General features: G+C 46.0%; 1 protein-coding gene across 1 annotated transcript; it reads right to left on the reverse strand.

Annotated features, from left to right (window-relative positions):
• Nucleotides 1-25,109: 25,109 nt before the first annotated feature.
• On the reverse strand, nt 25,110-90,087 carry LOC139047900 (ATP-binding cassette sub-family C member 2-like). The gene is made up of 6 exons (XM_070522077.1): nt 90,001-90,087; nt 66,060-66,272; nt 55,791-55,949; nt 52,928-53,094; nt 27,635-27,829; nt 25,110-25,310 (listed from the first exon to the last, which is right to left on the reverse strand). The coding sequence occupies exons 1-6, from the start codon at nt 90,085-90,087 to the stop codon at nt 25,145-25,147; spliced, it is 987 nt and encodes a 328-aa protein (XP_070378178.1). The 3' UTR covers nt 25,110-25,144.
• Nucleotides 90,088-144,179: the final 54,092 nt, after the last annotated feature.

Raw genomic sequence — 144,179 nt, forward strand, 5'->3', positions numbered from 1 at the left:
TATCAGTACATTTCAGAAGACTTGAGATAGACACGATAGGGCCCCTACGAAATACCAAGTTGGCTTACAGGTACTTGTATACCATGCTGTGTCCGGCTACAAAGTTTCCAGAAGCAATCCCTCTGAAAGATCTCAGCTCACCCGAAGTAGTAGACGTGCTTTTGACAGTATTCGCACGAGTGGCGTTTCCTGTCGAAATTCAGGCGGATCAAGGGTCAGTTTTCACCTGCTCACTGACTTCCACATTCTTACAAAAGTGCGGGGTAAAGTTGATACGCAGTCCCGTCTGTCACTCTCAGTCAACTAGTGTAGAGAGGTGGCATTCAGTGCTTAAGGGAATTTTGCTGGCGCCCTGTTACGAGCACAAGGAGGACTGGGAGAATAGCCTTCTCGCCACTTTATTTGCTTTGCAAACGGCTCCTCATAAGGCTACAGGGTTCTCGCCAGCAGAACTAAAGTATGGGAGGACAGTCCGTCCTCCACTGAGAATGTTAAGAGAGATGTGGGAAGAAGGAGGAGACAGTCCAACAGTGGTAGAATACGTGCTAAATCTTCTGGAACGGCTAAGGGCAACACATGAAGTAGTCGAAAAGAACATGCGAGTAGCTCAAAAGAACACCAAATTCCATTACGGCAAGAATGCTAGGTTTCGTACATGTAACGCCGGCGACCAGGTATTGATTCTCAAACCTTCAAGAAAGAACAAGCTTGAAGTTCACTGGTACGGACCCAATAAAGTGCTGCACAAGCTTTTCCATAATACCCATGCATCTGAAAGTGCCCGGTCGCAGGAAGAAGGTGAGGATATACCACTGTAATTTGATGAAGCCGTACGTAGAGCGGAGTGGAGTCGTTAACTTTATCATCAAGGAGCAGGATGACACTAGTACCGAGTTTAATGAGTAGAAGGTGACCTCGAATTCTCATATCAGCCTGGAAGAAGTCGTAGAACATTCGGTAAGCCCGCATGCTCTTAGTCCCGAGCAGCTAGATGAGATAAGAGGGCATGGTAAGGGAATATCTCGACAGCTTCAGCGATCGGCCAGGTGGAACCAAACTAATGACGCATGCAATAGAGATGACATCAAGCGAACCTGTAAGATAAAAGCTTTACAGGGTGTTTCCACGAGAAACAGAAATTATGGAGGCAGAGATACAGCGCATGCTAGAGTTGGGAGTTATTGAGCCCACTGAGAGTGACTACACGTCACCACTAATACTTGTAGAAATCCCTAATAAGGACTCTCGTCCATGTGTTGACTGCTGGAAGTTAAATACCATCACTAGGGATCAGCTGTACATGATACCCTACATTGAGCAACGAAATAAAAGGGTGGGTGCTGCTAAATACATTTCAATTATAGATCTCGTGCGCAGATACTGGCCAGTTCCCCTTTCAGAAAGTGCCAGCCCCTATGCCGCACTAATCTCATATGTAGGCACATTTCGCCCTCTCGCCCTTAGCTCCGGGCTGAAGAACGCGCCGTTTAACTTCTCTAAGTTAACGGATATTGTCCTAAAAAATTTGCAGGAGTTCGCATTGCGATATCTTGTTGCTGTCGCATTTTTTTCTGACAGCTGGAAACACCACGCATTGCACCTCAAGCAAGTGTTCTCGCGGTTGAGGAAAGCAGCTTTAACGATGAAGGCGGAAGAAAATGTAGGTTTGGTGGCTCGCAGGTTACTTATCTGGGCCAGGTTGTCGGCCAGTGCCCGAGACAACCGGCTGACATGAAATCAGCTATGATTGGAGATTTTTCACATCTGCACACGAAAAGAGACATTCGTTTATTTTTGGGAATTGTTCGGTACTATCAACTGTGCATTCCGCATTAATCGCAAATAACAAGTCCTTTAACGGACGCCCACCAAAAGGGAGCACCGAATAGCGTGCACTGGGATAAGGACAAAGAGAACGCTTTCCAAGGTTTGAAAACCCTATTTGTTTTTTGTCCTGTGCTTCGCGCACCAGCCTACTCAATGGAATTCCTAGTTCAGTGCCACGCAAGTGACACGGATATGGGCATGGTACTGAGCTCGGCGACGATAATAAGGAACGTCCGGTCATCTGTGCCAGCTGTAAGCTAACTGTAAGAGAGGAAGCCTACAGCGCTTCAGAGAAGGAATGTGCTTGCTTAGTTTGGGCAGCCCAGAAGTTGTGTTACTTGTATGGAGCGAGGTTCATCTTCGAGACCGACCACAGTCCTCTGACTTGGCTCGATCAAATGTAACACAAAAATGACCGCTTCCTCCGATGTAGCTTCACTCTCAAGAGAACATCTTCTCCGTTAGGTATAACAAGGAAAAGTTTCATAGCAATGCGAATAGTTTGAGCAGGCTAATTTGAATTCCGCGTTTAAGGATCCCACCTAAATTTTGGGGGTTGTTATTGTCAATTTTGTTAAGCGAAGAATATCCCCTCTCATTTACCAGGACTCCATCCGCGATCGCGCAATTAGTCAGCACGTGCTTCAAAAATTGGCGTAGCGAAATGCAGTATTTGTTGTTTAGGCACTTAAGTTTTCTTTGAAGCCGAGGGGGTCTAAAGTAAGAGCCAAGATACGTCATCTCGGCGCAGGGCCGTGTTGAGGGTTCACATTGCAGTTGCCTGTCCATGTTGGATGCTTTGGGCGGTGTCATCATTTAACAGCTGGTCGCGGCAAACCAAGGCATCCCCCCTTGCCACCAGCGATTCTCTTCCCACCCAGCGGTTTTCAGCAATGGCCAGTCGAGATTTTCCAGGCCTAGGAGGAGCTGTTACGATCGGCCTGCGGGCGATGACGATATACGGAGAAGCAACCTCTGAAGCCTTCCCACCCCACTCCGACGACTCGCTTTGTAAGGACGACAATGCACCGCATCAACAGCCCGTCGGCGCCACCATGTCTAGACTCGGTCAGCGGACCTAGTATTGTTAGTAGGTTCGCCGTCACCGTCTCGCTTTGTTTTGAGTGGGGCAACTCCTGAAAGAAGATGTTTTTCGGTATGGTTTCGCTGGCCCCAGAAGTGGTGAGTCAATGGACAGACGTGGCGGCCACTGTCTGTGGTGTCAGCTGTGGGATCAAAAAGGCGCCTGATTGGTTCAAGACATCTGTCTGCGAGAACCCTCTGACCTCGGTGTGTTGAGTGAAACCTGTGTGGAAGTGAGTTTGTAAACCCTCTCCCTCAAATACGGGTCGGCTACGATGACTGTGAACGCCACCAGGTCGAAGGTTGAATAGCCGTTTTCCCTCACTTAAGGATCTAGGGAGGATAGAATGTCTATAAGCAGCCGTTGCGCGGCTGCTGGGTGTGCTTTCTCTTTCAGTCATGCTAGACTGAAGAACTGTAACGTTCTCATGTAGATACTGTAAATAAATCCCAGATGGCTTGTTCTCGGTGAGAACAAATCTCTCCCTTCAACAACATCCTCGACGTGGATGAGTTGTACGACAGCATGTTCAAGCTACCATCTATTTCATACCCGACCCAAATCATTCCAAGCAATGTTCAACCCAGTGTATGAGAGCATTAAATATTTATACTCCCACTTGCATTTCCCTCTTGTAAATGCGAGATGCCTGTAGGCTACGCGCATGCCTGACAGGTAATAAGTCGAGCCATTAGCACGCCGGATGGGTTGGCTCACTTTCATTTGACTAGCTCTCGTGCATTAGAAATGCGAAGAATCAATGGAATACACTAATACGAAGAAATAGCTTGATAACGGGCAAAAGAGTGCCACTGGAAACAAAGTTGACTCCACGTATACACAATACCTCGCAACAAGATATATAAATATACGTATAGATCTCCAATAAATGAGCGTATCTAAGAAAAGGTCACTGCTTATAATGCGTCAAACAAGGCAAATAAACACGTTGCGAAATCACAGATTCACAGATCGCAGAATTTTAGGGCCCTCCCCCCTTCCCACCGCTCCCGCCGAAGTATCACGCGCGATGGAAGGCGGTGCGCTTCCTCTCCGCTTTGTCCCTTGCGCAAACAAGACTGAGCCACCATAGTCAGCTCACTCATGCCACCCCCCTCCGGCCTACCATTACACTCTGACACACAGCGTGCGGCGCGCAGTCACGATGTTATCGCCCTTAGACTTCATACGAAATTTCGCCTGAAAATTCCATATAATTGTACTATAATAAGAGTATCCGGCCAGTGAAGCGTCCCATGGCCCATTGCTTTCCGCAGAAGAAGTAACAAAATCGAACTTTCACGGTGCGAAAATTCTCTGCGCCGCAACAATGTCTTCTTTTTTTCTTTTGTGGGGCGGTGCCCCGAAATGAAAGAAACACAAAGGAAAGCATGTTGGCCACAATCGAATGCCTAGTATGGGCACCTAATATGGCTACTGAAGGAGTATGGAAGAAAACGCGAGACGCTTCGTCCACTGAGAACCATGCGCGCACTGCTCGCTAGCCTACACCTGCGAGACAAGAATTTCCGGAGAGGTAACGCTCAAGCGAATGCGCAGCAGTCCCCCGAGTCCCCACAGTGATGGCCGCGAGCTACTAATGTTCCTTTTCCCGTCTGCTAGCCAGAAAGCGTCTACAACTCTGTCAGGCGAAGATCCACTCAGCCAGAGAATAACGAAAGCCCATCGAAGTGGCCGCGTGGTGGTGGGCGCTATACGAGAAGAAGGCATGCGCTCTGGCTGGCTCAGGCAGCCCGTGGGGATTTGTGCCGTCGTGACAGAGGAAATAATATCAATCCTGCTTGCACCTGCGCCAAAGCATTCATGTCAAGACGCTGAATCAGCAAAATTAACTACGTTCTTGTATATATATATATATATATATATATATATATATATATATATATATATATATATATATATATATATATATATATATGTGTGTGTGTGTGTGTGTGTGTGTGTGTGTGCGCGCGTGTGTGTGCGTGTGTGTGTCAGAACGTAGTTACTTTTACTGATTTCGTGGCTTGACATGGATGCTTTGGCATGGTGCAAATAAACATTGATATTTTTTCTTGTGTCGCGACGGCGCTAATGAACCCCCACAATACTTCGGCTCATCGAACCTCGCTGCCTGCTTTGTCAGCTTGCCTGATAGCGTGTTGACTTGGCTTGTCTCGTTGTTTGGTCCAATGTACGCCTTTAGAAAATCTAATGCACCTTTAGCGTCGAATTTTTACAACAAGAAACTCGCAACTTTCTGGAACGGAAGACCTAATGCACAACTTTGCAAATGTCGATGGACTTCTCACATCAAAATTTATGAGAACATTGTACCCATTACGTTTCCGAATTTAAATCCATGCGCCCCACAGATAATGCCACTTGCGCGAGGAGCCGCGACGAGCCCGCTCACCATAAAAACACCCTTGAAACTTTGTGCTCGAATGGGGCTCTTTGCGTTCTGTAATTCCAGGTCAATGGGCGTTGCCACGAAATCCACTTCGAGTTCGCGATGTTTGTGCTGAAATGTATACACATTTGCAAGCGTGAAAAACACATTCTAGACAAAATGCAGAATGATTTCCGTCGCCGGGGCTTGCTTTCGTTAGCGAAGCATGACAAAACGAAAAAAAATGGGGGGGGGGGGCAGCGCGGCTGATGCCCCGTAAGTCCCCCCGCCACTTTGCACACCCCTGATTAGCAAGTACAAGTTTAATACTGGCTTTGATTTCGAAGCACTAATTTGCCCAAGAAGTCGTTTTCGATTTTTTTTCTGTTTTCCGTTCTCTTTGATTATCCCTACCTCCTTCTTTTTTGCTCTTTCTGTGCTGCGCTACAAGCTTAAAACAGTCATGACATACCAACCCGCCCAAACTGCCATGCTTTTGTCCTTTTCGAATAACCTTTGGTCTGAATTCTTATTAAATACAATAATGAAGGACAAATAAGTGAAAAAGAAGGTATAGTTTACTATGGGGCCAATTCACACTAACTTTTGGAGAACAGAAAATCTCATAAGCAAAAAAAAATATAAGGTTACAAATAATGGCATGCTAGAGTCATCGCGTTTATTATGGGCTATTACACGAAGGGAGTATTCGTTCTACGGGACCAATTTATTTGTGCTAGGTACAGGGCGATGTTACTAGGCAGTATAACAAATGAGTCAGAACGAGTAATATTCTTTTCAGTATGTTCTCTCCCTTGCGACATTACCTCTCTGATACTCGTTTCTGAAAGGCCTGCTTATTTTGTTACATAACTGCAAATTTCCATCCGTAAAATTACCTACGTATTTAAACCAGCCAGTGTGTTCAATTGCTCAATATTTCACAAGAATTTTGACATTAACAAAGATCTGCGGGAATGTAACATTGTATATTTAGTTTTTTAGTAGTTTTTAGTTTTTAGTTTTTTGTTATTTAGTGTTAGCAGTAGGTTGTGTAGTTAAAAGGCAATCAATATTTAGCACAAAAAAAATATTTGGTGGTATTTTGACCGGACAGATTACTTGTTCAAGGTATGCGAAGTTTAAACGGGTAATTCCTAATTTTCTTCCCTCGGCTGTTTTAATACATTTGACATAAGATCACCATGCAACGATGTCGACTTTTGTTTGCTTTTGCTAATGAGTCATTCGTAGTTTAACACATAATTTTTTTATCTTAAAGAGCTTTTCCATCGGCTAATTAAATGTGAAGCACATGCAAGCTACCAGGATATAGGATTGCAAAGCGTCATCACGTGGGCTCCGAGTCCTGGTTCGGTAACCCTGTGGCCACTAAGCCACAGGCACGTCAAGGGTGCACACAACAAAGAAGAAGCTCGCTTTTTGCACATGGAATGCAGGCACGGATTTGTGAAGACAGATGTAAATGTAAATTGAAATATTTTTGTGGCGCCCACTGATCAGCTCATTCGTTTTTCGAAATATATTCTCTTTCCAAGCTCAAGCGTACATTGCGAAACGTATGCTGGAAGCGTGCGTATAACTTATCAAAATATCAATCTATGGGCTTCATCCTATTAAAAAATACAGCAGTGGCATGATGCTCAGGAGTATCAACGCACTTTATCTTTAACTATTGGTGGCTTCTACACTCAACGACCAAATGCAGTGTTCTTATTGTGGAAGTGCTTGAACGAAAGTGTCGAATTTCGTTACAGTGAATATAGAAACAGCTGCTGATATTAGGACGTAAACGAAAGGTACAAACATATATTCTAAATTTCTTTACTTACCCCTGGCATGCTTGCGTCTCATTCCAGCACGGCAATGTGAGTTGTGAGGATATTTGCGTACGAGGGGACAGGTGCTTATCACTGGTTCAAGAATCTGAACATTTGAGGAGAGTTGAATCAACTCTGTGATCAAGGACACATTGCAGCAAGCATGCTGCAGAGCACTTAACCAAACGTGACCATGCAGGAAACGCACTCCAGGGTTTACTGCCGCTCTATTGTGCCCTTTGTGCATTTGTACTTTGAGAAAACATGAAATCGGCCCTCTGTCATATGTTGCGCGTGTATTGTGCCTTCAGAACATGTTGAACCAAGCTGTAAAAGCAGCAACCAGAACTGAGCACCTGCCAACACGTGGCCTTCCTGTCGTATGAAAAATGAAATAACGACAGGTATAAACGTTACGACCGCTAAAGGGAAACAGCTGTGGCTCAGAATACCTTTACAACACATGTGTGTGTTTCATATACTTACTCATAATTTTGAAGCCGTAAAGTTTTCGTGGCTTTTGAGTTAAAAAGAAACATGAGCGAAAGTCACCACAGACCTATACTCATTAGCCAATGTCGTCGTCAAATCGGCACAGATTGAGCGGCCTTTGCCCCGCGCACCATGTAGGTAACGGCTGCGAATTTTGGTTTGTTGATCAATGTTTACAGAATGTGGCTCTTTACTGAAAGCAGCTTTCGAGGGAATAAAGTTTATGGTAGGGCTCAAAAAAGTTTCCTTCTGGATCATTGTTACAGATGCCGAGAAGGCAAGTTGTCTATGAAATATCTGAAAGTTTTGTTTTCATGCGGAGCATTCTGCTTATTCGAGGCACTTTGCGGCAGGCCGGTAGTTTTGTACGGTACTTCGCTTCGTGTCTCGCTATACTTCGCGCACCTGTAATAAAAAAAGCAAAAAGAAATTATTTAGTGACAGTGAATATGCAATTCTGCGTATGAGCAGAGCGACCCAATGCTCTAACTGGTAGGCCACTATTACACGCATACTCCACTCGCACCAAAGCCGCAGAGCTCTTTGAAATGCTTGTCCTATGCGTCACCTACCAGGTGCTTGTGTGTTCTTTTTTTGCGTCAAAGCTCTTGTATTGAAACGTGGTGTTAGGTTGCAGAGTGTGCGGAATTGGGCCACATTTAGCAGGACTTTCTTTATAGCAGTGAACACAATGGAAAAAAAATTGCGACGCTGCACTGATTTCATGATCAGTCCAGGCAAAACAGGTTTTCATGTTTTATTCCTGAAGTTAAAATGTCTGTCACTTTAGCATACAGCACACAGCACAGCAATACGCACTATCGCGCTCAATATGAGCTGCACCACGCGAGCCGTTGTTGCAGTGATGTTCAACAGTAAAACATAAGATGGTGTTGCCAGTTGAGCAATGCGCTTCTCCCTATGTTTACCATCATCAGCTTTCTTCGCACAGCGATAATAAATACACTGGCCAGTGGTAAGGTACCACGTCATTGCGTATTAGGTAAAGAAAATAAAAATTAAATATTCCCGCAATGTCGAAACAGGCTGCGCTAAGCTGGAATGAGTTATGGGCAGCTATGTGGGCAGCTATGCGGGCAGCTATATTGTTCCGCGAAGAAAGCAGACAACATAAAGAACGGTCATAGACGCATTTGTGTAATGGCACAGCCCTCTTCTCATTTTTGTCGACAGTTTACAACCATGGCCGTGGCTCGCGTGTTGCCGTTCATATTGAGTACGATAGCACGCATAATTGTCCAGCATGCAGTCGCTGACGATGTCACATTCCGTGATTTTCTCGCCTACACTTGCACATACCTGATGTAGGGTACTGTTGCCGTTTTTGAGGGCGACAGAATTGGACAGGCGGCTGTAGCCTGAACAGATGTTGATAGTGCGGCAAGTGTCACTGTGCTGTGCGATGACAGTATTCGGTGACAGTGACGGATTGTGATTGTGTGTCTGCGCTCCTTCCGCTCCTTATCTCTACTTTGTTACCACTTTGCCTCCCCCTCCCCTCTCTCCCCAGCGCAGGGTAGCCAACCGGATCTTTTTCTCTGGTTAACCTCCCTGCCTTTCCCTTTTCCCCCCCTCTCTCTCTCTCTCTCTATGCGTTGAACGTCAGGCGGCTGCGTGTCGTCCCACATATGTTCATATCACAACACTGCTGTTCGACCGTCTTATTCGAATGCGTTTGTCTACATGGTAAAGCTTTTTGTAAAGTCAAGCCATGCTGGGAAACCAGCTACCAGCAAAACGGCCCGCCGTGGTTGCCAAGTGGATATGGTCATGGGCTGCAAAGCAGAAGGTCGCAGGATCAAATCCCGGCCAGGGCAGCCCCATTACGAAGAGAGAGAAAAGGGACAACACCCTTGTACTTCGTTTTAGGTGCACGTTGAAGAAACCGAGGTCGTCGAAATTTCCGGTTCACCGATGGAATAACTGTGCGCATGAGATGAATATCACCCCGTTCAGTATTACAAAGCCGACGTCTTCTTTACATTTGCAATTTTTAGTGCGAATAGCATTCTTTCGCTTAATTCAATCGTTCTGAGCATGTCTATCTATCTATCTATCTATCTATCTATCTATCTATCTATCTATCTATCTATCTATCTATCTATCTATCTATCTATCTATCTATCTATCTATCTATCTATCTATCTATCTATCTATCTATCTATCTATCTATCTATCTATCTATCTATCTATCTAAATCCAAGCCTAATAGGCCGTGTCACCGCCAAGCAAGCAATAATAGTGTCGTGTCACCGCCAAGCAAGTTGAAGACATGCTTGACCGTGGTGTTATCAAGCCATCCTGCAGCCCTTGGTCATCGCACGTAGTACTCATTAAGAAAAAAGATGGCTCCATTCATTTCTGTGTGGACTGTCATCACCTCAACAAGATTACGCGAACAGATGTCTATCCTCTACCACACATAGATGACGCCCTGAATTGTCTACATGGTGCTGAATTCTTTTCTTCTTTGGACTTGCGATCGGGCTATTGGCAAGTGCCAGTGGATGAATCTGAGCGCTCGAAAACAGCTTTCATTACGCGTGATGGCCTGTATGAGTTTAAAGTAATACCACTCAGCCTCTGCAATGCGCCCGCGACATTCGAAAGAATGATGGACAATATTCTGCGAGGCCTCAAATGGAAGACGTCCCTGTGTTATTGAGACGACGTGGTAGTTTTCTCCACTGATTTCACCACTCACCTCTCGTCTACGCGAAGTCCTTACTTGCCTTGCCTCCGCCGGCCTCGAACACAACTTGAAAAAGTGCCGCTTCGCTGCCCGCCAGCTGACCATACTTGGCCATGTCGTTTCCAAAGACGGCGTCCTTCCCGACCCTGACAAACTTCGTGCTGTCACAGAATTTCCGCGGCCGACTACACTGAGAGAGCTCCGAAGTTTTATCGGCCTTTGCTCTTATTTTCGACGCTTTGTGCGCAATTTTGCCTGCATCATCGCTCGCCTGACGAAGCTCCTGGCTGGCCCAGGTGACCTTCGCGATTGGACTCCGGCATGTGACGAAGCCTTCACCACTTTGCGTCGTCTGATTACCTCAGCGCCTGTTCTACGCCACTATGACCCGACTGCACCGACAAAAGTTCATACGGACGCCAATGGCGTTGGTCTTGGAGCCGTCCTTGCGCAACGCAAGCATGGCTTTGCGGAATATGTGGCTGCATATGCGAGTCGTGCCCTCACGAAGGCAGAAACCAATTATTCTGTCACCGAAAAAGAATGTTTCGCTATAGTTTGGGTGTTAAACAAATTTCGCCCTTACTTGTATGGGCATCCATTCGATGTTGTGACAGACCAACGCGCGCTCTGCTGGCTTGCGTCATTGAAAGACCCGTCAGGCCATCTTCGACGTTGGGCTCTTCGGCTCCAAGAATTTGACATTCGCGTCATCTATCGATCCGGGTGCCAACATTCTGATGCCGATGCACTCTCCCGATCGCCCATGCGATCCGACGAAACGTCACCCTCACCCGTAGAGTGCCCGGTTGCTACACTTGCTGTTACTGACATGCCGTCTGAGCAGAGGAAAGATTCGTGGATTGTGTCACTCATTGACATTCTTCACAGTTCTTCGACGGCTACATGCCCTCGAGCCCTTCGTCGCCAAGCCACCCATTTCGCGCTATGGTACGCCATCTTGTACCCCCGAAACTATCAGCCGGACGGTCGCAAATGGCTGCTAGTCATCCCTCGCCATTTGCGCTCCGACATATGCATGTGTTTCCACGCCGACCCACAACAAGCTCATTCTGGCGTCCGGAAAACCCTACGAGCCACTCCGTCAGCGCTACTACTGGCGCGGCATGTATGCTTATGTCCGCAAATGCATTCGGTCATGTGTAGCCTGTCAGCGACGCAAGACATCTCCTCATACGACTGGTCCTCTGCGACTTTTACCGTGTCCTGCACGTCCTTTTGATCGGATTGGCATTGACCTTTATGGGCCTCTTCAATCCACTGTTAAAGGAAATCGTTGGATAATTGTCGCAGTAGACCACCTCACAAGATATGCCGAAACTGCTGCACTAGCTTCGGCTGCTGCTCGCGACGTCGCCGCATTCATGTTACGGCATTTCATCTTACGGCATGGCGCACCGCGAGCACTGCTCAGCGACCGAGGCCGTGTCTTCTTGTCCGAAGTCATTAATGAGCTACTCGCCGCTTGCCGCACTATTCACCGCACCACTACGGCGTATCACCCACAGACTAACGGTCTAACGGAACGGTTCAACCGCACTCTTGGTGACATTCTCACCATGTGTGTTGCGTCTGATCATTCCAATTGGGACGATGTCCTCCCTTTTGTGACATACGCGTTTAATACCGCCGTTCAGGCTACCACAGGCTTCTCCCCATTTTTGTTCTTTATGGACGTGAACCATCTACTACCCTCGACACCGTGCTACCATATCATTCGGATGCCTCTGAATTCACCCCTCTTTCCGAAGTTGCTCCCCATGCTGAAGACTGCCGCCAACTGGCTCGCTGGTTCACGTCGGATACCCAAGGAATGCACAAAGATCGCCGCGACAACGGGCAGCCCACACGGACCTTCGTCGTGGACTCTCACGTCTGGCTTCAGCTGCCGTTCCAATCTGGAGGCCTTAACCCAAAGCTTGCTCCGAAATTTCGGGGTCCGTACAAGATTGTCGCGTGTTGATCGCCGGTGAATTATGTGGTCGAACCGGTGACGCCATCTTCGGACAAATGCCGCCATGGCCGCGAGACGGTCCACGTCAGCCGCCTGAAGCCGTACCACGACTCCCTTATCGTGTCATCACCTTAGGTCGCCAGGATGGCTCCTCTTCGCCGCGGGGGCAATTGTAGTGGGTAACATGCATGTGGCGCTGTGTGGACTGCCACCGCTGCGGCACGAGACCCGAGCTTGGGCTGCTGATGCGAACGGCTAGGTCTCGCCATGCCTCGTACGAGCTGCAATAAAACCCCTTTCATTATGTATATATATATATATGTTGTAAGTACAATCTTCTATTCTCCGAAGATCCCCGCAACATATTGTCGAGAGGTGCAGAGTACTACTGGAAACGGAGCTCAGCGTCCGCACCATGAATGACGGTGAGCACTCGGGATCAACGTCGTTGCCGCGTTCTACGTCACCGTCGCATGCTACGTCGCTGTCACCTTCGGTTGTCGTTCTGCAACCCAAGGATCCCGGAAATTTCTGCGGGATCAAAGGGGCCGACGTTGAAGAGTCGGTGGCCATGTACGAACGCGTGAGTGGAATCAACAGATGGGACACCATGCTTATGCTAGCTAACCTGTTGTTCTAATTAAGAGGCACGGCAAAGGTGTGGTATGAAAACCACGAATAGGAGCTAACAAGCTGGCAGCAATGCAAATATTAATTTACAGAGTTTGGCAAACCAGCCAACCATATAATTGCCACAAAGCTCGAACTAGCCTCCCATGCCATATCCCCTACGGAGTCCTATGTCTCGTACTTCCAGGACGTGCAGGCACTTTGTCGTAAAACGGATAACGATAACACAGAAGCTCAGAAGGTCTGGCACGTGCTTAAGTGCATTGCTGACAACGTGTTTAATCTTGTCGTGTGCAAGAGCTGTTCTACAGTTGATGTAGTCATTAAAGTGTGCCGACAATTCAAGCAGGCCAAATGCCGATGCGTCTTGCAACCATTCGCCAGGCTTCCCAATACTGCCGCAACGTCGACGTGTGAAGATCAACCCACACAGCAACATGTGTCGCCATCAGAGGACGTGGTGCGAATCGTTAGACGTTAACTAGATGCGATGACGCCCGCAGCTTTCTGTTCGCGTAGCCCTGATGCCACCCCATTTTCTGTTCCCCTCTCACAAGCCATCGTTTGCCAGGAACTTGAAAACTTTGAAAACTTGAAAACAAGCCTGTGTGTGCTGTCGCCGATCCCAGAGTTAACAAACGCTTTTCTACTATTTTCGCTCCACCCCAACGCTTCTCTCCGCGTTATCGCAACCCGACTAAGTGGAGCACTACAGATGACCAGCCGATATTTTTCACCTCTCGCTGCATTGGTCATGGCGCCCGATAATGTCGCTAATCGTGGCTCTCAATACCTCGCACATCGACCAACCTGAGCCGTTTTGATAGAAATGCCCGCGATGTTTCGCCACCACCGAGTCTAACAGCGTGGACAGCTCTGCTCGGAACACGTGGTAGAACCGCTGACCATCGCTGCGCGAACACCAGTCTCGTTCACCGCAAACACGTCGCCCATCTTCCCGTTCGCGGCAGCCACGTCGCCTTTCGTCCCCTGTGGCTTTTGGCCGCACCCTTTCGGAAAACTAGGAAATTCAGCCGTCGTGTGTGGTGCTACATTGCCGACTACTGCAGCAAATCCTCTGTCTGTGTCCACAAGAAGTGTAATTGCCGTTAAAATAGACGGCGTAACTGTCTGAGCATTCGTCGATACTGGAGACCACGAATCTGTGATGAGTGCTAGCCTAGGTAGACGTTTAAAAACGTCCTCACCCCAGCAGCTGCCCGAGTGCTTCATGTGGCTGATCGTGGCGTGCTGGTTGTTCTTGGAATCTGTACTGCGCCTTTAAGTATAGCCGGCCGCCCTACTTCTGTTCTTTTTGCTATGATCCACAACTGCCCTCACGACGTTATCCTTGGATTGGACCTTTTATCCTTTCATTTTGCTCTCATCGACTGCGTGACTGGCTTTCTTTAGTTACAACTGCTTCTACTCGCCTATGCTCCGAGCACCACCCCACAGCACTTGCGCTCACTTCACGATGTGCGTCTGTCACCCGAGGCAGTTACTTACGTCACTTTGACTGCCCAGCCACAGGCTCCTGACGGAGAATATGTGTTTGACCCCATCATCGACGTGCTCTCGAACCGGGACGTTGCCGTTCCACATACACTTGTCAGGGTTACTAATAATAACATCGTCATACCGCTTCTGAATTTAGCCTGTGCCTTCAAGTGATTCCGGCCGTGATGTTCTTGGCCAGTGTTTCTAGTCGTTCCGAATTTGATGTTGAGAGTCTGAATGCCGAAAGTAGTTTGTTAGCACCAGTTTCAATTCACAGCTCTGGTTTCGTGACGGATGACTTCGCGAAAATGATTGCACCTCACCTCACCTCTGCACAGGCCATGGACATACGTCTCCTGCTTAAATGTTACAGTGACATCATTGATTTCGGCGACACAAACTTCTGCTGTTACAGCACCGCATAAACACTCAAGACACGAATCCTATTCGTCGGCGTCCCTGTAAAGTATCGCATGCTGAACGTCGAGTCATCCAATCAGAAGGGGAAAAAATGCTCAGCAAATAGGTCATCGAGCAATCAGCCAGTCCTTGGGCTTCGCCTGTCGTCCTTGTGAAAAAGAAAGATGGTACCTGGTGGTTTCGCGTCGATTATCGCTACTTAAACAAGATAACGCGAAAAGACTTCTACCCACTACCATGCATCGATGACGCCTTGGACTGCTTGCAAGGAGCTAAATACTCCTCATCCATCGCTCTTTTGTCTGGGTACTGGCAGACTTTAGTTGCTCAAATGGACCGCGAGAAGACGGCCATCATAACGCCAGATGGTTTATATCAGTTCAAAGTCATGCCCTTTGTCCTACGCAATGCTCGGGCGAGATTTGAACGTATGATAGACTCTTTTCAGCGAGGCTACAAATGGACCACCTGTCTCTGTTACCCTGACGACGTGATTGTTTTTTCTCCCCGTTCGGCAACCACCTTACTCTACTCGCTGCCATTCTTGCGTTCTTGCAAAAAGCCGGCCTCCTACTGAACTCCTCGAAGTGTCAATTCGGGCGCCATCAGATTACTGTGTTGGGACACCTCGTTGACGCGTCTGGTGTTCAACCAGATCCGGAAAAATTCGCACCATACGCAGTTTCCCTGTGCCACGTTCTGCTTCTGACGTGCGCTGCTTCGTCGGCCTGTAAACGTCGGCCTGCACTGTAAACAGAAAGATCTCCCAGGTGGGAGTATAATGCCTGTCCTCTATCGACCCCCGGTTGAGAGTTTATTGTGCTCCGTACTATCGGAATAAAATTTTGACGCCGTGCGAGCGGAATGTTTGCGTGGAACCAGGAAGTTGTTTTCTGCCTTTTATATTTTTTTTTGATTAGCAATTGATGGAGCTTTTTCGAGGTGCAACGGGAGTGCAATAAAAGGTACCGCGTTAGTTTGCGTGAATATTTTTATGTGCAGATGTTACTGATCAAATTTCGAAATATACAAACAAGACCGCGTTAATTTCAACAAAGCAATTCAATGAATGCACATAAACAATGATATACGTAAACATGCTACAAACGCCCAGCACAGAACTTTAAAAGACATCCGGCGTACACGTGATACTCAAGAAGCAGCCCTGCCAGTAGATATAGCCACGAGCTTTTAAGCGCATGGTGAACAACAGCACGTCACAGCAACCCACACAAATTGTGGACCACACTTCTAAATCACCACCGCAGACATCACTGCAACAAACTACCGCCTCCAGCGCTCAATCGGTAACGCTGGAACAGTTAGCACAAAACATGCAACTAATGTTCGCAGAGGAACACAAACTCAAGCGAATGGTACAGGATGTGCAAACAAAAGTCGCAGCCGTCCCCCGAAAGAGCATCAGTCAAAGTCCGGGAGCTCCTACCAGGACACCGAAAGCTATAGAGCACACTGATAGTTACAGTAATATCATTGGATAGTATGGCAAACAACACAAAGACTGGACATATTGAAATCTTGCAATGGAATTGCTGCACACTGCGCACTAAATTGGCTAATTTCACGCACTACATAGAATCGGCGCCAATCCCTACCGACATTATCTCTATTTCAGGAAATAGGGAAACGAAATCATAAAGTCAAAGGATACAAGCTTTATGCTCACCCAATTTACCCTCAAGTAGCCACCATTGCCCCGAAGGATGTCGCGATTGGCGTAAATTATTTTTTTGGGAACCTATTCAGCACCAGATTATCTCGATTTGGCCGCAAAAAAGGGGCACACTTAAACAATTATTGTCGACACTTATAGTCCTCCGAGAGAAAAACAGGCGGGTTTTGACAACGTGGTGGCCACCGCGGTGCGACTCGTTCAAGGTAGGGACAATTAATATTGTTAGGCGACTTAAACGCATGACACTCAAACTGGGGCTCCAGTAGAGACAATCCCAAGGGCATCTTGTTAGCTGACGTTGTAGAGCGCTACGGACTTTTCCAGTTAACCCAACCGCATCTCCCAACGCGAATCGGGAACAGCGTGTCCAAGGACACTTCCGCCGACTTCACGTTCACCAACAACGAAAGGGAGACGCGATGGACGAACCTAGGTGAAAACCTAGGAAGCGATCACTATATCTTAAGCATGTCGGTTAATGCAGCCAGGATTCGTAGAGCTATTGGCAAGGCAAGGCTATCAAACTGGACTAAATTTCGTGAAAAACAGAAAAAATTGGCAGCATAACAGGCGTAGGAGAATGGGCCGAGCGGATCAGAGTTATTCACTCTGGAGTAAAGAAAAAAAACAATTGAAATGACAACGGAGACTCCAGCCGTCGATCGTCACCTCTTGCATCTCTGGGAAGCCCGGAGAGGCCTCACAGAAAGATGGAAAAGACAGAAGCTTAACCGCAAACTGAGGATACGGATAGCTCTGCTAGCGCAGGAAGCTAACGATTACGCACAAAAGTTAAGCGACAGCAATTGGCGTCAGTTCAGCGACTCGCTTCGGGGCACGTTGACTACAAAGAAAACATGGCGCATTCTTTGAAGTATGATTGACCCGGGAGGAACAAAAACAGTCGTGAATCGCACACTCAAGCTGCTTGAAAACGAGTTTGAAGGTCGGGAAGCTGACATGATAGACAAAATTAAACAGATATACGTAGGAACTATTCCGACCGGGCAATCCACCAAACCCGTTGACGAAGGTCAGGACCAACCGGAACTGGACGCCCCCATAACCTTTGAAGAGGTTTACGCAGCGGCACACTCCTTCAGGAAAAACACGACCCCAGGGGTAGATCAGGTCACGAACGCAATGATTCGTAATCTAAGTGACGACACGCTAAAGACCTTCACCAAATTCTTTACCAACACGGTCTGGACAGAGGATGGCGTCCCTCCAAAAGAATGGAAGGAAGCAAAAATTATTCTAATTCCTAAACCAGGTAAGCCTCGTAACATCAACAACCTTCGACCCATCTCCCTAACGTCGTGCATGGGGAACCTCTTCGAAAAGGTTGTGCAGGTCCGGCTCTCGAACAACATTGAGCTTAGCAACATGTTCCCTTCAAACATGTTCGGTTTCCGACCCCACGTGTCGGCGCAGGACGTTTTTCTACTACTAAAGCACGAGGTCATACATCCCAACAGGGGGTCGGGCGATAAATTTGTACTGGCATTGGACATCAAAAAGGCCTTCGAAAGCATCTCCCACCACACTATTCTGGAGGGACTGGAAGCGGTGTACTGGGGAACGCGAATTTATAACTACGTGCACTCGTTCCTCAGCGACCGCACGGCCACAATCGGATTAGCCTCCACGAGGTCCGACACCTTCAACTGTCGCGGCAGAGGTACCCCTCAGGGAGCTATACTCTCTCCATTGCTATTTAATGTAGGGATGATAAAGCTAGCCCTGGAGCAAGATAAACACCCGAATCTCGGCTGTGCGATATATGCCGATGACAGCACATTCAGGGCTCACCAGGGGTCCTACGGGGACAAGCAAGAAACTCTTCAAAAGTCTATAGACAAAGTCGTGGAATACGCGAGGGTGGCGGACATGGCATGCGCACCCGGAAAATGGGAATTCATTCGGATGCGTGCGAAATGCGCAAGAAAGAAGGACTGGGTGCTACTCTGACTCTCGGCGGGGCGCCAATTCATGAAGTGGAGACAGTAGAGAATATTGGGGATGTGGATACAGCAGAACGTGGGAACATCCCGCACCCTTCAAAAACTAAAGACGGTCACAGGAAACGTGGCCAGAATGATACGGAGAGTGGCAAGAAGCAGAGACAGCCTAACTAAGGGAGAGACCACCAGCCTGGTTCACGCATTCGTAATTAGCCGAATCACATACGCCCTTCCGTATCAGGCCTTGACAAACCAAGAAAATATACAGGCAAACACAATAATAAGAAAAGCCTTCAAAGCCGCCCTTGGTCTTCCGAATGCGCTAGCACAGAGAGATTTGAGGGACTGTGCCTGCACAATACTTTTGACGAGTACGCAGTCGCGACGTTATATGCTCAGAAAGAACGACTTTGTTCTTTCTAGGAAGGGAAGTAGGGAAGTATTCGCGAGGTCAGGCTTTCCCTTGAGACCCCAGTATTGCGGAGAGGAAACGGCACAGATAGACCGCAACGTTCGATCGCACATCGCGGTGGCCCCAATTCCCAAAAACTTGCACCCCAAGCACCATCCCGGACGACGCAGAGCAAGGGTAAGACCCTTCACAAACGTTTTGGCATAGGACCGGGGCTGTATTATACGGATGCCAGTCGAGCCAGCTCAGGCACTTTCACCATAGCCTCTACATGCAACAACAACATAACAACGGCATTCTTTAAAACCGCCTCGGCATGCGTGGCAGAGGCTGCAGCCATCGCCTTGGCCATTCATGACGTCGATCGCCAAACCAATTCGGCTGTCATATTATCCGACTCGCAAACGGCTCGCCACCTGTTTCTACATGGAATGGCACCCAAATCAATAATCCGAATTTCAGGCACTCAACTAGAGGGGCACCACACTATCGTATGGTGTCCGGCACACGAGCGACTGGCAGGAAACGCGAGGGCCGACCGTATTGCTCGAGGATTAAACGTTCCAGAAACGGCATGGCCTAGCGACAACCTTCCACCGAATTCTCGTGACAACCTCCTACAGCAAAGGCAGGAGCGGAGACGTTTTGAACATCCTCACTCCGATTTAAACAGCCAACAGGCGAGGGACTGGCGTCGTATTCAGATGAATACATACCCCGACCTGCACCACCTACACAGAATACACTCCACAAGGTTCACTGACGAGTGAACCTTGTGGAGTGGGTGCGTGGGTGTGTGGAGACACACCCACACTAAAACACATCACATGGGAGTGCCTCAGGAGGCACCATATTACCCCAACATCCACTAATGGGGAATAGGCTGCGGGAGGCATGGCTTGCGGACGAGGGCCGGGAGAGCCAGTTGGCCCTTCTAGACCAAGCCCAGCGAGCCGCTCGTGCCAGTGGGGCCCTGGAATAGGGGCTCCAACCATCGTGCCTTATTTTATTTATAGGCAGTAAAGTTTTACTCTCTTTCTATGCAGTATTAACCTTACGAAATGGTATGAGTCACATTATTTTTAAGTGAATTTTCAATAAATGATATTGACGCGAAGTAAGCTGCCCACTACAGGCACCGTTCGCCAGAGAGAAGACGACGCAGGACGCAGTTGTGCGGGGGTGGGGGGGGGGGCAGTTTTTTTTGGGGTGTCGGCCATCATTAAGAGAGACTGTTCCGTTTCGGTGAGCTCGCCTTACTACTAGAGATGCCGTACTAGAGCTGCCACCCGTGGTGTGTTTATTAAATGAAATTGTGGTCTTCATGAATTCTTTTCTAGCAGTGTTGAGTTTACCTTAACAACGAAATAAAACATGTGTGTTCGTACTAAGGCCAGAAGCATATGTCACTTCGTTGAAAATCTGGGTGAAACCATCGATGTGGGTTCCAGCAAAACTATCAAGCCTCACCGGTGTAGTTCCTGTCGTTCTAGAATGAGGGCTACAAATAGATATGGGCATATCCACCTTGGATCATTACAGACTGTTGTGGCAAATATGCTTACCTACATATGTTTATATTGTACTGTTGCGTGCTTGCGTATGCGATCTGAGGTGAGCTGGCACAGGAGATGGCTTGGCGCAAGAAGGCTGAACGGCAAACGTTGTTTTTTTTTTTCCAACGAGAAGTTGGTCCAGTGAAACTTAGATGGCGCTGCGGTGCCTCCACATTCTGCTGTAAAGCTGGTGATATATAGAATGGCACTTCAAGACATAAAATCAGAATAGTTGAATTATGTGCAAAAAAATATTATTTTCTGCGTGAAATAAAGAACGGCTTCAGACAAGATAGACTCTTAGAGTTTATGTTTGTGCATATTAGTGCATAGAGTTAAAAACTAACTCAAGCACCCACCATGATAATCTGAAAATAAAGAGGAAGCAGAATGAAGAAATACTGAAAAATGGACCATCTTTTAGACACCATAAAGAAAAGCCTGCACGTGGAAACTGGAAAAGAGTAATTATGGCAGTGCTAAACCTTCGCAAATACCATTCTGCGCCTCAAATCGAATATGTTGTCGGCGCTGGAAGTTAACCAAAGATCGCTAGCCCAGTTTATTTTGGCAGCCCACTGCAAAACGGCAAATGAGGCAGTGCAGCGTGACATGGGTTGGACCTCGTTTAAAGTCAGCCACGCGCAGAGCAAAATCATTTTTTAAGAAATACTGAGGAACATGGATCAAAATAAATGGGCGGCTATAGATCATTTCACCGGGTGAGGAGGATAGGGCGCACGGCAAGGCTTACCTCCTCTGTGGTTGGGTGATCGGCGCAGCGCTGTTTGAAAGTATTGTTGTCGCATGCTGCGGCACGAATGTTTTAGATGTTACCTTGTAACATTTACGCTATGTGCGTTCATATAAGGTCGTCAAGAAAGCCGTTCGGTGCATAGGTAACTACAGTAGGCAGAAATATGTCTTGGGGTTGCAAAAACGTGACACGCATAATCAGCCGCTCTGTACGCGTATTATCAGTCGAGGTGTGCGTATATGTTGTGAACAATTTTGACTGTATCGGTTTTATTGCAACAAAAAAAAAATGGCTGTGGCTTAGGTAAGGTTAAGCCCAGGATGCGAAGCATACTAGCCTTTATTTTAGTTGTTGAACCACTGTTTAGCCTGGTGAACTGCTGTTGCTTGGCTATATTTGGTTCGGCTAGACGAAGAAACAACTCATGCATTACTTCTTCGCCTTCAAGAGTGGAACGCGACAGCGTTCCCGTCGACCCGCCAAGGGGTGTAAGACAATGGGCTACAGGGCAGCGACTACGCGCCCCGCATTGGACGCGGTGAGCGTCGAGCAAAGCAGCGTTCGGCGCGGCAACGAAATGTGCGCCTGAGCAAGAGACGCACGCCTTAGAAACAGCGCGTTTCTAAGGCAACACCGCATTCACTAGAGGCGCTTTTGTACCGCTTTGAAGCGTTGTACTCGTGGCTCAGTGGTAGCGTCTCCGTCCCACACTCCGGAGACCCTGGTTCGATTCCCACCCAGCCCGTCTTGCAAGAGTTGAGCCAAAGCCACTTCTCCTCTGTCGTGACGTCACGGTGTCACGTGATTTCATGGTCACCGCCGCGCCTGAGGAGCTGGGTTGAGCCCTCGTAATATGCTTCGCATAAAAAACAGTGTTGCTGTATTAACAGCAATAAATGGTAAATCAGCTCTCTGTCTAATCTCTTGGCGTAGGGAGCAAAACATAAGAGCGCATGCTCGTGCACGGCCAACCTAAGGCAACCGCGAAACATCTGAACGGCAGGCGCTATCAAATATTTGCGATACACCGGCATCGTTCTTACGCATTTCAAATCTAGTAGGCTTGCAATTACTATATGTCTACCCTAGCCTTCCTGCATGAGGCCGATGGCGCTGCTCAACACAGCGATCACTGCGGTTGGTGAGCCAGCAAGATGCCTATATAAACTGTGCGCTTCAGCATAGCCTTTTTGGCCTGTATACAGCCATAATATATGAGAAGGATCGCATAAAAACAATGCGACGGCTATTTTTAGGGACAAGATTTTCGTATTACGTATGAGTGCGTCATATAGAACGGAACGAACACAACCGAAAAAACTATTCGGTTATCATCCTCTTTCTATAAATAACAAGAAGAAACGGGCGAACGCCGCAATACGAACTCGCCTAGTCACGCCGCACAAACTTTATAGATATATAACCGCTGATGCCTCATGTTTGGACCATGCATGCGCTATATAGGACAAAGATATCTGAAATTCAGCACCTACCACTGCTTAAGACGGTCGCGCAGTTCGTAAACGGTCGCTTTGCTGGACAAGCTTAATTCAGACTGTAAGGTTAGCTGCTGTTACTATACAAAGGTATTTTATTCATGGGTAGAAACCGCATTCACCGAACCAAGTAGTAACGCAATGTAATCTGCAGCTTAGTTTGAGCGCTTGTAGCAGAACAGTACCCACGCTGTTATGATCGCCGCTTATGTTTCATTTCTCCTAAACCGCAGCTTTGAACTAGACGATAACACTGCAATAAGGTCGCATTAGTGGATGGAACATTCATAAATACAAAATTGATCTCCGAGGCTGACTGTAGGCTCAGATATATGCGTGCACACATCGCGCTGCGAGCGCCGTCCGACTCCATGCCAGAAGAAAATGCGGCCGTGCTGACTTGAACCGCTTCAGTACGTCTCATCAGAAGATGCACGTCATGCTAAATAGACCTCGCGAGTGGGAAAACAAACGCCATAAACTATCTCCGAACGCATATCTGCCATGGAAAATGGAGCGCTCGCCCATGCCAGCATGCCGACTGCCCGTAGGTAGTGTCAATGCGTAGCAATATGTTGGCGCTCATGGAAAAACGGTGTATAGTGAAGAAGTATCTGTGCCTGAAAATGGTGGACATTGAATGGAGGAAGTCAAATTGGCAACCAAGTACAGGCTATTTGAAAGTCTAAATTGAAAAGCAAGAGTAATCACGAAGAAAGTGAGGGGAACAGAGACAAGGAATTGAATGTAAATAAAGGAATAAGAAAATGCCATGGATGTTTACCATAAATATAACAATTCAGAGGGAAAAATAGACAGGATAACACGAAGTGCCTTGCCACTTAAGGCTCGAGTTGGTTACCCTAAGGACAAAACCATACTGGAAAACACATTCGGATCTAGATGACGCATGCGTATGCTACAACAATAATCCGGAGAACACTCTGCACATACTAATGGAATGTTAAGTGGCTTACCCAATGAGACCCGTAGAGAACTACAACTTCCAGAAGCGCTTGGATTTAGAGTGGACGGAAGCTTCAGCCAGTCAGCAGTCGAGATAGTCTAGGGATGTTTAGAGTAAAATTAAATTAAATAATTGGGTTTTACTTGCCAAAACCACTTTGATTATGAGGCACGCCATAGTGGAGGACTCCGGAAACTTCGACCACCTGGGGATCTGTAACGTGCACCTAAATCTAAGTACATGGGTGTTTTCGCATTTCGCCTCCATCGAAATGCGGCCGCCATGAGAGGGATTCGATCCCGCGACCTTGTGGTCAGCAGCCCAGCACCATAGCCACTGAGTAACCGCGACGTGTGGATGTTTAGAGTAGTAGGCCTAAAAAGCAGGGATGGGATTGATACGACAGGATTTGTTACAGGTATTGGTAGTGTACGATGTAGCTAGAGAGGTTTTAAGAGAAAATTACTCAAAAGGTATATGGAAGAATGCTACAATAAAAAGCATGCATAGCATACCTGAGAAATTCAAGCAGGCTAGGTGACTATTTTTCAGCGCCACGTTTCAAAGGGGCTGCCATTAAATCACCATCAACAAGCCGCCATTCTTAGGGCACGTTGCGGGCAAGTGGGTTCGGATTCATAATGTACACGGAGCAACGCGATGCGACAGGGACCGAGAATGACACGACACATGCACAGCGCTAACGTTCAAGTAAACGTTTTATTCGATCGCACGCCTTATTTATACGGTTTGAGGAGATCGAAGATAAAATCAAGGATACAAACTCTTAAAGATACAATACTCAACACACACGTGTCGTCACTGTAATCACATTGGACCTGGTCGTTTTCGAGGTGATCCTTGTAGATACTTTTCTTTCTCCGATTAGGCCAAAGACTCAAAGCACACATTTTTCAGTCATTTTGTCGATTTGATGAGCTTCGATTATCTCACTTGTCATTTCCTTCAGGCCCTACATAGAATAATCATGTCTTTGTAGACCGGGAGGCCGGCGCAATCACGGCAGGGGGTGTCTAGATGGCCTGACACCGCTTTTCCTACGTTGTAACGATGAGACCATCTTCAAGCTTCAATAACTAGCGGAAATTTTCTTGACTGGTTGATCGCACAGAATCAAGAAGTCACAGGTACGTGTCTTTATTCTATCAATGTAGTAATCACCATACACTCAATATAGTAATCACTATGCATAGCTTCCTCGGTCATGCACCTTCACAGAGTGGAATGGGGCTGACATTTTTAAATGCCTTGTTCATGCTTATTTCTTCTCATTATTAGGCGAGAAATCTGACAACGGTCGGAATGTGTACAGAGAAATTTTTGCATAACTCATCGTTTTGTTATTTCCAGTTATCATTTCCTGTCTGTATGTGGGCTCATATCTTGCCTCAGTCAGCAGACTTACATGTAAGTGCTAACCGTGTTCGCCGGCTCCGAAACAAAGCGAACATCTTCCGCTGTAAGTCCTGCTCTTTTCAGCATGGTGTGAAAATGAGAACACGGATTTGATGCAAGCTCAAGTGTGGGTCCAAACTCGGTAACGTGGCCTCCATCCATGACTAGGATCCTGCGAAAAAAGTAAAGACGCGTGTTCAGCGCTATGACGACAGCAATACAATGTACAGTGCAGGTCCTAATCATCTTGTGAACAACGTTAAGGCCGACTACCCTTTACGTGAGTAGATGGCCTATATGTATTACAAATATAATTTGCCCAAACTTAAAACAACCACATGGTCAGAACTAAGTAGAAAAAAAGGAAAACACTCACTTCCAATATTGATACCAACGTTTGCCTATGGGAATATAATTTATTGTCGATTGTTAAACAATATAGAGACTGTTAAAACGCCTGACATATAAATAAGGCCTTTGTAAACCGGCTTTGCGGTTCACTTACTATTAAACAACCAAATCTAACCATGCTTGACCCGCCATGGTTGCTCAGTGGCTATGATGTTGGGCAGCTGAGCACGAGGTCGCGGGATCGAATCCCGGCCACGGCGGCCGCATTTCGATGGGGGCGAAATGCGAAAACACCCACGTACTTAGATTTAGGTGCACGTAAAAGAACCCCAGGTGGTCGAAATTTCCGGAGTCCTCCACTACGGCGTGCCTCATAATCGGAAAGTGGTTTTGGCACGTAAAACCCCATGATATGTGCAGGTGTGAAGTAACGAATCATCCTGTGAGAATCACGTTACATTTATAATTTGCGCATTCCGGTTCTTAGCTTCAACTTTTTTAAATTTTTACTCTCGATGTACCAGTAAATCACCTTTGTGAATCCATAGGTGCCATGTGTTTGAAAAAATATATTTATTACCGGTGATAACTTATGAAAACCCCATTAAATTAGGGCTTCTTTTCCCTTTATGCTTCGAATATCGTAAGTACGCTTGAAAACCATTTATCTCCACTTTATCTAAAGTGACATTTGGTGGAGGTACGGGGTCCCGTCCTCTTCACAACGGAGCGCCGTTGCACCATCTGCTATCTAGACACGGTACGCAAGGCTGGCCAAAAGTGCTTTCCAATAGTATCGTTCTATTTCGTTTTTTTTTTTCATTTTGTTCGTGTATGGGAGTCCCCCTGACAGTTTCTAACTTTGCGGCTCCCTGTGTAGTGCTAATTTCGCATACAATTCTTTGTAAAACTAACATCGTTGATGAATAAACTAGAACTTGAACTTAAACTTGATGCAATTCAAGATACTCGGTCAACAAGTATTTGAGATACATATAGAAGATACTACCGCAACTGGTGTATCCGATACGACACTGTCCGTTTGTGTCATAATATAGTTCGATGTGCTTTTTCTACCGTGGGTTATGTTACGGCGAGGCTAAGAGAACCACGAGGGTCCTGACGACAACAAAAAGTTCACACAACCTCGATGATCTCTCTTACATCTCTAAGAACGTTCGCTGTTCGTAACTACATATTCTAAATTGTTCTATACACGCGAGAATATGTTAACCACGTTCTTAGTATTATTACGCAGATTATACCCTTTTGTGAAAAATCCCGGACGAGTTGGATACAATTACTAAATTTCACTCGCATTGTACTAGCAACTCTCTTATGCTAAGTCAATCATGGTTGCTTCGGGTTGCTCAGTAGTGTTCTAAGCGTTAGCAAAAGGTATTAGGTTCGGCGAGTTCTCAATCGCTCTCCACCAACGTCACGTGCTCTGAGGCCGACCAAGCGATGTCAATGCTGCCGTAGCAGCAGTCGTCAAGCCCTAGCGCGCTGACCGGACACGTCATCCCAATACAGCGGTGCGGCGTTTCCGCTGCTGCTGACAATAGGACAGCAACGGATCTGTATTATTCGGGACACTGAATTTGGTTGCAATTAACTATGGTGTCTTGGTATCCTGGTCGGGACAGTACGACTGAACATGGACTGAGTAACAGGAGGCAACGCCACACAGTGTCGATATATCGTTGGCAGTGTGTTCCAGGGCACTAATGTCGCTGCTTGTAAACGCGTTGTCAAGTAATAAATTTCGAAACCTTGTACGCTTTATTTGCATCCCGAAAATATTTATATCTCAGCAGCTATTACCTGAGAAAAAAACATTTCGATATTTCTCACTAGCGCTCGACCACCCCTCCATTGATGATTTTGCATTTAAATCAATGCTTTCAGTGTGTATAATTAACTTTCGTTATTTATTATTTCCGCACATACTAAGAAACACTACAAGATGCTAAATAGGAGCGCAATAATAACTAAGTTGGATGAATTCTCATCACGCACACGTGGATTTTTCAATTTTTGGCCCGACTTATACAAAATGCCACGTTTTTTTTTACCTACGTGCTTCCTTGCTATCTATTCCGCCGTACTGTGAGCAATAAGACGTGTAGTGTCAGCGCTGCATACTTGTCGTGGTCCAGCACGGTGTCCAGCCTGTGAGCGATGGTGAGCATCGTGCACTCGCTGAAGCCCTCTCGCAATGTCCTCTGTACCAGCCTGTCCGTGTTGCCGTCCATGTGCGACGTGGCTTCGTCCAGGACAAGAATTCGCGGTTTTCGCAGCAGAGCCCTTGCGAGGCACACCAACTGTCTCTGCCCGGCACTGGGGCAGATAGAGAGAACACGTTCACGTAGTCAGGGCCATAATTACAGCATTCGATCCAGCTGATGCGCACATGATGGAATAATTACTCTCACAAAAGCGTGTCATGAATTGCGGCATACGCCTGCGCCATCTCTCAGTGGTCCTGCAATCGGCGATTCGTAACCACAAGATCATTGGAATTGAAAACACTGAAGCTTTCTCACTTTTAAAGACGGACGTAGTTATGAAAAAGCTTTATTTTCAATATATGGGAAGAACTTATTTGCGAGCATCTTTGGCCGACGTAATCTAGGTGGTAATAAGATATTTATTCATGCGTAGTTTTGTCATTTTATTCGGTGACACATCAAAGCAATCCTTTATTCATATATAGTGAAAATTCTTCCGAATAAGGTTTGCTTTAAGTGGTTTCTTTTATATCAATCAAGCAACAGTAGATAACTGCGGTTATCCGAGAGATTGGATTCATAACCATGCTGCCCATTAGAGCTATGGAACACCCAGCAGTGGACCACAGAGAGAGAGCATCAGCCAATAAACGAGCCATGTGCTCCACATTTCAGGCCAGGATCGAGGCTCAAGATGCCTTTGAGGGGCGGGCGTTCGTAGAAATTATTTGTGCGTGCTGAGTACTGCTGTTACTACACAAGCATTAGTGCTTCTATCATTATTCACTGGTATGAGGGCGAAACCGCAACCGTCATACTAGAACCGTTCTATATACATAAATTTTCGTGCTGCTTACTTAAGGAAACCGTCGGTTCTGCAGTATGAAACAAAAACATTTAGATGTGCATTTGAAGCCTGCACATACGTTTGCCCTAAAAGTGGCGATAAAAGGAAACTCGTTTATTTATACTAGTACAGCATGCCTTGAGTTTATATCTATTTTCATTTCTCAAAATAAAGAGCATTACAGATATTCTGTAGAAGATAAAATGAAGATGAATATCCTACTCTCTTAAAATTTGCTCTAAAACAGCAGCCCCGGTATATTTGTGTTACGCAGAATATTTCAAAGCATTGCTTTATATTCGAGCCAACATAGGCTAGCTAATTTATCAAGAGGGGGTAGAGGAGCGTTTTGGTTTCTGTTTAAACTCAATATAGTCATGATGTAACAAATATTTATATAGATTGGAGCAAACACACTAAATTCATGACAGCAGGGCAAGCTCAGACCGTTCTTTATTACTTTCTTTGTGGGTTCTTAAGCTCCCTCTCCTATTATAACCTGTTTTTCATTACATTGTATTAGTGCGAATTTGTGCAATTTGCCATCGAATACAACTTAAGATTGCTCTTTTTATTTACCTGTAGTGGCACTTCACGAAGAAAGTAGAGCGCTAACGAAGAGAAAAGTTTCGCCCAGTATCCCTGACTTCATGGTGCTGCAAAATACTTGAACACACTCTCGTACATTTCATAACCGAATTCCTTGAATGTTATAGACTTCTATCTTATCACCAGCGTTGAGTTCGCTAAAACCTTTCAACAATCACAAAGCTTGCTACTGCGATTCATGAAGTCGCTTCAACCTTTCATTCGGCCGGACGGATTGATCTATTCTTTTTCAATTTCAACAAAGCTTTTGATCGTGTATTCGAGAGTAAACTTCTTACCAGCTTCACAGATTTGACCCACCGTCTTTTATTATCAATTGGATCAAACAGTGGTGGGCCAACCGGACGCAGTTTCTGAATGTCAATGGGTGCTCGTCCACCCGTTTGACAGTTACGTCTGGCGTGCCTCAGGCAAGCGTCTTGGGACCGATTCTATTTCTCATGTATGTGAACGATATCACCGCTACTGTGTCTCCTGATGCTCAAGTTAGGTTGTTAGCTGATTATTGTTTGATTTTCAAAAAAGGTACGTCCCGGGACAACCAGATTTCATTAGGCTGTAGCGTAGCGAAAATTCACGAATGGTGCACCAAGTGGCACAAGATCGGAGGAACCTCTGTTGCTACGCCTAGCTAATGAAACAAAAACATGTTTTATTCACGTATAAAATAACATCAACACCGTAACAGAAGCCACTGAATACAAATATTTGGGATTGACAATCACTAACAACTTTATATGGTCCTCCCAGATCGAAAACATTTCTACGACAGCTACTCGGAAACTTGGCTTACTTAGACACAAAATAAAAAAGCACCATCCAATGCAAAACTTGTTGCCGACAAAAGTTTGATTTGCCTGAAGTTGAACAAGCGAGTGTAGTTCGGAATCCCCCCTGTCAAAAAGATATGCATAGGCGCGATATGATCCAGTGGCGGGCAGTGCGCTTTATATTTAACAAATATAAACAGATTCACCGTCGTTCATAATGCTGGTAAATATGATGCTAACTTTACGGCACCAAAGGAGAATAGCGAGACTTAAATTTTTATTTTTCCTTCATCACAATAAACTGCATGTGAACGCGCGCGCATATATTCAGCCCTTCTTGTCTCGCTTGTCGGGAAATTGGCATCCTTACAGTCTACTTCTGTATCAAACGCGCACAAACCTTTTCAAGTACTCATTTTTCCTGCGAACTGTTACTGATCGGAATTAACTGCCTAAGAATTTGGTTTCATCAGAATCTGCATGTGCTTCTGAAAATGCCTTACTTGATTTATTACTATTTTAGCATTTTCAATTTTTTGGAATCTAAACCTTTTATTGATGCACTGTTATTTCATAATTTGCAAAACGTTGCATTTGTACACCAGACGTATTTCGGGGGAGGGTTCCTTTATTTTTGCATCTTCCTGCTGTCATGTGTATTGAACTCGTTTGAGCTGTATTTTTTTGTAACTTCCTATGAGCGGTATTTTTTATCTGGGCAAGTTGCATCGGTTTGCATTGGTGGTTCTAGTTAAACTAATATGTTTGCTTTGTATTATCCAGTTTGTGTGCTTGTGTACCGTGTGGCTTCATTCGTGCCAAAAACTGGGCAATTGTATAAACAATTTGCCACCTGCATGACACTTCATGACAGCAGTATACTATAACGAAATAGATAAATAAAATAAAAATAAAAATAATTCGTTTGCTTGTTATTGTGCCCCTGCTGATCTATTCGGGCAAATCCGTTGGCGCCAAAATAGATTCGGTTTAATGTGAGCCTAATTGTTGCTTCCACCTCTGGGTGTTATTGGCTTCGCGCACAAATTTACTGTAACCTTTTGCCTTGTTTACAAGTGAACTGGCATATCCTTGAGTTCCTAAAATGGCGTTCTTGCGTCGAACAACACCAAATTAAGACCGCAGAAATTGGTGCCGCTTTTCACTATGCCGGCTTCCCCAGCGATATTCAACCAATTTGTAAGAAGAAAAAAAAAACTGGTACCGTACTAAGGTATGACACGCATCCTGCCTAATTCACTCTGATTTTTTTCGGACCGGTAAAACATCTTTGTGTGCGTATTGTCTAGATTATTGGATAAAATTATCTTTGAAAAGTATTCTTTCACTTTTATATTAAGGCGCGGCTGACGCTGGAAAAAACAGTTATTGTGTCCTGAAATATTTCAGTCAGCAGTCTTCGTCACATTATCTCTCGCGTAATTGTTTTCTTTTGTTCTTCACTCATAATACGCTAAATCAGAAATGTGAAGCGTGACTGTCAGCCGCAATACCTGCAGTGGTCCCGAAAGTAATTTGAAAATAAATATTTTCGATTATTTGGTTGATCAGACGAAAGAACGTTCGCATTAAACCATAGAAAGCCTTTTCTTCCCGTTTCCTTTGCTTTATCTAAGCTGCTTCTCGGGCTAATTCGCCATATGCATTATGCTTAGACCATTTTTCCTCAAAATCTGGCTGTCGCAAAGCAGGATCTACTAGGCGCTGGGCGCGCTGTGCTTCAGCCTCCCCTGGGAACCCACGTTTGCGTTCCTCCTCTCACTCTGCGGCAATTTTTCGCCAAGGCTAATTTATAAGTCCATGAAGGCGAGGCTGCAATGCGAGTACAAGCTAGTGAGATGCGACATCAATATTGTCGTCCGATAGAAGCGCGACTACATCTCGAGGGGCAAAACGTAGTGGATGCAATTTTTGGAACCATCACGTCACCAATGGAAATATGTGAACAGGTACAGTCAGTGTCATTTCAGTATTAAAGCTTCAAGTCCCAGCTTATTGTATTCCCTCCACGAAGACTGATCAGCAAGCAGCCATGCAAGTTTTCTTAAGTTTACTTGTGGCAATGCATGCTGAGGTATTCATGTAGCCTTCTTGTCCCCTCGTCTTGGTAACCATGTTCACAAATGTCAGGCGACAGCGCTTATTATCTCTGAAGTCTCTCCCTTTATAACCAGCCGCCACCGACAACAACCACGCGTGACGTCACTCCACTAACCCTTTAAAACGTACATGCCGAGTATGACGAGGCCGCTTTTGACGAAGATAGGTCCTCTTATCGAAACCTCGGCCAGCCTTTCTGGCGCACCTTATCCCTGCTTGTAAACATTATACCACAATCTAACTGGGAAAGTTATGCAATTCAAGGGCAAGTCTCTCACTTTCTTACTGGCAGATAAAAGGGGAGGTTTCGCGGCTATGCGTAAATCAACGTAGCAAGAGAAGGCGTCGGAGGCTATTGGCTCTGTCTTTGACAACCACAATGAATTTCGGCGGAAAAAGTCCGGTCTGACGCCAAAAAGCTCTGCAAGGTACCCACCAAATTATTGTACATTGTAATATTTGACCGTACTTTGCCCCTCATGAAATGTCTCTAGGGGCCTGTGAGGTATAAATAAATATATATATATATATATATAAAAATAAATAAATACGGAACCAATTGACCAGTATGAAACGAGTGATGTTCTTCATCGGTTTAGGTGCCCTAATACGGTTATCATGTTCAGGATCACAAACAGCGACATATACTAAATCTTGGCACAGAAAGGTTTTACAAAAAGATAATTTTAGTTTTGCAGGAGACTTACTGAAATTTCAATATATGTATATTAGCATTCAATTTTCCTTAATAACTATTACAGTAATGTCAGTTTTTCATGCAGATGAGATGTTATATCAATTCCGAGATACCAATATCCCGAAAATTGTCCAAGCGTGGTACGTTTAGGCTTATAAACCGAGCAGCGTTCGTTTGTGCGACCAAACATGCATTAATTTGACATCATCACTGTTTAATTACATAAGCCACTTGTCGCACCAACGCAATATAGAAAATAAGTCTTATTGTAATATATGTTCATCGTACTCAATGCTAATGTTTCGGTGTAAATGCAATCGTCGGCGTAAAGGAGAGTATTAGAAGAAAGACAGCTTGTTAAATCATAATTGTCAATCAAAAAAAGAATAGGCCTAAAATTACGTCATGAGGCAGCCAGTTAGAAATTGTTGGTTAAGAATCATGACAGCTCATCGTAACTCACTGACACCGATTGGAATGAAAATATTCTAACAATTTTCGTAGTTCATGATCCAGGCTTATTGCTGAGATTCTGAACATAAGACTTTATCGAATAGTTTGGCTAACCCTTGATATATGCAGACAGCTTGGTAACTTCTATCCGGCACGGCGTAAAAGCGATATGTGAAAAGCATAGTTTTGTGTCACGTCAGTAGGATGAGCGGAAACCGTATTGAGCATTGGTGAAGAGGTTACTTCTGTCTAAGAAGTTAAATGTGCTAGAATACAGTATATGCTCCATAATTTTAGAAGGAAATTCTCTTTAATGAAATTGGATGGTAGTGAAGCGGACAGAACGTGTTAGCAGATTTATGAAAAGGAACCACCTTCCCAATCTTCCAGGCCGAAGGTAAGGAACTATGATAGAATGATTGTTGAAACTTTTACAAAGGAAAGAATTTTACCATTTACTTGTTTTTTTTACAAATTTTTAATTCATGCTATCTGAACAAGAGGAAGACACTTTGAGAGAGTTGATTACCTTTTCAATACCAATGAAATGGGAGAAACTGTCTGTGACAAAAACATTTTCAAAGTCCTTTCGACAATGAGAGCAAAATTACCACTGAAACTACTGTTAAATACTAGAATGCAAACAGCAGATTTTACAACTGCGCCTTCAGCTTGGCCAAGCAATTGCGGTCTTCTTCGAGCGCAGGTAGAACGCATCGAGGCTCAGCCTGTTGAGGTAGCCCACGAGATAAAGGAAAGCGACTTGACTCGGAGGATACGTCGCATTAAAATAAGACCATGGGCGCGCAACGTAATTGGTAAAGCGCACGAAGCAGCTAGCAAAGTATACTAACTCTGTGGCTAGCAGACGTACGGGGCCTGTTTCCCAATACTTCGGACCTGAGTGCTGGACCTGGGCGCCAAAGGTAATTGCTAACATCATGAACTCATTTCATTCGACGCAACCAACGACACCAGTAAAGCTACCCCGCCGCAGTTAGCTACAACAAAAAAACACACGCCTGATATCTTCAACACCAGCTCCTATGTACGTTGCATGAAACTTAGAACCCAAGAAGCACCTATGAAGACGGTGGAGGCAGACCCAACACCACCTGAACAACACGCGCTCATACGGAATCCCACCACCATCCGCGAAGCTTTCACGAAAACAGCTCCATACACTAATAAGCCTACAGATACAGAGACCGACATCGGTGCAGGCGTGGTCAAGAGAATATAGCGTTAAAAGACAGCCCCTACAGATGCTTCGGCCCAGAGGTCTGCCCGAACTTAACAGAAATTACTACCGCGCAATTATGATAGCACACGCAACAACAAAGCTCGCTCTTTCCGCCACTCCCGTAAAGACGCTGCCAAATATAGAAATTATCGATTTCACCTCAAAGCTGACACTAGCTCCATTAAACAGAGGAAAATCCCATAAGGTATCACAGCTGTGGTTGGATGTGGCCTCGGCTCTTTACCCACCAGGCTCTTGCTGAAGTGGAGTGCTATCCTAGAAAATGTATTGTTTTCTTTAATTTATATTCTCGAAGAACACTGCAATGAACAACTTACGATAATTACTAATCAACCGAAAAAAAGAGACGTAAACTCAGTAAACGAACACGAACTCCAGAAGGATATACCAGAGCTTTTAAGACCCACGCGCCTCAAGTTCTTTTTCGATAGGCCAGACGTTGAAAAGCCTAATAGAGACTCTCTTAGACCACCTATCACGTGGACGCTGGAAGCCGAACAGTGCCCAGACTTTCATTTATACGTAAAGTTTACGGCAAATAAATTCTAGAGTGAACGCAGCATTGCCGAAACGCAAAAATTTACCACCCGCACTGCACCAAATCCTTAAAGAACTCGCGCAAAGAAATGATATTGCAATAAAACCACCAGACAAAGGCGGTGGTATCGTAATCTGGCCTACAGAAAAGTAGAATCTGGCCTACCAGGTCACAACACCCATTGCAGAAATCCGGACACTAACCCAACCTCAGACTACAGCAATATTGTGCAAAACACAATAGCAGACCTCCTGTCCGGGCAAATAATCACGCGATCTGAATATCGCTTCACGATGAGCAAGAACTATTGAGCAGGCCACTTTTATCTTCTTCCTAAAATACAGAAGGCTCCTATAGTAGAAATATTTAAAGCAGAAATCACAGGTCGGCCTTTAGTGTCTGATAACAACAAATCTACCGAGTTACTATCTAAATTCATAAATCACCACCTGTCAAACATTCCCACCACCATCCCATCTTTTATTTAAAACATGCCGCTCTTACTTCGAAATATCGATGTCATAAACGCTGGCCAAACCCTTTCCGACTGCGCTATTCTAGTCACTTTAGATATTTCTGCCCTTTACACCAACATACCCATCGCTAAAGAATTGAATCCGTTTTTAAATTTATCGCAGTCTATCCTAAAGCGCACGCTTCTGAAGTTAACTTGCCATTTCTTAGATTACTTCTCACGCTCAACTATTTCAAGTTAGGTTCTATTCAATACTTGCAAACTTTCGGCACTAGCATGGGAACATCATTCACTCCCACATAGGCGGACATGTTCATGGAGCAGTTTGAAAAGGGCATTTAAACATTCTGCCCTTTAAAACCCTATACCTATCAGAGTTACATTGACGACATATTTCTGACGACATTTTGTCCCCACAGGTATAAAGAAATCAAAGCAAAGAAATCCATGGATTACAAGGAACATCATACATCTTAAGCGTAAGATAAAAAGATCAAGGAAGAAAAAAGCTGGGCAACAGAACTTTCAATCACCAAACAAATGCTGAAATCTGCATTGGTGGAGCCTAAGAAAACATTCTTCGATAAAACGCTTAAAAAGTTCCTCAAATGCTTACCGCAAAAGCTTTGGCGATAGTTCACAGATAGAAAGGATGAAATAGAACAGATAGCGGATGGCGCCGTAGTCGTGACAGAAAAAAAAGATATTGCAAATGAACTTAATCAATTCTTCCAATCAGTTTTCACCAATGATAGACATGTGGTGACAATGATCCTTTAGTCTGCGCAATACAATACCCAATGGAAGACCTACGCATTACAAGGGAGGGCGTGTTCCAACATTTGCTCACGTTGGACGCGAAAAAATCGTGTCGCCCAGATGAAATACCAACGGCATTCCCTCAATGGTACGCTGAATAGATGTCGTATTATTTGCAGCTTTTATTCGAAACATCTTTGCGGGATCATTCTGTACCTCAGGACTGGTGCGATTCCACCGTCATTCCGACATTTAATGGCGGCTATAGGCTATGTGCAAACAACTATAGACCAGTCTCGCTCACTTCTGCGTGCTGTAAAGTCCTAGAGCATGCGATAGCTAGACATAGTCTGTATTTTCTAGAAAAAAAAAACGATTTATTATGCCCAGTTAAGCACGGATTCCGATCTGGCCTTTCGACAGTGACACAGTTACCCGAAACTGTACGTGACCTTTGTAAAGCTATTGATGAATGCCAACAGATAGATGCTGTATGAGTTGAATTTGCGAAGGCATTTAATAAACATGCACATCATAAACTGATTTCCAAATTGAGAAGCCTAGGAATTCGGGAAGATATAGTATTGTGGATTCAGGCATATTTAACAAACCGTTATCAAATGGTCACAATCAGGAAAAGTGAATCGGGGAAGTGTGAAGTTGTGTCTTGAGTGCCGCAGGGGTTTGTTTTAAGTCCGCTATTGTTTTTATTGTGTATTAATGATATTCCTTCTAATGTTGATCCGCCTGTAAAAATTTAACTATTTGCCAATGACTGTTTAATTTACACGCGTGTAACCTGCGCGAAAGATCAGAATAAACTAAACAGATGCCTGCAATCATTAAACTCGTGGTGCCAAAGTTGGGGCATGGCAATTAATGTTTAAAAATCTGCATACACCCATGTAAGTAAAGACCAGAACTTTATCAGATTTGAATATAATATAGGAGAAAATGCCTTGGTCGAGGTACAGAGTTCCCGATATTTAGGGGTGACAGTGACGCATAATCTAGACTGGCGTATTCATATTGAGAATATCTGTTCGAAGGCTTACCAAAAGCTCTGCTTTCTTAGGAGAAATCTTCCAGATGCGACTGAAGAAATTAACTTGGTCGCGTACAAAACGTTTATACGACCAGTTATAGAATATGCGAATGCTGTGTGGAGCCCTCACCAAAAATGCTTAAAAAAGAAGGTGGAACGGATTCAGCGGATTTTAGCCCACTTTATATGCTCCAAGTATCGCCGTACTGACTCGGTTACAGAGATGATAGAGCAGTGTGAATTAGAAACGCTGGAAATGAGAAGAATAAAACATCGACTCAAACTTTTTTCCAGATGATGCAAAGGGCATTAAAAATAAATAAAGAACATTATGTGAAAGTGCCTCTAAGACGGAGTTCGCAAAAAAAGCATAGCAGGGCACTACAACCTAGTAATACACGTACGGATGTATATCAGTACTCTTTTTTTCCTAATGTAATTGATCTATGGAACAAACTGGCAAGTGATGTTGTGGAGAGTGCGAACGTGCAACAATCTGAGCTGGGTGTCGATATGTTTTTGAGAAATGGTGTACAAATTATGAATTCTGATTCATGATTGCTCACTGAAGTGCTTATGAACTTCAATGAGCAAAGTTCGCGTGAATGCGACCTGCAACTTACATACACCCGAAGGACTCTGCCTCCCTGAACCTGTACGTGATGTCTTGGGGCTCGGACCAAAGTTTGCGCTGCAACCCCCGAAGAAAAAACCTGAACTTTTATCTATTGTGCGTCAGGTTTCCCGACGTGCTCCAGAGGACGAGACCACGAGGATCAACTCCGAAGGTGTCGACGCCTTAAAAAGCTGTAAGCCTGCACGTCAGAAATTACCTGTGAAACACGTAGAATCATACTTGTTACAGCATGATCTGTGTGTGTTGCCAGCTGATAAAGAAGGTGGCTTCGCAGTTTTTTCGCATGAAGAATTCAATGAGAAAGCTATAAATGCTATATCTGCAGTTTTTAATGAAAGAAATGACGTCTCTTGCAATAAGGTCAGAGCAAGAGCAAAACAATTGTGTAAAAAGATGAATTTGCAAGGCGTGATGAACAGCATCGAAAAAAGCAAGAAGGAGTGTCTGGAAGTATTTTTCAGCGCTAAGACTCACAAAGAAGGTGTACCGTTCAGGGTGATAGTTTCTGAGAGGGACACGTGGCAGAAACCTGTCGCCATGTACCTTCAAGAGAAACTAAACCTGTTAGACATCAGCGACCCTTTCCTGACAAAGAGTTCTGAGGAGGTTTTAAATTTTGTAAGAGCTCACGAAAATCAACGGTTAAAGGCCTTCTCTGCTGATTTTAAAGACCTTTATTATTCTCTGCCACAATCAGAATTATTAACCTGTATTGACAGTTGCATAGATACATATGGTGCCATTAGGTTTAGCACGGAAGCAGGTACATCCATTCACAATTTTTTAGAATTACTTAGGTTTTATTTGTCATCTACGTTTATCGAGAACAAAGGTACCCTGTATCTGCAGAAACAAGGAGTGTGTATAGGTTCTTGCCTAGCACCAATGCTAAGTAATCTTTTTTTAGCCAAACTTGACAGAGACCTGTCACAGCGCCTTCACGAATCTAAGGTTGTAAAATTTTTTAGATATGTTGACGACTTTTTGGTTTTAATTGACTGTTCATCTGCTTGTTTTACTAAGGAATGTGCTTCTGTTTTTACCACTATTCGTGACTGTCTAAATCCACTAGAAGTGACCTTTGAAATGCCATGTGACGGGAGGATTAGATTCCTTGACATTAAGTTTGTGCTCACCGATAACGAAACCTGCTGGTGTTACGAACCTAGGGCAAGTAAGCCACTTTTACCATTTCATTCCGCGCATACAAAGCTTGTGAAGAGGGGAATCGCGAAGATGTGTTTCAGCGAAGCACTGAAAAAATCATGCCAACACCCAATGTACGATAGCTTCGAACGGCAAGCCTCGCGTTTAAGCTGCGCTGGTTACCCGAGCCACGTGCTTGTGTCAGTCGCAGAAGGACTGCTTAAGAAGGCGCAGCAAAGCAGTTCGGAGCAGGTGCACGTGTCGAGCACTGACATGAACAAAGGAAAGGTTGCCGTCATCCCCTACATACACGGATTCTCCCATAGAATAAAGAAGATTGCTGGAAGGAGCGGCATTAACGTTGTGTTTTTGGCACCTAATAAATTGGTCAGCCTCTGTAAAACCACAAGGCCGGAAAGAATCCCACGTAGCGCATGTGAAAAAGAACATAAAAACAAATTAAAAAAAATTATGGGGTTTTACGTGCCAAAACCACTTTCTGATTATGAGGCACGCCAAAAACAAATTCCTTGACTGCATCGCCGGCGTGGTATACCGTATTCCTCTCAGCTGTGGACAATCCTACATCGGTCAAACAGGTCGATGCATAAATGACAGGCTACGAGAACATAGTAACAAAGTTAACAAAGTGGCCGCTGACGGCTTTCTTGCCATCCATTGCCAGAGATGCAAGTGCAAACCAAGATTTAAAGAAACAGTGATCATGAGTAGAAGCAGGTATGAAATGACGCGCTTGATAATAGAAGCCAGACGCATTCGGCGATGCATGCGTCAGTAAAACTTCCATTTCATTATCATCAAAAGAGCTAAGCGCTGTGTGTGTCAGATGTGCCTTCTTTTGTCCTTGTCAAGCTTGCGCTATAACAAAATAAGTCATCTGCCGCGACACTGCAGGCGGTGAATATTTGTCGGACAAGCGAAAGGAATAAGCAAGATCTGCATCGAAGACAACGATTATATCTACCACTTATTGACCTTAAAGCAATGCTAGTAGAAAAAAAAAACTACCCACAAGTTGTTCTCGACAGAACACAGGAACTCCGGACAGACAGGGAACTACGACAGCCTTGCAGGTCATCGCTTGACGTTATCAACTCAGCCTTGAGTGGCCTCTACGCATACTACAGGAACAGCTTTACATTGCGTGTGCTTGTGGAAAGTTGTGGCTGTTTGCCAAGCTGACACTCTTCTTGGTAGATGTGTACTTGAAAGTAACATTAGAATGCTAAATTTGAATTGTTCCGTTGGTATAACTAAGCAGGAAATCTTGTTTCTTTAGCTCTTACACAGAAAACTTTTGTTGCAGCTGGCCACACTTTAATGTCCAGTTTGCATTTATGACAAAGTACCAACCAACCCATTAGGCCTTTTGGGGCTCCTGGGGAACCACGACTACAGACAAAGTATGCTTTTAGCTACGATCATTATACAATCAATTTCACTGCATTATCATTAAGGTAAGACAACAAGCATTTTATTGACTTGGTCTCCTATGATTTTCAAAATATCTCCAAGTTGATCCCATATACATCGTCTGATGTGCTCTAAAATAGGAAATGAGGGACTCTAAATATTTTACTACAGCAGAAACACCTTGTGAAATCGGCTCTATTTTATCAATAGGGAGTTTGAATTTCGGCGCTACAAACTGCACCTGTTGACGCCTTCACAAACATACAACGATCTAGTTACTTTCTTCTTTGCACTAATGTATGGTTTTTTCAACTTTTTCGCTGAGATCCCCCAAGAGGATAACACCAGAAGATGTTGAACCACGGGAATATTGATCAAAATGTATTGAATGCTTTGTGATGTCCACTCTTCGTAATTTCACCAGCTGTTAGCAGTGAGATTCGCGTTAATATGCAGCAGTTAGGATATGCAATTTGAGGTGCCTAATTTATAAGACTAGGAGGAGTAGTCTCCCACATGTTTTCCTACTTCTGCTGAAAATATCGCACTGCCCGAATACAAAACTCTTCAGCCTTTCCACTCTGTGAAGGACGAGCAGCGAACCTGAGGTGTGTTCCACCTCAATCGACGCATCCATGTATATGTGCATCACCACCACCACCACCACCACCACCACCACCACTATTATTATTATTATTATTATTATTATTATTATTATTATTATTATTATTATTATAAGCAACGATATCAGCAAGAGTAGTGCATGCGCACCAAGTTCATTGGAAGCACAAGTTTCGTCTGCTAGGCTCTTTGCACGAGCAGGACGCGGCCCCTGGCACGATTAACTCCGTGCAAGCTCCCCGGCTTATCAGAGACATTTATTTATTTATTCAGTTACCTCACAGGGCCCTGAAGGAGTATTGCGGGAGGGGCAGATACAGGGAATGAGCAAAAAAGAAATGAGTTAAAAGAAATTATACATTGTTAGTGAGCAAAGATGAAATAACAAATATCTATCCATATAAATAGCGCGATAAAGGAAACAAAATGACTGTGTGAAGTAGCAAAAAAGGAGTACCAAGAAATTATACAAATGGTAGCTGGGGAAGATAAAAGAACAAGTCTCCGACGATGCTAAAGCAATACAAAGTGAACATTCAAACAAAACAAACAAACAAAAACTATACAACTTTGCTAAATGTTCAGCTAAAACATAGCTGCTTCCAGGGAACTTTTTGTACATGCGCTACTCTTGCTGGTCTCGTCACCTTGCGGTGTTAAAAAGCGCTCAACGGCCGGCCAGTCGGCGCCACCGCACGGTACTGCTCAAGAATTGGTCGACTGCACCTTTTACATGCTTAGCACGTATTCCGTGGAACAGGATTCTACGGCCGATAGGACACAAGCCACAACTCCATGAGAAATGAAACAACGAAACAACGACTGAACGTTTCTAATTACCAAAACTTGTTGCTGCAGCAGTAAGTCGAAACGACGTAGTGTATGTACCCACGGTTTTGCCCATCTTGCGGCTCACGGTATGAGCGGACATGTGCGTAAGACAAACGGGAATCGTACAGTACGAAGCGGTAAGTCAATACGATGATCAAAAATACCCAATATGGCCGAACAAAACACGCATCAGCATCGCTCGGAAAGTTCACTGCTGAAACAAGCGTGGTGGTGTAAAAAAAGATGTATTTACGGAGTGATTAATTATCGCATGAATTATCTTGTAACCAATTGTATTAAATAAAAACAAATGCATATTCTTCTGCGTAGGTAGGAACTTTTGAGCACACAAAATTTGTTGGGCTAGTATATACCTCTCGATTCAAATGGACCACAGAGATCTATGCCGCCATGAAGCATCGTGCAATAGATCAGCATTGTGTCTTCCCATAGGCGCCTGCGGTCAAATATATAGAACGTTAAATGACGCGAAATTTTCATTGCACTAAATTTTAACGTGCCTTCGGTGTAAAATGAACTACACCCTTCAGCGTTCCGCGGCATACCGCTGCATTTATTCGTGCTTGTCAGGACGTGTAATATTTCCCTCGTTCAGGCTCTTTATGGAGTAATGCATAGAAGATGCGCTCTTAAGGTATTAAATAATTAACAGTTAAGTAATATGTAAGGCTTCGGTTGCGTCCAGTCCATAGGCTCTGGGAAAGCACACGCTAACACAACGACAAGCACTCCGCGCACTCGTATATTTCTACAGCCACAGTGAGATATATCACTCGAGACACGTCGTTCTGGTAAAAAAAAATAAAGAATGTGCAGTATGGAGCACATAAAGCAGTCACTACGTTTTTTTTTATTTGCAAGCGCACAGCAAGTAACACGGCCACGGCCATGAGAACACCAGATGAGAAAGAAAAGCGACAGCACACGGCAGATTTTGTTTTCTTAGCTGGAGAGGCTTATTCTAAACGCCAGACTAACATCAGTCAGGGGTGAAATGGCGTCACTCACTTCATTCAGTCGCATCGCGTGTTGTTCTTTCTATCTTCTCCTCTCACTTAGGAAAGCTTTCACAAATGTTTGTGAATTTGGCACAACAGTTCTCTGCTAAGCCAACCGGCGGCCAGCTTAGAGTGCTCCGCCCCTACTGCTGAGTAGCAAAGTCAATAGGGCGGCATGTGAAAGTTGATTCGAGTGGCCTGATATCGCCTAGTGAACAAGCAAAGATCTCAATCATTCAATCCAGACCGTTTGAACGAAGCTATTTCCTTTGTTTCTATTAAGAGGATTGAGTGCATACGGTAATGATTGCAGTGAAGGTCTAAACGAACTTCACATTAAGACCGTGGTGCGTGTAGCACGCGGGTGACGACTGAAAAACTTTTTTTTATCATTTATGTGAAAGTGATAAATTTACGTTTACCTAACGTGCACCTGTGCACAGCTCCTCAGACTCACTTCGACGCAGCATTTGTGATAGTTCCGGCTTCATAAATTTTAATTATTTACAAGTGGAAAAAACATTATCATAAATGAGCTGAAGAAGGAGACAATCTCAACAATGCTAATTACTGTATGCTTACATGAAAAATTGAAGCTATTAGACCAGGAAGGCTTAGGAATGAGGATCAACAGCGAATATCTCCATAAGCCTCGGTTTGTACATGACATTGTTGTGCTCAGGAAAATAGGGACAATCATCAAAAAATGTTTGTGCACTTTAACCAAGGAAATGTAACAGTAGGGCTGAAGAATAATAGGCCAAGGACAATGGCGATGTTCATTAGCCCAGAAAAGGAAGAAGAATTCATGATCGCCAGCGAGCGTCTAGAGTCAGCGCAGGCTTATGTTTATTAGGTCAGTTCCTCACCGCGGGCCCTTTTCATCAGAACGAAATTACAGGACAATGAAAATGTGTCGGAGCGCATACCGCCGACACCACCAAATATGCTATCGCTGCAAAAATCTGTACAATAAGTTATTTCTACCGGTACTATCTCTATTGGAAAATCCTATTGAAATTCAAACTGGATTATACAGGTTTAAACTGGGTTTAACAAGGACCTGTTCAGCAACAAACAGGTATAAAGAGGACCAGTTTGCACCCGAACAGGTCTGAATACGGTGCTGTTTGGCATGCAAGCAGGTTTAGGCACGACCAGTTTAAGCGCGAGCAGGTCTGACGGGGTCCCATTTTGGCATGCAAACAGATGTAGGCACGACCAGTTTACACAGAAATAGGGGTTAACAGGGGCCCTGTTTGCAACTAAACTGGCGTATACTGGACCCACTGGCACCATACAGGGGCGCCTGTTTGTCACAAAAGCTGGTTTAATCTGGAGCTCTCTGGCAACCATGCTAGATGGCATCAAGCATACCAGTTTGATGCTTGGACAGAACTAGGGAAGAACTTTCGTTCGATATTTTTACAATTTAGCCCCTAGTGTTAAATTGGGACCATTCTCAAGCTCTACAGAAATCGCGTGATGAATGGCTAGCATTGTAGCTTTGAAATAAAGCAGCATGTACGCACACATACACATAAACAAAGCGATTTCGCTAGCCGTGTGCTTTATTAACACGTAGACTTTTAAAAAGCTCTGACACACTAACAACGCATACAGTACGCGGTCGAGCACGCACGTGCACTCATGCAAACGCAAGACGTGTACGAAAGCGCCCGCGAAAGGCACTACGGACGTTCATATACCGGTGTGACACGAACATTTCGATCGCGATCAAGCCCGATCCAAATCGTAATTTTCGACTGCTATTGGCTCCCGCACGCAGCTTGCGCAAAGGAGCTAATCACAAACAAGAAATTCGATCCGGATAAGGCCTGATCGCGATCAAAAGTGTGCCGTGTGACATCCGTACATTGGCAACACGTTCACAATAAAGCAAGAAATTAAGCCACCGTAACAGCAACGTCCGATCCATGGAGGGCACTACTCATAAACAGTGCACACCCGAAGAACGACACATAAAAAACAAGGCAACACAATGCGTCCATGACACTGCTCTACTCCAAATGTGTCATTAATTACGCCTCAGAAAAACAGGAATACCTTGGAACATTTCGAACTGATTCCCATTCCTGAGACGTCTATACGGCGGCTACGCAGATCACTGTCCTCTATCTTAAAAGCAACGTTGCTGAAACATGCCATACATGACGCTGTACGACTCGCATAACATCGAAATACAATGCCGTCACCATCCATAAGACCACCGAAAGCATGGTCACTTTCGGTTATCCCATCTTCAGCTGTCGCTACATGTGAGTGCGCGCTGCATTGACGCCGATCGATGTGGTTTAATCGTGTGTGCGCTGTGCCGAGAGAAATTGTGGTGCATTTTGTATGCATTGAGAATCACAAAACCCCTGGGGCTGCATAATGTAGCTCGCAATATCATTCGTGTGGTGCGCCGATGTCGAATATTGTAGATATGACCCTTCACGCTTTCTTTGTTGCGGGCTCGTGAAAAGCCTCGGTCTTAAGGATCTCCTCCTCTGGCACCCTCGCATCGTATCACACTCTACGGAAGAATTTGGTAAAGTTGTGCTATTACATCCTGTCGTCGGTGCAGGACCATCGCAGCACCGTTGGTGCAGTCGATGCAGGACCGGCGGTGCAGTCAATTCCGCGGCACCTGTGACACTAAAAGGAACGTTTCCCGAATAGGCCTAGAAAGGTAAGTCCGGCGCTTGCGCGCATTCTTCTAGTCTATGGTTCGTAAAGTGTGCGTTGGTGTACGGATCACCCGCCGTGGTTGCTCAGTGGCTATGGTGTTGGGCTACTGAGCACGAGGTCGCGGGATCGAGTCCCGTCCACGGCGGCCGCATTTTGATGGGGGCGAAATGTGAAAACACCCGTGTGCTTAGATTTAGGTGCACGCTAAAGAACCCCAGGTGGTCGAAATTTCCGGAGTCCTCCACTCCGGCGTGCCTCATAATCAGAAAGTGGTTTTGGCACGTAAAACCCCATAATTCTTAATTTTTGTACGGATATTGCGATCCGTACAACAACCGAATCTGGATTAGCAATGCAACAACAATTGTAAATGTGCTTTTGAAATGTTCTTATTCACGTCGCAGTGCACATTTAGCAAAAAGTTGCATAGAAGTTTCCCTAAAACATAGTGACGTTGCCAACAGCTTTATCTATGGTTTATTTGCTTTCTCCTATGCAGCACGCTACCGCGGGTGGTTCTTTGATATAAATAGGCACAAATATTCAAGCAAGGAAAGTCACTGTTTGTGTATATAATTTTTCATTGCGGAATAGTATAGGAATTTTTAGAAGTAGTACGTCGATGTGTCGTATTCACCGCTAACGGCTGTGCGAGATAGCACCCGATTGCCGTGTCGACGAATCGCCACATTTTTAGGCTGTATGCAAATTCTTCTGTTTATAGAGGGTCGTCGGATGGCGTGTATTAGTGTCCTGTATGTTTTTGTGTGTTTGTAAAGGGCTCCGATCTTGAAGAGAAGCCGAAATTACAACAGCAGTGTTTCTTTTTAATCGAAAAAGCTTTCTATTTTCTGTATTGTCTCTCCAGAAAAACAGGTGGTCTCTTGTAATTTTGAGGACATGGTCCTCTGGGACAGTGCTTTTTTCAGCCGCATAAACAAATTAGGTTTTGGAATGCTTTTCATGTCCTAAGGAATTTTCTTGATAGTAAAATTCACATTTCACTTTATACAGGTCTACGTTTGTGTGAAGCTTTTCATTGCATATTCATGCTTGCTGCAGTTCGATTTACGTGTTATAAAACCGCGTTTGATGTAACAACCACATATTTGCACAACCAGATGCAGCTTCATGTAACTGGTTGTACGATATTTTTCAAAATCTAGCGTGATCTTCTGATATCACAAGTTTGCAGTTTCAGCAGGGATTACCATAAATTAAACGTTTCTTATTGTTTATGGATGTCAAGATTTTGTGAAATAGAGGCACCTCCACATATGCACCTGCGGCACTTCTGCAGCCTCAACAGCACGGTAAAGTATCTGATGGGCATGGTGCGACAAGGTGTGTACAAAGCAGTCGCTGCCACTTACACGAGCTGCAGATTTTGTTGCTATCATTCATATTTGGAAACGCTTCTGAATTTTTCGTGCGTTTACAAATGTGGGCTTATTTTAAAATTTTATGAATGCCACTTTAAAAACAGAATGAAGGTGTGTTGACTAAGATATTTTAAAACTATTAAGAGATGGGTGGCGTGACATTGTTGATTTGCATGTAGAAAAATAATTGTATTAGTACTTGTACTGCTCTATTATTAGCAACGCAATATCTCTAACGGGGATATGAAAGGGGCACTTGCTTTAGGGAAGTTTGGTCAGATAAATTCCAGAAGCAGCCTAAAGAGGCAGTAGCAAACACTGAAAAAGCTCTGTAATCTGAAAAACAATGTTGTCAGTTACTGGTTTCAAGTTCGCTGCTGCTTTTTGTGCTGCACGTCAAGTTAAATATTGGTTGATAATGTGTGTGTGGCGTAATGGCTCTGCGGAAACCCGCAAGGTGAAGAGAAGTAATTATTAAAGGGAAAATCCCACATCCACCCATGCACAGCAATTGCGATGAAGGAATCCCATTCGGGTTCCCCGAAATCAAAAGCGTCGTAGTTCAACAAAAATTCGCCCTGGCCCGGGACTCGCACGCGGGACTACCACCTTTCCGGGGAAGCGGCTCTACCATCTGAGCTAACCAGGCGGCTAGCAGGCGACAGTGTGATGTCGAATATGTTGACAACATGAAGCAAAGGGTATGATATGACGTAATGTTTCCCTTTATTAATTACTTCTCTTCACCTTGCGGGTTTCCGCAGAACTATTACGTCAGACCCTTGCCTTTGCTTCGTGTTGTCTACAAATTCAACCTCGCCCTGCCATCTGCAAGCCGCCTGGTTAACTCAGTAGGTAGAGCAGTTGCCCCGGAAAAGCAATGGTCCCGGGTTCGAGTACCAGACCAGTACGAATTTTTCTTCAACTGTGAGGCTTTCCTCTCGAGGAACCCGTAGGGGTTTCCTTTGTACCAATTCCTACGAACGGGTGGATGTCCGAGTTTCCCTTTATTAATAATGTGTGTGTATGCAACATTGTGGGTGCTAAGAGCAAGCTTTAAAACTGTGTGCTATGTTACCAACAAAGAATTTAGTGCCGGTAGCATTTTTACAAAATATTATGTTCACAGGTTGGCAGGTATAACATAATGTACAACATTTTGCTGTACCTGCCATATTCATAATGTCCATTATCGGTCTACTTGAATCGTACATTTGGAATTTGGCCCACCTCCAGTTTGATCAAATTACACAGGTAGTGCCCTCTGAGTTAAACATAATTAGGGGCTATTGTAGATAAGCGTGGTATACATATTCACTGTATTGTGACAGATATTTTTAGGGACTGTGTTGTGAGGCATGCATGTCCTTTTACCTGTATGTCTTGCTACAGGTTGCCCGACAAAAGCAGAAAAGCTTTGCCTACCTTTATTATTATGCTCTCATGTAGACTTCTAAGTTCTGAGCCCACACAGACTCTTCGTGCTTAATTACATGTTCCTAAGTATTCCCTATTGCGTATTACGTGCTTTTCTTTGTTTTTGGAGGGGGGTATTCATTCCTATAATACTACAGAAAAAGGGACCTAAAAAAAAAGCCACGAAAGATGGCGCAAAAATGTATGAAGCTTGGATTTATAGATTCCATCTCCTAAAGCACTACCAGTACTGAAACATTTCCAATTAATTTTTTCTTATAAGCTCGCTGCCAGATATTGAGAGTATGTTTTTTTTTTCTTCTTTTGTCTGACTTGTATTGTTGAATTTTCTCCTGGTTAGTTCAGAATTTGTTTTGTTGCCACCTCATGCAATACTCCAAATGGAGCCTATGAGCTACGTGTACACTAAAACAGTAAATTCCTGAAGCATGCAAGAAAACATGCAGCCTAACATTTACATGTTGTCAGTTTATAATGCTTCTCGAGTACAGCGCAGCATAGACCTTGAGGCTGATCTCTTCAGACGTACAAAAAATTCAGGTTATGAAAATGTGGTACCACAAGCTGCTAGTTATACGTATCAGTCAGCCTGTTGTAGGGGTCACAAGTGAGAGTGTAACCGACAGCTTGGCATGCTCAACCCTTTTGCATATGACACATAACAAAGGTTCAACTCTGTTATTGCTTCTCTTATAACAGGAGCATCCCTCTCGCCTTCCCTTCTCAATATTCTGTCAAACTGCCAATATGCATGACTAATGGAGGCGTGGTTATGAGGCTGACTTCTGAACTTGGCTTATATGTGCCTGAATAGGCAGTGGTACCCTTGAAGGAATGCTGTACATTGCGCGCATGTTAATATGGTCCACCTAAAATATGCATTTGTCTGTGACATACTTAGGGAAACAACGTATTGCGCTGTGAATAATGTGTAACCAGATCCCTAAAACGGGCCAGAAGTAATATTTCCTCATTTAACAAAAGTGGTTAGGCACGCCATGCTCAAGACATGGATTCTTAAAAAATAATATTATAGCGTGTTGTGTCCACCATGCTATCAAACGTGCCAAACAAAGGTCATAACACGCTTTAATTTGACGATTAAATTGTGTGTGACCACCTAACTTCCGGCCTTAGCCCCCTTTGTCGTAGACATACCATTGGGGTACAAAGGGAGCTCTATGTCATTAGCTAGCTTCTGGGATAACTAAAAACTGAATAGGCACTTGCTAAGATTGAGATGCAGTGCCATACTGAGCCCCATTCGGAGCTTTCTCTTCTTTTTCCATTTAGGTTATGAAACCACTTCTCTCTTAAAGGGAAAGACAACTATTCAGAACGCAAATCGAGATAGCCTCGCTGATGGGAAAAGTGCGTCTCATATTGTCAGAAAGAAGCACTGTTTTTCTCATTAGACAAGTATTTGTATTTTTGATACTTGACAAATAGCGGAAAATGACCTTTGGAACCCTCATGTGGCAAAAGCATGACAAAATATACGATGCCCTATTATGTGACTTTCTATAAGTGTAAACGGCTACTCAGCTGCTTTAAATATATTGAAATGTGGTACATTTCTTTCTAACAAGAGCTTTTTCTGTAATTTGCAAAACGCAGCTAAATCTTCAATTCTTATGAGCAGAAAAATGTCACAGTTTCTGAAGCAGGGTGGTGCACGCTGTAGCCCATTCTCTGAGACCATAGTGGCAGTGTGACAATTTGTGTGCTGCTTTATAGCGCAAGAAACTCGAAAAAAAGAAGACATAGGCGAAAGAAAAGGAAAGATGAGCGCTACAGTTACAACTGTTTATTCCGAAAAACAGAGCATGTTATGTATAGCATATTAAGCTTTTGCTTAAACCGGAGGACTTCAGGCTTAATGAAAGCTCATGTGGGTGTACAGAAATACCTACACAAAATATACTTATCTTTTTCACTTACAAGTGCATGCCAACACTTTGGCTGAAATTTCCCACCCCAAAATAACCCTTTACTGTAGATTTGTGAACAAACAATTACAGCACTATAACACTGCAGTAAGACGAGTACAAATAATCAAGCATGTGCTCGACTTGCAAGAATTAGATTTACGTACTTGTAGTAAATATGAAAATGAGGTACAGTTTTTTTCAGGGTGCATTTTCTTGTAGGTCATACAAAGAGAACGTACTCGTGGGTCATACAAATCTCGTTCGTGATGTATCACATCAGTGTTGGTAGTGCTAATCAATTTATGCCGAAAATTGTGTTCATATTTGTACCAAGCAATGTACCAGGCAAACTTACATGTGAAAATGGCATTCTTGGAGCAAACATAATGAAGACATACTTGTCTTCAATGCTGATCGCAAATACACAAACGTACAAAATAGGTTTAGAGAGTAAATCATATTAAGCGACATAACATCATTCTGAAAGGACCTGGTATGAATGTAGAAAAAGATAGGTCTGAACAGGGCCAAACAGATCTGGGTTATATAGGGCAGGAATAAATGGGTCAGGATTAAACAGGAATAAGCTGGATATAAATGGGTCAGGATTAAACAGGATTTAAAGAGGTCAGGACGGAACAGGATCAAACGGGGTGCCGTTCCATAACCCTATTTGATGAAACCTGTTTTAAACAAATAGGATTTTCTAGTAGGGTATCATACGGGGGAGGTTAACTTGGAGGTGAATAAAGGAGTTCGGGAACAAGGTAAGGACCGCGAAACGAGCGATAATAGCAGAAGCGTTAGGCATAGAGCTAACAGACAGTACGAGAGAGCTGTTTATCAGAGAGCTGACAGGGGTAGCCGATATTGTTGTTGACATTAGGAAGAAAAGGTGGAACTGCGCCAGGCAACGTATTTCGTAGTGCACATGAATGGTGTTCCATTAGAGATGTAGATTGCATTTTAAGGGAAAGAACGCACTGTCACCAACCTCAGAAAATTAGGTGACATGACCAAATAGGAAAATTTGCAGGCACAACATGGAACGAGCTGGTCCAGGACAGAGGTAATGGAGAACGTCGAGAGAAGCCTTCGTAGTGCGGTGTGTATTGAAATTGGCCGGAGTTCTACAATATGCTAAATTCGCTGGAAATTCCAACGATTTGTTAAACTTAAGTCGCAGTTCACTTTTTACTTTCAGGCCGCATTCGCGTGTTTACCGAGCAGTGCCTGCCCCCTCCTGGATACCAACACCCCACCCTGTCGTCGTACGATATGTGCCGTGCCGGTTCCGAATAATGTGCGATTGCGTAGAAATATCGGCAAATTAAACCGATTTGTTTCTAAACCTGCTCGCATAGTAAACCGTTCTGTTATTTGTGTGTGGTTCTGAACAATATTCTGACTTGAGTTTGAACTCCTTACTTGGTCAGAGGCACCGTCTTCTTTTATCAGCGCAGTAGAATCCGTGGAGAAGCGCTGAACGCTTATACGACATAAAAGCTAGATATACAGCGATACTTCCATGTGCGGATGGGCGTAGCGAAGTTTCCTGTCATGCATGGGACAGTGTCAATAGCCACGCGTTCTTTCACCATTTGGCTTCTATGGCTGCTTTCGTAGGTCTCGGTGCCCTCGGTGGAGGTACTATGCGAAGGAAGCGCGCGTTTCGTCGTCGGTTGGCGCTGGACAACATCGGCGACCAGCAGCTTGTAGGCGGCTCCGGCCTCCGAGGGAGCTGATATTGAGCCTATGTGCTGTGTGTGAACCTCACGTGCAACAGTGTGCTCCGCGATGACATACCACACTGATGCACGCAAAGGTGCTGGTGACCTTGCCTTGGATCCATATGCACAATTTCTAGTGCAGTTTCTTTTTCCCTAATTAGTTTCAAAATGACAGTTTGTCGTTGTCTAATATGGCGGCTGGGGTGGTGATTTTGCTACAAGAGGGGAGCAAGGCAAACAAAGTCAGTAATTTCTCTGCTTCACCGTCTCTTTCTTCGCCAAATATGTCGCCAAGTGTCCATCAGTCCTTTGGATGGAGGTGCGAGGAATGGACGAGCATCGTTGCGCTTGTAGGCGCTGTATAGGCTATAGCCTCAACTACAGATGCATGATGGGCGATCATGTCAGTGGACTCCGCTTCTTTGTTTCCCTGTCGTTTAATCGGAGCACGCATTATTCCCACTGTGATAGACGCCGTAAGTGCACTGCCACTTCCGCTGAGCCCTTATTTACTTTAGGACGTATTGCAAAAAAATAACGCACAAATGGCACAGGTGCACGAAGTTTTCTCTGCAAATGCAACAACATAGCTGCGGAGCTACTGCAGTGAGAGCCTAAGCGCAGAAAAAAAGTGCTATTGATTGGCGAGTCCTGGAACAATACGGAGCCTAGTCCTTTGTGTACCAGCGACTGTGCTTTGAAAGTAGCCCTGAATGTTCTAGCAATGTATTTTGCGTACGTGAGAAGAATGCAAGGTGGCTCAATACCTGAGGTTGCTGCCACCTTCACCCACTTCCATGAATATGTTGTTCGGATGTTGTGCGACTAGTTCCATCAGGTGGACCTTCACCAACGCCTGCCTGACTTCCCCGTCGGAGCAAGTGCACGTGGGATCTAGGACTTCCCGCAGTGGTCCTCGCATCAAGCATGGGTCCTAGGAAAACGAAAGATCACGAAAACGAAGCACATCCAACGGTGCGAAGTCACTGAATGGCCAATTGATTTTATGTATTGTAACAAAATAATACAACAGCTGTGAAAAGGCTGCGGAATGATATTGATCATCCGAATTATCAACAAAATATACACTAGTCTCTGAAACTTTTGCATCAAATCCTCCTCCCTCCTCCCGGAATGTAGCCGCCAGGGCAAGACGTTTAACACCAGGAAGTTAAACATATCCATACAATGGACAATCGACTGATCCGCCACAACAGGTTGAGGTTTCAAAATAAAGTGCTAGTGGTTGTCGATTCTCTACAACCATGATGCCGCAGCTAAATAGAAAAACAGGTACAGCACACCTTACCAAATCAAGCAGGCTAGCTGACTATTTGCCAACGCCCTGTTTCAAAGCGGCTGCCGCTACATCATCATCGTCATCATCATCAAAGTCTTACGTCGGAGAGTATAAAACAAACTCTACATCGAAGATTTAGGGAAGACTGATAGTTCAAAATTTCTAAAATAGTTTGTATTATGCTTTGTTGAGTTATATTGGAGATGCAAGTAGTTCTCTACTTCGAATTGCTTTGAGCTGGCGTATGTTGACTGTGCTCTGTTTTTCTCAGTTAGACTGGTCCTCAAGTAAATACAGCCGATTTATAAAATACTATGTTCCTTCTGGCTGAACTTCGTTGAGAACTGTGATTACGCGTATATTTAAAGTTGCCCGCATAGACAGTGCTTCATCTGCGTGTTTCTTGTGAGCTACGGCTACGTGCTGCAAGAATTCATTCTAGTTATCAGCCTTTTGCTCAAAGCGATAACCATAGCTGAGAGGCTTTGTTATAAAACGAGTACACCCTATCTGGAAGTTCAGTCTCCTGGAACTGCAGATGCATTACAGACGAAGTGCCGTTGGAACAATGCGACATGAGGCGCGCGAGAGGCGGGGCGTCCTCTCGATGTGGGCGTCTGCTTGGCGCTGCGTAAGTGAATGGGCAGCGCAGGTATAAAAAGAATTGTCATTAGAAAAAATAGGATCCTCAACTAAAATTTTACTGAAATTGGAAAATGATGCGTTGGCAATATTCAAAGAAAGTTTGGCTGATCTAATGGTATCGATTTATGTTCCTCAGCAGCCTGAACATTTCAATTACGCACCGCTAAACCAAAGTACGCAAGGACCTTGATCGCTTTTGACAGAGTACTGTAACGTTCCCGAGGTCTACCGAATGAATACTCTTCCAACAACCGTACAAACATATTTATGAATTAATTTCTTCGACATATTTTATTTCTAAAATGTGGCGTTCGTTCAATTATGCAGCGCCAAGCAGACACCCACCAAGAAAGGGAGCAAGGCTCTCGCACGCCTCTGTTCCCGAATTTTTGGACGTGATTTCTGGAAGCAGTACTTGAAGGCGGTGATAATGGCTGAACGTGCTTTTTTGAAGCTGCAGTATTCTGTGCTTTCTCTTATACGTTCGCGTGGTCGAAGATCAAGCAGTTCCAGTTATATATTTTACGCGCTAAAGGTCCTTTGAAGAGATGAAGGAAAATATGTTAGGTGCAGTTTCAGAATCGGCGAAACCAAATTTTTACAGAAGTGTATGCTAATACACTTCTGTAAAATTTGGTGATGCTAAATTTGGTGATGCCTCAGTGATGCTAATATATTTGTGAATAAATGCTGATTCATTGTTTTTATAGAGAATAAATTGGCAGCGACATCTCCCATAGAAGTGTAATTCAGGGATGCACATCTCAATAATATAGAGAACCAGGACGGACTTCCCCAGGCTAACGCAAACCTCGCTTTAGTCGATACGTTGTATCTCTTGCTTGCGAAAAATTAGCCTGGCACTTGCTTGGTGTCATCACAGTCGCTCCTGTCTTCAGCATTAAAATACCACGAGAGTCATTGCTGACCATACTCGGCTTTCGTAGAGATCACCTGATGCCATAAATTATTCGAAAAGACACCATTTTCAGTTTTCAAGTATGAGAAGGGCAGAAGACGTTGCTAATTACACTGCTAGAATGCAAAATATTTCTGTACCTCATACCGATATTCTGAATCGGGCTCGCAGCATGTCAACAGATTGTCCCGCCATGCCTTGGTTACTTATCAAGAGCTGCTTCATTGACGGTTAGGAGCGGCATCTTATTTCTAGCAGTCCCTTATGTAGCTGCGAGAAAATCATTTGGCTATAATATTGTTAGACCCAAAAATCTTCATCGAAGCTTACCCGCGATGCGCTGCCATGTGAGGAAGTGTTTGTGAACGTGCGCAACACACAAAGCAATGGCGCCGCTTTTCAGCCGCTTCCGTCTGCTGTCTTCTTGTTAAAGTATTGCAAAGTTGCGAGTTAGAATAGATAATGAGTGCCTTGCGGATTCGCGCCCTCGAAGTCGTAAATTCCACACAGATATTTCGAAGTGGCGTCCCTTTTTTTTTCTGTTTCCAACAAACAAAGGCCACCAGCCATACGTCAATAACGCTACTGGAAACAACGATTGGTTATCCCGTGTCTCGTGTTTGTCAAGAAAATACGTGTATTTTTCGCCATGTGGCCATGTGCCAAATGTATCATAAGCCCTCCATAGAAATCAAACTTTGGTCGCGGCGCGCATACGGTGCAGCGCTGGTGAAAGTGGCAAAGAAAAAGTCATTTCTTTCCTTGCCTGTTGTATAACCGTGATGACGGATCGCAGAGTCCGAAGCGGGACCGATTGAATGTCAATTCCGTCGATTAATATAGCTCCAGCAGAGGGTCTGAGGACACGGAGCAGTGCCATCATAAGCGACGATTTTCCTGCTCCGGTGCGCCCAACAACACCAACCTGTAAATGGGACCAAGGTCGCCATTAGGAAGCGGCTCCTCTCCCACTGCAGCAGTGAATGATCGGCTCGTAAAACAAGACCTTTATTTCTTTACATCCGAGCATTTTGTTACTCCTAGTATTGGATCGCAGCATGTGTAACAATGGCCCAGTATGTCATCGAAGTGTTTGTGAATAAGTTATCTGTATTTTCATGTACACCAGGATGTCAAGTGAGCTCCACACGCCATGGTTGCTCAGTGGCTATGGTGTTGCACAGTTGAGCCCGAGGTCGCGGGATCGAAACCCGGCCACGACGGCCGCATTTCGATGGAGTCGAAATGCGAAAACACTTGTGTACTTAGATTTCAGTGCACGTTAATGAACCACAGGTGGTCTAAATATCTGGAGTCCTCCACTACGACGTGCTTCATAATCAGAAAATTGTTTTGGCTAGTAAAACCCCATATTTTCTTTTTAAGTTAGCCCAAGTGTTTAAAATTTTAAATTGGAAAAGTACTTATATTCTTTAATGCAAACCTAGAAAGGTGTTGTGTTCTTCTTTGTTATTAATTATTTAAAAATGAAGTTAGCATAAATTTCCGCAGGCCATGGCTCTGGACTTGTGCATTTCTGAGAAGAACGTGGGGCAGAATTCACAAAGCTTTCCGTTCGTAAGCTCTCTTTTTTATTAGCTGATCACGTTCGCTAATAATATAACCTGCATCACATGTGGCTGGCACGAACGCTTTTAGCGTAAGAATATTTCGTAAGTCCAGCCCATGATTTTTTTTCTTGTTAGCTACGTTATTGCAGTGTTGAACTATTTCATTTTGACTACAGATTGCTCTATAACACATAAATGTTGTTCCATTCCCGGGACCACGTCGCGCAGATATTTTGGTTTTAGAACCAATCAGTGAATATCTCTACCTCATATTTTCTAAGTCACTTCAGGACAGCTGTCTGCCCGCTGAATGGAAGGTAGCAAAAATTGTGCCCATTCACAAATCAGGCGACGTAACGTCCCCGTCCAATTACCGGCCTATATCCCTCACATGTACCTGTTGTAAAATTCTTGAGCACATCTTATTAAAATTTCTTAAAGAACATACTCAGAGAAAAAACATCATTCACCAAAACCAGCATGGCTTCAGAGCAGGGTTGTCCACTGTTACCTAACTGGCAGAAATCTTTCATGACCTCGCAGAGGGAATCAATCATCAAAGCCAAACTGATATAATTTTCCCTGATTACTCAAAGGCTTTTGATCGCGTGGCACATGCTAAACTGAATTTCAAACTAAACAATATACTAGGCGATGGTCCCGTTACAAGCCAGCTACTTATCGGAATGCCGACAATATGTGCAATACAATGACCATGCTTCTGATATCGTTCCGGTCATTTCTGGCATGCCGCAGGGCTCTGCGCTAGCACCCTTTTTATTCATTTTATACATAAACGACATAACATACCACATTGATGTGAAGGTGCGTCTCTTTGCGGATGACTTCGTGCTATACCAAAAAATAAACACTCATGCAGACCAAATAAGGTTAAACACAGCTTTGGGCAACGTCATAAAGTGGTGCAATACATGGCAAATGGCCACCAATATGGAAAAAACTGTAGTGATATCTGTCACAAATAAGAAAACAAAACTTAATTTCTCTTTCGGTACTGGCAACGGCGTTCTCAGAACAGTAACTGAAAAGAAACACCTTGGTGTGATAATTTCTGATAATCTCAGCTCTAAAACCCAAGTACAAAACATTACCAAAACAGCAATGAACAGTTTATACTTCCTTAAGCGCACTTTGCGCTTTGCGACTTCAGATACCAAGTTACTCGCATATAAAGTCCTTATCCGTCCAATCTTAGAATATGCAAACGTCGTATGGTTTCCATATATGCAAAAAGATGTACACATGCTCGAATCAGTTCAACGAAAAGCTGTTCGTTTTATCTACCAAAGATACCGGCGCACTGATTCTCCCACAGAGCTGCTTTCCTACGCAAGCCTAGACACCTTATCAAGCCGCGTCACGCTTCATAGGGTCAAGTTTCTTTATCAATTAATTCATAACGCATTTAACATGGATCCTGCTACTTACATTAGTTTTAATCGTTCTAGAGAAACACGTCACAAGCATGACTTTACGATTAATGAATACTCTTGTGCTAACAACACATATTACTTTTCCTTGTTCCCTCGAGCCATAAGAGAATGGAACAGCCTAGACAAATCTATAACTGCGCAGGATTCCTTGGAAAAGTTCGCTGAGCTCGCAGCCTCGTCAGTCTTGTCAACAATCCAGACCTGATGATCATGTTCAGACTGTGTTGATTTTGTGTTGTTGCCTACTCGGTGTGTAACTGGCGTATTACGGTACTGTACTATATACTGTTTGTACTGTTGCCCGCTTGATGAACTGGCGTATTATGTACTGTAATGTATACTGTATTCCTGTATCTTGCTGATAAATCCACTCCTGTAACAGTCCCAGTGGGACTAACAGTATGTTAAATAAATAAAAAAAGTATGGTCGTCGGCATTGCTCATCCAGATTTTTAAAAATGACGTTGATTTCGATTTGAAACTATACATAGGTTCATAGAGCACTGTATCCACATTCCATGAACTCCGTCGTTTTAAAAAAGACATTAAGAAAAGAGCCAAAACTCAGCCCTGTCCGCGTCTCTTGCCCTCCTAGCTTTCGCCCATTTCACAATTTTCTTAGTGAAGCTGTTAATGGTAGTTCGCCCAGGATCACGTCCGTTCGTAGACACAAAACTCCCCATACACGGGCCGATCCCGAAGAGAGTGAAATGCCGGGAAAAACCACGGCGAAGGTGAAGCAAGCGTTGAGCCATCCCCATACCTGGGCCAATCCTGAATATAGTGCTATACCGGGATGACCCATGGTGAAGGTAAAGCCGGTGTTGAGCGCTCGCCATACGTGGACCGATCCCGAAGATAGTGCAACGCCGGGACGACCCGCGGCTTGCTGTTCACCATTAAAGGGCCCACATGCACAGTATCGCTGGTGATCCTTCTTCACGGAGTAAAAGGGCACTTATTTTTGGTGTTTGAGGCAATCCGTTCATATTGCTGCATGCTTCCTTGTCGTGCCATGATAACAGGTCGTAAAGATTTATGAAATGTTTGAGCAACCAAATCTTAGCATTAAATAGCTCTAAACGAATCAATTATTCAACATCATCATTATTGATCATTATCAAAAAAGACATGTGCCCTAATGAACAATAAATGAACATGTTAAATGAACATAAGTATTACCGGAAGTTGTACATCTATATAAAATGCACCGTTTGCTAGAGTGGAAGGCGATGAGTGGGTAGATCTCCAGGATAGATATCATTTATCTCAAAATTATTTCATCTTATCCACTTTTACCTAAGAACAGAATTGAATTTTTGAAAATTCAATTTTTCGTTGCAAGTAATGCTTTCATATTTTATGCACATAAATCAGTCCGTGTTACCCATCGTAGTATTTGTACTCTCACACAAGACCCAAGCTTTGTACAGATGCTCGATCAGCCGCATGAGATTACTGGGAATATAAGCTGAAAAATGTGAGTATCTGCACAGCAGTCAGGGCGACACTCCAGGAAATTTAGAGCGTTTTACCAGGCGTTTTACCAGACCTTCTGCTCTCCAATCTTGTCGCGCGTGCTCTCTGCTGCTTCTGAAGTTCTCAGACTTTTTGCCACCAACTTGCCTAATTGTCGACTTTGCGGTTCCTCGCCGTGACAAAGAAGTGCTCCAGGCATTAGCTGATTATCATAGGTAAGCTCGTGTCAGCATTGTTGGGCTTCCCCAAAAAGTGTGTGCGGCCCCCAATTGGATCTATTTGAGTAATGAACCGCCTATAAAGGCGCTATGCAATGTTAGATCAGCGCGCTTTTCAAATGAGCTCGGAATGTAGTAGCATACGAGAACACCTTGCACCTTCCAGCCATAATGAATGAAGTTCACGGTGGCAATATTTCCTTGCTCGGATGCCAAATAGGGTACATCACTCATGACAAGTGCGGAAAAAGCACGTGCCCTTATGAGAGGAGAAATACACACGATGTTACTGCAGTTTGGGAAAGTTCAGTGTGCATATGGAAAAGGTATGCCGCGCACGCCTGAGCGCCGAAACGCAGCTATGCGAAGTGCAGCACGTGTTCACTATTTCTCTCGTTCACGAATGCGATCTCTCAATTGCTTTTTTTTTTACTCTGTCTCTGCTGTATTACTGCTGCGACCCTTATTAATGGACACACGTCATAACTGGAGACATTTGTTTCAAATGATTCCACACGGTGTGATGCTGCCAAATATTGTAGTGATCTTGCTACCTATAAAGAGGCATGACTTCTCCGAATAAATGCTATCAAAGCCAGCTCAAGAAGACTATAATACTGTTACGAAAGGATGAAAGAAGAGAGAGGAAGAAGAAGACCGTGGGGCGCTGGCTGCGGTGTGTTGTTGTTGGTCAGCCATTAACTGCTCGGACTAATGTTTTATGTATATTGTGAATACACTTTTTCTATACTCCCGACATCTCCGTAACATATTGGTGAGAGGTTCGGGGTACCACGGCTGGAAACGGAGCTCCGCATTGGACGTCGCATCAGCGTCTGCACCATAAATCATCGTGAGCACGCGGGATCTAGGTGGTTACCGCCCCCTAGGTCAACATCGCCAGCTACGTCGCTGTCACCTTCGGTTGGGGCTGTGCAACCCAAGAAACCTGGAACGTTCAGCGGGACTGAAGGCACCGAGGTTGAAGAGTAGGTGGCGATGTACGAACGCATGAGTGGAATCAACGGATGGGACTTTGCGCTTAAGCTAGCTAACCTGTTGTTCTACCTAAGAGGCACAGCAAAGGTGCGGTACGAAAACCACGAAGGGGAGCAAACCAGCTAGGCCAATGCAAAGAGAAGTTGACAGAGTTGTTTGGCAAACGAGCGGGACAAACATTGCCGCAAAGCAGGAACTGGCCTCCCATGCCCAATCCACCACGGAGTCTTGTTTCTCATACATCCAGGACGTGCTGTCAGTTTGTCGTAAACCCGATCACTACATGACAAAAGCGGAAAAGGTCGGGCACGTGCTTAAGGGCATTGCTGACGACGTGTCTAATCTGCTCATGTGCAAAAGCTGCTCTGCAGTTGATGCCATTATTAAAGAGTGCAGACAATTCCAGCAGGTCAAAAGACGCAGCGTCTTTCCATTCGCCATACTTCCCAATACTGCCGCAACGTCAACGTGTGAAGGTCAACGCGCAAAGCAGCATGCGTCGCCATCAGAGGACGTGGCGCCAATCGTTCAACGTGAACTTGATGACATGGCACTCGCAGCTGTCCGTTCGCATAGCCCTGGTGCTACCACTTTTTAAGTTCTCCTCGTAAAAGCTATTGTTCACTAGGAACTTGAAAACATTGGTTTACGTCCTGCCTGTGCTGTCGGCAATCCAAGAGCTAACGAACACCCTTCTACTATTTTCGCTCGGCCCGACGCTACTCTCCGCGTTATCGCAACCTGACTGAGGGAAGACTGAGAACACCAGCCGATAAGTTTCAGATATCGCCGCAGTGGTCATGTCGCCCGATACTGTCGCAACTCGTGGCCCTCAACTCCTCGCACGCCGACCAACGTGAGCCGTTTAAATGGAAATAACCGCAATGTTTCGCCCACCGCGTGTCTAACAGCGCCGACAACTCGGCTAGGAACACGTGGTTGAGTCGCTCACCATTGCCGCGCGAACTGCACTGTCGTTCACCGCAAATGCATCACCAATGTTCCCGTTCGCCGCAGCCACGTCGCCTTTCATCCCCTGTGGCTTTTGTTTTTCATAGTTTTTTTACGGAAAGCTAAGAAATGCAGCCCTCGGAGGTGGTGCTGCACTGCCTACTACTGCAGCCACTTCTCTGTCTGTGCCCACAATGAGAAGTGTAATTGATGATAAAATAGACGGCGTATCTGTCCAAGCACTCTTCGACACTGGCGCCCAAGTGTCTGTGATGAGTGCTAGCCTATGTAGACGTTTAAAGAAGGTCCTCACCCCAGCAGCTGCCCGAGTGCTTCGTGTGGCCGACGGGGCGTCCTGGTTTTTCTTGGGATGTGTACTGCACGTTTAAGTATAGCCGGCCGCCCTACTTCTGTTCTCTTTCCTGTGATCTACCACAGCCTTCATGACGCTATCCTTGGATTGGAATTTTTATCCAATGATTCCGCTCTCTTCAAATCGACAAGTCGCCGATGCTCCAAGCACGGCTCCACCGCACTTGTGTTCGCTTCACGATGTGCGTATGTTCACCTGAGGCAGCGACTTACTTCGCCTTGATCGCACAGCCACAGAATCCTGACGGTGAATATGTCCTTCTCCCAATCATCGACGTGCTTTTGAACCGGAACGTTGCTCTTCCGCATACGCTGGTGACGATCACTTATAACGGTGTCGTTTTTCCGCTTCTAAATTTCAGCCCGTGCTCTCAAGTGATTCCAGCCGGCATGTTCTTGGCTAGCACTTCTAATACTTCCAAATCTGACATTTAAAGTTTGGTTGCCAAAAGTGGTTTCTTAGCATGAATTGGAGCTAACAACTCTGGTTCCCTAACGGATGACTTCGCGAAGATGATTGCATCCGATCTCACCTCTCCACAGGGAACGGACACACGTCTCCTCCACGAAAGGTACCGTGACATCTTTGATTTCGGCGACAGCACTTTAGAACAAAGTTCTATTTTTCACCACCGTATCAACACTGGAGACTCGAATCCTACTCGTCGGCGTCTCTACTGTGCATCGCATGCTGAACGTAGAGTCATCCAATCAGAAGTGGACAAAATGCTCCGCAAAGGAGTCTTCAAACCATCAACCAACCCTTGGGTTTCACCTATCGTCCGTATGATAAAAAATGGCACCTGGCACTTTTGCGTCGATTATCGCCATTTAAAGAAGATCACCCAAAAAGACGTCTACCCACTGCCACGCATCGATAACGACTTGGACTGTTCGCACAGATCTAAATACTTCTCATCCGTCGATCTTTGATCCGCCTATTGGCCGATTTCACTTGATGAAATTGACCGCGAGAAGACGGCCTTCATCACTCCAGATGGCTTATATAGGTTCAAATTTCTTGCAAAGGTATTGCATAGGCCCCTTGGCCTATGCAATGTTTCTGCGAAAGTTGAACGCATGATGGACTCTCTTCTTTGAGGCTACAAATGGACCCCCTGTCTCTGTTACCTTGACGAGGGTATTGTTTTTTTCTCCCACGTTCGGCAACCACCTTACCCGACTCACTGCCATTCATGCGGTCTTCCGAAAAGCCAGCCTCCAACTGAACTCCACGATGTGTCGCTTCGCACACCAGCAAATTACCGTGTTCGGAAACCTCGTTGACGCATCCTGTGTCCAACCAGATCCGGAAAATGTCCGCACCGTACGCAGTTTCCCTGTGCGACATTCTTCTTCTGACGTGCACTGCTTCGTCGTCCTGTGTTCTTGCTTTCGGCGTTTCGTGAAACGCTTCGGCGTCGTCGCTCGGCCTTTGACAGATCTTCGAAAGAAGAACACGCCAGTGTCATGGGGCCCTGAGTAAGCTCACGCGTTCGCCGGTCTCATTGCATTTCTGACCACCCCTCCCATACTTGCCCAATTTGATCCATATGCACCGACTGAAGTACACACTGACGCAAGCGGCCATGGGATTGGGGCTGTTCTCGCCGAACAGCAGAATGGTACCGGGTGCGTCATAGCATACGCGAGCCGACTGCTGTCACCTGCCGAGAGAAATTACTCTATCACCGAGCGGCAGTGCTTGGCTTTAGTTGGGGCTGACGCCATGTTCCGGCCATATTCGTGTGGCCGTACGTTTTCGGTCGTTGCAGACCACCACGCACTCTGCTGGCTGTCTTCCCTCCGGCAGCTGACAGATCGGCTTGGTCGCCGGGCTTTGCGGTTCCAGGAATTTTTCTTTGTTGTCAATTACAAGACTGTATGCCTCCAGAAGGATGCTGACTGCCTCTCTCGTCATCCCGGGGAGCTCCCTGATCCTGCTGAGCAGGATTCGGGAACCTGCGTGATGGCTTTTACTAACATTACTGACATGCGCGCTGAACAACAACGCCGCGAATCCTTAGAGTCCATCATCGCCGGAGTGAAATCTGGCAGCACTGACGGCACATGCCGCATGCTCGGGCTTCACAACGGCATCCATTAGCGCAGCAATATCAACCCTGACGGCCCTGAGTCACTCCTTGTCCTTCCTCGTCAATTGCAATCCATCGCTTTCGAACAACTTCACGATGCACCGACGGCGGGACACCTTGGAGTTTTGCATACATACGAGTGCGTACGACGCCGGTTGTTCTGGCCGGGTGTCTACCGCTCTGTGCATTGTTATGCAGCAACTTGCGAATTGTGTTAGTGCCGGAAGAAACCTTTCCAGCCACCTGTCGGATGACTCCATTCAATTGAAGTTCCCTCTGAACCGTTACTTCACGTAGACCTTCACCTACTTGGCCCTTTTCCGAGAATGACTAGAGGGAATTAGTGGATCACCGTCGCTATTGATTACGCGACATGCTACGCGATAACAGCGGTGTTTTCAACTAGTTGCGCTACAGACGTCGCCGATTTTCTCCTCCATGACGTAATTCTCCACCATGGTGCACCTCGACAGTTACTTAGAGATCACGGGCACTCGTACTTGTCTCGAGTTGTCGACGACCTCCTCCGCTCTTGTGCCAGTGAGCACAAGCTGTCAATCGCTTACCACCCACGGACGCTACGGCGCTACGGAACGCCACAACCGGACAATCACGAAGGTGCTGTCGATGTACGTCTCCATCCATCACCGCGACTGGGAGGCCATGCTGACATACGTGACGGTCGTGTACAATTCATCCCGACATGACACCGCAGAATATTCACCCTTTTAACTTTTGTATGGTCGCAACCCCCCATTGCCGTTTGACGCCATCATCCCTGCTGTGCCACGTGTTCCAACTGAGTATGCTCTGAAGTCATGAATCGCGCTTACATGGCACGTCAAGTCACCCCATCCCGTTTATTAGCCTCGCAGCATATACAAAAAGCGCGTTATGACCAGTGCTATCAAGATGTTAAGTTGGCGCCTGGTGCTTGGGTGCTCCTTTGGTCACCATGTCATCGGGTTGGCCTCTACACATGGCCTTATGAAGCCCTACGTCAAGTTATTGACGTAAATTACGGGATTGCGCCGCTACAGTTTGATGCGTCGTCAAGGCCTACACCTGTTGACGTCGTGGACGTCTCACGGCTGAAGCCCCACTTCGCTCGCAATTGTTCGCCTACCATGCGCCGAGACAGCACTTCACCACCCGGGGGTCTTGTTACGGAAGCATAAAACAAGAGAGGGGAAGAAGAAGATAGTGGGAGGCTGGCTGATGCGTGTTGTTGGTGGTCAGCCATCTTAACTACTCTGACTCATTTTGTATATATATTGTAAATGCACTCTCTCTGTACTCCCAGCACCCCCGTAACAATGCGAATAAGTTAATAAATAAGCATACGCTTGTCACTAGTCAACGAAGTGATCACGCGCATGTTTGAATAGAAGCTCTATTTAGCGCTGTATCACCGATGCTAATCTGTTGCATACATGCACGAACTGTTTCTGCTGCTGCAGTTGCAAATGATGGAAGTAGCAGCAGCAGCGCTGACTTAGTGTCTGAAATATGATCGATATGTTTGCTCGCTAAAGCCGATATGCGTGGTGCACAGTTCAGCCGTCGCAACGGTGTGATTACCGTGAGCCGATGAAGGCACACGGATACGCCTGGTGTCGTTGCGCTGAAAGCGTCGAGCGCAATCTTCCTCATATCCAGAATATAAAAGAACATGGAAAACAGATGCCTATGTTTTGCACCTGTGTTTGCACAAGAGCACTCAACTCACTTTTCGCCAATGTCAAAGAAGCCCGCTTGTAGAAAAAATTGCGCTTTTGAAGAAATGTTGGGAGAATCCATCGATATTGTCATTCGTGTTTACTTGTTTACATATTGTTATTTGAAATAGCACTTCTACTTAGGCATAAATATAGTGGCCGCGAAAAAGTACTTGCCTTTTCACGCGAATCCACCTTGAAAGACACGTTGACCAGTACATCAGGCAAAACTCCGGGTAGATAGGATGCTGTATAGCCGTCAAAATGAAGTTTTCCTTTGGAGGGCCAGTCTTCCTTGTCGAGTGCGGGTGCGTAAGGGATCGTGGTGCTGAAATTCCGACACGTTCTTTTCTTTCCTTCCTCAGGATTTTGATACCAAGATGCACCATTCTGTTCAAATGCACACATTAGAATGAAGTTTCCAGGATTTTACGTTGATACACATCGTCTTAATGTGCTGAACTTCGCAATAGTGCTAAGTTCTGCCTATAGTCAAAATTATAGAATAGACATCAGCACAAGAGACACAGACATGGTGGGCAAAGAAAGTAATAAAAGGAACAAGAATAGCCAAATGCTCATCCAGTTCTTTTGATGACTAAGATGAAAGGCGTAAAGAGAAAGCTTCAGGCGAGTGCCAACTCTATTTCTGCGATTAAATACATGTCAAAGTCACATATGTTCTGTGGAGACAACCACTTGGTCAATTTGAATGAAATGTCTTGCATTTGAGACAAAAAATATTTATTATGACTGCAAAAAGCAGAGTGTTTACCGACAGCGTAAAATGTTTTGTAAAGCTCGATGGCACATGGTAAATACAATAAAATATATGTACGAGGTTTGCAAATACATTTAAATATGTAACTCAGAAACCGAACTAGATATTGGAGTTTTCTAATCAGCATCTGTAAGAGCATGCGAAGCGGTAAAATCTGAACCACGAAAGCCTTTAAATTCCTGAAGCGTTACAACGGTTCTGAAAAGTCATATTCACAGATTTGTGATCTATTACAGAAGGCTGCAAAAGGCATCAGTTCTCTTTTCGATTCAAACCTGGCATTAGTTGCAATACACAGGATTGTAAAATTGTAGTTCTTCCTGCATTATGCAGTTGTAAAGTTGGTAGTTTCGTTTGTCGCAATTTTGCAACATTCCAAATTTTTATTAAAAGCATGCGGCTTGAATAGCGCTCTTTCTAAGCGACACTAGATTCACAATTTTAATTTTTAATGCAAGAAGCCCCTCATCGTCGGTAAAGCTGTTTGAGAGAAAGACGGTTGCTTCGGAGCCTTGTATACAGACTGGCACTCCTGAGGTAAAACTTCCTCTTAAAGAGCTTAAAGGAGTAGGTACTGCCTTTGATAAAGTGTTTCATCAATTTTCTTTCAAAAAGATTATTGATTTCATGGAGAATATATCCTCCAAATGGCACTCTGAAACAAGCAGTAGAAGTTCTTAAGAAATCGTACTAGCTTTACCTACCGCCTATGAAAATTATCCAAAAGATGTAGCGAATTGCAAACAATATTTCTTTTTTTTTCTGCAATTACAGCTGAAGGTGTGGGTTCAGCCCATACTTTAGTGTTTCAGGTTTTAATATTCATATCAAAGTGCAATGGTGTTTATGTGTTTGTACGTGAGCGATGTAGACCATGCAAGTGCGAAATCTAAAGGTTTATAATCTGACCAAAGCTCTACTTACTTTTCGGAAGCTAGACTCATATTGTAACGTAGTAGTGACGGAGAAGAAAGCAGCAAAACTGGGAGCGATGAAACTAGCGATTTGTAGGGCGAACTTGGGCCCTCAAAAACAGGCTACATTAAAAGAACGGCGAGAGCGGCGAACACAGTTGGCGATCGTCGAAAATCTGATCAGCGGGTCAAGCGCGTCGGCTTTTATACACACGTGATCGAAGGTTCCAGAGCAATCGCTGATGCCCGCGTGTCTTCCAGAAAGTTCTACACCATTCATGCCATGGATACATGAAATCAGATTAATCCAGGTTTGGTGACAACAGACAGCGCAGAGAACCATTGAGAAACTTCCTCTAGTAGGCGCCTCTGAAGGCACCCTGTGTGTGTGTGTTCCTTCTTCGTCCACTGTCGTTTTAGCGTCTTCACTTCAGATCATGCTTAACCAACACGCCCAAATATCCATCCTGACTTCCTCTAAGTTACGACGCGTCTCGCGCTGAGCGATAACATTTGTTGGATAGGTAAAAGCGGTGACACAAAAAATACAAATACGTACACGTGTCAATATTACAGGGATACATCGTTTCGCATCAAACGCAACGAATACGCCATATTCTGCATAAACTCGCATGCAAATCGCAGTCCACAACGTGGTCCGCCAGCGCTAACGAAGGTGATTAAGGATTGTAAAGATTCCCACTTCCTCACTCAATTATTCAGAAAGAAGTCAAAGAGAAATGCTCTAGTGACTCTAGAGTGTACTGTGTTGGGCCGGTTTCTCCACACTTCTGCAAAGCAACAGCTCTTAGAAACTCGATAAGGGAGACGACATACACGAGCACTGGTGACTGCTAGGGAGCGTTTTTCAAAGTACTGCCGGCTAAATAATGTTGGACATTAAGCACCTGGTGCATTTTAAGCCCGATGGGTCACAACTGAGCACATAACTGTGATTTTAAGAACACACTGGTTTTGCTCAGACAAAGAACATAATATCCACATATATTGAACTTTCTGAAAGCTTGATGAATTATTGCCCTGTGTCCAATACATCTAGTGAGCTTTTAAATGGCGCCTTGACGAATTGGTTACGAATTCAGATGTTAATGTTGACTTATTTAAAGAAAATTGCAATGTTAATCGGTTTTATTTAGTTCAATGAAAATGTGGCATTGTTAACATTTTAAACGTTTTCAATACTTGAACCAATTTAGTTGTTTTCTAAACATTCCTTGGCGCAATCACGAAAACAGCGACATATAAAAGTTTTGGAATTCAAACATTGCTCAATATCATATTATAAACATTTGCGCGAATAAAGCAAAAATACCTTGAGTTTGAGTTTATTGCACTTTATCTAGCACATCATACCCTAGAAATTTTTATTTCCGGGGAGTGAAAATATTCCAAAAACATTTTATGTCAAATTCCTACCAACCCCCCTGAAGGGTATAAATGAAATGCACATCGTAAGATGATGAGCAAAAAGAATTAAAATAATGTGGAAGCTCAGTGACATGAGGAAGAGAACGCGTGTATGATGTGTAGTCCTAGAAGTGGTACATTATGCATGTGTGTGGGGTTAATAGGTGGTTTATCGCTTGACAGAACATACAGCGTTTTTTGCCTCTGCTAAGGTGCACACGTGTCATTTGGCAGTGGCATTATAACAAGCAAGCGTAACTGGCCAGCTCGGGAAATTCGCTATGTTTATGTGGAGCCGTGGAGCAAGCAAACGAGAAAGGCACGTGAGCTTCCTTGCTGGCTCCACGAAGTCTGCAAATTTCGTCTGTACATTTGGGTAGCATTATGGGCAACAACAATGCAGAAATCACGGGATAAAAATTGTTAAGCATCCTTCATATCCTTGAAACTAACACTTTCAACAGAAAGTATGACACGCATATGTCTGAAATTGCGCTGCGTAAATGTAAGCTATGAATGAATACCAAATGAATACCAAAAAACTGTGTGTTGAGAAAATTGCATAAACAGGCCTGGAGTGCGGCCTGCTCCCGGTGACCAGAACTGGTAACGCACTCTCTCACCAGAGCAGGATTGGCCACTCTGGTGCAGTACTTGGCCACAACCTCCTCTATGAATACAACAATCAAACCCCGGCCCCCAATCTCCAGCAGCGGCGAAGCAACTGACGACGGCGGCGGTCAGATCTCTGACGCAGCAGAGGGTGCTAAGAATACCTGGCTCCGGACAGGCCACCATTGGAATCTGAACCTGGCAACGTTTAACGTTAGAACGTTATCTAGTGAGGCGAGTCTAGCAGTGTTATTGGAGGAATTAGAGGGTAGTAAATGGGATATAATAGGGCTCAGTGGGGTTAGGAGGACAAAAGAATCATATACAGTGCTAAAAAGTGGGCACATACTGTGCTACCGGGGCTTAGCGGAGAGAGGAGAACTAGGAGTCGGATTCCTGATTAATAAGAAAATAGCTGGTAACATACAGGAATTCTATAGCATTAAGGAGAGGGTTGCAGGTCTTGTGAAGCTAATAAGAGGTACAAATTGAAGGTAGTACAAGTCTACGCCCCTACATCCAGTCATGATGACCAGGAAGTTGAAAGCTTTTATAACGACGTGGAATCGGCGATGGGTAAAGTCAAAACAAAATACACTACACTGATGGGTGACTTCAATGCCAGGGTAGGCAAGAACCAGGCTGGAGAGAAGTCCGTGGTGGAATATGGCATAGGCTCTAGGAATATCAGAGGAGAGTTATTAGTAGAGTTTGCAGAACAGAATAATATGCGGATAATGAATACCTTTTTCCGCAAGCGGGTTAACCGAAAGTGGACGTGGAGGAGACCGAATGGTGAGATTAGAAATGAAATCCACTTCATACTCTGCGCGAACCCTGGCATCATACAAGATGTAGACGTGCTCGGCAAGGTACGCTGCACTGACCATAGGATGATAAGAACTCGAATTAGCCTTGACATGAGGAGGGAACCGAAGAAACTGGTACATAAGAAGTCAATCAATGGGTTAGAGGTAAGAGGGAAACAAAAGGAATTCCGGATCAAGCTACAGAACAGGTATTCGGCTTTAACCCAGGTAGAGGACCTTAGTGTTGAAGCAATGAACGACAATCTGATGGGCATCATTAAGGAGTGCGCAATAGAAGTCGGTGGTAACGCCGTTAGACAAGAAACCAGTAAGCTATCCCAGGAGACGAAAGATCTGATCAAGAAGCGCCAATGTATGAAAGCCTCCAACCCTACAGCTAGATTAGAACTGGCAGAACTTTCTAAGTTAAACAAGTGTAAGACAGCGGACATAAGGAACTATAATATGGATAGAATTGAACAGGCTCTCAGGAATGGAGGAAGCCTAAAAGCAGTGAAGAAGAAACTAGGAATAGGCAAGAATCAGATGTGTGCGTTAAGAGACAAAGCCGGCAATATCGTTACTAATATGGATCAGATAGTTCAAGTGGCTGAGGAGTTCTATAGAGATTTATACAGTACCAGTAACACCCACGACGATAAGGTGAGATAGAATAGTCTAGAGGAACTTGAAATCCTACAATTAATGCCGGTAGAGGTAATGAACGCCTTGGGAGCTATGCAAAGGGGGAAAGCAGCTGGGGAGGATCAGGTAACAGCAGATTTGTTGAAGGATGGTGGGAACACTGTCCTAGAAAGATTGGCCGCCCTATATACACAATGCCTCATGACATCGAACGTACCGGAATCTTGGAAGACCGCTAACATAATCCTAATCCATAAGAAGGGGGACGCCAAAGACTTGAAAGATATAGACCCATCAGCTTACTTTCCGTTGCCCAGAATGTATTTAGGTAATCGCAAATAAAATCAGGAATACCTTAGACTTCTGTCAACCAAAGGACCAGGCAGGATTTTCCGTAAAGGCTACTCAACAATAGACCATATTCACACTATCAATCAGGTGATAGAGAAATGTGCGGAATATAACCAACCCTTATATATAGCCTTCATTGATTACGGAAAAGCGTTTCATTCAGTCGAAACCTCAGCAGTCATGAAGGCATTACGGAATCTGGGTGTAGATGAACCATATGTAAAGATACTGGAAGATATCTATAGCGGCTCCACAGCCACCGTAGTCCTCCACAAAGAAAGCAACAAAATCCCAATAAAGAAAGCGTCAGACAGGGCGATATGATCTCTCCAATGCTATTCACAGCATGGTTACAGGAGGTATTCTGACACCTGGAGTGGGAAGAATTGGGGATAAAAGTTGATGGAGAATACCTTAGCAACTTGCGATTCGCTTATGATATTGCCTTGCTTAGTAACTCAGGAGACCAATTGCAATGCATGCTCACTAACCTGGAGAGGGAAAGCAGAAGGGTGGGTCTGAAAATTAACCTGCAGAAAACTAAAGTAATGTTGACCACTCTCGGAAGAGAACAGCAGTTTACGATAGGCAGCGAGTCACTGGAAGTGGTAAGGGGAATACATCTACTTAGGGCAAGTAGTGACCACGGATCCGGATCATGAGACTGAAATAACCAGAATAATAAGAATGGGCTGGGGTGCGTTTGCCAGGCATTCTCAAATCATGAACAGCCAGTTGCCACTATCCCTCAAGAGGAAAGTGTATAACAGCTGTGTGTTACCAGTACTCACGTATGGGGCAGAAACCTGGCGGCTTACGAAAAGGGTTATGCTGAAATTGAGGACGACGGAACAAGCTATGGAAAGAAGAATGATGGGTGTAACGTTAAGGGATAAGAAAAGAGCAGATTGGGTGAGGGAACAAACGCGGGTAAGTGACATCTTAGTTGAAATCAAGAAAAAGAAATGGGTATGGGCCGGACATGTACTGAGGAGGGAAGATAACCGATGGTCATTAAGGGTTACGGATTGGATTCCAAGGGAAGGGAAGCGTAGCAGGGGGCGGCAGAAAGTTAGGTGGGCGGGTGACATTAAGACGTTTGCAAGGACAACATGGCCACAATTAGTACATAACCGGGGTAGTTGGAGAAGTATAGGAGACGCCTTTGCCCTGCAGTGGGCGTAACTAGGATGATGATGATGATGATGATGATGATGATGATGATTAATGGATAACAAAAAATTGGCAGCGAAAGCTAAGACAGCATGGTTACCCTTGGATAAGCTTGATGGCAAGTCAAGGTTAGTCAGGTTGTCTAGCTCTATTGCGGTGTTTAGCCAGTCATTCGGCGCGCTGTTCGTCTGTTTCATGGGTAGTTTGTTTCCTCTTCATCTTGTTCCGATGTCGTTTCCAGGCCTCCTCCTGCTTATCAGAATTGTCGTCCTCCATACTGCCGAATGAACTGCGGTTGCGGCGCACGCTAGCTCTCCTTTCCAATCCTCCGATATGTTATCAGGCATGCGACACAGCTGGCAAGTTGAGCGCAAGGACGAAGGCGGTGTGACGTCATACCAAACGGCGACGGCGGAATGGCGCTGCGCTGCGCAGCAGCGGAACACCTGTGGCTCGCTACTACTAGTGGCGCACGCGCAGTAGTGACTAGGGAGCGAGTGAAAGAGAGAAATATGTGCGGCGAGGCGCACGTTGTGACGTCATGTGCCTCCTTGGAGCACCGCTACGGCGAAATCGCAATTTCGTGGCCAGTAAAGCTTTCGCTTTAAGTATTACGAAAGCCAACCCCACTTATTCTGCGAAAATCCGTTCCAAGTGCAGTGGGAGGTGGTTATTTGTGCCACTATATTTCACTCTGTTGTGCTGTGCACTCGCCCTTACCAACGTGCCTTACCAGTACGCTGATGTTAACCGGTGTTTTGAGCGCCCCTTCCTTAAGGAATGCATTAGAAACGCCGTGCAGCGCCTGCCACCGCCAGACGGTCTGACCAGAGGCGTCTTAACGACAACATCTCAAAGGCTAACAGTACGGAGTTAGGAATGCTACACTCACGCACAACTTATTGTGGATATGAAGGGAATGCTACGGGGTCGGATATTCTGCACTTGTGGTACAGCGCCAAGTAGTCCGCCAGCGTTTCACAGTGCTATTGGTTGCTCGGAACAGACGCTGAAGTGGCGCAGCTTCTATGTGCAAGGGTGTCGCGTTTGCCTACACGCAGAAGAGAAAAGCCGCAGAATAAGAAAGTTGTTACATTCAGTGGTGTGTTTTGTCCTGTTTACCTGTTCGTAATAAGTTGCCTATGTTTTCTCTTCCCCAGCTTAAACTAAAGAGGATGTAAACGCGGGACTCATTCCAGAAACACTCTCACTTGTGTGCGCTTTGCTTGCGTAGCTTTCCCTTCATAGCCACAAGAAGTATTCCGCGAGTGCAGAACGCCGCCCTCACTACCATGCCACCATGCAGCCCTGAGCGTTATTACCCTGCCAGCAGAATAACCACGCTGAGCCACGGTACGGTTGCGCGCGGTCACCCGGGCTTCATCTTGCAAGCGATTTACTTTGGTGGTACAGCGTACGTGGGCCGACGGCTCGGAACGTTGCGTCGACTGTGTTCTCGCCCCTCATTTGGCGTTCAAGCGATAGACATCACAGTCGCTTCGCTCGCTGCTGCTTCCACGATTCCCCACGCGAGCGTTTAGGCAGCCACCATCCGCGGTCATTGAGTGTGAAGTGTTAATGAACGCATGTGCGCGCTCATACGATGCTAGGTAATTTAAGTAGTGAGCTAATGCTTACAACGGGACCTTCTGCTCCGGAACCTGCTGCGTAAGGGCCAATCACACGAGCCCTGTCTTTAATAGGGTCTGTGATGCGGACAGTGTAGGCGTGTAGGCGAACCGAGGGCCGACAGTGTCGTGTGCGCCAAAGCGCCTGTACGTTTGCGGGTCATCCACGTTCTGTATTTTTATTATATTATAGCCGTCTTTAGGTTTGTTAAGTTAGCGTAGCTATTCACCCTGAGGATACTGTATTAGAGTGCGTTAAACGTCAAACGCTTCTGAAATTGAGGTTACAGGAGGATTTAGTCTAGAATACAATTATCGTCCAAATATCTGTACAAATCAGGAGAACTGTTGGCTGGTTATTTCAATTGAGTTCCCTTGTTTCTACGTGACTGAAATGTTACTCATACTACAAACTTTATTTCTGGCACATAACTTATTGCATTTCGTTGTGAGGCATTACTTTGCAAATGAACCATAACACTTGATAGTACTACAAAAAAGCGTGTTAGGTGTATTCGAGGCTTATCACTGCGATATCCAAGACTCCAGAAGCCAAACATTTCTTTAAAAATATTCTATGGCAATGGAAAAAACAGGTGTGGAACTGGATGTCAATGCAATGAATGAAATAAAGCGAATAACAGCACCAACATATGTATCTGATTCATGGTTTTCCCCTTGTATGGAGTCTCACCCCTAAAAAGCTAAAGTCATTGCTCAGTGCAAGACACCCGTGCATGATTTGGAACTTACTCGGTTGGCGTCGTTGATTCTATCTGTTTTCCAAGTTCTCGCCAAACAGTATGCAATCAGAATGTCTGTGCGGCATGAACTGTGCTGACTTTCTGGATGGTATGCGAGCAGCCACGATTAGGCTGCAACCTTCGACGAGCCATGCACAAAAGCGGACGCACTCCACACGGGAATCAGATATAGAAAATCGACGAGTATGTGCGCTGCTTTCTTATGCTGAGTGCCATGTGTATGGCATCCAAAAACAATTCATTCTGACTTGCTCTGTGCCATTTGGTTGTTTGTTGTCACTAGTATGGGGTAGGGGGAGGGAGTTGCCATCTGGTGGACGTATTTTTGCATTCATGTACTGCAGATCACCGTAAACCCAAAGCCCCAAGGCAGCATCAACGTTGCCACGAACCATCGCGCTTGCCACAGGCTGTGAAAACTGCAGGACGGCCGCGAACTCCTGCCTGATACTTTTTCAAAGACTGTGACCAAGACACGCCACAATGACGAACCCAGTTTCGTCAGCAGTTATCCTAATTTGAGAAGCTATGGAGTCACCTAGCTTCCGTGGAGCTTCGTGGGATGACTCCGAAGTCTGGCTGGAGATGTCTGAAAAAAAATGTAAGGCTACAACAACTGAAACTCTGAAGACAATCTTTACCATTGAAAGGATTCGCGACATGATTCGAGAATTGGGAGTCCATTCTAACAGTTTGGGACTTCATTCGGAACCGCTTCGAGAAGCCATTAAAAAGCATCGTCCGAAACGAACGGACCGAAGTTCTGCTGCAAACCCGGCGGCAGTTTCCGAATGAGAATACGCCGACCTTCACAGACATTACTCGGCTTTTCCACTGTGCCAACCGCCAGACGTCTGAACCGAAGAAAATTTGCTTATTGGTGGGTGGAGTAATGCAAGAACTTTACCCGAAGGTATGCTAAAGCCGCCAATGACAGTTGAGCCAGGTTTTTTTTTTCAATAAAAACAATAAATTATGGTGTTTTCCGTGCCAAAACCACTTTATGAATATGAGGCAGGCGGTAGTAGGGGACTCCGAAAATTTAGACCACGTGGGGTTCTTTAACATGCACCGAAATCTAAGCATACGGCTGTTTTCGCATATCGTTCCCATTGAAATGCAGCCACCGTGGCCGGCATTCGATCCCGCGACCTTGTGCTCAGCAGCCGAACCCCATAGCCACTAAGCAACCACGGCGGGTTTAAAAAAATAAGCGGTTGTCTGTGCCACGTCTCTCCTCTGTTCTTCATCTTTCATATGGTCTAGTTCCCAAAAATATGTATCAACATAACCTAATCGGAACTCACCCACAGTTCAAAAGTTTACTTTGGAGACTACAGAGACTGAACAGACATTGAAGACGTAAAATAAGGCGCACACTTGTCGTGCGCTGACGACAAAGCACGCCGACGCTCAAGCTCTTCGCCGCAACGACCTTTGTTAGAACATCAAAGTGGTGGCGTGGAAAGAGCTGTTAAGGTTGATCTCCTCGTCCCAGTCTCTAGTGGCCTCGATTGTCCACATCATCCCTGAAGAGACCGATCAGTCAATGCCAGTTCCTGTACCGACGCAGCCACAGCCGGAAGAAACACGATACGACGCTGCCGCCCGCCTTCGCGTTACTTCTCAGTGCTCAGGTAAGGGCCTGGTAACGCCGCAGTTCCGTCGCGAGCCACCTCTGCTGTCGCAAGCCCGTACAACTATCAGTCCACGCAACGCGCTGAAAAAGACAGCTGTGCGGCGCGCTCCCGTCCATTGCCCACTCTGCTATACTGTGGAGATTCAAGCCACATCTAGCGGTGATGGCAACCCCATGAGGGAGGACTACAAAAATTCGCCGTCAACACTCTCCGCGCTAGCATCAGGAGCGACATCGTGAGATCGCCGTCTACCTAGCTGCAACGCATTGGAAACCCCGACGATCCTCCCTTTCGCCATCGCAAGGATGATGGATGCCACCGTTGTACCGAAAGCGTGCTCGCCCATTCGTGGGCAGTCCGCTAGCCTGCATCTGGAACAGCAATTGATGGAGGTGTGGCTCCTGCTCATCCAAATGCTGAAGACGTTTCGCCGCTGACACCGACGCCGCGTTAGACATAATGATGACGCAGCGACGACCATCCGCTATCGACATAACTCACTCAAGGAAAGACGATGGTGCTTAAGAAAGAGGTGACGGCCCGACGTACTAAGAGCGCGACGACGCGACGTAGCTGTTATCCGACACCGCGACCGACTTGGAGCGAAAGATCAAGAACCACCAATCCCAACGTTCATCTTGACAGAGTCCCGAGTCCCCCAGAGGATCTCACTGCTCCGTCATTAGTGTATCTTTCACCGCCAAGTTGAAGAAAGTTACGGCTGCCTGGGAAGGCCCCAAATCCTGACAGCTGCAGGACACCGCATTATGCAAATTGGAATATGGAAGGCCAGAATTACTGATCGCGATAGGACGTACTCTGCCTCTTTTGTTATCCCGGAGAAATGTTAGCGGGACGTAGTTCCTGGCATGGAATTCCTGAGCGTACACGGCACAGTCATCAATCTAAAGACCAAGTAGATAACGCTGTCCACCAAGCAAGCGTTACCACTGGATATGGTTTTCAGTCGCCACGCAATCATTCTACTTGACTATCAAGTAAGGTCAGGCCTAAATCAGCTTTCCACTATAATCCGAGTCTTCCCAGGAATACGCAAAAACAGCTCAAGGAATCATCCTGCAGTATAAGGACTGTTGTCGATATCATCCATTATTTGACAAACACCAGTTGCAAAATAACGCATATTTACGGGGAAAACAACACACCACTCTAGAAAGGCAGCCCGTCCCGAGTTTCTACAAGAGAACGAGAGGCCATGAAGCAACAAGTCGACAAAATACTTCGTGTCAAGATTGTATAGCTGACCAAAAGTCCGTGGGAGCCACCCGTAATCTTTATGCCGAAGAAAGTCGAAACACGCTGGTTTAGCGTCGATTATAATCGCCGCAACAAAGCCACCAAGAAGGATGTATGTCCCGTCCCATGAATGTGTGGCGCACTAAATCGACTCTGCAATGCGAATTATTTTCGTCCATGGATGTCAAGATTGGCTACTGGAAAACTGAAGTCTTCGAGCAGGACCGAAGAAGGACGGTTTTTGTTACGCCGGAAGACCTCCTAGAATACACGGTCGTGCCATTTGGTCTTTTCTGGCACCTCCAACGTTCTCGTGTGTCATGACCACACTTTTGGCTGGCTTGAAATGGCAGAGCTGCCTCACCTACTTACAATACGTCTTCGTTTTTTTTCTACAAGCTTGTATGAGCACAAGAGACACCTGGGAACTGCTATGGAGGGAAACGGGTCGTCCGGACTCGCTTTGAAATTGAAGAAGTGCCGCTTTGCATCCAAAGACTTGTTGTTTCTGGGAAACGTAATCCAAAAGTATGAACTGCGCTCCGAGCCACAAAAGACCGCTGTCATTGCAAAGCTTTAGCATCTCGTCGACAATTAGGCAGTGCGCAGAAAATTTGGGCTGTGTGCCCGCTAAAGGGAATTTCTCAAGAACTTATCACGCATCTCTGAACTATTGGCGTTTCTCGTAAAATCAGACGTCAAGTTCCGAAATACTGAAATTCATATCTACACAAGCAGCGTGGATCTTTGTGCCATCCAAGTCAAGAGGAAAGGCGGAATTTAAAGAGTCGCAGCTTAGGATAGCCGGTCGCCTTCAAAAGTGGAAGCCAGTTATTTGACGACAGAAGATGAATGTCTTGCCATAATTTGGTCTAGTGCGATATTTGCCCCTGTCTGTATGGCAGACACTTCAGCGTACTAAGGGACTAGAACGCATTGTGCTGGCTGGCAAACATAAAGGAACCTTCAGGACGCCTAGCCAGGTCCAGCCTAAGAATGAAAGAAGCGGACATCACCTTGATTTAAAACTTCGGACGACAACAGTCTGATGCCGACTGCCAGTATCACGCCCCCATCGACCTGCCGCCACAAGACGAGCAAGTCGACAATGCCTCCCTGCTGTAAAGGGAGTTCATTCGTGTCGTGCAGCAGCAGAGACAAACGCAACACCAGCAGGTAGCGTGCTGCCAGAGAGCGAAGTGGGTACGAGCCACGCGATGGGCAACAAGGCATTTTAGCATGATGTATGAGGAGAAAGTCCCAAGCTAGTATGACATCGTGTGAACATTATGCAACTTGATTAATGCTATGATATGAAGAACCTCTTGAATTGCGACATGAGCGTTGCAGGCGCTGGATTGCTCGACGTGCTGCGGGTTAACAGTCCGAGAGACAGTCCAGAAAGCAGCGTCGTCACTTTTCATAGCTTGCTGCAAATACGGGCATATATCACTGAAAGTGGAGTGACGTTGTCGACAAGGGCACTTTCAACAAATGGTTGATGTTCCTTCTATTGCGACTTCAATAATATATTTCGGGAAAGGGTAAGGCCGTATACATTTCGCTGGCACCGCAGTTGTCGCCTCATGGGGTGCTATAACGAAAAACTATTCCAAACTTTTATATTCCAATTCTGCTATCAGCCCTCCACGATTGGTCAAAAATGTTTTTCGACCACGCCCACTTCACCTGTCACGCGACGTCACGAAAACCTCGATACCTCGCCATATGATATGATGTGTACACACTGATTATGCATGATTTGACAGAAAAACGAAAGACAGTTATTTCCGATTCGACACTTTTTTGCCATAAGCCCTCGACTATTGGTAAAAAGTTTTCGGACTGCACGCACTTCACCTGCCTGTCACGCGACGCCACAAAACCGCACAAACTCACCGCGTCAAAGTGACGTGTACGCGATAAAGATGCATTAATATGCCGAAAAAAAACTGAATTTTCTTTGGAATAGCCGCAGACTGCCCCGTTCCAAAAGGAATAAGAGATGTCTGCCGCCGATCGCTGAGACGCTGGCTACTCACTCCTGCCGGAGAGCATGGGTGTATTTGCGTATAATAAAACTACTTGCGTGGTCGTGTAATGTTTTCGAGCCCTTTCATCACGTTTACCACCTCATTCTGCAAACTCCTCATTTCTGAGGGTCAGTTTTATCGTCATTCTTAAGCGTCCGTTGCATGCCACCGTGATTTTCGACCAGCCACCACAGGCTAAGTAAGGGAAAGCCGACCAATCGCAGACGCCGGCACCACCCTCTTCATCCGGTTATCGATTTTCAGTGCACAGGCTCTGCCCCAGTGAATCCCTCTCCACTTGAGCGTTCTCCTCGCCTGTTGTTAGCCAATTAGATACGACAAGCCGCTCAGTGTTGGCGATGTTATTCGTTTTTCAAGCAAACAAAAGTGACCTCCTATGAACGAGGAGAGCGTTTGATTTGTCTGTTCAGACAACCCTGCGGGTTACCACCCAGTGCTTGCGTCGGTGTTTACGCAAATTTGACGTCAGGAGGCTGGAATAGAAACATATTTGAATAGTTTTATGTTATAGGGCCTCTGAACACCGATCTTTAGTTTTCCAGGCGCAGAGGGCTCCTTCGACGGTGCATTGGGAAGAGGGAGCGGCGGTGAGGAGAGGGTGAACGGCGAGCGGAGAATGCAGTCTCGACGGCAGATGCAGGTTCAAAGGTGCCTCAATAGTTGCGGCGTTGTTGGAGACCTGGCGCATATGGAAGCACATTGTTGGGAACGTTCAGTGTAAGTAGGCCACAGTTACGTGCCACGTGTCCAGCACGGCCACAATAAAAACAAATCGGAGGGTCGTCTTCTGTGCGCCAATGGTATTGAGGCCGCACATACTGCATGACTGGCTGGGCTGAAGGAGAAACGGGGAGGAGTGCAAAGGCCGGCGAATGGGACCGTAGGTCTGTGGGGCATGCCTCGTAGAGACTTCGGCCTCCGTCAGGGGAGCGACAGTCGGAGCCTGCTAGAGAGAAGGCGAAATGTGGTCGGCTACCTGCTCATTCATGACATATTTGAGAGCGGGCACCAACGGAGCATTCGGCTGGCCGTGTGTAAGTGAAATCAGAGAACGCTGACGGGCCACCTCTTCACGTACGAACTCCTTGATCTGTAGCAACAGCGAAGTGGTACCCGGGGCAACAGCCAAGCTCAACATTAAAGTGATCTGAGAAGGAGATTCACGAGTATCTACGCGTTCTTTGCGTAGTTCTTCGCAGCTGTGAGAGAGACTGACGAGTTCAGAGACTGTCGCCAGATTTTTCGCCAACATCATGTGGAAGGCGTCGTCCTCAATGCCTTTTAAGATATGGCGAATCTTCTCGGCATCAGCCATTGTGACGTCAGTGTGGTCGCAGAGCTCGACAACATGTTCTATATAACTAGTATGTGTCTCGCCGTACTGTTGCGCGCGATCACGCAAACGCTGCTCGGCACGAAACTTGCGAATGGCAGGGCGCCCGAATACCTCCGTCACACTAGTTTTGAAGGCCGTCTACGTCTTCAGAACACGTTCGTGGTTGTGGTGCCACATGTTGGCGACACGGTCAAAATGCAACGACACATACGCAATTCGTTTTTTTTGATATCGTCCCAGTGGTTGTCGATGCTCACCCGGTCGTAGTCAGCAAGCCAGTCTTCTACGTCATGGTCTTCTGTACCGCTGAAAATGGGTGGGTCGCGTTGACGCAACGGGCTGGGACAGGCCACGGTAGGCACCGGAGCAACGGGGTTCTTTACCCTTCAGATGTTCGTCGTCACACGAGGAATTCAGACGACTGCGCCCACCGGTAGCGAGAGGAACAGAAGCTTAGAATCCTTACTGAGTTCTTTGAAGGAAAGGCCGACTTCATCCCAAGCGTATTTAGCCGCGGATTGTCTTCGTTTCAATGTTTTAGCAATCTTAGAGTACGTGTTTATATATATATATATATATATATATATATATATATGCACGAAGCGCGCAAGGATAAAAACAACATTTCCAATACCAGACAAACTGTACGAATTCAGTGTAATCCCCTTCGGTTTGTGTAATGCTCCTGCAAATTTTTACTTATTAAAGACATATTTTTATGTGGCCTGAAATGGAGAACTTGATGCGTTATCTTGACGGTATTGTTCTGCCACTGTTCGCCAGCACCTTCAGCATGTGGACAAAGAGTTGACCGAAACGTCTAACGCTCTTCTTAAGCAGAACACTAAAGATTCCTGCTTTGCCAGCAAGATAATCAAAGTGCTGGGCCACCTTGTCAGTACATATAGCATCCTGTGAGACCCTGACAAGACTGCTGTTGTTCTTCAGTTTCCTTGCCCCGAAGATCCGAAACACTTACGGAGTTGCCTTCGCCTCGTGTCCTATTTCCGGTGCTTAATCCGGCACTTCGCAAGCATTGCGTCGGCAGTTTACCGTAGTTACTAAGCATCAGGCGTTATGCTGCTTGTCATCGTTGAAAAACTTGCCTAGTCGCCTTCGGGGCTGGGATCTCCAGTTGCAAGACTAATTGTGACGTGATCTACAGGGGCGGGAAGAAATATCAAGATGGAGACGCTCTCTCTCGCTCCACCCTGCCGCTATCATTTACGAGCGTACCTCTGCATTACATTTCAGGGACCATGAAAATACGGCTTCACTGATTTTGTCACTCGTAGCGCCTGAAAACGCGCGGCGCTCCAATCGCTACAGTGAGCTTCAAGTTTGAAATTTATTGTGATAAAAAAGCATATATTGTATATTGAAGATGGATTCTTTCAAAATAGACGCTTCTCGTTAGTGGCGTGCCAGAAGAAGAGCGTGCAGTTTACGCGCTTCATCGTCTTTCATGGCACCGACCTTTGCGCACGCCATCCCGCGGTGCGGGAGCCCCACATCATTGTGTCAATTGCCCGCCCCCCCCCTCCCATGCGAAAAGCGACCGTCTCAGTCGCGTCAAAAAGTTCCTTCAGCGACGACATGAAATGGAGCTCCTCAGGGGCATCAGGGCGTTCACGTACACGCATAGTATATTTCATGCGCACACATGAACTGCAGCGCGAGGATGACGACGCAGCGACCCGGCGTCACAACTGCAAGGGACGACTTGGTAGGTCACGTCACTGAGGCCGCGTGTAACCTTCTAGGGACCAAAATACCGGCGGAGCAACTTTTCCGAGAGTCCACGGCGATGGATGGGCGTCGAGAGCCACACGCAGGCGCCTCTATTCTAATAGACGTCGCGTCGACCCTGGTTGTATCAAGAGTGCAGGTATGCTGATGGCTCCGGATATGATGCCGAGCAAGCTTGCGTGCTTCTTCGGCTCTTTGTACGAACTCTTCCACGTGCTCGCTGGTAGGGCTATTATCAGCCAGAAGTTGCATGGCCTCAAGTGTTGACGTGACGTGGTGCCCGTATACAAGTTCGAACGGCACGAACTATGTAGTCTCCTGTACAGCAGTGTTATACGCGAAAGTCACACAGGGTAAAATCTCGTCCCACGTCTTGTTCTCTACGTCGACATACATGGAGAGCACATCAGCCAGCCTTCTGTTCAGACGTTCCGTTAATCGATTGGTGTGAGGGTGATACGCCGAGCTCTTCCGGTGAGAGCTATGCGTCGGCTGGAGAACGTCCTGCATAAGTTCAGCTGCAAATGCTGTACCACGGTCGGTGATGAGAACAGATGGTGCACCATTTCGTAGGATGATGTGGTGTACAAAGAACTTGGCCACTTCATACGAGTTTGCTTGCGGAATTTGGTTCGGTTTTGGTGTACCATGTTAAGTAGTTGGTAGCGACGAATATCCATCTGTTGCGCGAAGAGGCCACTGGGAATGGCCCAAGTAGATCCTGTCCTATTTGTTGGAACAGAGCTTGAGGAGGGTCCACAGTGTGGGGAAAGTCAGCGGGTTTACCTGGTGGTTTCTTGCGGCGCTGACAATCGCGGCAGGTCTTCACGTACCGTTGCACAGAAGCAAAAAACCGGGGCCAGTAATACTTCTGTCCTATCCTTGCTATTGTCTTAGCGAACCTCAAGTGTCCCGCGCATGGCTCAAAACGTCTGGCTTGCAGAATGTCAGGGCGCAGCGCCGATGGTACAACAAGGAGGTACGTATTTGCACCGCTTTCGCAGTTTTCCCTATAAAGGACGTTGTTGTGCGAATAGTACGATGGTAAGCCGCGCACGAGCCAGCGGGGTAAAACACCTTCAACTTGTTGATGGTTCTCGATCAGCTGCAGCAGCTCAGGGTCAGTGCACTGGTGCTCAGTCATCTTTATGGCATCGATAAAGCCAACAAATGGTAAGTCATCGCGAGGGTCCGATGATGTCGTAGGGAGTCGTGCGCGTGACAAACACTCAGCGTCGCTGTGCTTCTTTCCAGATCGGTAGACAACTGCAATGTCGTAATCTTGAAAGCGCAGGCTCCAACGGGCCAGTCTGCCTGAAGGATCTTTGAGGTTGCCCAGCCAGCAAAGGGCGTGGTTTTGATCGCTGACAGCCCTAAAGGGTCTACCGTGCAAGTACAGTTGGAATTTACTAATTCCACACACAACGGCTAAGCATACTTTTTCGGTGGCTGAGTAGTTTTTCTCAGCCTTGGTGAGACTGCGAATTGCATAAGCAATCATGCGTTCCGCACCAGCTTGCCACTGCACGAGAACTGCACCGAAACCCACATTGAGGGTCTCCGCGCCATCCTCTATGTCAAATCGGACATGGGTAAGCACGCTGCTCTTGGGTGGGAACGCGACGTGATCGTCAGCTACGGGAAGCGCGATTTCCCGGTCGTTGTCATTACTGTTCGCTATGGCTTGCATAGTAGCGAAGCTGACTCTAGACTCCTGCAGATCTATGATGGCACCGTTCGCCTGAAGGAAATCTATGCCGAGTATAATGTCCTTTGCACATTCAGGAAGAATGATAAAGTCGCCGACCTACGTGAAGCCCCGAACGTTGACTCGTGCCGTGCGCCGGCCCAGTGGAGTTATGAGGTGCCCTCCTGTAGTAGGGATCTGAGTTCCGGTCCATTGCGTCGAAACTTTGTTTTGCATACACACGAGATTCTGGCTTATAACAGATGTGTCCGCAACCGTGTCGCTTAACTCCGTGACTTCGTGGTCATCTATGATAACTAGTACTTCGCAAAATATTGACACTGAACTGAACTGCTTTCTTTGCGTCTCAATTACGTCATATTGCGGCCGTCGTAGTGGAGGATCTTCAGCGTTCGCAACGTCAGCGACCTCACCTCCCCAGGTCTCTGGACTCAGTTTTACCTGGAGGCAGGGCTGGGTGAGTGACGCCTTGTTGCGCTCGGCGCGAAGAGGGGGCTGGAATACCTGTTTCGGGCGCATGACGCTGGCGAGGAGTCACAGAATCGTGGGGCAAACGACATGCTGGTGTCCGCGAGGTAGACTTCAATCTCCAGGGGGCGTTCACCATTGAGCGGGCATGGCGCATTCAGTAAAAATCCACGGAGCCCAGCTCGGCAGTAAGGACACGCCATGTGCAGGTTATCGGCTTCACTGCAATAGAAACACAAACGCCTCCGGTCTGCAAGGTGTCATAGGTCGCTCTTGCGGGGTGGTCATGTTTCAGGCATGAATGGCATGCAGCGGGGCCTGAAGTCGCCAGTTGCTTGTTCAACCGTGAAGCACACCATGAAATTCGGGGGCTTCACTCACATCGTGAAAAATCGCGGACAATGAACTTCGTGCAGCTTCCGCATACGACATGCGATGCTGTGGCCAGCCTACCTCGTGCTGTGGTGTCTCGCTGCGCTCTGGGAGTTGGACTACCTGCCTGATTTCCTCCTGGACGACCTCACCCAGAGCGAGTCGCGGTACCAGTGCCAGAGCCACCTGAAGCTTTTGGAGCTCTTCTCGAACAACAAGCCTAATGAGCTCCCGCAACTTATCGGTATAGGGAGATGGTCACGCTCTAGGGTCGGCACGTCGCGGTTGTTCGCTGCTGCAGTGCCTTTTCCATTGGTATCACTTTCGCGAGAGACTCTGCAACGGTCTTTGGTGGTTTGCAGATTAGGCCACCGAATAACTCTGGCTTGACAGCGCGCATCAAGTTCCTGAGATTTTTTTCCTCCGGCATGGACGGATCCGCGCGTCAGAAAAGTCGGTACATGTGTTCGGCAAACATTGCGACGCGTTCGTTCGGCCGCTGTACTCTCGCCTGAATTACAGATTCAGCTCGCTCCTTGCGATCGAGACTTGCGTATGTGCTGATTAGCTGCCGTCGGAATTCTTCGCATGTTGATAGGGCCGCGTCATAGTTCTCAAAACATGTCCGCGCATAGTCCTCGAGGGTGAAGTAGGAGTTGTGTAGCTTGCGTTTTGGAGTGCAGCCGTTGAATTCTGCGATACGCTCAAAGTGATCGAACCAGTCCTCAACATCCTCGTAGGTGTCCCGATTGAAGGATGTGGGTATTCGCGGCTGGTTAAGGACAACATCGGTCGGTGGAGTTGAAGAAGATGGAACTAATGTACTCATCCTTCTGACTAGACTGGGTAGAGGCTTGTGCTCAGGTGGCAGTCCTTGAAGTCCACGCCGACTTTGCGCACGCCGTCTCGCGGTGCGTGAGAGCCTCATCACTGTGTCAATATAAATTTAATGTATCATATTCTGCTGAAAGAGGTCACATAGTGAAAATACTGTGGAAGGACCCTCTTTCATATGCTTCATGAAATGGAAAACTACTAAACAGCAAGAAAGAGTAATAAAACGCTTACAGCAAAATACGAGTATTCACACCATTAATAATGAAATTATCAGGTAGGTACAACAATTGAAGTGATTAAACAATTGTATTCAATGAATACGTAGTCATTATGTAGCAATAAACGATAAAGGAGAGGTTATTTGATTTGTGAAATTGTGTTATTATTTCCAATTAGAAACAAGAAGCAAGCGTCTCGATGATGACATGGAAACAGCAGCTTTATTGATATAAGGCAAATAGTTCGACGATTTATTTAAAGCAAAAGGAACTCACAGGGTATCGTAGTTAGTGACGTCTTATGGAAGTTCGCTTTGTGCAGGGTAGCAAACCGGAGGCTTTAACTCTGGTTAACCTACCTGCCTTTCTCTACTTTGCATCTCTCTCTCTCTCTCTCTCTGGAAGTTGGCCTCTTAACAACATGTTGACCAATCATGCCACCGCATTATGCAACCTCTATGTGGAACTTAATGTAAGCCTAATGCCATGTTTTGTTGTTAACTGAAGCAGTTTAAACTTGAGAACCATGTGCTGCACCATTACATTTACCATTCTGATGTAAATGGTTGGGTTCCAGTTCTTCCTCGTGTTAGCTGCAGACGCAGGTTCTTGAAGCCTTCCACGACGACCACTTTGCTGGCCACTTCGGTTTTCCCCAAACATACAACCAGATAAATAGCCGTTTCTTCTGCCCCGGCGTTTCGGCCTTTGTTGCAAAGTACGCCGCTTCTTTCACGCTGTGCCAACTGTGGAAGGGGCTAACAACGCCTCCTGCCGTCTTGCTATAACCCACCGCCACCGTCCGTAGACACCTGCCATCATTGGTGTAGACCTCTTCGGCGCTCTTTCTACCACGTCGGCAGAACATCGATGGATTGTGAGACTGTTGACCAGGTTACACGCTACACAGAGACCGCTCCTCTATGCTTTGCATCAGAAGTCGCTAACTACTTTTTGGAAGCCATTGTGACCTCATGGAGCACCGAAGCATCCTGTTGAGAGATTGAACCAAGACGTCTTTGTCGACAATCCGTGAAGTAGTCAGAACCCCTCACACAGTTCATAAGACAACGTCAGCTTACCACCGACAAACAAATGACCTGACAGAGTGATTTCATCACACATTAGCTGAAATCATATCTAACGATATCGGACTAGACCAACATAAGTGGGGCAAATTCTTGCATTAAGGGCGTTTGCGCATAACACCGCTGTTCAGCGAATTGCCGGGCACTCCCATCTCTCCCTTGTTTACGGCCGTACGCCGACATTAGCGCTCGACGCCTCGTTCTGTAATATCCCTACTAGCTCATCGGCGTCTGTGTGAAAACATTTCGTCTCAAGACTTGACGAATGTCGAGAACATGCTCGACTCATTACAGAAGCCAGCCAACAAGACCGCAAGTAGCGTTACGACAGCTCTCACCGCGATGTTGCCTTTCGGCTCGGAGATGAGGTGCTTCTCTGGAAACCCGCTCGTACCCTGGGATTTTCTGAGCAGTTCCTATCGAGTTTTTCAGGAGCCTACATCATTGAAGAAAAAAACTTCACCTGTGAGCTACCGTGTCACTCTAATTGAAGTTTATTCTCACCGGCGTTGCCGTGGTTCACAGAACGTTCGCATTTTGTGTCTGTAACCGCTTGTTCGACGTTTCTTGCCAGCCTAAGTGGCGGCCAGGCTGCCCGCTTCAGCACACGGCGGAAATTATTGTGAACGCTACGTGTCTATTTCGTCTTCCTCGCCTGTAGATGCGCATCATCAGCACGTTGACCTAACGGTTGTCTCAGAATATAAAAAACTGGTCAGTTGCCAAACGCCTTCACTACTGAATACCATGCATGATTATGATGACGAAATTATGAAGGGTTCAAGTAGATCGTATCAATATTTTCTGATTTCAAATAATACTGTGTTTTGGAAGAGAAACTTCGGCTTCACAGCTTCGGCTTTGAGTCAGCGCCAGTGTGGTGTACTTCTTTTCCGTCGAGCTTGTCTGTTTAGCGCTGTTAATTTCCGAAACATGAATACTTTGTTTGTGTCAATGAATCCGTAGTATGAATCGTCTTATATATTTCTTTCTTGTTTTTCCTGTCTCAGGCTTTTGTTTTCCTAATAAGATGTACCTTTAGTGTATTGCGCAAGTTCTTTTTATTTTTACATACGTTTCTTCCCACGGAAAGAAACTTCAGTATCAGGGCACTTGATTTATTTCTGCATGTTTGTGTGATTTCTATCCAGCGTAAAGACTGCATGCCGAATTGCAGCTTTTTTTTTGACCTATAAGTTCTGCGGAAACCAGCAAGGTGGAGAGAAGTAATTATTGAAGGGAAAATTAGACATCCACCCGTTCGTAGCAATTGCTACAAAGGAAACCCATATACGGGTTCCTTGAAAGAAAAGCCTCAGAGTTGAAGAAAAAGCACAGATTGCAGCAATTGCTACGAACGGGTGGATGTCTAATTTTTTCTTTATAATTTTTTTTCTTTTTGTAAACAGAAGGAATAAATACAACCATTACACAGTCATTAGAATGTGACCACGTAAAGAGAGAGACCTGACAAATTATTGCCTGATTAAACATGACATCTTTAAGAAGCGCTGTCAAACATTTTGCTCGTTTAACTGCAAGACTTATTAAGGAGACAATTTCATGGCCAAGGTAACTTCGCATGGTTCTGGTAAATTAAGAAGACGACGCGGTAGTCTTCACAATGCCACGTGCTTGTAGATGTGCGCAGCTTTGTAGATTTGTTCTTCTGTGACTAAATTTTCGCCGTTCGCACAAGCGATCTGTGATACTAAATCTCTAAGGGAGCACAAAAAACACCACTCCTTGCTCAGTACTCTCTCCAAAGCGCTCGAACTGCATCATAAGGTGCATAATTGATTATATGCGGTACTGGAGCACAGTAGTGATATGTTTCTGGCTCCGGGTAACCGCGTTACCTAATCAAATAAAGATATCGCGTAGTCAAGGCAATGACTGCTGCATCCCAGAATGTCAGTATTACAAGAGTTCTGACAAAGTGTGATTAGAATAAACTATAAACTGAAGCAAGGTTTGAGTACGGGCTAGTTGGTATTCCATGGTATCAATCGTCACTTACAGCGCATACATAGACGGAGGACAAAAAAGGACCACGTAGACAAGCGCTGTAGAAACTGCTCGCGCCTACTGCATGGATGGTACTACACGGCAACAGCACTTGCATGAGGTAGGGCGACTTCCAGGAAGAGCGTCTCACATGTTTCTTGTAAAACGTTAACTGACGGGTTCATGCAGCTTGAGAACGTAGCGGTTTCTTTGTTTCTCAAAGGTATTTTTTTGCACTACGTTATCTTTCCCAAGGTTACATCTAGACGTCAGACTCACCTCTGGAGGAAGCCGAGTGTATTCCAAACAGCGTTCGAAAGATACGAACGTTTGGAAGAAAATGAACACTCCCACAGAAACGGCCATGATGAGGAGAGGGATCTGTATTCAGTAAAAGATGCAGAGAAGAATTATTACTCAAATAAACCAATAAAATCAACATTAGTGCTCGATTGGGCTGACAACTCACACTGACAAGCCACCACGAATTGTTCTTTTGTTTTATACAATGGTGTTCTTATTGAAGCCGCAGGTAAAAGCACTGATAACATTGCAGATGTATAAATGCCACCTTCGCAGTGATGCCTCTTCATTTCGACATCTATAGCTAGTATAGAGTATAGTGATTAGGAAACCAGTGCCCGTAATTGCAAACTGGATGTACCACATTGATTCCAAGAAATAAAAAACAGCTGTTTTCTTAAATACGTCCCGCTGTGAATGCCAGAAGGAACTATGGCACAATGTTCTAATGTACCACGCGTGTGACTGTTGATAGAGTATCCCTTGTGGTAGGGCCATACTTGGGCTTCACAAAACTGATTCATTGTGGCTTTCTATTACTGTAGATTCTTGCAATAATGTTTGCACAGCCATTTTTTTTTCATTACAAATATCTTGTTTCGCACAAACTAGCCTCTATGAATCTGTAGTGTCGTCATTCGATAGTACTGAAGAGATAATTTTCCCATTTACTCTAAACGCAGGAAATGCAAAATATTTCCGTACGGTGGATATAATCCACAAACAAGGTCTAGGCAAAATTTAGTGCATGCTCAAATTTTTCGTGACCTATTTATGCATTGGAGATCGCACAAATACATCAATTAACACATTTTGCCGATTTCCAAAGCGACTGGATATGAGATACCGTAGGGAGGGCCTCCGTATTTATTTTCATAGAGTGATGTTCTTACTCATGAAGCATGTCATAGTATATATAGAAACATAAATTCTGAGTTTTCTTAATTTTGTTTCATTTCCTTAGTACCGAAATTCGGTAGCCATACACAGGAATCAAAGCCCTTACCCGTTGTTTAACAGCTCAAACACATATCCACTGGGTTGGGAGGGGCACCAATGAATTTACCATTCCTGATTATAAAACAACTAGCAACTCTAAAGAAATGCTGTGACGCTAGTATCTAATACAACGCAACCATAAAGCAAGCCAAAAAGCCACAATATTTTTGTTCTACCTATGCATGCAAAATCTGGCAAAAACTCGACGTAGGATTCATTTTTTTATGGTGGCTGAAGAATTCGAGCACCAGATTTTGCTAGAATCATCCCACTATGAACCTCTCTTCCAGTTGTAAGTTTATAAGCATGATTTTTATCAAAATGTATACACTGCAAAGTCATGCTCTGTCTGATAATATCTTTGTAATATTTGAACGCGATTGCTAAACGAGGTCAACATTTGTACACAGAAGTAATTCTGAGGATGACAGCTGTCTGGATATATGCGCCGTGAAGAATCAGTAAAAATGCAATATTGCTTCAATCGTTTCCTTTTAAAGCAGTTGTTTTATAGACTGAAGCATGAAAATAGCGGCAAGGCAAAATGTATTGCTTCAGACTTTTGGAATAAATATCCCGATGCCTTGTCATCGTTGAATTGATTTCAAATGAACTGACCAGCTACAATTACTAAATTGAAATATATGACGCGTGCCTTAAAATCTATGTTAGTGAATATATTAATTAACTCCATTATGTGCTGTAAGCTCTCTGCCTAATATTCTCACTGAAGAACTAAAAACAGCACACACTCAGAAAACACGAAATTAGACAATGGCGACACCACAGAATACGCTAAGCGTATCTGATTCAATGCTCTCTGTGCCTGCATTGCTTTTCGCTCCTGTGGCCTGCTGAAGTAAGCTCCGCCCCTTTGAGTAGCGCAGATCAATATTAAAATTGTGTTAGGTGCCCCCTAGCCAACTGTAAATATTCGGTATAGTCTAGAAAACACACGGTACAAAGGGATATCCAAGACATGCGTGGCATTTAAGAAATTGCCCATGTAGTACCCAAATGTATTATAACACAATAAAACACACATGAATTATGCGTAGTTCTATCTTCATAAGCCGGAGTGCTCTGAAACAACACACTGTAGTATACCGCACACAGCTCCACACGGAACGAGTTTATCTGTTGACATCACATAACGCACCCGATCACCCCGACTGTGCATGAATATCAATTCCAGGATATTACAGTTGACATATCTGTCATTCTTTATAAAGCATATTGCATTAGGCACAAGAATTAATTTTTGCAATAAATTGCTGCTGACTTTCCAAGTTGATGCATTATACAAGCTTAAAAGAGGAGGCATTGGCCACCGCCAATGCCCTCTGCACCAACTTTACGAGGTGGGTGCATTGCTCCTTTTCGCAATTTTTTCCCTGATATTGGCTGTCCCAAGAAACACAGAAAAACAGGAGAGGAAAGACACAGATGTTAACTAAAATGCACGTCAGCTTTGTAACCCTTCACAATGGGAAGGAGACATAGGAAAAAAGCAGCGAGAGGAGAGAGCAAAAGAGTACAATTTCCAGCACATCTACAGGTGTTAACCCAGTCTACAAACGGTCGTCAAGATTTCTCGATTTGAGGAAGTGTATTAAGGTATCGTGGCTTCATGGTCATGGTCCAAGCATCTTCACATACAAAGTCGTCTAGAGTGCAGCAGGCCTATGGCTGTCCGGAGAAGGACTTACGCTATGTCCAATCGTTTCTGTAGCTTCCCAAAACTCGCACATAGGCATGACCCCTCCCCCTTCCATAGTGGAACGTGCACGTTTTTTGAAATGCTACCTCGAGTTAGAGCCGGTAGCAAAATGTCCCCTCGGAGCCAGAAACATTTGATGGGGCTTGTAGCTTTTTGAATCCATGAATTTTATGAAGGTGAGGTTTCTGGTAGCTATCGAAATATCCATATCTCTTTCGCAGCTGCAGCAACAAAATGAAGCTTTCTTGCAGCGTTGGTTGTGAATTAGGGTATCGGAACGGGTCTGGCTCTTGCATAGGCAGGCTTAGTGGCTACGTCGGTGAGCTCGTCACCAGCAATGCTGGTGCCGGGTAGTTACAAAAAATATTATTCCATGCCTTTTAACAATTGCTTGAAGGTGTTCCTCTCTTACCTCATACCCCAGCTGCTCATTAGTCCTGCGATGTATCACAATATGCACAACAAGAAGTGCTGCCTGAGACACACAAAACTGGCTGCGGCTTAGCTCAGGAGTGAAACCTTGTTTTAGCCTAGTCAAGTTCTTGTTCACTTCGTTACCCTTTGATTTAGTTGTTATTATTATACTTAGGTATACAATCATCGTCAAGCCAGGTACGACGGCTGTGCCTCGGTCGGTGGCTAGGCATGCCTATGGTTAGTGTTGGGCAGACCTAATCATTCGACGGTGCAAAGCCTGCTGCATTCCGGACACTTTCCAGTGAAGCAGCTCACCGGGCGATACCCGTGGGATCGTTAGACGCCGCTTGGCGACGACGGCTCAAAATGGTCGTCGCCAAGCTCCCTGCCAACGCTCAGAGAAGACGGCCCGGCATCGCTCTCATCCATGGCCAAGCTCACACTGACTAGGTGAGCGCGGCGCTCCTCTTATTGAGGTAACATTTATTTGTAAAATTATCTGCAAGAAACTACAAAGCCAACATACCAGTTGTACTAATGACGTTTGCCGAAAGACCGGTTACGGTGACCTATCCAACTCGCACAAACTAAAATCAACGACAAAAAGCAGCCTGAGCCCAAGGTAGGGAACTGATATTGAAGAAAAATATAGCGAGATGACCGACATACAAAAGCATCATGCTCTTTCAGAAACTCACCCCCATTGACGAGCTTAAAGCTAGCCCAATGGTGCTGCCATCGTATGCTGCACTGGGGCTTGATCTCAATGTCAGCATGATAGAGGTGAGCGTTGCCGAGATAGTCACAATTCCAGACAGGCCTCCGGAAAACCGTACAGCCCGTATAACGTCATTGTATGTGAGGAGCGCCCGAATAGTTGCGTTGATGAGCCGGTAGCAGTGACCACAGAAGCGTTCTTCTACTCTGTACGAGTGAACGATGGCCATTGAGTCGCGAGTCTCCGTCACGTGCTGAAGCAGGCGAGAGTACTCCACGCTTTCAAGGCGTCTCGCAGCATTAGAAGCTTTGGCTAAATATACCTGCGATAAACAAGAGAGCGTTCACTATCCTTAAACGATTTTGGTACATCTCGATTGTGGTCTTAAAAATACTTGTTAACACAAATCACATTTCATTTAGTTACGGTGCAAAAATGCAATGGATTGTGCAATGCTTCAACAGCGTTCTCTTGCATGGTAAACATTCAGGCCTCATTTGAGATGTTTTTGCGGACACCTACTGGTGTGGACGTTTATGAGGCATAAGATTTCAGATAGCTGGGCGCTATACCTGACAGCTATTCTGAACATTTATATGACAATTCTGCAAGCAGCCCTCCACGATTGGTCAGAACCTTTTTTCAGACCACAACCACTTCGCCTGTCTGCCATGCAACGACAAGAAAACCGCGATAGCTTGCCATGCGATATAACGTGAAACGCGGATTATGCATAATCTGACAGAACAAAAGAAAAATAGTTTTCTGATTTGACGCCTTTTAGCCATTGCCCCCTGATGTTGGTCAAAATTTTAAGGCTACATCCACTTCACCTGCCTGTAACACGACGTCACAAAGGCACAAAACTCACCGCGTCGCAGTGACGTGTACGCCTTAAAGATGCATTATTATGCCGAACAAAACGTAACTTTCTTCTGAATAGCCGCATGATGCCCCGTTAAGAAAGGAATTAAGGGTGGCTGCCACCGGTCGCTCAGGCACTGGCTACTGGCACTTGTCGGAGATCATGCGTTTATTTGCGTACAATAAAAATTTTGCGTTGCCATGTACCATTTTCGAGCACGTTCGACACGTTTACGACCTCGCTCTGCCCACTCTTCTATGCTGAGGACCTGTTTTAGCGTCACTCTTAGCCTTCCGCTGCAAGCTACCGCGATTTTAGACCAGCCACCGCCAGCTAATAGAAAGCAGACCAATCACAGACGCTGGCACAACCCTCTTATTCCGGTTATCGATTGTCAGTGTGCTGGCTTGGCCCCATGAAACCCCCTCCTCTTGAACGTGCTCCTCGCTTCCTGGCAGCCAGTTAGAAGCGAAACACTCCTCAATGTAGCAATGTAATTTATTTTGAAAGCCAAGAAAAGTGACCTTCTCTAAAGTTGGAGAGCATTTGATTGGGCTGTTCAAGCAACGCTGTGGGTCACAGCCCGATGCTTGCGTTCGCAGTTACGCGAGTTTCACGTCACGAGACTGAAATAAAAACGTATAGGAATAGTATTGGATTATATGGCCCCTACTTCTGAAATTTCCAGGGACAATTTGTGCTGGTTGTCAGCCAAAAGTGTTTGTAACTGTCGATTAATAAAAAAGCAATACTAAAATATCAAGGTCGCATCTCATCTAGCATTCAGCGGTGTCGCTATTTTCTCGACAATTCAGGTTATTACAGTTTTTGTTTCCATCTGATAATACGCTTTTTTATGAGCCTAATTTTTCAGATGATTATTCACAGTGTCGTTTTTGGGCGGGGAACTGTTGGCGTCGAGCTTAGCAATTTTTAATCCTAATTTTGTAGGTGTTCCAACTCGCTATATGACTAGGTATTTAAGGTAATACTGTAATATTTTATGGTACTTTAAGGTATTAAAGACCAGTAATTTAAAGTAAGAAACTGAACTGAAGTGATGACTGCAAAACCGTGCATTTAAACACTTCCGTTGGAATAATTCATATAACCCAAACGTTTCCAGATGCCGTCTAGCGATAGCACAACGCTGTGCGATGATGTGGTTTTGCGGGCATTACTAGTAAGCGCATTAAGTATTCTAACACATCTGAATGAAAAATCAACGCTATAACATGATGCTCGTGCAGAGCTCCTATGAACAGTAAAAAATTGCGTCGTACACGTGACCCCACGCTTTCAAAAGAAAAAAAACAGTCATAGTGATAGCAGGGACTAGCGATAGCAGCAAAACTGCAAGTACTCGGGTTAAGGCTCCCTTAGTCTCTTTGTGTACCCCTAAAACCCTTCCCGTTTCTCGTTTTAGTCGCAACGGCAGGCGAAGCAGCCGCAAGCTGCTTTGTTGGAGTGCTTTGTTGGCAGGTTGGCACCTGATGTTGTATTGACCAATGAACTTGCATTTTACCGAATGTCTGCTAGAAATAGCGCGCCGATCGCCATCTTAGCTTCTTGATGATTATGTTTTGATTGACCTTTTTTGGCGAAAACCGAAAACCCGGAAAGATGAGGCGTACTCCTTCAGGTTTCAACCAAGAATTCTGAAGGCTACATGTGCCTAATTAATGGGTCCTTTCAATACGGAAAAACTCAGTGCTACTTTCTCACTGCCGAAGTTCATATTCATCTTCCCCCAACGTTGCATCCTTGTCGCGAGCGTGCTTCAACATGATCTGCGCCACCCCTTTGTCAAGGAGCGAATGGGACACAATCCTGCACTTTTAGGGCCACGTAGAAGTGACAACTTCATGGTTGAATAAAGCGTTTTTTATACTCGTAAAGTGTGCTTTGCAACTGGCGACCCTTATTCATTATCACCTAAAATGAAACAAAGCCAGGAACTCGTAATGACTGACATTTGTATGACGAAAACTAAAAGTTGTGTTTGTAGCTTTCCATGTCTATGTACACGTTACTTTTCCTCCATTAGCAAGCGTCAAATGAATGCGCAAAACGCATTCGCCGTTACGTTTCAAGGTTTCAACCTAAGAAAGAGTGATCATTAACATGTATATAAACCGATCAAAACACTAATATGCTAATGGGAGCTGGCTACACTTGACAGCGAAAACAAGGAGGCAAATTCTCTGTTGACAAAGAAACATTTTCAGGTACCATGACTCATTTATCTGTACCTGTAGTCTTACCTGCAGTGTATTAGGCTAATGAAATGCCGGTGCGTAGGACATACCACAAGCACAAGAAAAATTGCTGCTGCGAAGGCTCCCAGAAGACCAGCTGTCATTGACTGAAGGCCCGTCACGATAATCTTGGCAATTGCCACCGGCAGCGCCTGCAGAACCTGCTTTGCTGCCAAAAAGAGCCGCGTGTCGACGTTGTCCAAATCCGTTGAGAAACGATTGAGCACCCGGCCCCGAGGTGTAGCGTCGAAAAAACGGACCGGACTGCTCAGCACACGCCATGCCATCTCGCAGTGCATTTGGCTCGACACTCGCCGGAAGCCGAGCGCTAAGAACAGAGCGCCGAGGCATCCGAAGAACACTGAAAAAAAAGGCGCACAGCAGACGAGCTTAAGAAGTGCTTTCTTTCGTTCACGGAAAAATTAAATGCAGGAATATCATCAGGAAGTATACACAGACACAATTCATGTAGCCTATACTATAACTACTGAAGGGATCTCTAGTTCTTGCAAACTTGCAGCTAGTATGGCTACGACAGTGCATACATTAGTCTCATCTGCGTACTTGCGGTTTGAGACGCTCTTGTGGAATAATTTGCTTTTACCATGTGGTATTTTTCTATATGAGGCCAAACTTTTACGAAATCAGAAAGTTATAAATGCAATAGGAAATATGTCTATGCGTGTGTGCATAATCACTGAGCATTGTCGCCTTTGTAAAGCAATATTTTGTTGAAAAACCATTGAGTATCAAGTTCGCAAAGCCATTCGAAGAAAAAAACTATACATATTGTTACGTCCAAGCGTGTCAAAGGGACGCGGGGATCAAGAAGAGAGGGGAAGAGGAGAACGAAGACGGTGCAGCGGCCATTCCTGTTGTTCGTAGCCTGCCGTTCCTGCTCTCGCACGCCTGAATAAGCCCCTTTTCCCCGTGCTTGTAACAAATTCGTGGACGGTGCGGGGTGCACCTCGTAACCACGGAGCCTACGCTGCTACAACTTCGCCGAAGCCGTCGACTTGCCGGACTTCCGCCACCATCAAATGACATGACTGAATACGCCTGCCAGATTCCCGAAGGTTCTGACGCGGCTTCAAGGCCAGCACCTGGCGTTCCGTGGCAATACTACCGGGTGCCACTCACTTTCGGAGGAAAAGCCGGAGAAGATGTCGACGAGTGGCTCACAAACTACCGAAGGGTGAGCCGATCTAATGGTTGGAACTCGACCGCACAGTTGTAAATTGTTGTGTTTTCCCTTACCGACACAGCACTCGTCTGGTATGAGAATCACGAAGACACGCTCACTTCATGGGAGCTTTTCGTAGAGGAGCTCAGAGCGTGTTTTGGAGACTCTAGCGCAAAAAATAAACGCGCCGAACAGACGCTTTCGCAAAGAGCTCAGATTCCCGGCGAGACCTGTACGACTTATATCGAAGAAGTGCTGAAACTGCGCAAAATAGTGAACTCTCAAATGTCTGAAGAGGACAAAGTTGGACATTTGTTGAAAGGGATAGCCGAAGACGTCTACAATTTTTGGATCGGCAAAGAAAGCTTGGATTCCGTGTCTGACGTGATTCGCCACTGCAGGACCTTTGAGACGCTGAAGATGCGACGGATAATACCGAAGTTTGGTCGCGTGGGTAATGTCACAACGGTGGCAAGTGTAGACCCGAGTTCGTGTGTTGACCTTCCATCAACCATACGGCAGATTCTTTGCCAAGAGTTGCTCCATCGGGAAGAGATGTACCGTTGCACACCCGGCATCGCTGGTGCGTACTTACCACACGAGATGCGAAAGACGGCCGTTTCGACCGCATGGCAACCCACGGTTCACTCAGCGACCGTCGAGTATGGGTCTACCCCACACACGAGAGGGACCCTGAGCTATCAAGCTCATGACTACGACCAACGCCCTCGCCTCACGCACGCCTCGGGGCGGCCGATGCCTGGCCATGATGAATGGGACCCACCTGCTGGCTATGCAGTCGACAGCAACATGCGTGACTACGTGCAAGAACATCGAAATTTGCGTCATCTACCGGTGTGTTTCCAATGCGGTGTCGCGGGCCACATAGCGAGATTTTGCAATCGTCGCCCAACAAAGTGGAATCGTCGACCGGGGTCTTCAACAGGGACCACACCTCCTACGAGGACAACTCAACAGCCATGCACCACCTCTTGGTCAGCTGGCGTCCCTCCTGGCAACGATTTCTGGCAGAGAAGCTTCCGGAGCCGCTCGCCGGCATCTGACAGGAGTTTGACGCCACCGCCAACTTCTCGTGCACCGCGTTTACGTGAATATCCATCACCAGTGCGCCGCTCAGCCTCGCCTTCACAACCGGAAAACTAGCTAGCGCGGCCGATGGGGGTGAGGTCGCTCGACACGTGCTATCGACAGAAATGCCCCCTGCAGTTGCTATGATTAAGAACAAAGTGCATGTACTTGTGGATGGTGTTCCTACACTGGCTTTAGTGGATACCGGGGCAACTGTATCCGTAATGAGTCTCGGTTTTCAAGGTCGGTTGGGGCGCAAAGTTGTATTTCCGTGGGACCAGGCTGCAACGTTTTGTGGAGTGAGCGGCGAGTCGTTGCGCCCTGTTTGTGTGTGCACTGCTGAAGTGTCCTTGGCTGGTGGAGTTTTCGCGACGGAGTTTGTAGTTATTCCCCGATCGACGCACGAAGTGATTTTGGGCATTGACTTTTTGCGGCGGTGTGTTGCGACTGTTGATTGTCGCACGGGGGAAGTTTGCATCGATGGCCATGTTTCGTCCGGGCTCTTAGAGGAGACTTGCGGTCAAGGTGAACTTTCTGCGTCTGCAGATACTGTTGTGCCTGCGTCCACCTCGGTGTGCGTGCCGGTTGTATGTCGCGGTGCAGTGCCAGACAGTTTCGATGCCTCCGTAGAGCCAATGCATCTGAATTGTGTGAAGAAGAACGTTTTTGTCCCTCATTGTGTGGTATCCATCGGAAACGGGCGTGCTGGCTTGTGGACGGCCAACTGCTCGGCAGAACCCGTCCTGCTTCCAGACGGCTTGAAACTCGCCTACTTTACAGAATACACGTCTTCGTCCATAGCCGTGCTAACAGACTCACCGTGTGAACCTGCTAACCTTCGCCAAGTCTCAGACAAAAAGCTTCTGTCTATGATAAACAAGTCGCTCAGCACAAGGGAGCGCCATACTTTGGTGGATACGCTTTCTAAGCATCTGTTAGTGTTTGACTTTGCGCAGCCGGACAAAGCGTTCTCGATTCCCGAGGCACGAAGGCGCCATACTATCGATACGGGATCTGCGCGCCCGATCAGGCAAAAGCCTTATCGCGTGTCGCCTAACGAGCGCAAGATAATCGGAGAACAAGTGAGTGACATGATGACAAATGGGATAATACAAGAGTCCTCGAGTCCTTGGGCAGCTCCGGTCATACACGTCGGAAAAAGAGATGGAACTGGAGATTTTGCGTCGATTATCGAAGATTAAACGCCGTGACTAAGACAGATGTCTACCCCGCTGCCCCGGATTGATGGCGCAATCGATTGCCTTCATTCGGCCTCTTATTTTTCTTCAGTGGACCTGCGCTCAGGATATTGGCAAATCCCGATACACCCGACAGACACAGAGAAAACAGCCTTCATAACCCCGGATGGATTATTCGAATTCAATGTGATGCCATTTGGGTTGTGCAACGCTCCAGCAACCTTTGAAAGGTTCATGGACACCATTCTGCGTGGGTTAAAATGGAACATCTGTATGTGCTATCTTGACGACGTTGTTATATTCGGACGCACATTCAATGAGCACAATACGCGCCTGGATATTGTCCTCGACTGCATCAAAAACGCCGGCCTGGTTCTGAACTCCAAGAAATGTAAATTTGGTGACCGTCAAATCCTTGTGCTGGGTCATCTTGTTGACAAAGACAGTATCCGGCCTGATCCACTCAAGACGGCAGCTGTCGAGGCGTTCAGTGCACCGCAGTCAGTGAAGCAACTTCGTAGTTTTCTGGGTCTTTGCTCTTACTTTCGTCGATTTATTCCTGGTTTTGCTGACGTGGCTTATCCTCTGACAAATCTGCTACATAAAGACGCACGGTTTGAGTGGACACCCGAGTGCGATTCCGCATTTCGTCAGCTGAAGTTCCTGTTAACCTCTCGACCTATCCTTCGCCACTTCAATCCTACTGCGCCGACAGAAATACACACAGATGCTAGTGGCGTTGGTCTGGGTGCCGTATTGGTCCAACGCTATGACGACCGTCAGCACGTGATTGCTTATGCAAGCCGCTCATTAAGCAAACCTGAACGGAATTACACGGTGACAGAGCAAGAATGCCTCGCTGTAATCTTTGCGGTTCAGCGATTTCGCTCGTACTTGTACGGACGCCCATTCCTAGTCGTCACAGACCACCATTCCCTGTGCTGGCTTGTGAACCTTCGCGACCCTTGGGGTCGCCTTGCGCGCTGGGCTTTGAGGTTGCAGGAATATAACTTCACTGTTTCCTACAAGAGTGGCCGAAAACACGCGGACGCAGACTGCCTTTCCCGCATGCCGCTTGCCACGACGGACTGCGACGCAGACGATTTTGATCATCTCGTCGCTTCTGTGACACCCGCTTTTCCAGATATCGATGCGTTCAAAACAGAACAACGGACAGACACTAAATTGGAGCCACTCTTTACTTCTGCTCATTCAAGTGCAACAAGCAGCTACTGTGTACGTGACGGGCTCCTGTACAAAAGGAACTACTCAAGCACGGGCGCACGCTTCCTTCTAGTGGTGCCGGAGCGTCTCCGGCCAGCAATCCTTCAGGCTATGCACGATGACCCTACCTCCGGGCACTTAGGCACTGTGCGCACAATTTATCGCATTCAAGAACGCTTTTACTGGCCCCGGATGCGACATTCGGTTGAGTTTTATGTCGCCAGCTGCATACAGTGCCAACGTCGGAAACGCCCAACCACTGCCCCATCTTGTCTCCTTCAACCTGTGCCGCCTTCCAGCTCACCCTTTCGGCAAGTTGGAATTGATCTGTTACGCCCTTTTCCAAAGTCATCTAAGGGGAACCGCTGGATAATTGTCTGCGCCGACTATTTCACACGCTATTGCGAGACGGCGGCTATACCATCAGCAACTGCCACCCAAGTGTCGCTTTTCTTACTTCACGCTATTGTTCTACGACATGGACCACCTGGTGTCATCATAAGTGACCGGGGACGTCAATTCACGGCGGATATCGTGGAAGAGCTTGCGCGTTTGTGTCACTCGCGCCTCAGGCACTCGACGCCATATCATCCGCAAACGAACGGCCTCACTGAGCGCACTAATGGAACGATCACAAATATGCTTTCCATGTATGTGGCGTCTGATCAGAGGAATTGGGATGAAGTTCTACCGTTTATTACTTACGCATATAACACCGCCAAGCACGAGACAACCGGCTACAGCCCCTTCTTCCTTCTATATGCTAGGCCGCCCCGCTATACGCTCGACACTGTCCTCCCTATTTACCACCACGACTATCCTACGGTCGCCGATACGCTGTGCCTCGCTGAAGAGGCTCGGAGACTTGCGCGTCTTCGGACGTCGGCATCACAAGAAAACTCCAAAGCCCGCTACGACGCACGGCATCGGCCAGGTACATATAACCCTGGTGATCTCGTTTGGCTTTGGACTCCCACAAGGAAGCGCGGTTTGTGTCAAAAGCTGCTGGCCAACTACGATAGACCGTATGTTGTCATCGACAAAGTCAGCAAAGTGAACTATACTCTCGCGCGCCTCACGAACACTGGTAGACGTTCTGCTAGGACACACATCGCGCATGTCGCACGGTTGAAATCATGCACGCCACGACAAGCTAGTTGACTCGTCCAGGGGGCTTTGCCTGCGAGGGGAGGTATGTTAAGTCCAAGCGCGTCAAAGGGACGCCGGGATCAAGAAGAGAGGGGAAGAGGAGAACGAAGACGGTGCAGCAGCCATTCCTGTTGTTCGTAGCCCACCGTTCCTGCTCTCGCACGCCTGAATAAACCCCTTTTCCCCGTGCTTGTAACAATATATATTTTTTACGTACACTGTAAAAACAAAGAGAGTTACAGACACTCTCCTCAAGGGAGTGTCTGCCTGTCCCATATTTCACCTTCTTTTGAGAGTAGATCGACCCTATTTGAGAGAGAGTAGGATAACTCCTCCTGAGAGAGTTTTGTTACTCCACCGCGAGGGAGTGCTATTACTCTTCCGCAAAGTGCCAATATTCTCCTCACAGGGGTAATAGTGCTACGCATACCAAGGCCTTCTACTCGTCCAAACCGAGTACATCTAGTCCTGCAAGCCGAGTGTTTCCACTTCCCGAAACAGATGATTGTAGAACTTCAAAAGAGAGTGCTAGTACTCTTCCTAATAGTGCAAAAGCACGACATAGATCCATGGTCACGTTATAAGTGATTTGCGATACTTACATATGGGCAATATTTGATTCCTTCATAAGCACCTCCTGCACTTCTGCTTGGTGAATGGTATGTAATCTGTAGTGGCCTAGTTACTCAAATGAGACATTTTCTCTCTTCAAAGTACAAATCTTTGTTGATCAGTCACAAGACAAACTTAATAATAATTTGAGAAACATGCTGACAAACACAGAAAATCAGATTACCATGACGCCCATACACTTTAGAACACATCTTGTAATAAAACGTACATATATTTTCTAAAGTTTCATGAGTATTACAGTGTAGAAATATCCTTTATTTTAATTTGGCTCCACCTTATCAAAAATAAAGTATACAATGGAAAGTTAAAGATAAAACAAACGTGTGCAAACTCATAAGCTATTGACACTATGATCGAAGAGAAGTATGCACCACATTACTGGCCAGCAAACACATTTGTGATCAAATACCTGCCAGAAGCTGCCATATGACTGTTTCACAGAATGAGAAACCACAATTTTGCATTTTTAATGTATTTTCAATTCTTAGTTACTCTCCGGCTTCTAAGACGTACGGTGCGCACCACGGTGTACACAGTTAAAGGCATTAATTGCTCCTTGCTTTCGCTCCGGGAATCACAAGTGGTTCTAATGAACTGGTTTCGGGAACCCGCACGTAAACGATAATGACTTCCTAAACATGGGATTCTCTTCGCCCAACGCTTCCCCTTTCTAAAGCTAAAAGGAATCCACACTGCTAAAATTAGGGGTGAAAATCAATAAAATGGAAGATCTGAAAATATGTTTGCGTCATGTCAGAATTTAAAACACAGAATGACAGTGGTTTCTATTTGCACCCTTGCATTGACCTGCTGTTAAATGTATGTAAGGACCTAACCAAGTGATGTAAAGTGGCGTCAGCCGCAATCAGACTGCCTTGCGAGTGCTGACGGCACGTGCGTTTATCGTTGATATCCTTCACTTGTTCTCCCTTTCCCCTTTCCCCCTCTCTGTTTCGTATAAACACGCTCCGAGACGGAAGCAATGGGCAACCAGCGCTGAAGCTTCGCGTGCCGACAGCAGCGCCGTAACACACAGCCTAGCGAGCGGTAGACACAGTTTCCAGTAGCACACGCAGTGATTTCGTGTCAGCAAATTCAGCGATTGTCTTGAGTCACACTTTTCACGGCTCCTCAAACGGCAGGGAACCGACGTGCTAGGACGTAGCAGCGCATGCGCTCTACGCAGCGCGCATGGCCATGGACAGAACTTGGCTGGCCGCATCGGGCTAGACAAACATTGATACAGGCGCACGTTTCTTATCGCTAAATATGTCGTGCCATCTTCGTAGCCTCCCTATCGGACGGTTTCAGCATATTTTAGTAACGCATGAAAAATGTCGTAGCGCCTCCTGGCCAGCGCTGGTTCCCCATATATTCATGTTCCAACCTTCAAACAGCGTGCTGTCGTTTACAGTAAGACACGCCACGTGTGTCGTAACTATGTAACAGTGACGACGAGGCCACACAGAACCCTCGAGGTGAAAAATGGATTAAGCCAGGCAGTTAAGCAGGAAACAGCGGCCGCGGAAATACCGACCATGGCTCATCATCAACTACCAGAACACGATGACCAGTCTGACAACTGGAAGGCCTACATCACGAAGGCAGAAACTTATTTTGAGGCGACTGGTGTCGGCGACTCGGGAAAGAAGAGGGCGTTGCTGGTAGCAGCATTGACTACGCGCACCGTGCAAGTGCTCTCAGGACAGGTTGCACCGTGGAAGCCAAACTCGCTGACGTATGAGGAAGCAGTGAAAGTGTTGGAGGACTACTTCAACCCCAAGCGTCATGAAACAACGGAGAGCTATCGGTTCTTCAATCGCTGCCAGTTGGTAGGGGAGCCCATTCAACAGTTCATTCTTGAAGTTCGCCGGATTGCGGATGGTTGTAATTTCGGTGGCATGCTAGACAGGATGCTTCGCGACAGGATCTTCTGTGGAGTGAGGTCAAGCGCTGTTCAGAAGCAGCTATTAGCGAAAACAGATTTGTCGTTGAGGGAGGCTGCAACAATTGCCATATCAGCAGAAGCAGCGGAAAAAGATACAAAGAAGATGTCTTCTGAGATTGAACCCAGGCTCAAGGTCAATGCACGACAAGCTGATGAACTGGTGTCAATATGTGAACGTTGCGGAAGTAAGAAACACAACAGAAACCCCTGCGGCTGGGCGAAAGCGAGGTGTTACCGCTGTGGTGTATACGGCCATCTGGCGAAGATGTGCCAAAGCGACGTGCGGAAAGGATGCCCAAAAGCACGTTCACAATGCAGGCAAAGAGAAGCGTTTGTAGTAACAACGGATGTCACTGAGGAAAATAGGGACGATGCACACATTTGGACACTAACCACACAATCCGATGGTCTGCTACCACCACCTATTCGTACTTTCATATGATGTGGTATTGATGTATCTATGATTGTGGACACCGGCTCACCCGTCTGTGTTGTGCCCAAAGAGATTTTTGAGAAAAACCGTGAACATTGGCCGCACTTAGAACCCGCATTCATTAAACTGTCCTGTTATCTTGGAGAACATCCAATATTAGAGAAACTGAGTATGGCAGTGTCCTACAAAGGCAAGGAGGTCAAGAATTCCTTGATGGTCATGAACTGTTCAGGTCCGAGCCTGTGCGGACGAGAGTTGATTTCCAAGTTCAATGACGCAGGATCCTCGGTGTCAAACGCATCAGTGCAACCAAGCTCTGGTCCAGGAAGCAGCCATGCACCCGCCATGCATGTCGTCCTGTCAGAGTTCAAAGACGTCTTCAGCCCTGAGCTGGGTCTAATTGACGGACACCCTGTCCATCTGAAGCTCAAGGAAGGCGCCATGCCTAAATTTTGTAAGGCCCGTTCCCTTCCATTTGCTTTACGCGACAATGTGTGTAAAGGGATTGATAGGCTCGTAATGCTTGGAATACTGTCACCTGTAAATCACGCTGAGTGGGCTACTCCCATTGTGCCTGTAATAAAGAAGAACAGCGCGACTAGAATCTGCGTTGATTTTAAGGTGACCTTGAATCCCGTCTATGAACTGGAGCAGTACCCGTTGCCAGCTATTGATGACATTTTGTATGCCTGAATGGTGTGGACTCCTTCAGCACGCTGGATTTAAGAGACGCGTATAACCAAGTCCCCCTCGATGAGGAGTCAAGGGAGATGTGTGTAATCAATACACACCGTGGTTGTTTTGCTACAACCGACTGCCATTCTGCATGGCTTCCGCGCCTGCCACCTTCCAGCGGAAAATAGAAACAGTTCTGCAGGGCCTGACAGGCGTTCAGGCTTACCTTTACAATGTCTTGGTATCAGAAACACTTTGCAGCACCGACAGGTTACGACAAGTACTGCAGCGTTTTCGTGAGCATGGAAAGAAGCTCAGACTTGAGAAATGCAGCTTTCGCAAAGAGGCAGTGACGTATCTGGGTCATAAAATTGATCGTGAAGGTCTCCATCCAATAGGGAAGCATGTTGAAGCAATCGCGCGAGTCTCCAACCAACAAAATGTTCAGCAGTTGGGGTTGTTTCTGGGCATGATCACATTTTATTCAAAGTTCTTGCCCAACATGTCTTCCATACTTGCACCGCTGTACAAGTCATTGGAGAACAGCAGACGTTGGTTCTGGGGACATGTGCAAGAAGCAGCTTTTTGTGAAGCAAAAAAATGCCTTCGGGAAGCGGCTGTGCTGGCTCACTATGATCCCGAGAGACACCTCAAGATAGAGTGTGACACTTCACAGGACGGAAAAGGTGCCGTGCTTTTCCACACATTCGGAAAGATAAACAAACCTGTCGGGTTCCGTTCTAGAACGCTAACAAGGGCTGATAAAAAATTATTCCCAGCTTGAGAGGGAAGCCCTTGCTTTTGTGTTTGGAGTGTCAAAATTCCGTGATTATCTCATAGGTCGAGGATTCATATTGGTCACCGACCACCAGCAAGCTCGTGGGCCTGCTGAAGGCGGATCAACCAACTCCAGCATTGACAGCCGCCAGAATACAGCGCTGGGCGCTGTACTTAGGCAGTTTCCGCTATCAGCTGCAATACTCTCGTGGTAAACAACTGCTCAATGCTGACGCCCTTAGTAGACTGCCACAACGGACGTCTGAGCCGAAGTCACATGAAGCAGACCCACCAGATCTGCTGGCGTTGCCTGTGCTCGATGAGGCAACTGTGTCGGCTGGGGAGCTAAGGCAGTTGACTGCTGGTGACCCTGCTCTGAGTCAAGTTATGCAATTCACTAAGAACGGTTGGCCGCCCTGCGCGATAGGCTTGAACAAGAGCGTCACACCTTTTTTCGACAAGAAAGTGGCGCTTTGTTTGGCCCACGGGTTGTTATACTGGGGCCGGCGAGTAGTCGTTCCGATGGAAGCGCGACGTCACATCTTATACCTTTTGCATGAGACGCACCAGGGATCGTCCGCTATGAAGGCGGTTGCTAGATCGTCAATCTGGTGGCCAGGGTTAGATCGCGAAATAGAGGCAGTGACAGCGCCATGTCATAGTTGTGTCCAAAACCTGCCCATGCCAGCTACAGCAACACCAAAAAGCTGGCCCGCTACTGTTAAAAAATGGGTGAGGGTGCATATCGATTTTGCGGGACCTATTGCAGGGAACATGATACTCGTGGTCGTGGACGCATACAATAAGTGGATTGAAGCTGTGCCAGTGCGACAAGCAAACGCTTCATGCGCAATCAACTGCCTCCGCGGTATCTTCTGCAGATTCGGCGTGCCAAGAACCATCGTATCCAATAATGAAACGCAGTTTACCGCTGACGAGTTTGCTACTTTTGTCAAGAGGAACAACATAACGCATCTGCGCACAGCTGTATATCACCCTCAATCGAACGGTCTAGCAGAAAGGGCTGTCAGAACAGTTAAGGACGGCTTCAAGAAGATTGGTGAGGGGCGGTTGGAAGATAATATTAACGGGCTGCTTTTCAGTTACAGAAGGACACCTAACCGTTCTGGAAGATCACCGTCAGAGCTGCTCTTCGGATATGAAATTCGATCCCCTTTAGATACATGTTTCCCTCCTGTAGACGCAGGGCCTGCCAACGAAGCAGACGAGTGGCCACTGCCACTGCCTGAAGCTACCGTGTACGCCTGCAACTTCGGTACGGGTGAGAAATGTACTCAAGGTATTGTAGAGTCTACAACAGGCTCTCGGATGGTGAGCATTCGAACACCAGCCGGATCAGTAAGACGACGTGTTGACCAAGTGCGGAACCGGGAAGGTGTGACGCCACCGCTTGGTAAAGACCAAGAAGCGGCAAAACGAGAATCGAGAACAGGTACTCCTAGCGACTACCCACTGGCGCCAAGAATGCCAGCCGAACCAGGGTGCATAACAGAACCTGAGCATGAACTTAAGCCGGAACTCGCAGGGAGAAACGCTGAACCCGTAAAATCACCCCAAGCCTTGCGGCGCTCAACACATTAAAACAACAGTAGAGCGACTTCAGTATTAAAGAAGCAGAGATGATGTAAAGTGGCGTCAGCCGCAATCAGACTGCCTTGCAAGCGCTGACGGTACGTGCGTTTATCGTTGATATCCTTCTCTTGTTTTCCCTTTCTCTTTTGCCCTCTCTGTTTCGTATATGTACGCTCCGAGACGGAAGCAATAGAGATGCAGGTTCCAACCTTCCAACGGCGTGCTGTCGTACACAGTAAGACACGCCACGTGTGTCGTAACTTTGTAACACCAAGCATGAGCTGTTGTTTTCTAGAGTGAACACAGCCACCGCGCTCATTGCGAGTATGTATCATGTCCCTAAGCAAATATCCAATTTCCTTGTATGACTATTTCTTTATCGCATGGATATATCTGTTGAGAGGCAAGACAGAAAGCAGTCACTTCTCACAAAACTAATACGCTTTTTTAAATAGATTTCTAACTTTCCAATGACACTTGCTCCTATGCGTTTCTCTCCAGAGAGCATACTTGATTTTGACTTTCCCATCAAAGACATTACATAATCATACCATGTTAAGATGACTGCCTAGAGCACGTGAAAATTTTCATCTTATGTGATGTACTGTATTTTGAACGTTTTGTTGACATTAATCCAATTAGTGGTAAACCCAATATAACCACATTCTTGTTTTTTCGTCAAAATCGCATGGCAATGTATCTTGATTATTTGGCGTCCGCTCCTCTGCACTGCATGAAGTCGCGCTGGGCTGGCTCTTTTACATCTTTGTGTCCTTGCAGCTGCCTTCTTCCGTTATATAAAGCGGGTGCCTGAAAAAATATCGTGGCCAAAGGCAACACGAGGACATGGTGTAAAACAATATCAATAGAATCAAGAAGTAAGGTCATGGCACTAAAAGCAAGACTTAGCTCTCAGTCTTACTACTGAAATGCATACGAAAGATCTAAGTGACTGCAACAGTCAACTGGTAAACTAACTTCAATTTTTAGATTAAAGAAAAGAAATAACTGACAGTTCATCCTCGTTCAGAACAATTGTTAAAATACTCCAACTAATAAATAGAATACTGGTCATTGTCAGATGTCATAAGTGTGTCACAAATCTAGTGAGTCGCAAACACCACTTGTGACACATGCTGAGCACGTGCCCAGTGAGCCCCCCGCATCATCTCTGGTTGTGCCACTGCTCAAACCGTAATTTGAGGATCATATCGGCAAAAATGAAGCTCAGTAGGGGTGAAAATATGGTCCTCCAATTCAACGGATATGACTTAATCTGCCTATAAGAAAGGGCAACAAGGCTTGTTATGGCATGCTTAACCACATTTCAATACTAACAAGAAAGTTCACTGCGGCCTGCTTCTAAGCTTACTAAAATGCATGAACCCATTTTCATTGATGAGATGCGCGACTGAGTTTACTTTTGACAGAATCGACTACTGCTACTGTTTGAAACATCGCACTTAACATTCTTCAAGGCATGTAAACGTTGCAGTTAGACCGCAGTCATTAGTTTATTAGACCAACTCTTTGTTTGTGTACTACCGACGACTGGTAACACGGAAATAAAGCAACGTTTTATGTTTATAGTTTACTTCTCCACTAAAACTATTAAAGTGATAAACACATTTTGATCTCCCATGCAGTAGCCAGATACACACATTACGCTTGTAACCTCTCTGCTCATTTGACATTACTCTGAAACGCCAACTGAGCAAATGCACATCCATGTCCAAAACAATAATCGTATGCAAAGCGTCACTGCAATTATAATTCAACACAGCAGCCGTTATATTTCATGCAGATGCATAACATGCTGCTTGACAATTCACCGTGTTCGTAGACATAAGCGCCCTTTGAGATTCGCTCCGTGCTCGAAAACCGCAACAGGAGACATAAAATCATGTATTTAATAACACCATTTCAATACATGAGCAAAAACAGTTGTCTTAGGGCTGAACCCCATGAGAGTGATTTAGTGCGCGGCAACGATGAGCGATGGCTACGTGCGACCAAGAGGGCCATCACTTGAACAGATCGCTGGATTCTAGAAACCTAGAAATCTAAAATTTGTCGCTCATCACCTGGAAGTGCTATGAACGACTAGCCAATAGCGCGAAGCCGGAACTGGACTCACATCGCTCAAATAGTACGGATTGTCACGCAGAAAGAGGAAACGATTGAATTTTATCATTCGTGCAGGGATAAGAACCTACTGCAATACCTTAAGTAATATTTTATGCTACTTTTTACAGTAAAATACATCAACTTTAATTACTAAAGCACGCGTCACGCTAGTTTCAACGCGTATTTGAAGCCCTCATGCCGGTAACACCGGGGAGACCTCGCTTACACCGTTGCTCCCACGGAGTACGGCTTGTATGCGACCAGTGAACGCGACAGCCATCTGCATCGCATCGCTTCTAGCTGTCGTTCGCAAGATCGCTTTTATGGGGTTTACACTTTATTTCGCATAAAGGGTGAATTCGTCATGTGTTTTCAGTAAGTTCCAAATGACGCGCCCAACTGGCCTCTTGCAGCATGCAGCTGAATGCCTGCGGCAAAGTTTTTGACCAGCACTGGCACTACACGTAACTTCAGTAGTCGCAGATTACCCATGGGCGAGAGAACGTCAAGCGCGTGGCTTACTTATAACGAAAGCATGCCGACAGCAAAAGGACGCCTTCTGTTATGTGACTCCTTATTTTAACAGCGTTCCTTACACAGCATAAACTACCAAACTGAGAAAATTCAAACCCACAAGACACACGCTAAGCACCATCCGCATAGGCTCGGAATCATGGGCTTGTGAACAAACCATTTTAAGCATCCTGTCACCTCCCGCCTTATTGAACATACCATGGTTCTGGCAGCGTTTACAACTTTCAGAGGTATTAAGGATAGGACAAGGGATAAAATTTCTTGCAGTCATCGTGACTACTGGCTTTTTTCGATTGACATCGAGAGACACAACGCGCTTGCCTAGTCCGTTGCGTCGCCTAGGCGCCGCGATGACCTCCTCGCCATAGCATGTCATATACGCAGAATGTGCAACTAAGTAATAATTCACTTACCGTGGAGGATTTCTTGTTATACCCAGCGAATGATGAACGACTGTCGTGTTTTTACTGTGACGCGAGATGTCTGTCACGTTCACCCTTGGATGGCCTTCGTTGCTGCTCGCTTGACGGATCACCTTTCTCCAGTGCTGGGCAGTTCCGCGCTGTTGAGCGCGCGAGCACTGGAGCAACTCCAAGTGAAAACGTAGAGCGCTCGCTCCACATTCCCTTGAACTGTGGCGGCATATTGTCTAAAAAGCAAAATGGTGTGTTCTTTGCTCTGCGTGCGTGAGTGATACGTCGCCATGTTCGGGGTCAGCCTCCTACAGTTGAAGCGGAAGTTTACGCTCCGTTTTGTTTTCTACTGCCGCAAGAGTAGAACGTGCATTCTACTCTCTCTCGCAAGGGCAGAGTGAAAATCACATTTCACTATCTCCTAGCTGACGGAGTGAACAGTGAATTTCACTCCACTCGACATCTTGCGAAAGTAAAACAACGGTTTCAAGAGTTAATGGGTTGCATAACTCCTGCGATACCCTCCCTTGTTTTTAAAACGTAGTAATTATCGGTGCTGAAGCGCCATTCTTGTAGATTCCGCTAAACGTAGCGTCAGAGTCATCTAAAGTAATTTTTGTTGCAACCGGTATGCCCTCAGCCCCGTTGTTACACCGACGACATGAATTCATGCACGTAAAAAAATACAGAAAAACGTATGTACATAAAGTGATGGACATAAATTGGTATAAAAATATACAGAAGATACGGTAAGTTACTGCTGCCGAAACAAAAATGAATAAATCACATCCGGTGTTTACTCGCATGGTGAATAGGGATGGCCAAGACAAGAAAGCCGTTAAACATTATCATAACATAAGATACTGCATATTTTCGTCCCCGCCCCTTTTTAAAAAAAAAACAATTGAGTAATCTTCACAGGTTAGCAATATTTGAAATCCAGAGGAGCAAAACGTGGTGGTTTGGTTGCGCATGTGTACCCTTTCTTAGGCAGTCTAGATTTCTAAGCAACGACTGAAGTTCTGCTATTATGGTATGTCCACGCACAAATATGAAATAAAACGTCAAACACCTAACTTTTATAATTTACAGGGGTTATGAATATCATAAATTTTGAAAGTCGCTTTCAATTTGAGCATTAGATAATACAATATATCTGCAACGAACGTTACTAGTTGTTATAGTAACCTTCTAGTACTTCAGATGGATACTTGCGTGGGTCTTTATACAGAACATCCATGTAGATTGTTCTGCCAAGAATACACTTAATGAGTGAATTGTTTCCTCAATGCCACCGAAAACACTTTAGCCACGTGTGTTCCAGAACCCATTACGTGTCGTTATGTGAGGGCAAATTTTGCATCTCTACCTCTAAAATAATACCCGGGGATAACAGCGTCATAGTGTGAGGGTGTCATCGAAGCAGTTGCTAGGAAATAACTTGCATCTTTAAACAAGACCGTCTTAGTACATTGTAGATTTCAACACAAAGGTGCAACCAAAAGCGAGATGGTAACGCAACCCTATGAGAACATGCGAAATTATGAAGGGGGTGATTTATCAAACATGTTTGACCCGCACGGAATCAGAGACATCGCTATGAAAGTGAAAACAAGGCTGGAACGCCCGAGCTGGCACCGCCATTCTCGCCACCATACCTCCCTCACCACATCATTTCTGTTCACAAGGGTATGCTTTCTGCTCAATGCTGCCTTGAGCGGGAAGTCAGCCATCTTCAGTATAAAAATAATTAAATTAAGGGATTTTGCGTGCAAAGGGCCCGATCTATTTATGAAGCATACCGTAGTCGGGGACTCTTTAACGTGGGCGTAAATCTAAGCACCTGGGTGTTCTCGCGTTACGTACCCATCGAAATGTGGCCACTGTGGCCGGGATTCGATCCCGTGATCTCATGCTTAGCAACCATACACTATAGCCACTGAAGAACAATGGCCGGTTATCATGAGGGTAGGGCACATTAATATAGTGACACGTGTGCTTGTTTATCTTTAGCATGCGCCCATGTATTACCGCCTAACAAATGTTATCGCACAGCGCAGAACGCGCCAAGCGTGTATCCGAAGTTTCTGGAATGTTATCGATGGTACCATCCGCTGTCACCGAACCTTGTGTGATCTGATTGCATGTATGCGCGACGCAAACGGTGTAGAAATTTGTGGAAGACACGCGGGTCCCAGCGACTACTCTGGAACATTCAATGACTTATGTATGATAGCCGACGCGCTTGACCCGCTGATCAGATTTTTGACGATTGCCGAGTCTCTTCGCCGCTATCTTTCTTTTAGTGTAGCCTGCTTTTGAGGGAAAAGCTCGCCCAATAAAACGCTAGTTTTGTTAATCACAGTTTTGCTGCCTTCTTCACCGTTACTTCTACGTGACATCTGGTGGAGGTGCTGGTGCCTTCATGTACCGAACGCCCCCGCAAAGCCGCCATCCAAGCCGGAAACCCGAAGACAGCACCAACGTCGCCAGGGACCAGCGAGCAAGCCGTAGGCAGCAAGGACTGCGACTGGAATACGTACCTCTTACCGAGAAGACCAAACGCATCAAGCCCAAGTCAGAAACGCCATGGCTGCCCCAGCAGCTCCCATTCTGCTGCAACAACCTGGGGACCCACCAAACTTTCATGGATCATCGTCTGAAGATCCAGAAACCTGGCTCCAGACATATGAGAGAATCGCGAGTTTCAACAACTTGGACTCCGAGGACAAACTGTGGCATCTATACTTCACCTTTAAAAACGCCGCCAGGACGTGGTTTGAGAACTGGGAGTCGACCCTGACAGCGTGGAACCTGTTGCGTAGCGCATTCCTGCGGAACTTTACGAGCGTCGTGCGTAAGGAAATGGCCGAAGCTATGCTAGAAGGTCGAGTACAACTACCCAATGAAAACATAGTAATCTTCACGAAGAAGATGACGCGCCTGTTCCACCTCGCCCACCCCAAAATGTCCGAGAAGAAAAGCTCCACCTTCTGATGCGTGGCGTCAAGCAAGAACGTTTCGCCGGAATGATACGAAATCCACCGAAAACCGTCGAAGTGTTCCTTCATGAGTCCAGAAGTATCGAGAAAACTCTGGAAATGTGGGACAAGCAATTCAACCGCTGCGCAAGCCCAGAAAGCTACGCCGCAGTTCATTCATTGGCAACCGGTGGCCTACGCGAGACCATCAGAGCGGTCGTGTGAGAGCAACTTCAGAGGATGTTCCCAAAGTGCCAGCCTCAGGTTGCGTCGATCGCGGACGTCGTGAGAGAAGAAATCCAGTGGTCACTGGAATTTCTCTAAGGCCAGCCGAAATCGCCACAAGCCCAGCCTGAAGCAATGACCTACGCCGCCATCGCCCACCATGAAGGTGGGCGATGGCGCCCACCTTCACGATCACGCCACGCCATGATCACGATCACAATGGTGCCCACGATCACGCCAGAGCGCTGTAACGACGGAATTCCCCTGTCCGCAGCCACCACCGCCACCAGCTCGCCCACACGTGGTCCAGCGAAGCTACCCTGGGAAGACAGATGGCTGGCGCACCTCTGACTCCCGCCTTCTCTGTTACCACTGCGAAGAAGCGGGTCACGTCTACCACCAATGCCCATACCGGGAGATGAGAGTGCGAAACTTCGTCATTAACGTGCCACGGCCACAGCTTGGTGGGCTACCTCGCGATATTGCCGACTACATCGACGCCACTCAGTGGAGCCCCCAACGACCGTCCCGTTCGCCGTCACCAGCCCGCTACCTGGCGCCGCAGCGTCGACCATATACTGGTCCCGCCCGGGGCCGGTCTGCAAGCCCATATGCAGAAAACTAAAAGCAGTAACCAATGGAGGTGTGGTTGCTGTTCGTCGAACTGACGAGGGCCCTCCGCCGCCGATGAAGACACCGAAAAGACTAGCTTGACGACATAGCAACGACATGCCACCGTCCCGAGACGAAGTGCGGAAGCAAAGAATACGCTGACGAAAAGCAACCTGACGACGCCACGTACCGGTCACAGGTCAATGCAATGCAGCCCTGATCCGATGCCAAGACCTAACTGTAACGCAAGACAAAGAACCACCTAACTCGACGTGCTTCTCGACGGCCACGCATTCACCACCTTAGTAGACACAGGAGCTGATTACTCCGTCATGAGTGGACCCATCGCAGCCCAGTTGAAAAAAGTTAAGACTGCATGGCAAAGCCCCCAAATTCGGACCGCTGGAGGACACCTCATCACGCCGACTGGAATCTGCACGGAAAGAATTACCGTTCATGACCGCACTAACCCTGCCACCTTCGTTATGCTCCAACAGTGTTCACGAGACGTCATTCTCGGCATGGACTTCCTGAACCAGCACGCGCAATCATCGACCTGAAGTCGAAGTTGCTAACGCTGTCGGAAGATCGAGCGATACCGCGGGAGATCTCTCGTATTAACCACGCCTTGAGTGTGCTCGAAGAGTAAGTGTGCATCCCGCGACGCTCCCGCACTATTACTTCTGTTGGCACCAAAACACGCTGACGTAGAAGGTGTCATCGAACACACTTGAAACGGTTGCACCCTTTGGGGTGTATATTTCTCCCGCAACAATACTCGTCATCTGGCTAGCTTGCATATCCAATCTTGAAAACCCGGCGCTTGCTACATTTCTGCTGAGAATGCTGCGTCACACTGATAAAGCGCATGCCTTTCTTGACTGGGAAGTACCGGGCTCGCAGCGTTAAAGAAAGGAAACGCGGGCAAGACAGATGACGATTATCATTGTGGGACAAGATAAGCCCCAAAGAGTGCAAATTCTTCAAGAGTGAAGGCGACCAACATCTACCATTCGACCGTGAAATAGGCGTCGCAAGATGGATGGCTTGAAACCACGCAGGCAAAGCCAAAGTGACGCTAACCAACTTCAGCGAAGAGTTCAAGCACATCAGCAATGGCGCGACAATCGTGACGTCGGTGAAATTGTACAAACCAGCAATGCCTTTGTCTTCTTGGATTCTGCCGCATCTAACCCGACAACCATAGTTACCGAACCAGACTTCGACATAAATGCAAGTCTCCCCATGAGTAGCAGAAGCCTTCAGAAGTCTTCTCCGATGACACAATTACTGCTTTTCGACGTCATCGAGGATTCAACAAACACCAGTCACAAAGGATAGCATATAAACGAAGAGTGCATTCGACCACTCCGCCAGAGCCCTTACTGAGTTTCGACGCAAGAACATGAAGCTATTGGGCAACAAGTCGAAGAAATGCTACACGACGACATCATCCAGCTGCCGAAAAGCCCGTGGGAATCTTCAGTAGTCTTGGTGGAGAAAAAGGACGGAACCCGACGCTTCTGCATGGATTATCGTAGACTGAACAAGATCACGAACAAGAACGTATACTCCTTTTCACGCACAGACGACGCATTGGATCGGCTCTGGAACGATAAATACTTCTCGTAGATGGACCTCAAATCTGATTCCTGGGAAATAGAAGTCGACGAGAGAGATCGCGAAAAGACCGCCTTCATCACCCCAGACTGCCTCTACGAGTTGACGGTCATGCCATTCGGAGTGTGCTCGGCGCCCGCAACGTTTCGCGCGTCATGCACACGGTTTTAGCAGGATTTAAGGGGCAGACGTGTCTTGTTTACTTGGATGACATCGTTGTCTTCGCCGGAAATATCGATGATCACCTTAGTACTAGAGGCCATCAAGTCATGAGGGCTTAATCTGAAGTCGGAAAAGTGCCGCTTTGCTTACGATGAGCTTCTGTTGCTAGGCCACGTCATCAGCAAATCGGGAGTCCACATCAACCCGCAGAAGACAGCTGCCATCGCGAAGTTCCTGCAGCCCTTTGACAAGAAGGCAGTGCGTGGGTTCCTTGGCATGTGTGCCTACTATAAGCGCTTTGTCAAGGTCTTTTCACGCATCACGGAGCCGCTAGCACATATGACCAAATGTTATGTCGAGTTCCAGTGGGAAACGCCGCAAGTCGACGCATTTCAAGAACTCAAACGCGCATGCAGTCGCCGACGGTACTTGCACACTTCCACGAGGACACCGATACCGAAATCCATACCAACGCCAGTAGCCTAGGCCTCGGTGCCGTCCTAGTCCCGAGGAAAGACGGATTTGAGTGGGTGATATGCTATTCGGCCGCTGTCAAAAGCGGAAGGCAATTATTCTACGAGTGTAAAGAAATGCCTCGTCATCATTTGTGCTACAGAAAAATTCCGCCCTTACCTATATGGCAGGACAATCAGCGTAGTCAGCGATCATCACGCGTTGTGTTGGTTAGCTAATTTAAAGGACCCTTCAGGACGATAGGCGCGGTGGAGTCTCAGACTGCAAGAATATGACGTCACGGTAATCTACAAGTCCGGAAGATAGCACTCCGATGCCGACTGCTTATCACGTGCCCCCATCGATCCCCCGCTGCAAGACGGCGAAGCCAATGACGCCGTCCTCGTAATAATCAACGCGGAAGACTTCAGTAAACAGCAACGAGCAGACACGGAGCTAAAAGGCGTCGTCGAGTATTTGGAAGGTAACACTGACGTTGCCCCTAGGGCATATAAGCGCGGATTGTCTTCGTTCACCCTACAAAAGAACCTGCTCGTGAACAACTTGTGGCCAGTGCGCGCCAAGTACCTTCTCATTGTTCTGTTAGCGCTGCGTCCAGAAATACTGCATGCCCTACATGACGATCCCATCACTGGCCACCTCGGAATTTTCAGGACGCTATCGAGGATACAGGAAAGGTATTACTGGCCGCGTCTGACCGCCGACGTCGCCCGTTACGTCAAGACTTACCGAGACTCTCAGCGACGCAAGACACCACCAACAAAGAAGCAGGACTACTACAGCTAATCTAATCTCCTCGCAGCCCATTTGAGCAGATCGGAGTGGACTTGTTGAGACAGTTTCCCACTGGAACATTCGGAAATGAGTGGACCATCGTGGCGAAGGGCTATCTTACCCCCTTCGCTGTAACTAAAGCTCTGCCGAAAGGTAGCGCTGCCGAAGTGGCGAAATTCTTCGTTGAGAACATCCTGCTGCGACATGACGCCCCAGATGTCCTCATCACCGATAGAGGAACGGCCTTTACAGCAAAGCTCACCGAAGCCATTCTACGATAGCCAGACAAGCCACAGGAGGGCAACTGCCTACCACCCGAAGACTAATGGTTTCACGGAGTGCCTGAGCAAGACCCTCGCCGACATGCTAGCAATGTGCGCCGATGTCGGGAATGACACGTAGGACGCGGTCCTGCCATACGTAGCATTTGCTGACAACACGGCGGTGCAAGAAACAACATAGATCCCGCCCTTCAATCTTGTTTACTGCAGGAACCCGACGACGACTATCAACGCCATGGTGCCGCACGTCACCGACGAAAATAATCTTGACGTCGCTACAAATTTCCAGCACGCCAAAGAAGCCCGACAGCTCGCCTGTCTGCGGACCAAGAAGCAGCAGCGAGTGACAGCCTACACTACAACCTCCGACGACGCTACGTCGAGTACCAGCCCGGCGACCGTGTTTGGGTTTGGACCCCGATACGCCGACGAGTACTCAGTGAGAAACTATTGCAACGCTATTTCGGAACCTACAAAATAATCCGACATATTGGCGAATTGGACTATGAGGTGGGGCCAGACGGCATTGTGCATTCACAGCGGCGCCGCGCGCTATCTGAAGTGGTCCACGTGGTGCATCTTAAGCCCTTTTACGCACGCTGACAAACTTCCTTATTTTGTTGTTTCTTCGCTACTGGTGGTTCGTTCATTACTTTCGTTTGTTTGTAGCATCGGGTCGATGCTTTTTAAGAGGGGGGTATTGACACCTGTACTTGTTTGTCTATAGTGTGCGACCACGTTTTACCGCGTAACAAATGTTATCGCTCAGCGTAGGACGTTCCAAGCATGTATCCGCAGTTTATGGAATGCTATCGATGGTTCCATCCGCTGTCTCTCACCGAACCTTGTGCGATCTGATTGCAGGTATGCGCGACGTGAACGGTGTAGAACTTTGTGGAAGACACGCGGTTACCAGCGATAATTGTATCATTCGACGACTCATGTATAACAGCCGACGCGTTTGACCCGCTGATCAGATTTTCGGTGATCGCCGAGTGTGTTCACCACTTTCTTTGTTCTTTGAGTGTACCCTGCCTTTGAGGACACAAGTTCTCTCAATAAAACGCTAGTTTAATTATTCGCAGTTTTGCTGCCTTCTTCAGCGTGACTACTACGTGGTAATACTATGAAAAATTCAGTTTTGACTATTCTGCTTGTCTGCTTGTGGTTGAAAACATTCTTCATTAGTTTAAATAGCAGCATGCGACAGCGACAGCCACAGGGAAGGTTTCCACATTTCTCGAAACTCCAACTCGTTAAACGGGGCAACCAGCGGCAAACTAGTTACGAATTTAATCATTCTGCCTACTTAAGGGCACAACACTTTGTGCGTGCAACACTGTTTGTCAGCGATATCTTTCATAAAAGAGTCAGAAGAACGAAAAAAAAACTCCTACTTACCATCCAACAGGCAAAGTGCTGCAATCCCAGTGACCCAAGGCCTTGCAGCGTTCCCGAGAACATCTGAGTCTGTCCACTGCTTAATCCAAAGCAAGTCAGCTCCAACTGTAGCTGCTCGAATCACGAAGCTTACCGAAGCTAAAACAAACCAGGGCCGTCCCATACGCAGTGCTGACAGGAACAGATCCATAATGCTCTGTAATACAAATTACATGCACCTTCTGCAGTGGCGTTGTTTGAGTGATTACCTTTTGTAATTTATTTCTAAGTTCGAGTATTTCTAGAACTGCCCAAATGCTAAGTTTACATAAAGCGAAGAACAATGTAGTTTATCACCTGCAGCAATTATTCCTGTTACAAATACAGATTGTAGTTTGCTTTAGAGCCTATGCCATGGCAACATACCTCACAATTCTTCGGTTTGTTATCATGCGATCGAGTTCCTCGAATAAGATCGGACATAAAAGAACAGAACACCCTATCGAATGAGAAAGCACTTCTTCAGATTTCTGTTTTTATAGCAAAATCCAGTTGAATGAAGTTAACTTCCCACCTGCAGTATAGGTGCGCGGACAGATTCAAGTTGTCGCGTGGCTATATAGCATTAGTAGGCAATGCAGTTGGCTAGTTTAGAATGTCCGATGCAAATGAGGGCTATATTACAGCTTTAGCATGTGTACTACGTAAATATACTACGTAAAAAACGTGTTCTTTGTCTTATTGCCTAACAGATACCAACCACACACTAAAACAACTTGAAACAGCGTAGAGGTAGAAATGTGGTATGTATAGTCACAACATGGCGTGCAAGACAATAGGAAAGACGAAAGCGCCGAGCTACTACTTAATTGCTCATTGCTCATACCAAATACTTGTATACCGTTGCACAATAAAGTGTAAAACCAGGAAAACAAGGCAGGTTAGATACCAGCAAATCCATCTGGCTCAGGCCACTATATACAAAGGAACATAATTGCATTATTTTTCATAGAGAGACAGATGGGCAGCTTAGGCAATTGTTGTGCTGCTTTTTTATTTAGATTGCTTCTATGATTTCTATCGTCAGCTCATCGACGTTCTTTGCCAGCAGTCGCATTTCGTTCGAATTTATTTGTTCACGCTACCTTTAGCAGATGCCAACACGTCCTCATGTCATTTCTTTCTAGGTCGCCTGTTCCTTCAGTATATCGTGTGCCTTTCCACTGCGCTTTGTTTTTTACTGTTGAAGACAATGTGGTAGTCTGCAGGCCCAAAGGTGCACTGCACGGTGCCAATTCTCGCAACCTCCGCAATATCAAAGCATCACTGACGTACATAAACGCGGCACGAGGCTTTGGATTTGACGAAATGTTCCCGGCTACCTGCTGACAGATTGAACCTCTACTCCAAGAACGCCGAAGCCTGCGTTCATAGTTGGACGCTATTGTCACCGACGCTGAAGGTGTGTTGAGATGACAAGACCTCTGGAGACCCAAGGTGAGTATCGTAGAGGGTTGAAATGATGTGCTCTGCCAACTTCACGAATCTGGCCGAGAATATATTTGCCGACTCGCCAGAAAATTTGCTCCAGAATGATATCTCAGACGCCAAAAAAATACGGTGGCAAAGTATCGTCCACATATGAAAGCTATGGTTTTAACTTTTATACGCGCGATCACCTCAAGCCTCAAACCCAATGGCCAGCCGGAGATCAAGAAGTCTGAAGGCCAAACTTCCTCTACTCGAGCTCATGAATTTTCACGGAAACCTCAAGAATAGGCAACGGTTCTGGATGCCATTCCCCAAATACATGAATAACAACGACGAGATAAGCCCTTTTACCAGTAGCAGGTGCTGCAGCCGATTAGGCAGTGGTCTTACAAGGACGCGCTTCACCTACTGAACAACTAATTCGGTAACAAAAACAACACAGCCCAAAACCATCTACAATGCCTATTTATTCTAATACCGGTGAGTTCGTCGAGGAACATTCACCATTACAGATCTTTATGGCAACTTCAGGTGCTTGTACATTGCGTCCCACCTCTTTGCATGGATCCATCGAATTGATATACCATTCTGCGTGAGATTCTCTTGAGTCTAATGTCATCAGACATGGTGCTAAGATTCCACGAGCTTAACGAGCCAGCGAAAACATCGGTAGTGGAAGCTATTAGGATTCAGTGCAGAAGCATCAGCGAGAATTAAAAGCTCACGTGGAGACTTGTGTTACCAGTGCTCCTAGTGTTTTGTAGAAGCGCCGAAATACTGACATTATTGATAGTGACTCTAGCTATTTCATTGTGAAACTTTTGCAGACGACGATTGAGAGAAGATGCCACCAGTTTAAGAGCACAATCTCATCACTTTCAGAAACCCCAGAAGATACAGCTAGGACCTTCGGACGAACAATAATATTTCGGCTGCGGATAACGAGAGGACAAGATAATCCCGAAGAAGATTAGTTAACGAAGATTAGACAAAGCCAAGAAGGACACCTGCATCCCTACGATAGACGACACTAACCTAGCTAACATCGCGAATAATACAACGGCACCTTCACTGGCACAGTCCGGACAGAAGAAGGTGACCAATTATCGCAAATATACTTGCATCGGGATCAGTGAGACGAGCATGTCCTACGCGCTTTCACTTAATTTAGGCAAGAACACAGTAAAGCCATTCCAGCGAACAGGTAGTTTAGACAAAACAATTCCAGGAAGAACGTACAAACGTGAACGTAAAGCAAACTAAGCATTCTTGTGATGAAACGCCAAAGAAGAACATTAAGATGCATGACTCGAGATCATTCGCCTAGAAGAGAAGAGGAGAATTATTTACATTTTTATTGCCCATATTTTTACTAAACATTGCGGTCCCGGACCTAGCTTGAGGTCTGCCTCAACAAATTACGCTGCCGCATACCCTCGCTGAATTCCTATTTAGTCAGGCCGGGTTTGGTTCCCTGCCCCCTCTGTTCTTTTTGTAATGAGGAAGAGACGATACACCACTTTCTTCTATCTTGTCGCCGCTTTACTGCGGTTAGAAAAAGATGGTTGGAAATACCTTTTCGAAGAATTGGCCTGGACTTGACAGAACCTGCAATCCTTTCGTTCGGGGCGTCCACTTTGGCATTCAGCCACACGGATGCATGCTTCGCTGTCCGAACATTCATTACGGAATCTTAACGAATGCCCTGCTCAATTTCTTTGTTTTTGTTTTTACATTTAAATTACCTATTACCCATTCAATATTACCTTCCTGATTTTATATAGCAAATAATTTTGTGCTAGTGCGCTATTCAATGCTATTTCAATAGCTATTAGGACATTTATGCTCCATAATAATTCCGAATAATCCACCCATTTCTTGGCCAATCCCTCATCGTGGGTAGGAGCCACACGCATCACAGGCTACAACAACAACAACAGCAATGACCTAGCCGTCGGCCAGGAGTCCTTGGTGGTGTCTTCAGTTAGCTGGATGACTCGGAGTAGTTCTCCCGGGTCCGAGCCCCATAGCATGCTCTCCCACTGCTCAGTGCTGGTCGCGTGATTGTGATTTTTTTTATGCAGGCGAAATTTCTGCAATCTAAATTAGCTTTTTATTATACAATTTACAAAATTCTCAATACTGGCCTGTGTTGAAATGGATCTGCGCCATCGGGTTCGATTAGGTATTTATTTGTAGGAGACGCTAGACCACCGCGTGCTTCTTAGAGACTGACGGTTGCGCGTGGACTACAAGCACCTCCCTAATTTTAGTGACTCGTACTTTCAATATAGGTCACCATGCAGACACTCCTCAACCCTAGCCGACACGGCTAATGTACTCGGCGTGAGAGCACACGAACTATGTGATGAGTCGCTTCGTTACCTTGGAGGCAACGCTTATATAACTTTTATTGATTGAGAATTGGAGTTCGGCCTTACTATATTTAGTGCTTGCGGGTTTATTCGTTCTCTGGCAAAGTGGCGCGCGGCGCTCTTAGAATCGCGGGTGATGACTGGAATCAGTAGAGGCAAGTGGCATCACAATGGCTGCCTCTTCTAGTACATCGGTATTGTCTCACGCCACAGTGCCGCCAACAAGCCATTGTCCTCTTTTCTCTGAACAGCACAGCGTCGACCTAGACCATGTACTTCGGTATTGTCTGACGCCACAGTGCCGCCAACACGAGCCGTTGTCCTCTTTTCTCTGAACAGTACAGCGTCGACATAGACCATGACCGGCGAGTCGCCATATTCGCATTCAACGTGCTTCACTCTAGCTTCCCGTCGCTCTTTATGGTGAGCGGGGTGCACATTCCTTTGGGAGTGGTGGGATCCTTAGGCCCTCTCTGTCCCACTGAGGTATGTCCAATGTGGCACTATGCTGTGCTTCATAGCTTGGTCCTTGTCTGAGCAGTATTTCATTTCATTTCATTTATTGAACCCTCAAGGCCAAAGGCATTAAAGAGGGGAGTGGTTACAAAACAGAAATACATAAATAAATACAATGCATATTACAGAACAAGTATTATCATCTTCCTGTTATACAATGTTAGCTAGTGCAGAACGAAAATGCTGGTTATCAGTTATGTCGACTATATCTGCGGGAAGGTGGTTCCATTCGCGTGATGTGCGAGGCAAGAAAGACTGAAATGCAGTTTTAGTGTTACATGTTTCAATGCCAACTTTGTGACGATGGTCAATGCGATTTGACACGTATCTGGGGAATGAAATGAGGGAATCGCGTAGCATGGGGTGATGGTATAGTTTATGAAAAAGGCTCAAACGAATTGTCTGCCGGCTGGATGCTAGAAGGGGTAAAGAAAGATTAGCTTTCATGCTTGTTACACTTGCGGTACGGTTAAAGTTGGACAGGATAAAACGAGCAGCGTTATTTTGAACCAGCTCAAGTAAAGTTATCAGTTTTTCATGGTGCGGACCCCATATCGCGGCGGCATATTCCAAATTAGAACGTATTAGTGTTTTATAAAGCAGTAATTTCAAAGAAGATGGAGTTTTGGAAAAGTTACGGCGCACATAGCCCAACATGCGGTTAGCTTTGTTAGTAATGTATTCAATATGGCGCATCCAGTTAAGGTCAGTAGAAATATGAACACCCAGGTATTTATATGAAGTAACCGCTTCTAACGCAACGTTACTTAGGTAGTATACAGGCGGAGAGTTGGCACTTCTTGATATTCGTATAATTTTGCACTTATTAGTATTAAGTTCCATAAGCCATTCATTACTCCAACGAGAAATGTTAGAGAGGTCACGCTGAAGAATGTTAGCATCGTCGGGGGATTTTATTTCGCGGAAAACAACACAGTCATCAGCAAACAAAAGAATGTTAGATGATACAATGGAAGGGAGATCATTGATGTAAATAAGAAATAAAAGGGGTCCAAGCACTGACCCTTGTGGCACGCCCGAGTAAACTTCGCTGAAAGTGGAGTTAAAATTATTAGCGTAAACGAACTGCGATTGGTTAAGAAGGAAGTATTCAATCCATTTCAGAACATTTCAGAACATTGTAGTCGATATTCAGTTGGGTTAGCTTTAAAAATAATAAGCGGTGACATACCTTGTCGAATGCTTTCGAGTAATCTAAAAAAATGCAGTCAGCTTCTGATGCGCGATCTAAAATACGGTGAAGTTTGATAGTGAAACTGGCAAGTTGTGTTTCGCAAGAAAATGACTTACGGAAACCATGCTGTGCGGGTGTAAAAAATGAGTTAGACTCGAGAAAGTTCACAAGGTTAGTGAAGATTACATGTTCTAATAGTTTGCAACAAGTACTAGTGAGCGAGATGGGGCGATAATTTATAGGGGATGTTCTACTTCCTGACTTGAATAATGGAACCACCTTCCCGACTTTCCATTGTGTTGGCAGAGTGGAACTATCGAGAGTCTGCTGAAATAACTTTGTTAGTATTAAGGAACTGTAGACAATTGGTCAATTGGGAACTATGGCCATTCCCGTAGTCCTTCGGGTGTGTCTCTCATACTTAGTGCGTGTGCTTGAATGAGCGCATCACACGCGTTTATTTATTTATGTAGTTCAACATACTGTCAACTCCATGAGGGCTATTAGAGGATGCGTACAAACATGGTCGCATATATGTATAGCTGCAGTTCTGGCTTCTTTCTTGATTCAGGGACTATATATATATATATATATATATATATATATATATATATATATATATATATATATATATATATATACTGCAACGGGGGTGTTCACCTAGCAGAAGGGTCACTAGTTATAGGTTGTAGCGCTAGGCTTAAAACAGGTCGGCGCTATATCGCAACACGGAAGCAAGCACTCCTCGTCGTCTTCTTCTTTTGCACCTGCACACCAGCACCACGCCCACTGCCCAGTGCCTTCAGTACAATCACTCCCCACCGAAACAGTAGCCATCCTGGCGACCTAAGGACAGGGGAACACAGGGGGTCATGGCACTGCTTGAGCCGGGAGACGTGGACAATTTCCTGGCCCCGACGACGCTGGTCGGAAGGCGTTTCAATTGGCTCGATGAGGTAGTTGACCGGGGATGTTTGTTTCAGTACCCGATAAGGACCGTGGTACTTGGAGAGCAGCTTGGAGGAAAGGCCTGGAGGAGTAGAGGGCACCCACCACCAGACCAGCGAGCCAGGCGCAAAGCACGTAGCCGTAGTGGATGAATCGTGGCGAAGCTTTTGGCGCCACTGGTCCTGGGATGTGAACGAACGAGCGAGCTTGCGACATTCTTCGGCGTAAGCAGCCGCTCTAGAAACAGTCGTCCACTCCGAAGCATATGGCCGGTATGGTAGAATCGTGTCCATATTGCATGAAGGTTCGTGTCCGTAAAGGAGGAAAAAAGGGGAGAACCCAGTGGTGCTTTGCGTGGCGGTATTGTAAGCGTAGGTGACGAAAGGTAGAATGCGATCCCAATTCGAGTGGTCAGATGAAGCATACATAGCCATCATGTCACCAAGGGTGCGGTTGAAACGTTCTGTCATCCCATTAGTTTGAGGATGATATGCCGTGGTAGTGCGGTGAATGATGCGACACTCCTTTAGCAATGCTGCAATGACGTCTGAGAGGAAAACGCGACCGCGGTCGCTCAGTAATTCGCGAGGTGCTCCATGGCGTAAAATCAGGTTTTGAAGGATAAAACTGGCGACGTCTTTTGCTGTTGCAGATGCTAGGGCTGAAGTTTCAGCGTACCGCGTGAGGGGGTCGACAGCAACAATAACCCAGCGGTTGCCGCTTGGAGTGTTGGGAAGTGGACCGTATAAGTCAATACCGACGCGGTCGAACGGGCGCGCGGGGCATGGTAAAGGTTGCAAGGGGCCGGTGGCATGTTGAGGTGGCGTCTTGCGTCATTGGCATAGGTGGCATGACCGGACATACTGGTGAACGAAACGGTACATACCGCGCCAGTAGTACCGAAGCTGGAGGCGAGAGTATGTTTTTAATACACCAGCGTGGCCGCATTGTGGGTCGTCATGGAACGTGGCGCAGATGTCGGAGCGGAGGTGTCGGGGTATAACAAGCAACCACTTACGACCGCTGGAATTGTAGTTGCGGCGGTACAGCAGGTTATCTCGAATGATGAAGTGCGTGGCTTGGCGACGAATTGTCCGAGAGGTTGGTGCTGGCGACTTGCTGGACAGGAAGTCAATAAGCGAAGAGATCCATGGGCCTTTGCGCTGCTCTGACGGCACGTCGGAAATGTTGAGGGCGAAGGCACCGCAGGTATAAATAGACGAGTGGACAGGACCAGCGGGCAGGGGTGACCGGGATAGAGCGTCCGCGTCTGAATGCTTTCGGCCTGAGCGATAAACAACGCGGATGTCGTACTCTTGTAGGCGCACTGCCCAACGGGCAAGCCGACCAGTTGGATCTTTTAGTGAAGATAACCAGCATAGGGCATGATGGTCGGTCACGATGTCAAATGGACGCCCGTACACATAAGGACGGAATTTGCCGATAGCCCAAATGATGGCCAGACATTCGTTCTCAGTAACCGAGTAGTTCGCCTCGGCTTTGGTAAGGGTGCGGCTGGCATACGCGACGACGTACTCTTCGAAGCCATCCTTGCGTTGTGCAAGAACAGCGCCGAGCCCGACACCACTAGCGTCAGTATGAATCTCAGTTGGAGCAGAGGGATCGAAGTGCGGCAGTACTGGAGGCGAGGTGAGAACGCGTCGCAGTTCTTGGAATGCGTCGTCGCACGCCGAGGACCAGGCTGATAGGTCCGAACTGCCGGTGAGAAGCTGCGTCAAGGGGGCAATGATAGAGGCAAAGTTACGGTTGAAGCGTCGGAAGTATGAGCACACGCCAATGAAGCTGCGAAGCTCTTTCATGGTGGTTGGTTGAGGGAACTCGGATACGGCGCTATGTTTTGTGGGGTCCGCAAGGATACCGTCTTTTGACACTACATGGCCGAGAATAGTAAGCGTACGAGCGCCGAAGTGGCATTTCTTCAAATTTAGTTACAGTCCTGCAGTGGAGAGGCACGCAAGTACTTGCTGGAGGCGGTTGAGGTGCGACGCAAAGTCGGTGGAAAAAACCACAACGTCATCGAAATAGCAGAGGCACGTTTTCCACTTTAACCCTCGAAGAATGGCGTCCATCATTCGCTCGAAAGTGGCAGGCGCGTTGCAGAGACCGAACGGCATGACAGTAAATTCATATAGCCCATCAGGCGTTACGAAGGCCGTCTTTTGACGATCGGCCTCTGCCATTGGCACTTGCCAATATCCGGAGCGCAAATCTAGCGAGGAAAAGAATTCCGCTCCCTGCAGACAATCCAAGGCATCGTCGATGCGCGGCAGAGGATAGATATCTTTGCGCGTTATTCGGTTAAGGCGGCGATAGTCGACGCAGAACCGAATGGAGCCATCTTTTTTTTAATGAGGACAACCGGAGATGCCCAGGGACTGTTAGAGGGCTGGATGATGCCACGCTCCAGCATGTCGTCAACGTGCTGGTCGATGATACGGCGTTCAGCAGCCGACACACGATACGGACGCTGGCGCAATGGTGTTTGTGGACCGGTGTCGATACGGTGAACGACTGCGGACGCTCGGCCCAAGGATGGTTGGTCAATGTCAAATGAGGAACGAAAGCGTTGGAGGAGCTTGATAATTTCTGTGTGCTGCGCAGGTGTGAGTTCTGCGTCGACGGCACGAGGGAAGACCTCTACAGGGGCATCAGTCGCGGCGGGAGGAGTGACGGAACAAATCGGAAGTGATGCTTTATCACCAAACGTGGTGGCCGGGAGAACGCTATCGAAAGCTTCAGCGGTACCCAGGCACTCTCCGCGGAGTAGGGATGATGGGCAGGCGGACGGATTGCACACGTAAAGGGCAGCAGAACCGTCGCAAAAAGTGACGACAGCAAACGGAAGCAGAAAGTTCCGGCGGCGCGCACAAGTGGCCGACGGTGTAAACAGAACAGATGAGTTCGCAGCAGAGTGACATGACACAGGAACCAGAGCGGCGGAAAAATGTGCGATATCGATGTCAGAGGCGGCAACAACGTTAGGAGAAGAATGGTCGTCAGGGTCGAAGCACGGCACTGATAATGTAAGTTCGGCACGAGCGCAGTGGATAAGTGCTTGATTGACAGATAGGAAATTCCATCCAAGAATAATAATAATAATAATAATATTTGGGGTTTTACGTGCCAAAACCACTTTCTGATTATGAGACACGCCGTAGTGGAGGACTCCGGAAATTTAGACCACCTGGGGTTCTTTAACGTGCACCTAAATCTAAGCACACGGGTGTTTTCGCATTTCGCCCCCATCGAAATGCGGCCGCCGTGGCCGGGATTCGATCCCGCGACCTCGTGCTCAGCAGCCCAACACCATAGCCACTGAGCAACCACGGCGGGTTCCAAGAATAACGTCGTGTGACGAACGAGATAGGACGACAAATTCTATAACATACATAACGTTTTGAATGACAACCCGGGCTGTGCACGACGCTGAAGGCTGAATGCGATGCGAGGTTGCCGTACGCAGAGAAAGAGAGGTAAGGGGAATGGTCACTTTGTTCAAATTGCGGCAAAGCTTGTCACTAATAATAGAAACGGCGGCTCCGGTGTCGATAAGTGCGTGTACGGTGACGCCGTCTACGGACAGTTCAATTTCGTTCGCCGGGTTAGAATGAGGCCTTGAAACGTTCGACGTAAACACAGTTCTTGCCTCTGGAACTGCGACTGTTAGTTTTCCTCTCGGGCTGGGCTGGGTCGGCGAACCATCGGGGAAATGGAGCGGCGACGTGGGGTAGGTGACCGACCGGCATCGAAAGGGAGGCGACTGTAAGATGAGTCCGGAGGAAGGCTAGATGGGTCCTGACGCGGAAGTCGAGCAGGCCTGTAGCTTGAGGCGCCCCCACTGACAGGTAAACGGGGGCTGAGACGGCGGCAGAATCTTTCTTTCTTTCTTTCTTTATTAATACTGTTAACCCTCGCTTGAGGGTTGTTACAGGGAGGGAAAATAGTGCAACACAAGCAAATTTTACATTTCATAGCATCAGGTTGGGTGTTCACGATACAAAATATCAATCAAACATTCAAATTTGTGCACATCCGTCTGATCGACAACAACAGCAGGTAAGGCATTCCACATTTCAATCACATCCGGGAAAAAAGAATAACGAAAAACATCAACACGTGTGTTATAAGGCTTGACGGCTCTGCTGTGGTTTATTCTCTCACTGCGAATTGCAGGGAACTGGACATATGTTTCCTTTTTTATCTTCAGAGCCCTTTGAAGTATCTGAAAAAAAATCTTAAGTCTGGCTTTCTTCCTTCGGGTTTCCAGCAACTCACGCCCACACGAACGGAGAATTGTTACCGAGTCAGTCCTTCGATACCTTGAAGCAATAAAACGAGCAGCCATTCTCTGAATTCTTTCTAGTTTGTGTATTAAGACTTTTTGGTGGGGGCTCCAGACAACGCAAGCGTATTCTAAAGATGGACGTATGAGAGTTTTATAAGCAATTAATTTAGCATCTTTCGTTGCATGTTCCAGCTTTTTCTTCAATGAATACAGTTTTTGTGAAGCCGTCGAGCACAGGTTATCGATATGTTTACGCCAGTCTAAGTTATGTGTAATTCTGATCCCCAAATACTTGAATGTATCTACATTTCTAAGTTTGTTGCTTGCAATAATATAAAAGAATGGTGCCACACTTTTTTGTTAGTAACATGTGTAAAAGTCGATTTGTTGTAATTGATTTCCATGTCCCATTTTTCACACCAAAGGTGAAGGGAATGAAGAACCCGGTTAATTCTGATTTGGTCGTGAATGTGTGTTACCGTAGAATAAATTAAACAGTCGTCAGCAAAAAGCTTCAATTTCACAGGGAACTCGACAATCTCTGTAATGTCGTTAATGTAAACCAAGAACAGCAATGGGGCCAGAACAGACCCCTGGGGAACACCAGAAAGCACTTCTAACGCAGGGGACAAGCACTCGTCCACACGCACAACCTGCCTGCGATTGTGTCGGTAGGCTTCAGTCCACTTTAGAATAGTGTCATTTATTCCTGCTTTTTGTAACTTGAAAAGTAATTTATTGTGCGAAACTTTGTCGAAGGCTTTCGCAAAGTCTACGCAGATGACGTCCATTTGTTCTTGGGCGTCTATAGATGAAGTAAAATCATGAATAGTTTCTATGAGCTGGGTTACTGTAGAAAGTCCCTTTCGGAAACCATGTTGGTGCTGATAAAAAAGTCGTTATTTTCAAGAAAAACAAGAATATGCTTACTTATGATATGCTCTAAGACTTTACAACAGACGCTAGTCAGGGAAACTGGGCGATAGTTATTTATTAGCAATCGGTTACCGTTTTTAAGAACAGGAGTTATGACTGCGCAACGCCAGTCTTGTGGCAACGAGTGAGTTTGCAATGACTTAACAATGATATTATTTAAGAAAAATGATACCCACTCGGCGTATCGTTTAGAAATTGGGTTGGTATTCCATCCGGCCCGCTAGCCTTCTTAGAATCTAAAAGTAGTAGTTGGTTAAACACACCTGCTTGAGTGACGACGAGATTTTCCATCCCACATGAAAAGGAAGACGGCAGACAAGCGACTGCGCAATCGCTGCTAGGCGCTAAAACTGATTGGAAGAAATTATTAAAACGACTTGCAATATTTGCTTTTTGCGTTACTATTACATTGTTAACTTGGATCTTGTTTATTTGTTCTTTTTTATCATTCAGATAAAGCCAGAATTTTTGTGGTGATGTTTTCATAAAATTAGTTAATGTTTGGTTAAAGAACTGCTCTTTTGATTCCTTCAGAGCCGTTTTCAGTGCCCTTCGCAATTTCGATACCTCGGCGGAGACACCTTGCCTTTTGCGTAAACGCTTTATTTTACGCTTAATATGAATGATATCTCGATTAATCCAAGGGTTCCGTCGTTTTATATTTTTTAGTCGAGTTGGGATGAAACTATCAACGCAATGTCTTATAATTTTCTTGAAACGCTGCCATAGTTCGTCAACCGATTCACAATCGCAGGCAAGTTCAAATTGATTAAATGATAATTCTAAAAAATCCAGAATAGATGAGTCGTCTGCCCGACTATAGTCCTTAACTTTCACAGGTATAAACGGCTGGGAACGAGTGCTTGCGCTCGACACTATGTGTACAAGAACCATCTTGTGATCTGACAGACCATCATCCACAGACACTGTATAGTCGCCTATTTTATTCGAAAGAAACACCAAGTCCAACAATGACTGAGATTCAGGCGTTACCCTCGTGTTTTCTTTCACGATTTGCTTTAGATTGTGCGAGATCATTATTTGAAGCAGCTTTTCACTACTAGAAATTTCTACGTGCCCATGTAGTGAACTGTCCCAGTTAATATTAGGTAGATTAAAGTCCCCGGTCATTATTAGTCTGGTGTTACGGTCCAAATGATTGCACAGGAAATCATTCAGCTTATCTAAAAACTCGCGTGCAGTGGCAGGTGGCCTATATGTTGCGCCAACAAGATATACAGTGTTTGCGTAAGTAATTTTGCACCATACTGTCTCAGGAACAATAATCGCAACGCCTCCACCGCGACTGTCTCTATCCCATCTAAACATTCGGTAGTTGGGTGGCACTATACATTGGCTAGGTACATTGCTGTTCAACCATGTTTCGCTTACTACTAGCACATGAGGGGTCTCTGTGAGCAACACGTATTCTAACTCAGTTACTTTATTAACAATACTGCGTGCATTCAGTGACAAGATTCGGAGCTATGAAAGGGTTGAAGTACATGGGGAATCGCTGGGACTGCCTGAGGGACCAGAATCACTATGCGTGTCATCTGTCCTTTGTGTGCGGTGCTTATTTTTATTTCGGTGGTTTAGAAGGAAACGTGCGTTGTTTTCTTGGTCCCATACGTAAAGCTTATCGTTTACCTTGAGCTTGTCGTCAATCAAAAATACCTTCGCGCCCTTCGCCCTTTCGGCAGAAGCGCTCGCCCACAACTTTCGTCGCACATCTACTGTTTCCTTTGCATAATCATTGCTGATACTAACTGATTTTCCTTTAAGTTTTTTGCAGTTCTTCAATACCTGCTCCTTTTCTCTGGTATCATAAAACTTCATGATAACTGGTCTCGGTCGTTGACTGTTTTTCTTGCCAATGCGATGAATTCTTTCGACAGTTTTAACTTGAACCCCCAGTTTTTCATGAAACAGTTCATCAATGACAGCAGCCCTCAAATTCGCCTCTGAGTCACCGCTTTCCTCCGAGATTCCAAAAGCCAACAAATTGTTACGCCGGCTGCGGTTTTCATACTCGATCAATTTTTCAGCCTGGTGCTGAACTATAGCCTCAAGATGCCCAATTTTCTTGTTCATTTCCTGTATCATAACAAGAAATTCCGTCAGTCGATCTGTTTTTGCGTTTAACTGCACAACGTTCTCGCTTATTGAGGATAGTCGGCGATCAGTCGCCGCCTGATTCTCTATAATTGTTTGCAGCAATCGTGCTACCTGGCCCGGAAAATGGCAGAAATAGCATATCGGCCGGTTGTCAGATGTACGCCACGGGTTGACGACAGGGGCTCCAGCGGCCGAGTGAGGGACGACCATCGGGCGTGAAGCTGGCGGCGGCGCATGGAAGGTGCCAGTGGCCCGGTAGGCATCAGGAGCCGGAGGAGCGTAAGGCCGGGCGACAACGTCAGCGTACGTGAGCGGTCCAGCTGCAGGCTGCGGAGGAGGGGCAGAAGGCAGCGCCGCGGCAACTTGGGTCTGAATGACGTGGCGAAGTGAAGGAGCCAAGGTTGTCGACGGCTCGGGTGTGCTGTTCGCCAGAGAGAGTTGGCGGGCAACTTCCTGACGGATAAACTGTTTTATCTCCGGCATTAAAGCAGAGATGTCGGCAGCGTCGCGGCCGAAATCCAACGGAGATAGATCCGTGGTGTCCTGCTGAGGATGCACGCAGCTTGCGCAGCTCGTCGTACTGCTGACAGAGCTGTATGACTTCGGCAATCGTCCGCGGACTCTTTGCGAAGAGCATCTGGAAGGCATGGTCATCGATGCCTTTCGTGACGTGGTTGATCTTGTCAGCTTCGTCCATAGAGGAGTTCACGCGCTTGCATAGCGAGAGGACGTCTTCAATATAACTGGTGAAGGTCTCGTCCTGGCGTTGAGCTCGACCACGCAAGCGCTGCTCAGCGCGAAGCCGGCGAATGGCGGGACGGCCGAAGACCTCTGCCAAAGTCGCCGTGAAAGCCGACCAGGTGGTAAAATCGGCTTCATGATTGCGGAACCATAAGTTTGCCACGTCAGTCAAGTAAAAGATGACACTCGTGAGCTTGGCGCGGTCGTCCCACTTATTATAGGCGCTTACACGGTCATATTCGGCGAGCCAGTCTTCCACGTCGTGGTCGTCTGTGCCGCTAAATATAGCCGGATCGCGCTGCCGGATCACGCCAGAACAGACAATGGTGGGGGGCACGGGCGCAGCAGCCTGGGACGGTCCTGGTTCATCCATTGCAACAGCTGGTGGTAGCGTTCGGCTGCGGAGTTCCAGGATGTAGAAGAGAAACCCAGCAGCTCCACCAAATGCAACGGGGGTGTTCACCTAGCAGAAGGGTCACTAGTTATAGGTTGTAGCGCTAGGCTTAAAACAGGTCGGCGCTATATCGCAACACGGAAGCAAGCACTCCTCGTCGTCTTCTTCTTTTGCACCTGCACACCAGCACCATGCCCACTGACCAGTGCCTTCAGTACAATACATATAAAGGAGGTTTATTGGGGTTCATAACGACCGCCGGTTCTACGATGCACCGAGCACAGTCCCCGAGCTAGAGCTTCTGCTGCGCACTTGATGCTGCCGATGCTGCTGACCCAGTGTGCACATTCGTTATCTTCCTTACAACGGCCCCGCGGAAATAAAGGAGCCATCCTGGCGACTTAGTTTTCTGGAAGGGTGGTAGAATGGTGATACGGCTTGCGACGCTGACCATGAACGACTTCGCGGCTACGACGTCGCATGTCGGACGGCGGCGTTACCGGCTTAATCAGGTAATTCACGGGTGATGTTCTCTCGAGAACGCGGTATGGCCCGTCGTACTTCGGAAGGAGTTTGGAAGCTAGCCCAGGCGCGTGGTGGGGCACTAGCAACCAGACGAGAGCGCCCGGGAGAAAAGTGCGAGTCGAGTTCTGGGCATTGTGAACGGCTTTTTCGCGGTTTTGGTTGACGGTGTCCGAGGTGAATCGACGGGCAAGATGGCGACATTCCTCGGCGTGTCTGGCGGCTTCCGAGGTCGGCAGGCATTCAGATTGGTCTGGCCGGTAGGGCAGAATGGTGTCGATTGTGTGCGGAGGATGGCGGCCGTAAAGAAGGTAAAAGGGTGAGAATCCGGTAGTGGCCTGATTCGCGGTGTTGTAGGCATAGGTGACAAATAGAAGAACTAGGTCCCAATTAGAGTGATCAGGTGAAACATACATGGCGAGCATGTCACCAAGAGTTCGATTAAAGCGTTCCGTGGTACCGGTAGTCTGTGGGTGATAAGCAGTGAATTTACGATGAACAATAGCGCTTGAACGAATCGCCGGAACAAAAGTTTCGAACGAATTGCCGGAAGTAAGAGCAGAGGCCGATAAAACTGCGTAGCTCTTTCATAGTAGTAGGTTTTGGGAACGCAGTAACAGCACGTAGCTTCTCAGGATCCGGGCGAATGCCCTCCTTTGACACGACATGGCCTAAAATTGTTAGCTGACGAACAGCAAATCTACACTTCAAGTTAAGTTGCAACCCGGCGTTGGTGAAGCAAGTGAGTACGTGGAGGCGGAGCAGGTGTGTTGGGAAATCAGGGGTGAACACGAAAATGTCGTCAAGATAGCAAAGATGTATTTTCCATTTGAGGCCACGCAGAACATTATCCGTCATTCTTTCGAAGGTAGCAGGTGCGTTGCAAAGTCCGAAAGGCATGACGGTGAATTCATACAAGCCGTCTGGTGTAACAAAGGCAGTTTTCGGGTGATCGGCCTCTGCCATCGGAACCTGCCAGTAGCCTGACCGCAAATCCAGCGAAAAAAAGAACTGGTGAACAGCCGGCAGCGCTTCCGCGACCTCTTGATGGATCACGTTACGGATATGAAACGGCAAAGTGCTGGCAGACTCCTGAGTGACGGACACCAGAGATAGCTGTCGTGCGACTTCTTCGCGGACGAAATCCTTGATTTGCTTTATCAGGTAGGCTTGTTCTGGGCCGGTGGTATGGCTGCAGAGTGATGCCGCATTTGGTGTGGGATGTCGCCTAGTCAGAGCTCGCTGCTTACGCAATTCATCATAGCTCTGGCACAAGCTGATGACGTCGCCAACAGTGCGCGGGCCCTTGGCCAGAAGCATTTGGAATGCGTCATCGTCGATTCCCTTCAAGACATGCTTGATCTTTTCCGCTTCCGTCATAGCAACGTTCACGCGCCTGCACAAATATATTCCATATAGCTGGTGAATGTCTCACCCGTGTCCTGTGCGCGTGTACGCAAACGCTGCTCGGCTCGGAGTTTCCTGACGGCGGGTCGGTCAAATACTTCTGTAATCGACGTCTTGAGCGCCGACCACGTTCGGATATCCTTTTCATGATTTCTGAACCAGAGACTGGCCACGCCCGCGAGGTAGAATGACACGTAAGCCAGCTTGTCCGAGTCATTCCATTTGTTGTGAACGCTCAACCGTTCGTAGGATGACAGCCACTCTTCAACGTCGTTGTCGTCGGTTACGCTGAAGATGGGAGGCTCCCGCTGGCGAACGGTGCCAGCGCAAGAGACGGGTGGCGATGGAAGAGTCTGCTGGTCGGCGTCCGGCATGGCAGAGGGTAGAGTCCGAGAACGGAGTTCCAGGATGGTAGAGTAGAACGTTACCCAGCACCTCCACCTCTAAAGGAGGTTTATTGGGGTTCGTAGTGACCGCCGGTTCTACGATGCACCGAGCACAGTCCCCGAGCTCGAGCTTCTGCTGCGCGCTTGATGCTGCCGATGCTGCTGACCCAGTGTGAACGTTCGTTATCTTCCTTACAATATATATACCAAGCTCAATAAATTTGGGAAACGTTGTTTGGTCAGTGACACACGGGTTCAACCCATTACATTCTCTTCGAGCTTGCGTGAAGTAGGACAACTAGAACGCATTATTACTGCAGGAAAACTGTTCTAGTCTATTTGAGTGCATCTGCCGAGACTGGCCCGTGGTTTTGAAGTTTGTGAAGTCTAAGTAGTTTAGCTTAAATGATTTGTGGTGTAGCATATACCAAAACTTCCAACGCTGAAGTTTGGCTCGGCTTTCCAGAGAGTGAAGGCCTGGATATTGTGAGAGCTTAGTTGGTGAATCGGTATTCTTGTAGCGGGTTTAAAGAAAACGGACAACATTCTTTTGAATCCTTTCGAGTGTGCGGATGTTATTTTTCGTGTGCGGAAATTAAACAATATTGGCATATTCTAATATCGACCGAATAATCAAGTGAATTAGGCAAGGAACTTAGTTTGAAATGCCGAATGACGCAAGATACTCTTGAGAAGAAACTGTTCCTGCTTTGCTTTCCTGGTTACCTGGTAGATATGTGCAGTCCACGTGAAGTCGGAAGAAATGATGAATCTGAAATAACAATTCTCAGAAACATTTGGGATGATGACATGGGTAATTGAATAAGAATATTCAAATTATCTTTTTTTATTTTTAAAAGACATTGAAACCGCTTTATCTAAATTGATTGAGATCTGCCCATCTTTGCACCACTGGCCAATATTGTTTAATGCATTATTGAGCCTAATTTGGGAATAAATGTGCTGAATTTCTTGCTAAAGCACGCAGTCATCAGCAAACAGTCAGATTTTAGCGTTAACGTCTTTGGCAATATCATTTATGAAGAGTAAAAAAGGAGGGGAGCCAAACGGTGCCCTGAGGTACACCGGAGACAACTGGGAAAGGATCCGAAAAATGCTCTCCAAGATACACAAACTGCCTCCTGGTGTACAAATAATCACTCGCCCAGCAAGTCACTGGCCCATCTGCGAGTATTTCCATAAGCTCGAAAATTAGTTCCGCATGAGAGACCAGGTCAAGGGCTTTCGATAAATCCAGAAGGAGCATATCAATTTGAGACTGGTCGTTGAGGGCTTGCGCAGGGTTATGAGGCATTTCTATTGGTTGTGTGTCAGCGGATAACCCACAACGGAAGCCGTGCTGGTCTGGATGAAGGATATGATTAGTTTCTACAAATTCTGTAATGAACTTCAAGATAACATGATCAAGTATTTTTAAACAACGTCAACTCAAAGATATAGGCCGGTAGTTTGCTAGCGATGAAACTGCTCCCGATTTGTAGACTGGAACAATTTAGCAATTTTCTACTGTGCTAGGAGGCTACTTTCACGTAATAATGTTGAGTATGTCAGATGCAAGTGCTTGCTGATAGGTTCTGCAAACCGTTTTAAGTATTCGTTCGGAATTTCATCAGGAGCGCTACATTTTCGTACGTCGATATTTAAAACCTAGAAAGTATGCGATTTTCGCATATAGTTGGAGAGCCAGTTTTTCTGTTGATCACTAAAGCTAAATGGACATGGGTATGTTGCAACGTCTACATCCAGCGTAAATACCGATTGAAAGTAATTATTAAAAGCATCTGCTGTGTTTTTATTTTTCACGCGGGATGTTACGCGGATGATGTTTTGAGAGTGAATGTAACGCCAAAATTTATGGGGGGAATTGTAGAAATGTTTTAATGTGGTACTACTGAAGTTCTCTTTAGCGCCACGAATTTTAGCTTTTAATAAAGTTGTGAGAGAATTCAAACGCGAGCAAGAACCATAGTTCCTGCATGATTTTGTAGTTCTTCTTAGCGTCTTGATTTCCTTCAGCAGGAATTGCAAAGCTGCAGTCTTTTTAAGTTATGCACAACCTTTGTTGGACAGCGTTTCCGAGTCGTAAGAACGCAAACGGTTGTTGTAATATAAATATTTTGTGCATGTACAAGTTTATATTGGTACCTTCATATTTCTGGAGCCTGGATACTTGCACTCAGCGTAAACCGAAATAATTAGCATGTATAATATAGTCCTTAAATTTAGAGCATTTGTGTTTGTTGGCAAAGAAATTTATTCACGTATAAAGTACAGAAACCAATTACTACCTTCACAAAAAAAGCAGACCTGCTAAATCAATACCCCACCATACTACATTTACTGGAATGTCTAAAATCCCTAACCTTGCACTTGTACCAGTTTGTGCAAGTGTTAATAGTGCATTTTACAAGTATCTTTAGTAGTCTCATGTGGACAACGAGGATATGTATGTGGAATCAAGACGCGTTTCTGTTTTGATTTTATAGGATGCACGGCATAAATAGGTGTGTTGTGTGTTTTTCTTTTCTCATAGTATACTGTAACCTTTAGCTGCTTTGCTGCTAGGTTGAAACGGCGAGGTGAGCCATTTGTTCAGGTGTCTCCTAAGGGTATATTGTACCAAATTTGCACTAAATAAACGAAGAAAAAGAACGAGAGAAAGAACTTATAGAAACAACAGAATTATCGCAGTGAATAAAATACTTACACTTCTTTAGACTCAGCGCAGTTCTAAGCAAGTCGGTAACAATATCTGGCAAGATCGCATTGTTGATGGTCCTAACCAAACATATGTTGGATAAAAGGAAATTTAACGAAAGTAGTAGTTCACGTACGGTTTTCGACAACTCGACTTCGTCCTCTGTCACTCTAGCGTTGTCAACGCGATTGCCTCCAATATGCTTGGAATTCCTGAAAAAAAAACGAAAAACGCAAAGGGTAGGATTGTCTTTATGTGGTGAGGCTTTCAGATTATTCCAAAAATTCTCAAGTATTGTTGCCTGACAGAGTGAGTCGCAAAGTGCCCCGCCGGCTTACAATGCCCAACATAAAATGCCAGAAGCCAAAAGTTAACAATACATGTTTACAGGCTTTCAGCTCAACGTAATTAAAAAAAGCACAATTTTCTAGAGCAGCCCTCAGAGACTTCGCTGACAATGGCTGCTGCTACTGTTGTCTTGCCTGCTTTCTCAAACGCAGGGCAACATCCATATCCACAAGGCACAGTCAATGTATGTATGTGTGCCTCAGTTTCGTATAATGTTTTAGTGCTCGTATTTTTTTCTTCATCATTGTCTTTTAAAGTTCTCTATACTTATTACAATACTCGTTGCCTAAAATGTACTACACATGCAGATGCACCCGCTGCTAGCTTTGTTATCTATGAAATAACACAGTGAAACAACAAATGGTGCCTAATACCTGACGTGCAAAAAATATGCGCCCTCAAGTTCATATTTCCTTTCACAATGTGAAGTTTTCTGTGCTTTCTTTCCGAAAGTTTGGCGCATCAGCTTCAGTCGGCTTCATGCCGAGTGAGGTGGGCGTGTCTTGCAGATGGTGCAAAGGCGAAAAACTGTGATAATCCCGGACAACAGAGCGATGAAAAGTTAGTCGATCCCGGAGACACTCTGAGCCTCCATGGCGAGGATCACGCGGTTCACCTAATTGGAGTTTTCGCGTTTTGCTGATCTACCGGCTGGTACGCAATCACTATACTGTAAAACGCGTTGCAGAAAACGAGCGGTTTTTCTGCACTTACGCTGTTAATGAAAGCTTTGCTTCACTCAGGTTCCGGAATGGACATTAGGTCGGCAATTTTCGTTTATAATAATAACACGGACCATGGAGCCGCACTAGTGTTCGGTGTGTGTTTTTTCATGCTTCTGTCCAAGTCCTTTTTTACAAGCTAGTGCAATGTCCCCTCACATGAATAACCACCATTTATCCCAGCTTTCTGCCTTAGATAAGAAACATTCTTGCCATCGCGATTAGCACCGCTGCCGTAGTGCTATCGCAGCAGGGTTGCACATTCATGGCTTGCGCCTGGTGGATTTGCAGGTTTCTGCAAATATGCAGCGTGTTCGGCTGCGAAATGAACAAATCCAAGCAGGTGACGCACAACTAGGCGCCACTGAAAGAGCTCTGCCGATGTGAGGTCAGCTTTCTGGCTTTGCTTGATGGTGCACGCTCTCAAACAAATGTACACCCTTTGGTTTGTATCTTGCCACATAGCAATAATCCTCATCTGCCTTGCTTGCGTACCCTTTCTTAAAAATGCTGCGCTCGCTCTCTTCCTGTCGAGAATGTTCTGTCGTGCTGATAAACGTGTATGCCGTTCGTTACTTGAAGTACTGGGCTCGCAGAGCTAAAGAAAGGAAATGCGGACAAAACCTATGACGATTATTGTTTTGTGGCAAGATACGACCCAAAGGGCGTAATGTTGCTTAAGAGTGGACCATATTGACGGAAAACCATCGTTGATTGACAGCGCGCACAAAGAAAAGGTTTGGAGGCCACGCTGGAACGCTAGTATTGACCCGTTCGAGCGTGCCCATGGATAGATTTAGCTTGACTGTTACTATACAGTCCACTCACAACAGTATATACTCCACATTATAAGTAGCAAACAATGCTGCGCAACTAGCGCGGTCATGAGCGTCTACATCCGCGCGTTTCGCAGTGCGGTTGTTTTGTACGTGCGACCACTTACGCGGAAAAATTACTTTGCAAGTTAGAACTACAAATTGTGGGCGCAAAGTTGCAGCAAATAAGATGTTATTTTGGCAGCCTTCTGCTTCCAGTGTGTGGCTACTGTGTTTTGGTTGAGAGCGTAGATTAGTTTTGACAGTTGTAGCCAGTCCTTAAAGTAAAAGCGTCGCTGGCTTTCTTTTATTTATTATTTTATTTTAATGTACTGTTAGCCACTTGCAACTGTTTTATAAGTGGGCTTTTATACAAGAAATTCCAAATTACAATCGAAGATAAAATAAGATAGCAAATCAGGTGAACAAAGACAAGAAATCAAAGCACTCATAACAAGACACATTCGGTGCAGAATACGAGAAACTGAAGAGAGCCGCCAACTTTAGTCATCAACGCAACCTCATATAAACATCGCAAATCATTCATTCGTACATTAACACACAGACTATACCTCGAGCAAGCTATTACATAAATCAATAACCGACTGGAGATATTCATAATGTCTGGCTTGGGGACGGGACTGATGGAGCCGCGAGCTAATTGAACGTTTCTAAGGTATCCTGCGAGATTGTGATTTTACGTACGGTGTTCCATTCCCGTATGGCTCGGGGCAAGAAAGCGAAGTAACATGCGTTGTTAACACAAGAGTATTCATTAATCTTAAATTCATGCTTGAGATGGTTTTCCCAAGAACGGTTAATACTAATTAAGTAGCAGGATCCATGTTGAATACATTATCTCTTAATAGATATACGAACTTCACCATATGCAGTGTTAGGCTTCTTGATAATGTGTCCAAGCCTGCGCAGGAAAGCTTCTCCGTGGGGGATTCAGTGCACCGGTACCTGTTATAGTTAAAGGTAACCGCTCTTCATTGCACCAATTTGAGCTGGCGTATATATTTTTGCATATACGGAAACGATACGTTCTTTGTGTGTTCTAAGATTTGACAGATAAGAACCTGATATGTAACTTGGTAGTGAAGTTCCATAACGAAAAACGTGCTTAAGAAAACAAACTGTTCATTGCTTTTTTTGTTGTATTCGCACTTCGATTTTTGACGCTAATAACATGACACTAAATTATTTCTTTTCGGTTACGGTTGTAAGAACGCCATTACCAAAGTCGTAGGAGAAGCTAAGTTTCGATTTCTTATTTGTGACTGCCATTGCTACAGTTTATCTAGATTTATCACCATTTGTCTCATATTACGCCAATCCATGACGCTGCTTAAACGTACTTAAGTCGTGCTTGATTCATTTTTTAATACAGCACGCGGTTGTCAACGAAGAGACATATGTTTACATCCACGTGATACGTAATGTCATGAATGTATAAAATAAAAATGGTGCTACGATGGAGCCCTGTGCACTCCAGGAAAGAGTGGCATGATGTCAGAGGAATTGTTAGCGTACTAAATATGTTGACCGCGTTTGAATAAGTAGATCGCTATCCATCCCGTAACGGGGCCATCGTGAAGTATCTGATTTAGTTTGAACTTCAGTTCGTTAACATACACACAGTCAAAAGCCTTCAAGTAATCGATGAAAATTATATCACTTCGTTTTTGATCATTTATTCCCTGTGCAAGGTAGAGAGAGAGAACTAAACTTTCATTTTCCGAAACGGTAA

Source organism: Dermacentor albipictus, chromosome 7 (genome assembly GCF_038994185.2).
Source record: "Dermacentor albipictus isolate Rhodes 1998 colony chromosome 7, USDA_Dalb.pri_finalv2, whole genome shotgun sequence".
NCBI lineage: Eukaryota > Metazoa > Arthropoda > Arachnida > Ixodida > Ixodidae > Dermacentor > Dermacentor albipictus.

Coding starts and splice junctions, on each gene's coding strand:
- LOC139047900 (XM_070522077.1), bottom strand. CDS start 90,087: ATGGCCGTTTCTGTGGGAGTGTTCATTTTCTTCCAAACGTTCGTATCT. Junction 55,950..66,059: donor AGGTGGATTCGCGTGAAAAG/GCAAGTACTTTT, acceptor TCCCATTTACAG/GTTGGTGTTGTTGGGCGCAC. Junction 53,095..55,790: donor TCATCACGGTTATACAACAG/GCAAGGAAAGAA, acceptor TCGTTTTCCTAG/GACCCATGCTTGATGCGAGG.